At 48.8% G+C, this 124053-nt stretch overlaps 9 protein-coding genes and 1 long non-coding RNA gene across 20 annotated transcripts; 4 read left to right on the top strand and 6 right to left on the bottom strand.

Annotated features, from left to right (window-relative positions):
* Positions 1-592: 592 nt before the first annotated feature.
* Positions 593-1673, bottom strand: MBLAC1 (metallo-beta-lactamase domain containing 1). The gene has a single exon (XM_061402570.1). The coding sequence runs from the start codon at positions 1671-1673 to the stop codon at positions 882-884; it is 792 nt and encodes a 263-aa protein (XP_061258554.1). The 3' UTR covers positions 593-881.
* CNPY4 (canopy FGF signaling regulator 4) lies at positions 593-6685 on the bottom strand. Its single transcript, XM_061402572.1, has 6 exons — positions 6425-6685; positions 4369-4495; positions 4174-4270; positions 3815-3937; positions 3177-3294; positions 593-3084 (listed from the first exon to the last, which is right to left on the bottom strand). Exons 1-6 carry the CDS (start codon positions 6537-6539, stop codon positions 2945-2947), a joined length of 720 nt encoding a protein of 239 aa, XP_061258556.1. The 5' UTR covers positions 6540-6685; the 3' UTR covers positions 593-2944.
* Positions 6686-6892: 207 nt separating this feature from the next.
* Positions 6893-14264, top strand: TAF6 (TATA-box binding protein associated factor 6). 5 transcript variants are annotated; one of them, XM_061402566.1, is made up of 15 exons: positions 6893-6978; positions 9581-9796; positions 9894-9980; positions 10101-10254; positions 10446-10502; positions 10577-10696; positions 10915-11060; positions 11144-11221; positions 11328-11429; positions 11512-11694; positions 12181-12255; positions 12383-12508; positions 13021-13194; positions 13420-13617; positions 13732-14264. In XM_061402566.1, the coding sequence occupies exons 2-15, from the start codon at positions 9641-9643 to the stop codon at positions 14110-14112; spliced, it is 2037 nt and encodes a 678-aa protein (XP_061258550.1). In that variant the 5' UTR covers positions 6893-6978; positions 9581-9640; the 3' UTR covers positions 14113-14264. The 5 variants fall into 5 exon arrangements, with proteins under 5 accessions (XP_061258550.1, XP_061258547.1, XP_061258546.1 ...); XM_061402563.1 differs by having other exon boundaries at positions 6897-6957; XM_061402562.1 differs by lacking the exon at positions 6893-6978 and adding an exon at positions 6985-7421.
* Positions 14241-18232, bottom strand: AP4M1 (adaptor related protein complex 4 subunit mu 1). The gene is made up of 15 exons (XM_061402567.1): positions 17989-18232; positions 17798-17886; positions 17304-17410; positions 17120-17216; positions 16910-17020; positions 16742-16822; positions 16458-16520; positions 16311-16377; positions 16155-16208; positions 15906-16012; positions 15710-15804; positions 15346-15390; positions 15073-15123; positions 14839-14950; positions 14241-14671 (listed from the first exon to the last, which is right to left on the bottom strand). The coding sequence occupies exons 1-15, from the start codon at positions 18044-18046 to the stop codon at positions 14450-14452; spliced, it is 1359 nt and encodes a 452-aa protein (XP_061258551.1). The 5' UTR covers positions 18047-18232; the 3' UTR covers positions 14241-14449.
* A 105-nt stretch (positions 18233-18337) lies between these two features.
* On the top strand, positions 18338-25776 carry MCM7 (minichromosome maintenance complex component 7). 3 transcript variants are annotated; one of them, XM_061402558.1, is made up of 15 exons: positions 18338-18495; positions 19706-19785; positions 20325-20489; positions 20656-20780; positions 20855-21035; positions 21340-21477; positions 21769-21918; positions 22089-22203; positions 22293-22424; positions 22622-22705; positions 22948-23341; positions 23592-23675; positions 24254-24422; positions 25149-25258; positions 25400-25776. In XM_061402558.1, the coding sequence occupies exons 1-15, from the start codon at positions 18465-18467 to the stop codon at positions 25599-25601; spliced, it is 2160 nt and encodes a 719-aa protein (XP_061258542.1). In that variant the 5' UTR covers positions 18338-18464; the 3' UTR covers positions 25602-25776. The 3 variants fall into 3 exon arrangements, with proteins under 3 accessions (XP_061258542.1, XP_061258545.1, XP_061258544.1); XM_061402561.1 differs by lacking the exon at positions 18338-18495 and adding an exon at positions 18978-19065; XM_061402560.1 differs by lacking the exon at positions 18338-18495 and adding an exon at positions 19151-19419.
* A 288-nt stretch (positions 25777-26064) lies between these two features.
* On the bottom strand, positions 26065-28850 carry COPS6 (COP9 signalosome subunit 6). The gene is made up of 10 exons (XM_061402568.1): positions 28741-28850; positions 28401-28526; positions 27874-28005; positions 27459-27547; positions 27297-27359; positions 26956-27003; positions 26764-26878; positions 26585-26677; positions 26391-26491; positions 26065-26310 (listed from the first exon to the last, which is right to left on the bottom strand). The coding sequence occupies exons 1-10, from the start codon at positions 28805-28807 to the stop codon at positions 26170-26172; spliced, it is 975 nt and encodes a 324-aa protein (XP_061258552.1). The 5' UTR covers positions 28808-28850; the 3' UTR covers positions 26065-26169.
* Positions 28851-37934: 9084 nt separating this feature from the next.
* On the top strand, positions 37935-46803 carry ZNF3 (zinc finger protein 3). Of its 2 annotated transcripts, none has more exons than XM_061402600.1 (6): positions 37935-38025; positions 39158-39285; positions 41265-41401; positions 42397-42488; positions 42760-42886; positions 44574-46803. In XM_061402600.1, the coding sequence occupies exons 3-6, from the start codon at positions 41347-41349 to the stop codon at positions 45641-45643; spliced, it is 1344 nt and encodes a 447-aa protein (XP_061258584.1). In that variant the 5' UTR covers positions 37935-38025; positions 39158-39285; positions 41265-41346; the 3' UTR covers positions 45644-46803. The 2 variants fall into 2 exon arrangements, with proteins under 2 accessions (XP_061258584.1, XP_061258585.1); XM_061402601.1 differs by having other exon boundaries at positions 41315-41401.
* A 9785-nt stretch (positions 46804-56588) lies between these two features.
* On the bottom strand, positions 56589-87913 carry LOC133238305 (zinc finger protein with KRAB and SCAN domains 1). Its single transcript, XM_061401235.1, has 10 exons — positions 87776-87913; positions 80047-80569; positions 79647-79800; positions 77581-77672; positions 77187-77313; positions 74330-75219; positions 64354-64506; positions 59348-59830; positions 58867-59059; positions 56589-57823 (listed from the first exon to the last, which is right to left on the bottom strand). The coding sequence occupies exons 2-10, from the start codon at positions 80470-80472 to the stop codon at positions 56988-56990; spliced, it is 3354 nt and encodes a 1117-aa protein (XP_061257219.1). The 5' UTR covers positions 80473-80569; positions 87776-87913; the 3' UTR covers positions 56589-56987.
* Positions 87914-108107: 20194 nt separating this feature from the next.
* LOC133238946 (uncharacterized) lies at positions 108108-118505 on the top strand. 4 transcript variants are annotated; one of them, XR_009733691.1, is made up of 3 exons: positions 108183-110648; positions 111383-112833; positions 114890-118505. It is a non-coding gene; the product is annotated as an uncharacterized LOC133238946 (long non-coding RNA). The 4 variants fall into 4 exon arrangements; XR_009733689.1 differs by lacking the exon at positions 111383-112833 and having other exon boundaries at positions 108108-110648; XR_009733690.1 differs by lacking the exon at positions 108183-110648 and having other exon boundaries at positions 110658-112833.
* On the bottom strand, positions 114804-119275 carry AZGP1 (alpha-2-glycoprotein 1, zinc-binding). Its single transcript, XM_061402612.1, has 4 exons — positions 119120-119275; positions 116982-117242; positions 115984-116259; positions 114804-115359 (listed from the first exon to the last, which is right to left on the bottom strand). The coding sequence occupies exons 1-4, from the start codon at positions 119184-119186 to the stop codon at positions 115064-115066; spliced, it is 900 nt and encodes a 299-aa protein (XP_061258596.1). The 5' UTR covers positions 119187-119275; the 3' UTR covers positions 114804-115063.
* Positions 119276-124053: the final 4778 nt, after the last annotated feature.

Raw genomic sequence — 124053 nt, forward strand, 5'->3', positions numbered from 1 at the left:
ATTATTTAGCTTACTACTATTGTTGTTTACCTGTCTCCTTGAGTTTGTCTAATTGCTCACTGCTGTACCCCCGAGAGCTTGAGCCATGCTTGAGATACTGCAGGTATGTTAACAAGCATTCGTTGAACAAATGAATGACAACTTAAAGTCACAGGGCTCCAATGATCCCTCTCTGCCCTGCACCTTCTCACAGCAAACTGCCTCCTCTGAGAAACAGGCAATGTATTGCAAAAGTGTCCCCTTGTTGCAGTTGTTGGATTATATCTGCATAATAATCACTATGGATGCTTCACTTTTACGTTATGTGTGCATGCTCAGTTGTGTCCAACTTGTTGAGCCCCATGGACTGTAGCCTGCCAGTCTGCTGTCCACGGAATTTTCCAGGCAAGAATACTGGAGTGGGCTGCCATTTCCTACTCCAGGGCATCTTTCTGACCCAGGGATCCAATCCAAGTCTCCTGCATCCCCTGCACTGGCAGGCAGATTCTTTACCACTGCGCCACCTGAGGCACTCACATTTACACTAGGGCAGTATGATTTTCTTTCCTTTAAAAAAATCTTTTAATTGGAATATATTTGAAGGGCAGTATGGTTTTCAATGCAGTTTCTACCTTTATTTTGGAAGACTCCCAGAAACATTCTATTTTACTAATGACGGCTGAGAGATGACAGAGCTGAGTCCTTGGTCCTAGTTTGGTCAGAGACACAATGATACTGGTGACAGCTGTGGCAAAAGCACTCTGTCATCACTGGAAAACTGGCCTCCTGGAAGAGACTACCCATGACTACTATGACACGTCATCTTGTCTCTTGGACGTTCAGTTCCTCAGTTGGGGGGTGGGAGATGGGATCACTGCAAAGGATCCAGTCAAGACTGGGTTTTATCCGTGCACCGTGGGCTCCTCTCCGTCACGAGATCTGGCTGGCTCTGTCTCTGGCGCCGAGGCTTCCCTTATCACCCTAAAGGGGGCTCCGTGACCAGGCACGACCACGTCGGCAGTGCCCAGGACCCGCTTTCGGCTGTGGTTCTGGGCCACTGGGTCTTCGCTCAGCGCCTGCCACGAGCCCTCGTCCCCATCACGTTCAAACACATCGCCCACTACCATGACGGTTCCCAGGGCCGTGCCAGCCACCAGCACGCTCACGTCCCGCTGGCCACCGTGGCCGGGTGTGGCCCACACCTCGAGTCCCGGCCCCAACCGCAAAGGCCGCTCCTCACCCAGTCCGTGGGGGAGGTAACGGCCCCCAGGGAGGCAAAAGTCGTGCGAGACCAGCAGGGCCGCCCCGGGAAACAGCCCCAGGTTCCCGATGTGGTCCGAATGTCCGTGGGTCCCCACCACCAGAGTCACGTCTCCGGGAGCCACGCCCTGCCCCGCCAGGGCCCCCAGGAGCGCCTCGCGAGCCCAGGGGCCCGCGGTGTCCACGAGGATGGGGCCCCGGGCCGCCTCCTCTAGGGCGGTCTTCGCCTCGTAAGGCTGGGGCTCTCGGTGGCTGGAGGCCGGGCCCCAGGCCTGGGGCAGGACAAGGGTCACGGAGCCGTCGGCTCGCACAGCGTCGCCGACCCCCTCGGGCTCCGCGTAGCCTTGCAGCAGAACCACCACAGAGTAGGGGTCGCCGGGCACCAGCAGAGGGGTCTCCCCGGGCAGCGGCTCGGTGCGCACTAGACCGCTCATGGCCTGAGAGGGATCAGCTGAGAAGGGGGCTGTGGGTGACTGTCCGCTCCCTTCAGGTCCCCACACTCGCCCGGCCTCCGCCGAATGGTACCTTCCAAATCTCAGTTCCTACCCTCCTCACACGCTTAAATTGGCATCGCCCAATTGAACTTCGGCGCGAATCCGCCAGTCCCTCAGCGACTTCGGCCACCGCCCCGCTCGCGTGTGAGGTTCTCAACCGCAACCCCGGGGATGTCGTAGTTATTTCCTTTTCTCTAACCTGAGCCGCTCTCCACCTTGGACCTAGCTTTAGCGCCTCTCTCAGGATTTGCCTCACTTCGAGGAAAGAAGTGACAGTGGAAAAGCGAGAGGGAGTTTGTCTTTTGCGAGCTCCCGTAACCCAAATATGGCGGCCCGGGCGGTGCCGCGCACGGGATTTTATCCGGCGCGCTTTCGGGCATGCGCAGACCGGGGCTACACAGACGCCAGCCTGAAAACGGTCTCAGCCCGCCGATCTCTGCCAACCTCCTAGGCTGCAAAATTACAAAGCACCATTAACTTCTGACAGGCCGGCGGCAGATGGCCCTCCTCACCGGACGCTGCTGTTTATCGGGCAGCTATGATGCGTGCGCGGCAGTTGTTTGGAATTTGGGATCCAACTGATATTAAAAAAAGTTTACTAGCGTTATAGAAAATTTGGCACCTTTGATGTTACATGGTCGTCTCTCGGTGAAATTACTACGAAGTAAACCAAAGTGTCTACCCCATCTAACCTCATCTAACTTGTCAGTATCGCCCTGTCCCCATCCAGTGTCCCCTTCCCGTTCACAGATGGTTGGCATATAGCCTCCTAGATGCCAGCAGTGTGTACAGGTTGTTCAGAACGTCCATTCTGGCTTCTCTTTTAAGAATCTAAAAACAGACCTTCGAGGGGCAAAGTGACTTTGCCAAGGTCCACTGCTCCTATGCCCAGCTGACCTCTGGGTCCTGTGGAGGAATAGTGGAGATATTCAAATAACTCAATACTGTCACCACACACACCTGAGAAGGGGCTGAATGGCATTTAGAGGACTCATCTGCTGAGGCCGGGCTTCTATCTACTGCTTCCACCTTTCTCTCCCTAGCCAGGCCATGCTACACCACCAGGATCCTGCCTGAGACCAGATGGGAGAGAAGAGCTACAAGCTGTAGGGTGGGGTCACTCACACATACACACACTCTTAAAGCTGTGGGGCAAGGAGAGCTCAGACTCTCCATGACCCCTGTCCCTCCTGGGGGCTCAAAGGCAAGGGTCAAAGATCCTCTGGGTCATGCTGGGAGTGGACCGGTGTGTTAGTCATCTCCTCCTCCTCCTGATCTTGCTCCTCCTCTTCAGTCTTCTCTTGCCCATCTGTGATCTTCTCCTTTCCAGTCCAAGTTTCCTGTAGACACGCTAGGTTGGGTAATAGAAAATAATTTAGATATTAGTCCTGGGGGGCAGAGAGGTTGTAGCCTGGCAAGAAAGGGGCCAGCTCCCACGCTTACCAGTTTCAGAAGCTGGAAGCACATGACCTTCACAGAGAAAATGCTGTAGGGGCTGTTCCTGATGGTGGAAGTACCAATCTCCCACAACGTCTTCAAACTGCTCCAGCATGGTCTCACACTGGTCAAGTGGAAGGGTCAGAAGGGTTTCTACTCTGCTGTTCTGTGCACACCCTCCTCCCTGCTCTTCATTCCCGGTCTCCACTTTGGAGAGGCAGGGAGCCAGGCAGTTAAACTTGGGTTATTAGATTTGTGGTCCTTTTTCATCCAACAGACATTTATTGGCACCTACCCTGCCAAGTAAGTTATTAAGCTCCGAGTCTCAGTTCCTTGCCTGTAAAATGGGAAGTGGTAATAGTATCTACCACATCAGGTTGTTGTGAGAGTAAAATGAGGCAGCAGCTGGAAAGTATGTGGCCCCAAACCAGGCACACAGTAGGTACTCAATAAATGGCAGTATATATTCTTAGCCTCCATTATTACTTTTTTTTTTTTTTTCATTATTACTTCTTGATATGCTCCTGGGCCCACGTCAGTCAATGGCAGAGTCCCTGCTTTGCTCAAAGATGGACCTCCCTAGGATTGAGCTCCCCTCTCAGGTTCCCTTCTCACCTCCCTGGGCAATGTAGTATCCAGCCTACCTGCTTCTTGAGGAATGTGACCTCCACGCTGGGCTCATCCCACAGCTCCAGAGGGATCCCCAGATCCACCTTCACCCCCTTCTGCACCAGGCCTTTCAGTGTCGCCATGGTCTGACTCTGCCCCTGAAAGATGGGAATTTGAGCTCAGTCCAGTCCCCTGCTCCACCTCCTCCCCTTTTTGCCAGATCCACTTTGTCCTCTACTGGAGACTCTAGTGAGTGCCACAGGGATGAGGCGAGTCTACCATGGGGAGGGGACACTCCAGAGCTGGAAGAAGATGGGCAGACTTCGTGAGGACCTCAGGGGAGACAGGTTGTAGTTTCTGAAAGGTGGGATCCTGCCCTAGAGTAGAATCTGACCTTGGCGTATCTCAATGAGCCCTTGCGCTCAGCGTGAACACTGTAATCCAGGATCCGCTCACACAAATTCTCCAAGGCCTCTTCCAGCCTTGTCTCTCTGTGGGAAGAGGGGAAACAAAGACTCCCTGGATGCTGTGGGTGCTCCCAGGGCTCTTCAGAGGACTGGAAGGTGGAGGAACATTGAGAAGGACTCACGAAACGCTGTAAGGGATGTGTCTCTTCCTCTTGCCTGTGTCCAGCACCTGCCCCAGCTCCAGCACCTCTCGAGATCGGCCAGTACGACTCAGCTCTTCCTGTAGCTCCAGGCTCAGGAGTTTACATACTAGATGTCCAAGGGGATGTGAAAAATAAACAAACATACCAGCACCTCATTCTGTAGATGGCAGCAGAGCCACAGTGGTTATGGGTGCAGGCCCTGGGGCCAGACTGGCAAGGCTGGAATCCTGACTCAGCCACATAGTAGATGGGTGACAATCCTGCTGGGTCTTTGTTTCTTCACCTCTAAAACGAAGTGCCTCCATCACAGGGCTGTGGTGAGGATTAAATCAATCTATGTAAAGCCCCTAGAATAGTGCCTGGAAGGTGGTGAACACTGCATAAGTGTTTGCTGTTTCCTGCCGTTATTTATTGAGCTCCTTCTGGATACACAATAGCAATAAAGAGAGCAATAGACCCGTGATCCCTATCCACAGGACACTGCCAGTGTCACTGGGGGCAGATAAAAAGACGATGACAGTATTTTGTAATGGACCCTACACTGGGGTGGGGAGGGGATGGAGATAAAACCAAGAGACTTAATCTCACTGGGAAGTGCAAAATTCCTTCAACGGTCATTCATTGACTTCCTACTAGCCTGTGATTTCCTCAAGGATGACTATTGTGTCTCTGCCACCACTGTCTTCCCAGTACCGGTGGGTCCCAAGAAAAGGAGTGGCCTATACAGAAGTGCCAAGCAAACTCACCACAGGGGCAAGTAACAAAAGTATCTCACATATGTGTATGGCACTATGCTAGGACCAGGGAGACATAGGTACTCTCCTTCCCTCCAATGCAGTGAGAGGTGACAGATAAGGAAGGAGGCTTCCAAAGGTGGTGACATTTAAACTGGATGTTGAAGAACCAAGTACAGAAGAGTGAGGATCATTCCAGGCAAAGGACAAAAACAAAGTACAATGGCACAGAGGAGCAAGAGGACCAGGCAGTTTCAGTGACCACTGACAAGTTCAGTGTGGCTGAAGCATGGGCACTTTGGGGATGGGAGGTAGGGTATGGAAATGTAAGAAAGATGAAGGCTTGTAACAAAGAAAGAGACTTGAATGATGTGCCAAAAACGTTGAGTCTAATCACAGTAAGAGGCCTGAAGAGGTGTTAAAGCAAGGAGGGACTCTACTGAGCCTGTGTTTAGAAAGACTGACAGGTGTAGCGGGTTAAGAGTGAGAACACAAAGGAAAGGAGCGGTTAGGACCATGTCATGAAGAACACTGATACTGAAATGCAGGGTGGAGTAAGGCAAAGGGGAATAGAATCCAGGAAGAAATTAAAGCCAGGAAGGCAACAAACTAGGGAACCAGGGCGTTCGATGGCTCAGCTCTGAGGTGCCCCCTCCCAGCTGGTCCCACAGATGCAGCTACAGAAGATGCTGCTCGATGAAAAACCCACACAGTACACACCCTCTGCAAAGCCTCACAGTTATGGGGAACCTCTCCCAGTTGTTTGGCCACCTCTCTCTTTTATGAGCTTCAAAGCCTGATTTATTCACTCTCAAATTCCCGCAGGAGGGCGTAGGGCCTATAATTTGGGAGCGTCTCTGCTGGGGTGGAGCAGAGGATATCTACGAGGTAATGAGCCTGACAGCCCACTCCTACAGGCTCTTCAGATTTAGCTCTGGTCCTTTGGGGGAAACACACACGCACACACACAGAGAAGATGCTGATTGGAGTGGGCGATCGGGCCGATAGTCTCTGAACTACAACTCCCACAAGCCACTGGGGCCCAAACCAGCAAGAAAAAGCAGGCTCCCATTCTGGATGTCTCATGGGAATTGGAGTGCCATAGTTTGCGGGTAGCGCTAATACGTTCCCTCTGTTGGCCCCATTCGAATTCCACCAGGCTCCATCAGAACCTCCCTCAGGTCCTCAAGGAGGTCGAGTGACCCACCCATCACGTTCCATTTGGTCTGGCCCAGACGAAGGAGGTAGGGCAGAAGGCTGCGAATAGGGGCTACTCCATAGGGGCTACTCCCTTTAGATACCTTCGCATTTGCTGGGCAAGCGTTCTGTGTCATCCTCCTCCTCCTTCGGCGTCCCAGCCCAAGCACCGTACACAGTCAAAATGAAAAGCAACGTTCCCAACCGCACAGGTCCCATGACCAAGTGCCGTCCACAGCTAACCACCTCTCACTTTCAAACCAACTTCGAGCAGGCAGCGGGCCCTTTAAATCGCCAGGCGGTCGGCGGCAACTTTAATCCAGCCTGGCATGGGAGGCGCACGCGCAGTGCCGCCTCGAAAGAGGGCGGGGCCTCGCTGCGCTCTGGGCATCCCCACCTGGTTTTGTGGCGCCTCCCGAAGGTCCTGGCCGCCGGATAGTGAAAGAATAAACTGAAGTAATTACAGCGAGAGAGTGTGCTCCTTACACGCAGGCATAGAGACACCATTTTTATATCATTTCAGGCTCTGAGACTAGGGAGCTCATTCTGGCTCAGGGAAGGGGCAAGGGACCCGCTCTCGGTCTCTGCCAGGACCTGCTCCCGGAGGGGGCGGGGCCAATATGGCGCCGAGCGCCGGGTGAGCGGCGCTTTGGCGGCGGTGAGAGGCTTTTCCTGCGCTGGGCGTTCGGCTGGCGGGGGCGGGTCTGAGTGGTACCCGGGACTAGACCCTTTGAAGGGCCCTTGTGGGGACCCAGAGGAGGACGGTTGGTTGAGTGTCCGTGTGCGTGGGGCCTCTGTTTGCAGTGGAGGGATGTTGGGGGATGAGGTGGGCTCTCTACGCTTTCTTTCGCGCTGTACCCATTGCCTGGAGAACCTTCGACCCGCTTCTCTGCTGGGGAATGCTACACGGATCTAGATCAAGTTAGTCTCCTGTGACGCCTCCTTGCCCCTTCCACTGACCTGAGGTTTCCTGAGGCCGTGGCGTGTTTTGTGAGCCTTTACACTGGCAGAGGGTACCGCGCGGGCTATCGAAAAATTAGTAGGAGCTCGCCAGGGAACTGGGACACGACCGCCTCCTCTTTACTCGGCTCCAGGTCCAGAGTATGTGTTGAATAAATGTGTCCTCTGCAGACAAGATTTATAAAAGTGGGGGAGGAGACCTGGGATAGGTTGGGAAGAACGAAATTGTTTTTCCCTTCCCTCTTCTCGCCCCTCCATCAGGCCCACACCTGCCCCTCACCACCTTGCAGTCGGTCCTGAACACTTTTGACATTAGACTTCCTAATGCCAGGTTCAAGTGAGCCACTTTCCTTTTGGCCACAAAGTAGATTCCAAGCTTGGGCCTATGTCTTGTTCGATAATAATGGTACCGAGTCCTCAGTGAGTTCCTAATCTCTAAGCCTTACAACTCACTCATATATTCAGCAGGTATTTGTTGAGTGTCTGTCTGGGGACTCTGCATACATCAGTCAACATAACAAAGCTCTCTGTCCACACAGAGAAGGGAAGGGGCGATGTGGTGAGAAGCATAAGAAGTAATACAGTATGTATCAGCAGATGTTAAAGTCCATGGTAATTTAAAAAAAAAAAAAAGAGGGGGGTGGGGTGCAGTATTAAACAGGGTGATGGGAATAGGCAGCCTGGGGACATCTAGGGAAGGGCATTCCAGGCAGAGGGAACAGAGCAAGACCACAAAGCAAGAACATGCCTGGCATCTTGGAACAGCAAGGAGGACCATGGGGCTGGATCATAGTGGAAGAAGAAAGGAAAGGTCAGAGACTTGGTGGGGAGAGAGCAAATCATAAAGGACCCCGTAGACCAAAATAAGGATTTTGTATTTACGCTGTGGCACACTGCGAGCCAATACAGGGTTTTGAGCAGAGAAATGACCCAATCTGATTTATATTTTGACAGAATCATTCTGGCTGCTATGTTGGGAAAAGACGTAGGGAGCAAGGATGGAAGCAGGAAGACCCTGTCAGGAGGCTCTTAAGGTTCCCGGGGGATGGATAATAGTGAGCCGGCCACGCAGTGGGAGCAGAGGGATCAAGTCGGATCACCTGATGGGTTTGCGGTGAGGGCTCACATGATGAATGAGCATCTGGATTAATGGCGTTGCTATGAAGATGAGGAAAGCTGAGGCTGGAGCAGGTGGGGAGAGGGATGTCAGGAGTTGAGTTCAGAAGAAATTTTAAGTAGCCAGTTAAATATACAACTCTGGAGTTGGGAAGAAAGCTCTGGGTGGGGGATATAAATTTACCGTCCTTAGCCTGTATGCAATACTGAAAGCTGTGAGAATGGTTGAGGTCATCAAGGGAATATGTATACCTCATAGCTATACGAGGACCAAATGAGGGCATTCCAGCATCAGGCAGATGAGGAGAAGAGGAAGAACCAGCAAAGGCAATGTAAAGAGGGGCCAGTGAAGTAGGAGGAAAACCAAGAGCAGGAGTCAAAATCCTAACTGGGGTAGGTTCAAGAGAAGGAGAGGAGTTGGGGAGGGGCGTGACGAGAACCTCTATAGTAACAGGTAAGAAGACAGAGCACGTGGGTGCCAGTGATGCTCAGCGGGTGGACATAGCAATGGGAGCCTGGGGAAGTCTCTTCTGGTGGCCAAAAGTCAGGGAGGAGAAGAGATGACAGGTGAGATGGAACCTGAGTCCATTGAGCTCTGTGACCATCAGAGCAGCATCAAGAACCCATCTGAAGTTTGTGGCCAGGAATTTAAAGCGCAAATTGGTCAACATGGCTGTGTATTTTCTCATCACATTCAATGGTAGGGGCACATAGGCTTAGACAGGGCAAGTTGTATTTAACCAATATTTTATATTTGTCAAGCATGAATAATGATGCAAGAAGGGACAAGAGACATAAAGGTAGGCATGTCAACCACCTGAGGGAAAAAAGACACTTTGCACATTTTACAGAGAAGAAACCCAAAGCCGGGAGCATTTAAGTAGCTTGCCTAGACAACACTGCTAGGTAGTCCTGGGGCTGGGATTTAAACTGAGAACTGAGATCGTTCTGCTGTACCTGACTTGTACTGTGCCTGGCACAGAACCAGAGCTCAATAAATTGCGTCCAGTTGGGTCCAAGTCCTACCTGCTGTTCAGCGAGTGCTGCTCGTGTGAGGATGGACAGAAGACGTCCCCCAGCTCCATCCCCCTCACGCTCCACTGTTCTCCCCTCCAGCGGCCTCCTGACTGGATAGCCCCTGTTCTTTAGGCCTCATTCTCGGGTTTCTTCTCACCCCCTGCCAGGGTCTCCATCTCTCTGCCCTGGGGCATCATCCTTCCGGGGAGGGGAGGAGGGGCTCCAGAATGGCTGAGGAGAAGAAGCTGAAGCTGAGCAACACCGTGCTGCCCTCGGAGTCCATGAAGGTGGTGGCCGAGTCCATGGGCATCGCTCAGATTCAGGAGGAGACCTGCCAGCTGCTGACGGATGAGGTCAGCTACCGCATCAAGGAGATCGCGCAGGTACCCTGGTCTTCCTGCACTGCACAGAGACTGCTGCCCAGGCTGCCTTCTTCCCCAGGGTCTCCGGCTGACGTCTGTCCTCCCACCCCCCACCCAGGATGCCTTGAAGTTCATGCACATGGGGAAGCGGCAGAAACTCACCACCAGTGACATTGACTACGCACTGAAGCTAAAGAACGTCGAGGTGATGGGGACGCACAGGATGGAGGGGCAGGGTGTCGAGACCTCCCAGGCGCTGCATTGACCTCAGCCCAGCCAGCTCAGGCTCCCTTCTCATCCAGGGTCTCTCTCCCTCCTGTTGTAGCCACTGTATGGCTTCCACGCTCAGGAATTCATTCCTTTCCGTTTTGCCTCTGGTGGCGGCCGGGAGCTTTACTTCTACGAGGAGAAGGAGGTTGACCTGAGCGATATCATCAACACCCCTCTGCCCCGGGTGCCCCTGGACGTCTGCCTCAAAGGTTGGGGGAGGGGAGAACAAGGGGCAGGGAGGAGGGAAAGGGCCGTGTGTGGGTGTGAGGAAGGGCACTGGTGAAGGAGCCCTCCGTGTGAGACCCCTAATGGGGAACATGAAGGAAAACATCCGTTCGAGTGGAGTGACTTCCTGATGTCCCCGCCCGGTGGTTCACCTGGACACCTTTGTTCCTCGCAGCTCACTGGTTAAGCATCGAAGGCTGCCAGCCTGCAATTCCAGAGAACCCACCCCCAGGTAACCTCCACGCCCAACATCCACCCCTTTCCCTCCCCCCTCCACTTCTCCAGACTGCTTTCCTTTCTCGCCAGCTCCCAAGGAGCAGCAGAAGGCTGAGGCCACAGAACCCCTGAAGTCAGCCAAGCCAGGCCAGGAGGAAGACGGCCCCTTGAAAGGCAAAGGTCAGGGGGCTGCTCCAGCTGACGGCAAAGGTCAGTACAGCTGGGCCAGGCCTCTTGCCCAAAGCCAGATGGTCATGTGTGTGAGGGGGGTGAGGTCAGGGCAGAGGTTGTGAGCTCTGGCCAGTGAGCCCCAGAAACAGCTAAGAAGCCGGTCTCCGTAGGTGGGGGAGGTGAGGCTAGAGGTTTGCCTAGTGCCCAGGCCTCCTCAGGAGCTTTCCTGCCTAAACCTGGCTTCCTGATTCACACAGGGAAAGAGAAGAAGGCGCCACCCCTGCTGGAGGGGGCGCCTCTGCGACTGAAGCCCCGAAGCATCCACGAGTTGTCAGTGGAGCAGCAGCTATACTACAAGGAGATCACTGAGGCCTGTGTGGGCTCCTGCGAGGCCAAGAGAGCGGTGAGGCCCCACTACGTGTCCTGCCTTCGCCCCTCCTTGGCCCCGGGGTTCACCCCGCTTCACTCATTCCCCTCCCCCCACAGGAGGCTCTGCAGAGCATTGCCACGGACCCCGGTCTCTACCAAATGCTGCCACGCTTCAGCACCTTCATCTCAGAGGGGGTGAGAGGCCACGGGAGGACGAAGTGGGGTTCCAGGGGTGGGCGGGCAGCAGAGGAGGCTCATAGAGGGTCCCTGCTGGCCCATCCCTGCTCCCTCCCCACCCCAGGTGCGTGTGAATGTGGTGCAGAACAACCTGGCCCTGCTCATCTACCTGATGCGCATGGTGAAGGCGCTGATGGACAACCCTACCCTGTACCTAGAGAAATATGTGAGTGGACCTGCTGGCCCGCCTCTTGTCCGGGCTCGGGGACCATCTGTCACAGCTGGCTGACGCGGGGCTTCTCCCCCAGGTGCACGAGTTGATCCCGGCTGTGATGACCTGCATCGTGAGCAGGCAGCTGTGCCTGCGGCCAGATGTGGACAATCACTGGGCGCTTCGGGACTTCGCCGCCCGCCTGGTGGCCCAGATCTGCAAGCACTTCAGCACAACCACGAACAACATCCAGTCCCGCATCACCAAGACCTTCACCAAGGTGAGCCCTTTCCATCACTGGCTGGGTTGTTATGGGAACAGTGAGTACCACGCCCACGCCAGTGTGGCTTCAGGAAGGGACACTGAAAGCCAGCGGCAGAGAGGTGCGGACTGGACTTGGACCAGATCCGCAGTGTCTTTTTTTCTAGTTGTGGGATTCCACTTTAAAGTTCAAAAACAAAAACTAATTGCTGTGGGACTTCCCTGGTGGCCCAGTGGTTAAGACTCCATGCTTCCAATGCAGAGGGCGAGGGTTCGATCCCTGGGCAGGGAACTAAGAGCCCACATGCTGCACAGTGCTGCCAGAGAATTAAAGCAAACTAATCTCTGAGGTCAGAATAGCAGCTACTTTGGGGAGGAGGGAGTGGTCGGGAAAGAGCTGTTGTGTCTTAAATGACTTATAAGGAAGTGAGTATATGAGACTCAAGTCCTTACCAGTTAGCTTTTCACACCCCTTCATTTGGGTTTATTTTCCATCCCCTTACAGAGTTGGGTGGACGAGAAGACCCCGTGGACAACGCGCTACGGCTCCATCGCAGGCCTGGCAGAGCTGGGACACGATGTTAGGCCCTGGCAGGGGAGCCCTGGGGAGGGGAGGGATCGGGAGGTCAGAGTGGGCAACAGCCTCCCGACCTGGGAGACCCTGTGGTGACCCCCAGACCCCGGCTTCTCCCTTCCTTTACTAACAGGTGATTAAGACACTGATTCTGCCGCGGCTGCAGCAGGAAGGGGAGCGGATCCGTGGGGTTCTGGATGGCCCAGTGCTGAGCAACATTGACCGCATCGGGGCTGACCACGTGCAGAGCCTCCTCCTGGTGACAGAGCCCCACCCTCCCCCTTCTTCCCACTGATGCCCCCTCTTCCCCCGCCACACACACAGGACAGTCTTTAGCAAGCATAGAGCGTCTTCCATTCACTTATCCCCTCTTCGCCTCATGTGCAGAGCACACCTGAGTCCAGTACTGTTAATAGCTGGCACTGTGTAAGACCTGAGTAAGAAATAAGGAGTTTGAACTCAGCCTGTGACTTTCCAGCCTGACCTGCCCCTGATGCTTCTGCAAGGCACACGCCCTGTGGACTGGCTGGCCCTTAGATGTGACCACTGTAATCACTCAGCGAGCTGTCCACTCAGCCAGCTGGTGCCTGTGTTCTCTACGAGGAAAAACCTCCGCATTCCTTACACACCGATAAGCCAGCGAGCACAGCCTGGCCTCCAGCAGGCATGCACTGAAACAATGGATGACCTCCTTTGTCACCCCTTCCCTGTCCGGATTCTCAGCGTCCCGGCCCTCCCTCCACCTGGTGGATCTTTGCCTTCTCTCTACAGAAACACTGTGCCCCTGTCCTGGCAAAGCTGCGCCCGCCGCCCGACAATCAGGACGCCTATCGGGCAGAATTTGGGTCCCTTGGGCCCCTCCTCTGCTCGCATGTGGTCAAGGCCCGGGCTCAGGCTGCACTGCAGGCTCAGCAGGTCAACAGGACCACCCTGACCATCACTCAGGTCAGTGCAGGCTCGGGGAGGAAGGGGGAGCAAGTGGAGAGGGAGGGGAGGGTGAAAGGAAGGAAAACTCGGGGGGTGGTTCCCATCCCAGTGGGGCTCACAGACACCACATGCTGGGGGGCGCACCCTGATTTCTGTGAAACATGGGGCCCCCTAAGTCAGCCATCTTGGGGGAGCTGGTGAACACAGATGGTGATGTTTTCTTCCTGCTGCTGCTTTCTACAGCCCCGGCCCACACTGACCCTGTCACAGGCCCCCCAGCCTGGCCCTCGGACCCCCGGCCTGCTGAAGGTCCCCGGCTCCATTGCATTGCCTGTCCAGACGCTTGTGTCTACGCGAGCTGCTGCCCCCCCACAGCCGTCCCCGCCGCCAACCAAGTTCATTGTCATGTCCTCGTCCTCCAGCGCCTCATCCACCCAGCAGGTACCCCGCGTGGGACTGGGAATACTGGGGCCCAGGTTGGAGCACGGGAGGCATCCCCCAGCCTGGGGTGTGGGGCGGGTGCAGGCCAGCGGCACTGCCTTCCTTCCGGCCCAGGTCCTGTCCCTCAGCACCTCAGCCCCGGGCTCCGGTTCCACCACAACCTCTCCCGTCACCACCACCGTCCCCAGCGTGCAGCCCATCGTCAAGCTGGTCTCCACCGCCACCACCGCGCCCCCCAGCACCGCCCCCGCTGGTCCTGGCAGTGTCCAGAAGTACATTGTGGTGTCTCTGCCGCCCACGGGGGAGGGCAAAGGAGGCCCCGCCTCCCATCCTTCTCCTGTCCCTACCCCAACCTCAGCCCCCTCCCCACTTGGGGGCAGCGCCCTCTGTGGGGGGAAACCGGAAGCTGGGGAGAGCCCCCCTCCTGCTCCAGGGACTCCAAAGGCTAATGGCTCGCAGCCCCCCGGGACCGGCTCCCCTCCTCCCGCACCCTGATGCTGACCTTCTCCCTGGATTCTCTCTCTCTCTCCCACACACACAGACACACACATGCTGGGTGGAAGAAGGTAGTAGCCAGCTTCCCCCTATGTGACTTTCTCTTTAGATATTGTACAGCCAGTTGCTCAGAATAAAAGTTTGATTTTTAAGTTGTGATCCACTTCAGTCCTCCCTGGGTCAGGTCCCACAGGAGAGTCTATCTCGTCGAGCTCCCTGGTCTCAAGGACTCAGGACTCTTCCAGCCCCAGCCCCAGGTCAGGACACTAGGAGAGAAAACTTCGTCCTTCTCCGATGCCCTGACCGCCACCTCTGCCTCCTGTGTCGTTTGGGAGCCTCAGATCCGAATGACGTAGGCGTCGCTGTGGCTGAGGTGTCGCACCCACTTGTGGGGGTTGGCGTTGCCACAGGGTCTGAATGCCAGCCTGAGGAAGCGGACCTGGAGGCCGGAGCACGTGTGCCGGGGAAGTTCGAAGGAGAGGCTGGCGGGGCCCAGCCCCAGAGGAGCTGAGGCGGAAGGGCCTTGGCCAGGAGGCCCAGGGAGGCCTGGGACGTCCATCTGTGAGGGGGAGAGGCAGAGAACGGTGCTGAAGGCCCCGAGAGGAGGGCAGGCAAGAGAGCCAAGGGGCCAGGAAGCTGACCACACTGACCGCCTGCGTGAGGAGGCATGGGTCAGGGCTGGAGGTGGAGGCGGGGGCAGGGCCTTCGAGAATCAGCAGCTGGTACCTGGAAAAGGCCTGAAAGCTGAGAGCCTCCTTGCACTCGAGGCAGGTCCCAGCGAAGGGCTCCCTCCCCCAGTTCTGCCTTCTGCTCTGGGCTGCTCAGCTCCTGAGATAGGCTAGAGTTGGGAGAGGAAAGGGTTGGGCTCAGCCCCTGCCCCACAGCTCCCACCCCAGCGCTATCCGTTTTCCTGAGAAGCTAGTGCGACTGCCCACAGGCCCGTAGTGCACACATGCTTACCTGACCACCCCTCGAGGCAGGGGAAGATGCAGCCTGACGTTCAGAGCCTGGCTGCAAGGGAGAAGGGAGCAGTCAGTCCCAGGAAAGCCGCATCCCATCTTCATTAATGTCACCACTGGACTTGCGCACAAGCGCCCCCCACCCCCTTCCCAAACTCCAGGCTCTCCCCTGGATTCTGAGGCTGCCGGCCGCACCTGGGGGTGGAAAGAGCAGCTATCTGGGCCTTGTCTCCTACCCTCCATAGCTGGACTAGGCTGGGCTCCCCCCACTCACCTCTTTGGGGGCAGGTCACAACGTAACTTCAGATAAACCTGGAGCCTGTGTGAGGGGGTACAAATACTGTTACTCAGGCCCTATCCCCAGGCAGGGCCCCCATGTGTGGCTGTGGCTTTTGCCCCAGGAAGGAAAGAGAAGAACTGAGATCCACCCAACTCTATGAGCCATTACACACACGGAGCTGGGTCCACTTGTGGGGGAGGGTGCCTATTCTAACTTGGAGCCAATGTCACCACCACCACCACACTCCAAAATCAACCTGGGAATTACATACATACATACAAATACATATGTACACACACGTACATACATACATCGGCTTGGGGTCCAGAGAAGTTCTAGAGAGGGGAAATGGTCTCACCTGCCTGAGCCTCGGTCCCACTGCACAGAGGGAAAGAGCCGGAAGGGGAGCGGGGAAGGGAGGTCATCTGAGAGTTGGTACCTCATCACAGTCAGCTGAGACCAGAGAGGAATGGAGGTGAGTTTGGTCTCCTTACACCTGAATGGCCTCCCTCCCCCTCAGTAGATGGAATGTGCTAGGCCAGCCCGGTCCTGACCTCACCCTGAGGGGGCTGCAGACGGAGGATCCGATGAGATTCAAACTCATCCAGGTACACTGAACTGTGAAAGGAGACCTCATCCACCCGAATTCCCGGCCCATAGCCTGGAAAGAGAGAAAGACCCCCTCTGCTGATCTGTGTTTTGGGAGGGGGTGGGGATCCATGGTGGGGATCCATCTAACTAACCCAGATGAAACCTAGGACAGTGACCTCTACCTAGAAGAAAAAGACCCACTTTCTCCTCACCTCTCAGTTCGGACTTCCCCACACAAAACTCCTCAGTCAAGCCGATGCGCATCTCTGTCAGACAAAAGAGTATCAGAAGAAGCCACCATACTACCATACCCGCCATCAAGGAGCCATTCCCACACCCCAACCCGGTCCAGCCCGCACGCTGCTCACCTGAGCCGCTAGGCAGAAAGCTCTTGAGCCGGATCTCTCCCTGCACGTCCACCTTGAGCAGCGAGCCCTGAGAGCAGCGGGAGGTCAATGCCCAGCAATTCCCAGGTGCCACCATCCTCAGCCGCAGGGCTGGGGGCCCAAACTTACGTTAGAGGCTATCAGTACGGACAATCTCTCGACCACGTCCAGAAACACTTCGTTCTTTTGGCTCTAAGGAGAGAGAGGGGGTCTGGTGGTTGGAGGTTGGTTGGTCTGTCTTCTAACGTGGACAGGCAGAAAGGACAGAACAGTGGAGGCTGGGGCCCAGGATGGGGGCACAGGGCTAAGAAAAGGGATCCTCCATGTCTAGAGAAGGGGGAAAGATATACCAGGATCTTGCACTCTGGGGACTCAAAAACCAGACGATGTGAACCCAGTAGCCCCTCCCTCACCTGGTCAGAGCGGCTGGACAGGACGGGCCGGCTGGCTGCACTGCTGGGGGCCACTTTGCTCTGTTGTGTCTCGGCCCCAAACTGAAAGCACCCAAATCAATCAATCCTCATGGCTGATGCTTCCCACTAACCCTCCTCAATCCTGGCCTCCTCTGTCCCCGGACTGACCAAGCCAACGCTGCTGAGATCAAAGAGGCTGAAGGGTTTGCTGACCACAGCCTCTGTCTGAATGAAGTTCCTCAGCACCTCCGTGGATGTGGTCTGTACGTAGCCATAGTCCTAGGGACAGAGGAAAGACGCTTTTTGGGTACTCGGTGGGGGAAGGGGTGAAAATGAATGCTGTATCTTCAGGGAACCGGGGACAGGGAGGCACCTCACCAGCACTTCATCCAGGAGTTCATAGACCAGAGCCACGTTGCGAGAGATGGTCGCCTCCCCTAGGGAGCCACAGTAATCACCCAGAAGAGTGGCCAACCTGCGAAAACCCGGACAGAGAGTGCATAACTCCTCCTCTCTGACTCCCTGACCCCTGCACCCGGGTGCCCAGCCCTGCCCTCCTCACCGGGAGAGCAGCTCCAGGAGACTGAAGGGAGAAATGTTTTCTGAAGTAGTGGCCACCAAGTAGAGACCGCTGTGTCTGATGTGAATAAAGTGACGATCATCGTGGTGCTGAGGCAGAGGCAAGGAGAAAAACGTTAGGAAGAGAGCTGCAGTGATTCCTGGCCATGAGACTGAGGCTAGTATCCTGATTTCCTTACTTACTAGCAGCGTGACTTTAGGCCACATATGAAACCTCCCCAAGGGGCCCAGCTTCCTAATGTGTAAATGAAGTTAGTAATAGTACCTACTCCAAAGTGGCTGAGGATTGAGACGTGTGAAGAGCTGTGCCTGGTGCGGTTAGCGATCAGTAAACCGCCATTAATATTATTTAGAGGAGTGTACCCTCTTCCACCCCCCGTATGAGCTCTTAGAGAACGTCCCGGGAGGAGGTGCCTCCCAACCCCAGACCACCAACCGCAGACCCACCACCCAACCCCCACTCCCGCCAGTAGTTACCATGACAACCGGAGACTCGTCTCCAGGCAGTCCCGTCAGCTTCCGGTAGAAGAGCTCGGCCACATCCCGGCCGCCGCTGTCTCCGCGGACTGACCGAGTGGAAGGGAAGCTAAGGAGCTGGCGACACTCGCTGGCACTGGGGCCCTAGTCCCACTCAGCCCTTCTCCCCCCGCCCCGCTGGCCAAGGATACAGTCCTTGTAGATGAGCGGGTCCCCCTTGGAAGACAGAATGAAGAACTGGGAAATCATGGCCGTTCTGGAGAATAGACTAGGAGACAGCAAACGCTGGGCCTGCCCCGCCCTGCGGCCCCGGAACAAAAGGACGCGAGTAGACTGGCCCTTTAAGAGCGATTCTCCTCCGACCGCGGGAAACCCGGCGCGCGCCCCGCCTCGCCCAGCCCTTCCCTCCAAACACCCGCGCCTCTTCCCCGTCACTCAGCCCAGGTTCGCCCGTTGATTGGCCGAGGCTGGGGCCCGCGACAAGCGGGAGGGACGAAGGGTAATCCTCTCCGATTGGCCCGCAAGCGGCGCCGCTGGTCACGTGGGGGGCGACGTTTCGCGCCAATTTCGGTTGGTCGGCCGCAGTCCGCCGCGCGGACGTTTTTTTGCTGTACGGGGAGTGAGAGTTCAGAGCCCGCCAATTGCTGCCGTACGGTCCTCGGCAGCAATGGCACTTAAGGACTACGTGCTCGAAAAAGGTGAGGGTCTGCGAGTGTAGGAGGGGCGTTCTGCGCGGGAAGCTTCCTGGGCGACACCTGTTGGTGTGGGCTGGAGTCCCGGGCTCTCGGCGCACGAGGCCGGAGGCAGGGTAGGGAGGTGGTGGAGTAGAGGCGCACGGTGCCTGGGGTGCACGGGCCGCCGAGGCCGGGGGAGAGCTAGTGATCGTGTCCAGGAAAAGAGTGAGAGTCGTGGGGTGGGGGTGGGGGTGGGGGGGGCGGGCGGGGCGCGCTGCGGACATCCGAACTAGAAGCTCCAGAGGGAAGGGTCGCGTCTAGGAGAGAGCAGGCCCTCAGGGGCTTATCTAACCAGCGACCCCCCAGTCCCGCTTTTCTCCGCGCGCTTAGGCACTCCCAGCGACCCCCGACGCGCCGAAGCCCGGGGTGGGGTGGGGCGGGCGGCCCCGGGCCGCTGCGCGCGGGGATTGGGCCGCATTAGGTCCACCTCCTAGCGGAAGTGGAGGCGGGCGGAAGTTGCGCGACGCTACTGGAGGGAGTGTCGTGTGTAAACAGTGTCCTTCCGCGCGGTGGCCTCGGAGAGAGCGACCGAGGGTGGGGGCGTGCCTGGAATTGGAGGGGTTTCTGCGGAGGCCGAGGGATAAAGTGGTGGGGTGGGGCAGGGTGGCCCTCGACAAGGCGGCCAATCGCCGGACGGGCTCCCGCCTTGGGCGGAGGAATCCCGGGCTGTGAGGCGGCGGCATCTGGGCCCATGTGCTTCTTTGTTTACTAAGAGCGGAAGCAGTGGCGGGAGAGGGGGTGGGGCGGAGGACGGGCCTGGTGGCGGAGATCCCCGGGAGAGCAACAATTTAAGGGACCGAAAGAAAGAGGGAATAAAGCACGTAGAAGGAAAGCTGAGAACCGTGAGACTTGAGTGTGTTGCCGGGTGTGGAAGGCCCTTAGAAAAGGGTACTGAGATTTCTAATTAAGGCAGAGAGTGGAATTCCCCTGAGGGGGAGCGTATTGGGTAATACTCTAAACTGCTAGGGGCCACTTATTTTTTCTTAGGTCAAAACAGACTTGCGAAAAGGAGTTTTGCTCTGTTGGGGAGAATTACGTACGCATATGTGAATGTTCATTTAATTTGTTTAGAGATTTAACTTTAAGTAAAAGAAGTTTTTTAGATCTCTCTCAAGGGTTTGCAGTAAGGTATATGAAGAAAAGTCCGTCCTTACCGCTTTATTCTTGCTTACAGACAAAGTGAAGAAGTTCCTACAAGAGTTCTACCAGGATGACGAATCTGGCAAGAAGCAGTTCAAGTATGGGAACCAGTTGGTGAGTCTAAGATTAGGTAGAGGGAAGGGGTGGTGACTTGAGCTATAAGGCCTGGCTTATTTTAGCAGGTATGTTTTTCTGGAAGTGGTGAGTTTAGCACCATACCTGATAACTTGTGTATCACTCAGTGTATGCTGCGTCTGTGCTCAGTCTAATTCTTTGCGACTCTGTGACTATAGCCTACCAGGCTCTTCTGTCCAGGGAATTTTCCAGGCAAGAATATTGGAGCGGGTTGCCATATCCTTCCCCAGGGACTCTTCCCGACCCAGGGATTAAACCCATATCTCTTGTGTCTCCTGCACTGGCGGGCGAATTCTTTGCCACTGTGCCACCTGGGAGAAAGCGATGTGAGACTCAACAGCACTCAGTTTCAGCTCCCTCAATCCCTGAAAACACCTTAATTATTGCAAACGTAGTGATACACACCTTTCTCCCTCATGGAGCCTGGATCCTGTGTGCTGAGCTCGTAGTGACCAATTTTTGCTTGTGAACACTAGTAAGATAAACTTGGCTCTGTCGCTTTCTCTTCCCCACACCAGGTTCAACTGGCTCATCGGGAGCAAGTGGCCATGTACGTAGACCTAGACGACATTGCTGAGGATGACCCTGAGCTGGTGGACTCAATTTGTGAGAACACCAAGCGCTATGCCAGGCTCTTTGCTGATGCTGTTCAAGAGCTGCTGCCTCAATACAAGGAGAGGGAGGTGAGAAAAATGCAGGGCACACTTAGGTTTGTGTCGAAAATCTTCCTGGGTACTGATGCTGTCCGAGCTGACCCAAAGGGGTCAGTGGTTCTGCCTGGCACTCTTACGTTCTTTCCTCTCACCGTCCTGCCGCTCACTTTCCTTGTTTTCCTTTCCCTTCGTTTAGGTAGTAAATAAAGACGTCCTGGACGTTTACATTGAGCACCGGCTGATGATGGAGCAGCGGAGCCGCGACCCGGGGGCAGCCCGAAGCCCTCAAAACCAGTACCCTCCCGAGCTCATGCGCAGATTGTGAGTGGCCACGGTGGGGACAGGCGCGGGGTTCAGGTCCCCAGACATTTGCGAATGACCACTTTCTCCCTTAGTGAGCTGTATTTTCAAGGCCCCAGCAGTAACAAGCCTCGTGTGATCCGGGAAGTACGGGCTGACTCTGTGGGGAAGCTAGTAACAGTGCGTGGAATTGTCACTCGCGTCTCTGAGGTCAAACCAAGAATGGTGGTGGCCACTTACACCTGCGACCAGTGCGGGGCGGAGACCTACCAGCCGGTACGTATGGAGCAGAGGACGGAGCACGCTTAATGCTGCGAGAGTGAATTTTGTCTACTGATGTTTACCTGGTGTTTTTTCTGTTTACTGTAAAACACGCCTGTGTGGTCACTTTGCAGTTTCTTTCTACTATGGCGTGGTCCTTCCATCCAGTCTGTTCTCTTTGTGTCTGTCAATGTGTACGTAGCACGGCTTAAGACATTCTCAAAAGTTTCATTATCTCTGCCGAAGGAGGGACATGATTCCGGGGACTGAGGTGCTCCTTTCCTCATGACTTTCTTTGGTGCTTCCTTTTTCACTCTAGATCCAATCTCCTACTTTCATGCCTCTGATTATGTGCCCGAGCCAGGAGTGCCAGACCAACCGCTCAGGAGGCCGACTGTACCTCCAGACTCGTGGCTCCAAATTCATCAAATTCCAGGAGATGAAGATGCAGGAACATGTGAGTTTGGGATATGAGGTCCAGGGCCCAGGGAAGTTTGAGGTTGGGAGTTCACTCAACTCCGGTAGTCACTCGTGAAGTAGAGGGAAGAAAGTAGAACAGAGAAGAGCTGAGGCAGAGAAGTTGCAGAGAGTAGGAGGCAGGCTTCTCTGGAACTTTCTGACTGAGCTGGGATGTGGTAAAGGAGAGCTCAGCTTCCCTCGGTTGGTTTGTGTGGGGCCAGGGAGTAGCCGAGTGGTGGGCGCAGAAGGGGAGGTTAGTCGTCTGGCCTCAAGTGCCCTTCTCCCCCAGAGCGACCAAGTGCCTGTGGGAAACATCCCTCGCAGCATCACAGTGCTGGTGGAAGGAGAGAACACAAGGATCGCCCAGCCTGGGGACCACGTCAGTGTTACCGGCATCTTCCTGCCAATCCTGCGCACTGGGTTCCGACAGATGGTCCAGGTGAGAAGGGAAGTTTATTCCCTCCGTTTTACCAGCCCCATAGAAAGAAGTTTCAATAGCAGAACACCAGGCAGAACAGAACTAAAGGGTTTGTCAGGAACTCCAGAGGGCATCGTGTTGCGTGGGCAAGTAGAGAACTTCATTCATGCCCTAGCGTTTTCCTGCCCAAGGGTTTACTCTCGGAAACTTATCTGGAAGCTCATCGGATTGTGAAGATGAGTAAGAGTGAGGAGGATGAGTCTGGGGCCGGAGAGCTGACCAGGGAGGAGCTGAGGCAAATCACAGGTGAGGGGTCAGCGGGAAGATAAATGCAAATTTATCCCAAGCACTTCTTTCCCCTGGAAAAACACTCTCGAGTCTTTGCTTTCCCACAGAGGAGGATTTCTATGAGAAGCTGGCAGCCTCCATCGCCCCAGAGATATATGGGCACGAAGACGTGAAGAAGGCGCTGCTGCTCCTGCTGGTGGGAGGGGTAGACCAGTCTCCTCGAGGCATGAAAATCAGGGGTGAGTGGAGGCATTGGGAAAGAAAGGATGCCGGACCAGGGTTGCATCGGTCACAGAATAAAAGCCAGCATCTCTATTTCATGGGCACAGGGTGGGATTAGAAACAGGGCAGGCAGACCTCAATAGTCCTTTTCTCTGTGTGCAGACAACCTGCATCGAGGGAACAGTCACTCAGGGGCTTCCTTCCCTTCCTCCAGGCAACATCAACATCTGCCTGATGGGGGACCCTGGTGTGGCTAAGTCTCAGCTCCTGTCTTACATTGACCGCCTGGCCCCCCGCAGTGAGTATCAGATCCTGGGAGAGGCAAACTTAGGAGGACCAGCAGGCTTCCGCTGTGGGAGGGCCAGGGGGTGGAGATGGGTGTTGGTGTTATTGCCCCCAGACCTGCCGCTGCCTCGGGACAGCCCAACTGGGTCAGTAGAGCAGTTCAGCACAGACCTCGCCTCATGGCCCCGTTCCCTCTGCCCTGCTGTCGTCCTAAACAGGCCTGTGCGTGTCTGTCTTCCTGACCCTTCTGTGCAGGCCAGTACACGACGGGCCGAGGCTCCTCCGGCGTGGGCCTCACGGCAGCTGTGCTGAGAGACTCTGTGAGTGGCGAGCTGACCTTGGAGGGCGGGGCCCTGGTGCTGGCCGACCAGGGAGTGTGCTGCATTGACGAGTTTGACAAGATGGCGGAGGCCGACCGCACGGCCATCCACGAGGTCATGGAGCAGCAAACCATCTCCATTGCCAAGGCAGGCATTCTCACAACGCTCAATGCCCGCTGCTCCATCCTGGCTGCCGCCAACCCTGCCTATGGACGCTACAACCCTCGCCGCAGCCTGGAACAAAATATACAGCTTCCTGCGGCATTGCTTTCCCGATTTGACCTCCTCTGGCTGATCCAGGACCGGCCCGACCGAGACAATGACCTGAGGTGACTGCAGCTCTGCGCTCGGGGAGACACCCCCTGTAGCCATCTATGTACAGGGAGGAGAAACTGGAAAACCCGTTATTGTCGTCTTAGGGAAACACCAGAGCCTTCCCCTTAAACAGCAGGGGTTGCTCCACAGTTCTCAGAGGGGGTCAGGGTTGAAGTGCCGACAGTCCTTGACCGACCAGGCTGTGGGGTGGAGCGCTGAGGGGGCACCAAGATGCAGCGCTCCTGTTGCCTCCCCTCCTCCCAGGTTGGCCCAGCACATCACCTACGTGCACCAGCACAGCCGGCAGCCCCCCGCCCAGTTTGAGCCTTTGGACATGAAACTGATGAGGTAGGAGAGCTGGACAGGGTGGACACTCCCCCGGGCGGCTTGGCCTCTGTGTGCTTCTCTTGAAAAGCGCTCACCCCTCCCCCTCCTGGCGTCCTGGGTCTGAGAACAGTGAGTCTTGGTTCCCCTGGGCTGGCCATAGGAGACCATGGAGGAGAACCTGCCTTCACATACCTCCACCCGCAGTCTCAGGGTTACTAACTCAGGTACGGATATTGGCAAAGCTGGCTTTTGCTGCGTGGGTGCCTGACAGCACTGCTCTGTCCAAGGAGTCAGTCCAGGGACTCCCAGGGATTCCTAATGTTGTTTTTCCCTTTTAGCTGTTCTCATGAATTAACAGAACCATCTCTTAAGACAGGTGGATTTGTCTCAATCGTGCAAAGGCCATTTTCATTTAAAAAAAAAGTTGCGGATAACTTGAAATGTTGATAGATTTTCCAAATGTAGCTTATTTAAGCCTAATCATCCACCAATTGCTGTCTCCTACTTCAGAGCGCCCTCCCCTCCGGTTTCTTTACTCCCAGTTTTCCAACTCTTAATGCAGAACAAATGCGCTCTCCAGCTCTCCTGCTTTCCCACAGGCGGTACATAGCTATGTGCCGGGAGAAGCAGCCTGCGGTGCCAGAATCTCTGGCCGACTACATCACAGCAGCGTACGTGGAGATGAGGCGCGAGGCTTGGGCCAGTAAGGACGCCACCTACACTTCGGCCCGGACTCTGCTGGCTATCCTGCGACTGTCCACTGCTCTGGTGAGTGCCAGTCTGTGCGCTGGAGGATGGTGCTCTTGGGCTCTGCTGGCAGCCTGCCCGTGCGCTGCCGCCTCCCTCCTGCTCTGGCCCTGCCGGGGCTAAAGTGCTGACAGTGCAGATAGTGGTCCTGTGTGCTACCGCACTGTGGGTACTTGCTGCTCCGGCAGGGCACGCCCAGCGTCCCAGGAGAGAGGCTTCTCAGATCTTGCTGAGGGGCGGGTGGGGTAACCTCGCTCTGGGGTCGGGAAGCTTCATTTCTGTCCTCACGCCGTGGACCATCGTCCTGGGGGCTCCAAAGTGCTGTTCGTGCAGGTAGTGTGATCACCTGACCTACTGCTGAGCCAGCACTTCCCGAGCCCCGGGGACACTACCCCTGCCAGTCGCCTTCTCGGCCGAGCGCCCCAAGCTCCATCTCGTGGTGGGGAGCCCAGTGGAATTCAGAAGGGTCTGGTCTCCCTCACAGGACAGCTGCACACCGGGACTGGCCAGTGTTGAGAGGCGGAGACTTGGGCAATTGCTGGACGCTGCCCCGGGCATTGCACTTGTCTCGGTCTGACAGTGCCGGCCCCACACTGCGGATGCCTGGTGGGCGGGGAGGGGGCCGCTACTCCTTTGTGAGTAGCAGCACTCAGGTGCCCAGCCTTAAAGCTGGAGCAGGGTGGGGGGCCTCCCTGACTTTGTTCCACCCCCTCCTTCTGTGCCCATCTCTCCCTACCTTCCCCTTAGGCACGTCTACGAATGGTGGACACCGTGGAGAAGGAAGATGTGAATGAAGCCATACGGCTGATGGAGATGTCCAAGGACTCACTGCTGGGTGATAAGGGGCAGACAGCTAGGTGAGCGGCTTAGCAGAGGGTGGCAGGGGGCACCTTGACTGTCTTGAGCAGGAAACTCATCCTGCGGCTTCTGCACCCCTGGGTCTGTGGTGCTGGTCTCGAAGTTCTAACCCTGACCACACACCACGCTCGTCCATCCAGGACCCAGAGACCAGCAGATGTGATATTTGCGACCGTCCGTGAGTTGGTCTCAGAGGGCCAAAGTGTCCGGTTTTCCGAGGCGGAGCAGCGCTGCATCTCCCGTGGCTTCACACCTGCTCAGTTCCAGGCGGCCCTGGACGAGTATGAGGAGCTCAACGTCTGGCAGGTCAACACTGCCCGGACACGGATCACTTTTGTGTGAGTCCAGTTGCTTGGACACTGGATCTGCTCTGCATATTGCCCTACTCCGCTTCCTTTGATGGTTTGCCAATGCTTTTGAGGGCAAAGGAAGGTCCCCTTATTTGCCCAAGCTGCACTTGTTTTACTTATTCTTTTTTCCTAATAAAGCGTGTGTCCATTTGCTGCTTCTGTTAAAACAGGGTTTTGAGTTTTCTGGATTCTTGTCTTCCCTTTATGCTTACCTTATTCCAGCCATTCATTAAATTTGAGGGGACTTCCTGCTCTGCCTGCAAGGCACCGATACCGGACTGCACTGGTCTCCTCTCCCACCCCCCTCCAGTTAGTCTCAAAGTATGGACACCAGTACTTCTGCCTCCTGAGCTTCAGGCAGGTATTTCATCTTCGTGAGTGCTGGATGCTGCAGTAACAAACCCCTCTCCCTCAGCCATCCACAGTGCCCACAGGAGAGAACAGAGCCACTAGAAGGGGTGCTGCTCCCCTTTTATTAGTGACAGGTTTCTCTAAAGGGAGTGTAGCACCCCTCCCCTTGACAGCTGTCTGACCCCTGTACGTCGTCAAGTACCCAGTTGTCAGAAAAAGAGCCCCCGCATCCGCCTGCCGATGCCTTGTCGGTCATAGAGGACATTGAACTTGTTCACGAACTGGTTCATGGTGTTGCACGTCTTGGTGATGGTGCCAAGGTAGGCCATGAGCCCCACATCATTGCATTGCTGTGAAGGGACAGAAGCCGGTCATGTCCTGCATGCAGAACACGGGAGCCCCACCTCCCCGTCCTGGGCCTTGCACTCACATCGTAGAAGTCTGTCTTGAACTTGTCTGTGCTAAGCACTGGGAGGCAGTGACACAGAGCGTAGGCCTCCCGCAGGATCTCGTGGTTAAAGGGGACCTCTCCTGAAGGCACAAGAAACGGCATCAATGTGGATGCTGTCGCTTCCCCAGAAGGGAGGCAAAGTGCTTCAGGAACCCGGGAGATACCTGTCCTACCTGCCTCAGAGGCCTTGACGTACTCCAAGATGAGCTTGACGCGGCTGTGCAGCATCTTGATGGCGCTGTGCTGTGCGATGAGGTGTTCAGCCACTGGGGGGGTGGTCAGGCCGAGGTTGAGAAGGTGTGTGGGCACACCTTCCCCCCACTTCCAGGGAAGCCCCTGCAGCCACCCTTACCAGTGGAGTTCTCTCCACTGCCTGTTGCTGTCATTCGGGCTACGTGGTCCACCCCAATGCGTTCCGCTTCCTCTGTGGCCAGAGTGTAGGTCAGCTCAGCAAACAGCATGGTGGCCTATGGGGCACAGAGAGTCAAAAGCAGGAAACCCCAGGGGCAGGCTGTGTGGGTTGAAGGGGTAGGGCATTACCTACCTCTCCATTGATTATATCTATGACGGACTCAAAGACGCTGACAGGAAGCTGTGAAGAAGAGAGAACAGCTCTTACTAAACATCAGAGGCCTGAACCTATACTAAGCACCGAAACTGGACTTGGCCCTTCACGTTGCGTTTCCTCAGCTAATCTTCCCAGGACCTGCTGAAGTGGAACTCATTCCCATTTTCACATGTGGAGAAAATGCAGTTTAAAGGTTAAATGACTAAAGTCTCACAGATAGTAAACCACAAAAAGGAGATTCAACAGAGATGTCATACAGTAAAAGCAGGGGCAGAGCGACAGGCAGGACAAAGTGGGCACAGGGTCACTGTACTCACATCTGTGTGCTTGGTCATAGGGTTCAACTTAAGAAACAGAGGGCTCTCAATTATCTCGCACACCTGGAAGAAGGGAGGATGCACACGCGTGTCAGGGCCCATCTTCCTTCCCCTCATTCCTCTCGTCTCCACCCCAATATGTACCTGTGTGAACGTGTATACCTGCTTATGGACGTGGATGTCGGAGGGGTCAGGCGGCCCCCCTGTGGTATACCAACCCAGAAACTCCAGCTCCTTGAATACCTGTTTAACTGGAGAGAAAGGGGGCCAGGACAGTGTATCTTTAAATCGTCCTTCTTTAATTTGAAACTCCTGGTGTGTTTTTACCAGCTTCTCCCCTTCCCATCCTGGCTCCACATAGAACAACTAATCTCTTGTGTCTTTTCTCACTCCTTGCTCTCTTTGCGGGGAATAACCCATATGTGTTCTTTTTCTAAGGTCTCTTCAGCTACTCTCTCTTCATTATTCCTCTACTCTGGTCCTATTTCTCTGTTTATTTTTTCCCCAACCCTCTCCATCTTCCCCATTCTTTTCCCCCCACTCCCACTCTTCTCCCCCACGTCTCTTCCCCTCTCACACTGCTCCTCCTTGGTGTAATAATATTCCTTGTCAATGATAATCTTCTCTTCCACGGTGTGGGACAGCAGTTCGAAGGAGTTCATCACCTCAATATTTCGGCCCTCCTGCTTCCCGATCAGAGCCCCAATCACTGGAGTAGAAAAGGACACATAAGAGGTGAGGGTGAGGAATCCTCCAGGACTTCCCTGGTGGCTCAGATGGTAGAGACCTGGGTTCAATCCCTGGGTAAGGAAGATTCCCCTGGAGAAGGGAATGGCAACCCACTCCAGCATTCTTGCCTGGAGAATTCCAAGGACAGAGGAGCCTGGCGGGCTACAGTCCATGGAGTCACAAAGAGTCGGGCAAGGCTGAGCGACTAACACTAAAGGAATCCTCAAACTTCTCTAATAGTAGCCTGAGGGTCTGAGGTCACGTGAACCAAGTTCTAGAGAAATGATTTGCGGAGGAGGAATTGGCTTCAGCAAAGGAAGGAGAAAGGACCACTATTTGGGGGGAGGAGGCTGGAGAACGACGCCGAACACTCACCCTGCATAGGCCGCCCCTCCTGCGAGCGCATGCGAATCCAATGGTCTGAGATGTTGAGAATGACGAGGGGATGAAGAGCGACTGAAACGCTGCCAGTCACTCCGGAGGCCATCACGCTGGGGACGACTAAGGAGGGGGAAGAGGGGCTGAGAGTCCAGGCCCCACGGTCCTCCCGGGAGCCGGGAACGGGAGACGGCAGAGTCGGGCCATCCATCCCTCCCGCAAGTTAACCCAGGGAGCTCGCTGCCGACTCGCCATCCCGACTGCTCCCGGGACTCTAGGAAGGCCTCGACAGGCCTGCCAAGAAGTCTCCAGAAGCCGCCCCCGCACGGCCCGTTACCTGCAGCATCCACCTCCATCCCGCTGCTCCCTCCAGTCCCGTTCGCCGCTGCCGCCGTCGCCGCCATTTCCCCCGCGCCCGCCAGCGTCGGCCCCGCCCCCTCCCTCCCGGCTTCCGTAGGAAGCGGCGCATGCGCGTTGTCGCCGAGGCGCGCGCCTGCCTGGACCCTGGGCCACGCCGGGCCGCTCCTACTTGGCCTTACGGGGGAAGGCTCGGGCGGACCCGGGGCAGGGAGATCCGGCAGGTGTTTGTAACCCCTTTTCGCCTGCAACTGACCGTGAACAAATTACCTAACCCCACCCTGATCGTCCTCGTCAGTAAAACTGGGATAAGGCCGCCTAGTTCCTAAGGCTTTTGCAGAATGAATGAAACGTCATTCTGCTGCGCTCAGAATAAAACCCAAATCCCTTATCACGGCCTGCAGGGCCCTGCAAGATTCGGGCCCTGCCGACCAGCTGGCCATGGCCTCTACTTTGCTGCTCCTTGGTTCCCGTGCTTCAGCCACATGCCCTCACGTCTGTTCCTTTCACACGCCTCACTCACGCCCACCTAAGGGCCCTCTGTCACCTTCATCACTGTAACACCAGTGACCAAATCCGTACCTGACACAGGGGCACCTAAATGATATTTGAATGAATGCTTTGCAGTGGAGCCTGGTCTTGAGTGACTCTGTCTATACGGCTTATCTTTCCTCTTTCTGTTAACACCCCCAGCGTTTTCTAACCTCTCCCAACTTCCCTCTACCTTCCATCAGTCTTACCAAATTTAACTTTGGCAAACTGGCCACCTCCAGCCTTCTCCCCACCCCTGAACCCAAGCAGGTTGGGTACACTGCCTTTACCCCATCTCCCATCTCATTGCCCCTACAACCTAGCTGGCTCTTTCAGTGTGTGTCAGCACTGCACCCAAAGTGTGACCTCACACAGAGCAGGTGTGAATTCGCTTCAGTTGTGTCCGACTCTTTGTGACCCCATGGATTATAGCCAACCAGGCTTCTCTGTCCATGGGATTTCCTAGGCAAGAATACTGGAGTGGGTTGCCATTTCCTTCTCCGAGCCATCTTCCCGACCCAGGGATTGAACCTGGGTCTTCTGCATTGCAGGCAGATTCTTTACCATCTGAAGCACAAGTGAAGCCCAGAGAACAGGCAGAGACCTCTGGGTGCCCGGAACCAGCAGATCCCAGGAGATGTTTTGTGATGATAAGGGTGACTTCTGTGAATTAAGCAATCCCTCCTAAAGCACTCCTAACCACTGTTTTTAGTTTTATAGTTATCTAAACAATGTTTTGAAAGCATTTGAAACAACAAAAAGACAGGAATTCTGTAAAGATTGAAATAGCAATGCAAACTAGCAAATTTAACAGCAGAATAACCGTTTCCCGCCCCCCCCCCAGCCTTCAGTCCAGCTAAGAAGCCTTATACTCCAGAGCAACTGCCTACTATTTAAAAGAGGTATATATTTCTGACCTCATTTTTCCTAAGAGTCAATCAATCATGTCCAACTCTTTGAGAGCCCATGGACTGTAGCCTGCCAGGCTCGGCTCCTCTGTTCATGTAATTCTTTAGGCAAGAATACTGGAGTGGATTGACATTTCTTTCTCCAAGGGATAATCCCAACCCAGGGGTCGAACCTAGGTCTCCCGCATTGCAGGCAGATTTTTTACCATCTGAGCCACAAGGAAAGCCCAGAGAACAGGTAGAGACCTGTATCTTGACCCTGTGGAGCCTACTGGTGCCCAGAACCAGCAGATCCCAGGAGATTTTTTGTGATAAGGGTGACTTCTGTGAATTAAGCAATCACTCCTAAATGGGGCCTGGATGAAGAGAAGTTAAAAGGCTAGCAGCCCTCAGAGGAAGGGACTTGAGAAATCCTACAGGGAGAGAGGTCTTCTGGCCAAAGGGAAGATAAGAAAGAGTCTCTCTCATTCTGATCCCCAGTGAGTGACAAATCTCCCAGTCAAGTGAGAGGGTTATGGAAGAACTTCACTTCTCTACACATGCCTCATTTAGGAAAAATGAGGTCAGAAATATGTATCTCTTTTAAATAGTAGGCAGCTACTCAGGAGTATAAGCCTTCTCAGATGGACTGAAGGCTGAAAAAAAAAAGATTATACTGATGTTAAAGTTGCTAGTTCGCATTGCTATTTCAATCTTTACAGATTTCCTGTCTTTTTGTTGTTTCAAATGCTTTTGAAACATTGTTCAGATAACTAGAAAACTAAAAACAGTAGTTATTGTGAAACTTAAAGATGACTTTGAAATTGAATCAGTTGCTTATACATGCTTTGGAAAAGTGTATGCTAAAGAAGTAGGGTGAGGAGTAGGGCCTCCCCTTGTGATCCAGTGGTTGTGTCTCTGAACTCCCAATGCAGGGGGCCTAGGTTTGATCCCTGGTCAGGGAACTAGATCCCGCATGCCACAACTAAGACTCACAGCAGCAAAATAAACAAAAAGAGGCAAGCAGCCTCCCCAGGAGAGCGGCTTATCACAAGCTTGCCTTTTTTTTTTTTTTTCTAAAAAGGGCCTCCCTGATGGTCCAGTGGTTAAGAATCTGCCTTGCAATGCAAGGGACATTGGTTCTGTCCCTGATCCAGGAAGACCTCACATGCTGCGGAGCAACTAAGCCCGTGCACCACAACCACTGAGTCAGGTGCTGCAACTACCGCCACTCGTGCACCTACAGCCTGTGGAAGAGAACCCACCGCAGTGAGAAGCCTGCGCGCTGCGGTGAAGAGTAGCCCCTACTGGCAGCAACTCAGTTCAGTTTAGTCGCTCAGTCGTGTCCGACTCTTTGCGACCCCATGGATCGCAGCACACCAGGCCTCCCTGTCCATCACCAACTCCTGGAGTTCACTCAGACTCATGTCCATTGAGTTGGTGACGCCATCCAGCCATCTCATCCTCTGTCGTCCCCTTCTCCTCCGGCCCCCAATCCCTCCCAGCATCAGAGTCTTTTCCAATGAGTCAACTTTTCGCATGAGGTGGCCAAAGTACTGGAGTTTCAGCTTTAGCATCAGTCCTTCCAAAGAACACCCAAGACTGATCTCCTTTAGAATGGACTGGTTGGATCTCCTTGCAGTCCAAGGGACTCTCAGGAGTCTTCTCCAACACCACAGTTCAAAAGCATCAATTCTTTGGTGCTCAGCTTTCTTCACAGTCCAACTCTCACATCCATACGTGACCACAGGGAAAACCATAGCCTTGACTAGACGGACCTTTATTGGCAAAGTAATGTCTCTGATTTTTAATATGCTAACTAGGTTGGTCATAACTTTCCTTCCAAGGAGTAAGCGTCTTTTAATTTCATGGCTGCAATCACTAGAGAAAGCCCAAGCACAGCAACAAATATCCACCACGACCAAAAAATTAAATAAATCTTTGTTAAAAAAAAATTTTTTTAAGTGCATTGAATTAGAGGAAAAAAATTAAAACACCTCAAAACCTCAGGGTAAAGCAACCATCCCATGGTTCTTTTTCTCCCAACAAAACTAAACATAATGTATTACTTAGTTGTTTTGTTAACTTTTCCTTCCACAGAGTGGAGGTGACTGGGCTGGCTGGAAAGACAGCAGAGGGTCTGCTCAGAGAGCCTGCAAAGAAGAGATTCTGAGGGACAGCTTGGAGACCACAGTTAATATTGAATTGCATATATGAAAGCTGCTAAGAGAGTACATCTTAAAAGTTCTCATCCCAAGAAAAAGTAACTACAGATGGTGATGGATGTCATGCTTCAGTAACTGTGACTACTCCTTTCCTTCAATTATCCCTTATTTCCAGACCTTTTGTTCAAAAGAGTCAGGTGTGAGCAACGAGGCATTTTTAAAAACTTACAAAGACCCATAACTCCCTCCACCTTGGCACATGTCTTTGTTCCCTATTCTTGCTGTAATAAATGAGCACAGACTTTGACTTAAAACATCACACACTTATTCTGGCGGTCAGAAGTCTGAAATAGTTTCCACTGATCTGAAACCAAAGTGTCTGTAGGGCTACATTCCTTCTAGGGGAGAATCCCTTTTGATGTCTTTTCCAGGTTCTAGAACTGCATTCCTTGCATTTCTCGTTTCATGGGCTCTTCCTCAGCTTCAAATCCAGTATGTTAGCAGTATCTTCAAACGTCTCTCTTTGTCTCATTACCACTTTGCCGTCTACAGTACTCTCTCTACCTCCTTCTTATAAGGACACTTGGGATGACCTTCAGGGCCCACTGGGATAATCTCCCCATCTGAAGATTCTTAATCATATCTGCAAAATCCTTTTTGCCATATTCACAGGTGCTAAGCATAAGGACCCAGAAATCTTGGGGGCCACTGTTCAGCCTGCCGCAGCATGTATGAGCCACTGGAGGGGAGCTGGAGAGAGCAGTGTCCTCAATCAAGTGACCTGGAACCACATCAACCCAACAAGTGATCCTGAAGGCTGGGCCAGAATGAAGCTGGAATTCCCTAGGCTTCCTTTTGACTGGGCTGCACTTAAAGAGTCTACTGGCCAGGCTGGCCTGGGGTAGTGATTAAGGGAAAGAAAAGAAGCGTCAGGCCAACAAATGGTCAGGGCAGAAACTTTAATTTTTCAAAATAAGTCTAGAGAGCTCTCCATCCCTTTCATCCTGATCATTACCCAAGAGAAGGCTGACCAAGGGGCGATGGCCACAGTCAGTGGCCAGGCTGCCTTACTAAGCTAAGGTGTGTGGACCAGCAGGAGGTGAACCAAAGCCAGGCATTTAGGGTGCACTCTGACCCTGAGGGCCCCATCAATCCATGACTTTGCTTCAGGTGGTTTCCCCCAAGGCGGTAGCTGCCACTTTTTCATGTAAAACCCTTCTTGGGCCAGGCTGACTACACTTTTAAATATATCATTTATTTGACTAGTGAGGCCATTTAGGCTCTTCCTGTCAGGTTAACTCAGGTTCCAGTTGCGTCACCCCAGCGTGGGGGTTTCAGCAGGTGGCGCTGTTGCAGGGAGTGGCTGCTTCCCTCACAGTCCCAGCTCTGAGCTGGATCCCACCTTCAGAGTCTGCACACGGTCAGGGGCCCTTCATCACTCTCCTTCCCCTACTTCACACGAGTTAGTCTGAGCGAGCACGAGTGCTCAGTCGTGTCTGACTCTTTTGCAACCCCATAGGATGGCTAACTTACCAAGCTCCTCTATCCGTGGGATTTCCCAAGGCAAGAATACCGGAGTGGGTTGCCATACCCTCCTCCAGGGGATCTACCCAACCCAGCAATCCAACCCTCATCTCCTGTGTCTCCTGCATTGCAGGTGGATTCTTTCCCACTGAGCCACCTGCAAGTGAGTCTGAAGAGGCTATTACATGTGTGATGAACTGGATCTTAGCACTAACAACTCCCTAAGGCCAGGAACTTCCAGTCACTGAGCAGGAGGTGCTCACAGCTGGGATGCCCCAGAGCCACTGCTGCCATGGGCTGTGTGGTGTAAAGGGGTGACCCAGAGGGATCAGCACTGAGGTATCATCGACCAAAAGACAAGGAGTAAGGGGACTCTCTGATTTCAGGGGTGCAGAGAATGCGATCACCCTGCAAAAATCTTAGGGCATTGGGTAGAAAGGTGAATAAAGAACCACAGAATTACACATCAATTTCTAATAACTGCTAAAAACTAACTGGGGTGCCCTTCGAATTCAGCCTGGGGTTCAGGTTGAATTCTGAATGCTCTAATTCTGAATTCTAAGAATGCTCACACCCAGAGAGCTGGAATAGAAGGACATCCAGATGTCCTGTCTGTCCCTCTGCATAGCTCCAAGCCTGCTTCCTCCCACTGTCCAGAATGCCCAAGTACTTAGAGGCCTGTCTCAGTCCTCTGGGGTCCTATACTGAGATTTTGGGCAAGAGGGGCCAAGTGATGGGAAGAAACTGGCCTGGTGGCGATGGTCACCCAGAGCCAGGGTGGAGTGGTGGTCCTACTCCTGGGCTGGCCTTGGGGCTGGCGAAAGGTCTTGCCCTCAGAGCAGCAGCTTTTGCAGGCCAGCTCTTTCCACAGTGTCACTCCGTAAAGGCAGCTCCCAGACAAATAAGCTGAGAATTTTTTCTGCATTCTGGGAGACAAGCGGCCCTGGAGCAGTAAAGATGGGGCAGCTTCCTTGTTAATTGTTCCTTAGGGGGGACTTCCCTAGTGGTCCAGTGGCTAAGACTGAACACTCCCAACACAGGGGGCCCAGGTTCAACCCCTGGTAAAGAAACTAGATTCCACATGCCGCAACTAAAGATCCCATATGCCCCAACTAAGACCTGGCACAGCCAAATAAGGAAATAAATACAAATAAAATATTAAAAAAAAAAAGAGAGAGAACTGGCTCTCTTTACACATTCTTTGGGAAGATTTCTGTTTTTACCGCCCACCCCCACCCTTCCACCCTAAACCAAGTCCTGACATCCTTCTCTGAAGATGGCTATTGTCTGACGTGAGACCCACATAAGGCCACCAGTACCCTTCTTTCTATTGACCTCTGATAAGGCTTACTATTTTTTAAATGAAATTAATATTTTTACTGCTTCATCAAGGACATTTTAAAATGAAACCAGATTTTTTTTGAAACTGGATTTTTTAAAAAGCTATGATTATATAGCAATGAAGACTATAACAGTTCAGTTTTGGGCCACTACATGAATTTATGCTAAGGCGTTATCAGTTTCACACTTTCATAGCACCATTTCAAATGTCAATACCATGGGAAAAAAAAACAATCTGTCTTATGAAAACAGTTTTGACCTCCCAGACCACCTGGTCTCAGGGACCCACACAGGTTCACAGAATAGTTTGAAAACTGCTCAAAATCAGCTATTTCAATAATAAGATAATAGTACCAACATCACACAAGAAGATTAGAGATTTTAGATGAAACAGATAAATTCATAGAAAGAACTTAACAAACCCAATATGATTCAACAAGAAATAAAAATATAAATAGTCTTATAGGGACTTCCCTGGCAGTCCAGTGGTTAGGACTCTGAGCTTCTACGGCAGGGGGCACCAGTTCGATCATTGGTTGAGGAACTAAGATCCTACATGCCGCCTGTTTTGGCCAAAAAAGAAAGAAAGAAAAAGAAGAAAAAAAAAAGAATAGTCTTACAACCTTAAAAAATTCAATCAATAATTTTAAAAGTCCTTCCATAAAGAAATTCTAGGCTCAGATGACTTCAAAGATGAATTCTTATGAAAGTGTCTTCTGAGATAGAGAACCAAATAGATACAATTCTGCTCTAATCTGTTTGAAAAGCCACAGCTACATCTTTAGGACAAATTGACTGTTTCATCACGTTTGCATCTGGCATCCACTTCTTAATCGTCATTCCCTTGGCCCCGGAGGGGACAGGGGAGGGCTGGGGAGAGGAGAGGGGCCTGAGCTCCAGCCAGATCAGGAACCCCCTACTCAGCCAGAGCCGAGGCAGGTGAAAGAAAGAAAGAGCCTCTGGCTTACCAAGGCTTACATTTTTTTACTCTATTTTCTTTATTTCCTTTTAGATAAAAGCTATATGGAAGTTTAAATGTTTTCTTTTCCACCTTGATGGACTGCCTTGGGAATCCTCTCTGTGATTCAAGGCATTTCAGAGTCCACAGACTCAAGAAAAATTAATAGTAGGTCTTTTGAGAACTTGCTGGGAGTTAACCAGATGGCTGGATTCTGGGGCAAACACCAAAAAAGTGAACTACAAATTGACTTCTAGGCTCCACAGTAATAGGGTTGATTGTGTTGACAGTACTGGGAATCTAAGAGCTGTTTCCTGAGGACTGTCAGTAGGTGAGGGCTTCCCAGGGGGCCCTACTGGTAAAGAACCTGCCTGTCGATGTGGGAGACATAAGAGACGCTGGTTCAATCCCTGGGCTGGGAAGATCCAACCTACTTCAGTATTCTTGCGTGGAGAATCACATGGATAGAGGAGCCTGGTGAGCTACAATTGCAAAGAGTCAGATGTGACTTAGCTACTGAGCACCACCACCATATTTTACTGGAATTGGTTAGATTACTGTCCTTAGACTGAAGTTGCCAGAGAGAAGACAATGGCAACCCACTCCAGTACTCTTGCCTGGAAAATCCCATGGACCGAGGGAGCCTGGTAGGCTGCAGTCCATGGGGTCGCTGAGAGTCGGACACGACTGAGCGACTTCACTTTCACTTTTCACTTTCATGCATTGGAGAAAGAAATGGCAACCCACTCCAGTGTTCTTGCCTGGAGAATCCTAGGGACGGGGGAGCCTGGTGGGCTGCCGTCTATGGGGTCGCACAGAGTCGGACACGACTGAAGCGATTTAGCAGCAGCAGCAGCAGCAGCCAGAGAGTAAGTTCGGTTGTACTGCAGAGCTGAATGGCTGCGCTACAAATATTGAAGGCAGTGAAAATTGAGATCAAATGCGAGGCAGGGCCACAGGGGAATCAAGAAGATCACAAGATTTCATTTTGTTTATAATCTGAAGGATTTGATTCGACACTTCCAGGACTCCTCCTGGAAGGGAATAAACGTGAGTGAACCATGAAGCGTCGCCCCTCATTCCCTCAAGCGTTTCACTTATTTCACACTTTCTTCACATAGATGGGGCTTCACCAGTTTTCTTCGGATCTGAGTGGATCTGGATTGGTAATTTACTCAAGCCTTTTCTGCTCGCATCACTTGTACAGGTTTTTGTCCTCATGTGAACTCTGATGGGCCAGAAGGTTTTCTTCAGATTTTAGTCATTTAAAGGAGGCACTTTTACATGAACTTGGTCTGTTTGGAAGCATAAGCTTGATTTGGAAACTTCAAATATGGGTGAGTTTTCTATATCGAATCCTTCAGGCGTCCTCCTGTTGGCCGCGGGTCAGCTGGGGACTCGGATCGCTTGGAACCAGGGCGTTTGGCTTGGCCCTCGGCAGCCCCACGGGAGACAACACGGGCACACAGCCGGCACCCGCTGGGCACGCTGAGCCCCGCCTTCCGCTCCCCAGCCGGGCAGGCGCGCCGCAGACCAGGTGCGCGGCGGCGCCCTCCCTGCCTGGCCAGCAGGGGGCGCGAGGGGCGGGGACGGCAGGCCCTCCTTGTCGCTTCGGCGCTGGGGCCCCGCGCCCAGTCAGCAAACCACCGAGAGGCGAAGACCTCCCATTTTCCTAGAGGGAACAAGTGGACGTGGAGGGGGACATCCAGGATGGTGGAGGGGGTGACTAAGACCGACCCGGAAGCGAAACGGAGGGGACTTCCGTTCTTTGTTCTGTCCCCGGTGTGTGGGTCCGTGACAGTGTCCAACGGGGCCTGTTTGGTGTCCGGTCCCCTAAATCTACCGTCCCTGCCCCCAGGGTGAGTCCGGCCGCCCCCAGGGCTCGAGGTGGGACGGAGGCAGTGATCGCCGGAGAAGGGGTGGTGTCCCTGCCTCCGCGGCCCGCGGGGTCCCCAGGACCACCTGGAGCAGGGTGCCGGGCGGCGGGGGGGCGCCGGTGCCAATTCTGCTTTCCCCGGCACCCCGGCACCCGGCCCCTGACCGCCGGCCCTGCGTCGGGGGAGGAAAGGGGCTGCGGTTCTGGTTCTGCGACAGCGCCTGGCTCCAGCCCTTCAAAGTTCCAGTATGGCTGGAGAGGCATCCCTCTCTTTAAACGGCCGATGACAGCGACCCTAACTTGGTCCTTCCCGGAAACGTTTTCATATGATGTTAACAGTTATCCGCGCTCCCGGTGGGAGGGAGGGTTTAATCAGCTGGGAACGGACCAGAGAATGAGGGGTTCTAGGAAGCGCAGTTAGAACCATTCAGATGACAGAAGAATCCCCCTGGCGCCCAGTAAATCGAGTCTTTTTCAGAGAGGTGTACAACTGGGTCCCATTTCAGCTGTATTAGGTCCCTGATTTGATTCGCTTTTCAACTGGGATTGAACACAGACCGACCCGGTGTTTCCTTTCTGAAACTCATGGAGAGAAGCAGGATCCTGAACTTGAAATCTGTGGGGCACTTAGAGGAACTAAACCTATTTATTATCTCCAAGAAGAGAAGTTGTGGAGAGTGGGCATCATCTGGTTTCACCTGTTTAGTGGAGAGTCCTGCGGAAGGAGAAGGTTCTATCACACAGGACACTAGGACTCTGAGGTGAAAGTCCAAGGGGTAGATTTTTTTTCAGTTAAGCATCCAAAGCCCTTTCTAATGGCTTACCTGTACAGCAATGGGACAGACTCCCTGAAGTAGCCGAGAGTGTCTAGTAGCAAGTTAGCTGCCAGAACCTTAAGAACTGGAGAAGGTGTTTCTTGTCTTGGGTGGAAGGTTGACCTGGAGAACTGTGATTTCCATTCCAGTTCTAAAGGTGCAACACAAATACCAGCTGTGGTCTTAATCAGTATTTATTAGCATAGGTTCTTTGTCTTTTCCTCTTAACTCCAAATATCTAGATTAGAAGTGAAGTTTACATAAACATTTGAAATTCCTTTTTCTTTTTCTTTTCCTTAGTCCTACAGCACTGATAGCAAATAAGTCTGAACTCCCAGGGATTTGAACAGAGGCTGCCAAGTTCACAATAATTGCTACTCTGGCCTTCTAGAGACTAACTCCAGAGAAGGAAGGAAAGAGTCCAGCAGGTAAAGCTTCCACGACTTCTCACTGCCCGGTCATCCTTCCCGGAACACTGCATCTAGGAGCACTGCAGAGGGTCGCATGGGTAGTGGAGCAGGGGAAGGGCCCTGCCTGGACCTGAAGCTCTACGGGCACAATGGGGGTTTTTCTTTCTGTGAGAAACATTGTTCAGTGATCCAGACACTGGGGACTTGTTCTCAACAGTATGCCTTTGAGCTCCAGCTTTGGTTAACCCAGCTGCGAGGAGGGAGTGCTACTTCTTTCTCTGGAGTCTGAGCCTCTGACTTTCCTTTCTAAGGAGAGTTTAGACTGAGAGCGGATTTATTGGGAGTGTCTGCTTATAACCAGTCCTGGAGATTGTCAAGTTGGGCAATAGGAAGAAGAAGATGGCTGACTCTGAGAAAAAGCTGAAGGGCCCCAGCTAGGAGGGTGATGATAGCAAGAGGGTGTGTCACCTTGATTGTCAGTGGGCCTGGCTCATGCCTGATTCCTTGCTTTTCACTATATAATGGCATTGTGATGGGCCTTCTACAGCCCCTTGCTGCCCAAAGACTAGAGTTCTCTGAACTCTGAGTGACTCTAGGGGGCCTTCTCTTTTTATATCTTAGGTGAATGCAACGGTCACTCTTGATTGTTTTACTCCTTTCAGGAGTACCCTGCAATGTAGTTGGCACTCAACAGATGTTTGTTATATGAGCAGATAAATAAAGAGAGGGAGGCGGACAAAATCCAGGGGTTTTCACCTAGGTTCTTGCCTAAGTGTCAGGCTGCTCTGAGGACTGCTGCACTCTTCTCAACCTGTTGATTCTTGAGGACAGACTTGTACTTGAGATTCAAATCTTAGTCTAGGTACTAACTTGACACTCACTGTTATTCACTGGAGCAACAGAGAACAGACCTCTTGATTGCCATGGCAACCAGGGAGCAGGGACCTTAGTAGGGATAAAAATGGAGTAATAAATGATAGTAGGCTTTTTAAAAACCATTGGTTCTTGCTTCAGGGACTTACATTCTGATCCAAGGAAATCTGTTATGAGAGAAAGGAGATAAAAAAGCAAGGTGGCTGCTGCTTTTTAGGGCGAGGAGACACAGCAACTGGGACTATTCTCCCAGAATCTGGCGAATATGTCCACCCACACCCTGTGATGAGACTATAGAAGGACCACAGAAAGGGCCCAAATCCGTCAATAACATCCCACCGTTGACTGAGACTGAGAACAGAAAACTGTCTCAGGGAGAAAGGGAGGAAGAATTTATCTTTTTTTCTGGCCATGCTGCATGGTTTACAGGATCTCTGTTCCCCGACCAGGAATTGAACCTGGGCCACGTCAGTGAAAGCACTGAATCCTAACCACTGGACCACCGGGAAACGCCCGAATTTATCTTAATAGATCTGCACTGTCTGTCCTAGTTCTGTGAGACAGGGTTTTTAAAATGAGACAGAGAACTTCTGGAGGTTCTGGAAGTATTCTGTACTATCTGTTATTTGGGGGCTGTTTCTTGGCCCCTTTTCCTCTAAAGAGAGCATCTACATTTACTATAACGGCTAGAAATGTACCACAGTAAAAATTTTTTTTTTCTTTTTAGTAGAAGAAAAATGTTTATGAGGATTAAAAAAAAATCTGTATACGTTTGTCCATTATTCCAAGTATACTTAAAACTTGATACTTAGACATTTTGCCAGCTGTAACACTCTTTTTCACTGTTCCTCATTTGAGTAATTGCTTAGTATTTAACTTTGTTAATGGCATCATTTGGCACCTGTGTTCTCCATTTTTGTTGTTAGAACTACCACCCAGTGTGAATTGGGGAGCCTAAAGTGGGATGTTGTCCAGGAACTTGGGCCTTTGACCCAAAAGACTAGTCCCAGTTACTGCATTTCCTCTTGCTGTTTTGGTACTAACTGAAATGCTAGTTCCCTTCTTTCTGTATGCAGGAGGGTTTTTTAAAATTATCTTTGAACCTTGAACTTTTGCTTCTGTAGTGCTTCCACCTTCTCATACAAACCCTGCTTCCTGCTGACTCTGAAAATAGGAGACCAGAGATCCGAGCTTCTAGTACGACCCATGGAAACTCAGGCTGATCGAGTATCTCAGGAACCTCAGGCCTTGCTTGAGAGCGGTAAGGAATTTATCCTTTTATTCACTTACTCAGCAGATGCCCATTTAAATCGCTCATTCACCAGGTGCCGGGCTAACTGCTGGAATCCTGACTGGCGAAGACATAGTCTTTGCCTTTCACTAACTCCTAGCCTAGTGGGGAAGGCTGACTGAAGCCATTCATTAAGTACGGCTTGATAGGTTTTATAGCTGAGGCATTTTTAAGGGCTGTGGGTTCCTCATGCAGCATTTAGAAAACTGTGACAATCACCAAACTCCCATTTTCCAGGTGCTTTGTAACAGCCCTGGTTTGTGCTCTTCTGGAGCATGTGCTTAGGAGAGCTCTGGGGAGTTACTTTGGAGATTACAAGCAAAAAGGGTAGAAGGAAGAGGAAGGGTGTGAAAAGTATTTGTATTTTGCTCTCACAGACTGCCACTGACTTTGGAGCCAGCTTGTGTCCAAGGAAGTATTATTCCCGTGCTTATCAAGAAAACGCATTTAAAACATTTTTATCTGCATGCTTCTACAGAATCTAGTATCTGCAGAGATTTAGTCTCTCAGGGACCAATATGTTAACTTAAGAATTACAGGAAAAGATACATAATCAAGCACAGAAACGGGAAACACTTACAGTGTGTAGATTTGATCTGGGGATCGAGAAAATAAGAGAAGAATCGTGGGCATTATGACTTGCTTCAGAGTTGGAGTGAAGCTAGCTTTCCTCTGGGTAAGAAGTCCAAGAGATTGAGTTGGAATGTGGAGAACGATGGAAGAGACACGAACAGGATAGCTGGTGCCTCCTGGGACAGACCAGAGAGCCAGGGTCAGCAGGGCTGTGGGCGTCTCTGCTCAGGCCACAAGGCCCACGCTGGCCGTGAGCACCTCTTCCAGTGGCAGAGGGAGTGAACTTAGAGATGCAGGAGTGGGGGTACTAGGTTGTCCTGGACCCAGGAGTTTCCGTAACGGGTGGAGAGGCTCAAGTGCAGATCGACTCTCACGGACCCTCTTGTCCTCAGCTCTTCCTTCCTCAAAAGGCCCCACGTTTTCTGACAAGGGCGGTCTGGGGGATGAGATGCTGGCAGCTGCGCTCCTGAAGGCCAAGGCCCAGGTGAGCCGTGCTTTACCTTTCTTTCCCCTCCCACTTTGCGGAAATCTCTTGTGCAACAACATCCTGTTCTGTGCTTCCCCCGTCAGGACCGTGGGACTCCCCCGCGGAATCATGGACTCCACTTAGTCTCAGCCTCTCCTGTCTTCCTCCACCCTGACTGCCATTCCCACTTCCCAAATATTGGGAAGTGTTACTCAACCCCGAATTAGCTTCTGGCTCCACCAGCCTCATCCCTGAGCCAGAAATTGCACACGAGAACGTGTCGTTTCAGGAACTGGTGACCTTTGAGGATGTGGCTGTGTACTTCATCCGGAAGGAGTGGAAGCGTTTGGAGCCTGCCCAGAGGGACCTCTACAGGGACGTGATGCTGGAGAATTACGGCAACGTGTTCTCCCTGGGTAGGAACGATGCTTCCTCAGTGAAACTCCCTTTTGGCCTTCCTTTGCCTCCTCCTTTGCTAGTAACAGTTGAGTCACTGAAAATCATTATCTAAGGACTGACTTCGTCTCAGAAAGTTCTGACAACAATAATAGTGACTCCCATTTGCAGTTTGTAGTTCCTTAAGAGTGTTTACAGATAGTCTCTCCTTCAGTCCTCACAATGTTGCAGCTGTTGAGGCAGCCAGAATTATCCTCATTTTATAGGTGAGGAAAGAGAGCTCAGAGGTCTTAAATGCTTTGCATACAGTCATATTGCTAGTGACTGGGAAGACCCGAGCCCTGGCCTTTAAACTCTCAATCTGTTACTCTTTCTCATGTTATTCTTAGGACTTAACATTAACATATAACCTAGAGATTTTCTCAAAAGATTCACACATTGGGATCCCTGAACATGTGAGGCACTGCTCTGTGTCCAAGTGAAGATTCTGGAACTCTGTCAGGCTCCTCCCCTTCTCTGTTGGACTTCCTTTAGGGACCTGTTGCTTTGTGGATGGACCTCGGGTAACTGCTGCCCTTGTAGAAATTTCACCTTGTGTCAGGGAGCAGTTGGCCTCTTAACCTTTAAGCCTGTGGACTGTTCCTTCCTTCCCCCTCACCCACTGTCAGGACGTTTTCCTGGGCAAGGCCAGGCTCTTCCCCGCTCCCACGGGAGGCCTCCCTCTCTGTGTCTTCTCTGTCCCCTGCAGGTCCTGGGTCTGGGATTGAGCTCTGGGCCATTTGGTATGAACAGGATAAACCTTGTCCTGTCTTTCCCCATGAGCAGGATTCCCTTTTCTGAATTTTGACGTGATCTCTGGGCTGGAGTGAGAGGAATTGCCGAGGGGCCTGGATTGGAAGGGAACTGAGAGCAGAGAGGTCCTGAGAGGCACCTGTTCGGGTGAGGGAGGAACAGCTCTTTCTGTCCCTAATGCTCACTGCCCTGCCTTGACTCCTTCAGTTACTGACAGACTAAACATGCTAACCATCTGGACCCCTTCCACTTGTCCTCTATGCCTGAAGTTCCCTTAGAAACCCCAGAGCGCTGAGAGTGGCAAAGTCAAACATAGAAACTGTTTACAAATCCGCTCAGTTAGCACAGTGTTCTAGGCCCAGGGCTGGAGGTGGGTTGACCTTTGTCTCTTGCCTGTTCCCATGGACTTGGTGAAGGTGACGTGACTGCAAACCAGAGTGTCCTGTTCCCCTGGGGCTGCAGGGCTGCACCCTTGTTGCGGCTTCCTGATCTGCTGCTGCTTCTCCACACCCGGCTATGTCTTCCTGTGGGAGACAGACTGGTCCGTGTTGCGTTTCTTGTACCTACTCCCTTTCATCCTCTCACTGGCCCGGCTGTCACCATCTCCCAGTTTATCTTGAGCCTCTGACCTCTAGGACTTTGTCACTTCATTAAACAGTTTGTCCTGCCTCTGCCTGATCCAGTTTTCTCTTCACTTCCAGCTTATTTCTCGATTTTCCTTCTTTTCTCCTTCCCTGTTTCTTTGGCCCAGTTCTCTTATTCTGCATCAGCTGCATACAGCCTGGGCAGGCCTTTTTGCACATTGATAAGTGGCATGTGCTTTTAGCCTGTGAATATGATGTGATTAGCCTGTCTCTGGTTTTGAGCCTTTTTTCCATAAGGAATAAGTGATATTTGTGTTCTATATTGTGCCAGATGGTGAGACCAGAACTGAGCCTGATTCTGAAATTTCTGAAGATAGAGGATCACATGGGGTGCTGTTGGGAAGATTCCAGAAGGATATTTCTCAGGGTCTTAAGTTTGAAGAAGCCTATGAACAAGAAGTCAGTCTGAAGAGGCAGCTGGGGAGCTCCTCTGGAGAGAGACTGAATAGGAAGATGCAGGAGTTTGGTCAAGTAGCAGCTGAGGAGCAGCGAGCCCCCACAGGAGGTAGAAGTGAGAAGTGCGGCGATCTGAGGGACAGCTTCACGGTGGGCGCCAACCTCATTTCCCATCAGAGACTCCCTGTGGGGGACAGGCCCCATAAGTGTGATGAATGTAGCAAGAGCTTTAATCGAACTTCAGACCTCATTCAGCATCAGAGAATCCACACTGGGGAGAAACCCTATGAATGTAGCGAGTGTGGGAAGGCCTTCAGCCAGAGCTCACACCTTATTCAGCATCAGAGGATCCACACTGGGGAGAAACCTTACGAGTGCAACGACTGCGGGAAGACCTTCAGCTGCAGCTCAGCTCTCATTCTCCACCGGAGGATCCACACGGGAGAGAAGCCCTATGAATGTAACGAGTGCGGGAAAACCTTCAGCTGGAGCTCCACCCTCACTCACCACCAGAGGATCCACACTGGAGAGAAACCATACGCTTGTAACGAATGTGGGAAAGCCTTCAGTAGGAGCTCCACCCTCATTCACCACCAGAGGATCCACACTGGAGAGAAGCCCTATGAATGTAACGAGTGTGGGAAGGCCTTCAGCCAGAGCTCACACCTCTATCAGCACCAGAGGATCCACACTGGAGAGAAGCCCTATGAATGTATGGAATGTGGAGGGAAGTTTACCTATAGCTCAGGCCTTATTCAGCATCAAAGAATCCACACTGGGGAGAATCCCTATGAATGTAGTGAGTGTGGGAAAGCCTTTAGGTACAGCTCTGCTCTGGTTCGCCACCAGAGAATTCACACTGGAGAGAAGCCTTTGAATGTAATGGGAGTGAGCAAAAGTTCCCTCCAAGTCACTGCTGAAGTAAATATCAGAGAGTCTACGTGAAAGAGAGGCACACACCGGTTTTCCTCACTTCCTGAGTCTCCAGAGCTCCTGCCTTACTACCTGAGTATGAACTTAGGACGTGTCCCTTCCGACTCCAACCTTTCACCTTAGAGAACGGGGCCTGTTGGGCAAATCATCCTGGCCCCGTGATTATTAACCTAGTCATTTTTCCCAGGAATGATTCCAGCCTTGAAGAATTAGGCTGCCAGCAACAGATGGAGTGCTGGGAGCAGAGGAAACTCTGGGATCAGTCTCCTTCCATTTGGGAGGGGAGTTTGCACTAGACCATTTTTCTCACACCAGAAGAGCCTTTCCACAGTGGGGATGGAAGCACAGTAGGAATAAAATTCCAGGGGTTCCTCTAGTTGGAGTTGGCACAGTCAGCACAGAAGAAAATGGAAAGAATGTTCTGGGTTGTGTTTCGTGCTAGAAAGGGGAAATGGAGGCTGCATTTCAAAGTCACTGCTTCTAATCCAGCTTTAAATTTTGATGATTTCTTCTTTTGATAAGGATTGTGCTATTTGGTTTCCTGACTTCATTAATCATGGAAATCTGGTGCTGAGGGACTTGTTATTTCATTGGGCAGGTGTAGGGGAACACTGAGAGGTTTTCTGTAGTGACCATGTATCCTCCCGGGCTCTTGGAGCAGCAAGACCAAACCTCCACGCATTTGGTGGAGAACTCGCTCATCCCTTTTATGACAGGACTAATGGCAAAGCCCAGGTCCTCCGTGAGCATAACCTGAGGGGAAGGATCCAAAGCCTTTAGTGCTGGCCTCAGTTTTCCTTCTCTTCTCTTCCTCCGGCCACTCCTGTGATGGAAAGTGATTTAAGCTAAACCCCTAGCTACCAAGGATGCTTTTAAGGAGCTCGCTCAGCCAGCTTGCCCTGCCCTCTGAGACCTATGACCTATGACCTCTGGCCCCAGCCACTAGACCTCTCCCGACCCCACCTCTGACTTCAGCAGCCAAGTGTGAATGCAGAGAGCAAAGCCCTGAGGCGGAAGCTTGGGCCTGAGCCTAGCGGAGGGCTCCTTGCTGGGTTAGGATGGAGCTCCCCAAGTTTTCCCAGCAGAAGGGATGACCTTTCATTCTGTTTTCCCAATCCTGCTCATCTGTAGCATAAATGAAATGCACTATTAAACAGAATAGTTTTTCAGAAGGATGGCTTGAGTGTGTCTTTGTGCAGGGGCCAAATTTATTTCAGTTTAAGCAAACATTAGTGACTATGGAATCTTAAAAAATTAATCTTTAAAACTTTTTACAAACAACCATTTACTTCTCCTCTAATCTCAAACCTGGAACCTCCCTCCCTTGACCCCAGCCTGTCCTCTGCACACGGCACAGTGCATGCCACACACGGGCTGTCTCATTCTCATGGCCGCTTACACATGCCTGCCTTTAGGGTTTTACATGCTGCATGTCCTTCTGTGTGGTGCAGTACTTCGCACCAGCAACCAGGACTGGAAAGGTGCTTCTGAATGTGGGATCCTTGACAGGAGCCTACTTAGATGCTGGGTCACAATGGACATAGTGAGGAAGTTCCTGGAGGTCCAGTGGTTGGGACTCGGTTCTCTCACTGTCTGGGTGCAAGGTTCAATCCCTGGTTGGGGAACTAAGATCCTGCAAGCCATATCACACAGCCCAAAACAAAACAACAGGCACATTGAGATTTCTTGGTTTGGCTCTTGGCAGGGGATGGGGGGTTATGGTCATGAAGAAAGCTGAGATGGAGAAGATGAGGAAATGTCTGGAACTCTAGCCTCTGAAAAATTCTGGATCATATACTGTGATTGGCCATCTAATATGGTTTTAATTTTTTTAAACTCATAATTTTGGCTCTTCTTTGACGCCCACCACAGACTTGAGACTGACTTTGTTTCTCCAAGTGCAAACCATGAACCATCACAGCAGGGTCACTAGGCTGCTTGCTAGTCACACAGGTGTCTGAGTTCTAGTCAGACCCATGAAGTATACTTCCTGAGGGTAGAGCCTAAACATTTACACTGAGAAGAACTGGTCATGAAATGGAGAACGTTTCTAGGAGCTAAACGCTGAGCAAGGCCTCACTAGGTTCTGCGTGGTGAAGGAGAGGAAGTGCAGCAGGAGGTGCCTGCTCCTCGTGTGCAGGTGCAGTTGTGAAGCTCTGGGAAAGACTCCTGAGCACGTGGAGCTGCTGGGTGATGGCCTGTCACTGCACGGGAGGGCTCAGTCCCTTCTCTGCCCTGGCGCTGACCGCCTCCACTCCAAAAAGATCATGACCGTCACTCCTCAGAGCTTCTCACGGGGACCTGAGATTCAGCAGGGCCACTGCATGAAAAATACATTAAAAAAACCACCTTTGAAATAGCTATAACATCTGATTCACCTGAGTGTCGAGATGATTCATCCCTTTCCACCTGATTGCTCTTTTCTGTCCCTAACTGGGCATTCCTCCATATTCAGTCACGGTATCAGTGGTCTCTTTCTATGCCTATGCTGTTACCCTGGGAACCCATTTACTCCAATGACCTCAACTATTAACTTCAATTAATTTTTACATCTGCACACGTGGTCCTGATCTCTCCCAACCTCCAGTCTCTGGTCTCATCAGACTGTGGGGCATTTACATTTGGGCCTTTTGAAAGTTTCAAATTGTTTCTTTCAAACCAGATACATTTTTCCCCCATAAACTGGCCCCTCTCAGAATTTCTATAAATTGCTCAAGGTCAAAACGCCTGAGGTGGTGGTCCAGTGGTTAAGAATCCGTCTGCCAATGCAAGGGACACGGGTTCAATCCCTGGGAACTAAGATACCACATGCCACAGGGAAACAGCCTGTGCTCTCCAACTACTGAGCCCTCTCACCCTACAGCCTGTGCTCTGCAACAAGAGAAACCACTTCCCTGAGAAGCCTGTGCGCCAGGAAGCTAGAGAGCAGCCCATGCTCACCTCAATGAAAGCCTCAGAGCAGCAACAGAGACCCAGTGCAGCCAAAAAAATAAATAAAAATTTAAAAAGATTAATTATTCTCATCCTCTTACATCTGACCAGCATCAAGTCCTGAGCGGGAAAGATGGATTGCTGTTACAGGGCAAGGTTTCAGAATTGAGGTCTTGGAGGCGGGGGGATTTCCAAGTGAAGGTCATAATGGAAGCAAACCCGTGGCACATACTCTTCCTGACCCTTTCCCAAGTGGTTTTTGTATGGCCACATGGGGATTTATAGCAAAGGAGCAGGGAGGGGGTCAGTGGATGGGAACTTTCTAAGGGGAAGCTTTAGGGGTCAGAGGGGTTTGGCTAAACTGACTTAGGATTCTTGCTGGAGAAAGGGCAGGGTAGTTGGACATCTCCCTGGGGTGATGGTGCGGGATGACTAGATATTAAGGGGGTTCAGATGTGAAGGACAGGGGACTCACTAAAACTAGATTTTACAAGGAAGAGGGGGCCTAAGAAAAGGTTTGGAAGTCTAAGGTTTGCTCAAGCAAAAAGTCTGTCGCATCAAATAGCAGGATGGTAATGAACCCCAAACACACCCTGTGTTCACTTCCCCTGCATCGTGCTCCAGCTACCTACCTCCAGCCAATGAGAATTAGAATCCAGAAGGGCCTTGGTAAGCATCTTCAACCTCCGCTCAGTAGCCCCTGGCAGATGGCTCTCCAGTCTTCGTGGTGCTGTGTGTAGGGATGGGAGGCTGGTCGTTGCCCCAGGCAAAATCACTGGATGTTAAGTTGTGCTGAGTGCCGCCCTCTCCTGCGCTCCTGCCTCCCACTCTTAGCTCTGCCTTCTCACCTGTGAGTGATTCACAGGGACATTATCAGTCAGAACAAAAATAACAAAGCAATTTTATCCCTGATGCCTCCTGCCCACCCTAAGTTATACCTGTCCTTTGAGCTCCAACTGAAATAACTCTGAGAATATTCTGTGTTCAGTTTCCAAGTAGGGGAAAAGCCTGGTTTTACCCGAACATGGTAGTTGCCAGCAGTGTGAACCACAGGGTGGTGATAGAAAAGAACATCTTAGCAAACTGTTCCTTTCTGATTAAAAGATTGTCTTTAAAAGCTCCCCAAAGATTTTTTTTTTTTTCTTCAAGGAAATCAAACCAGTCCATCCTAAAGGAAATCAATCCTGAATATGCACTGCAAGGACTGATGCCAAAGCTGAAGCTCCAATACTTTGGCCACCTGATGTGAAGAACTGACTCATTGGAAAAGACCCTGATGCTGGGGAAGACTGAAAGCAAGAGAAGAGACAGAAGGCAGCAAAGGATGAGATAGTTAGATAGTATCACTGACTGGATGGACATGAATTTGAGCACACTCTGGGTGACAGTGAAGGACAGGGAAGCCTGGTGTGCTGCAGTCCACGGGGTCGCAAAGAGTCAGACGTGATTTAGCGACTGAACAACAAATGGTTTATAGTTTAAGTTTTCTTCCACTTAAGCAGTCAGGTGCATTAAGTATATCAATAATGAAGAACTGAAGGGTTTTTTTAATGAATAAAAATTCTCATGGACTATCATCTGCACACAGATAAGTATGGTCACCAGCGTGGTTTCTTGGGAATGACAAGAGACTCTCAGCACCTTCCTCCACAAACATGGTTTCCCTCGTGTATCCCTTGCTTTGGCTGATGACGGCAACTTCCCCGTCAAGCCCCAGACGTGGGCGTCGTTCTGGCTTCGCTACTTTTCCTCTCCACATCCTCTCCCTCCACGTCTCCAGCCCATCCTGTATGGCCCATTCCGGGGGCTTCCGCAGCGGCCGAAGCCGTCTCTAACTTGTTCCGGACTTTGGCACCAGCCTTAACAGCAGGTCTCTTTGCTCCCAAAGTCTCCTCCAGCCCATTGGTCCTGCCTGTGCTGGAGTCATCTCTCCTAAATGCTGATTGGATGATGGCACCTCCAAGCCGTCCAAGGGTCCCTTCTCATCCCCCAGGTCAGAGTCCAGATTCTTCCTGTGGACACAGGGCTTCTCACTTCCCGGCCCTACCCACTCTCCCGACCCTCCTCCCCTCCAACACACGGGGGGCAATGCAGAACGGTAGTGACAGCGCCCGGATGTCATTTAATGCCTTGTGCCTTTGCACATGCTAATGGCCTTCCCCCTCATCCACCCAACAAGCTCCTATTCTTCTCTGCAAACCTCCTCCTCTGGAACTTTCCCCTAGTCTGTGGAGCCTTCCCAGGGCCTGGGGGACGCCACCTTCCGGCCCCACCAGGCCCACCATTTCCTCCAGCTGCCTCTGCACCTTGTACACATGCTCGATTGTGCTCATCTTCTTCCTCCTCTGTCTTCTCCTTATTTGTTCATACCTCTGTCTCCTTCACTCTGGTGGGGGGTTTTTCCTACATTTTTACACATTTCTACCACAAATAAGTATGGCATTCATAATCAGAAAAAAATATACACCAAGGAAAAGGGAAAATAAAGGTAGTAAGGAGTACCAGCCATGGAGCACATGCTGTGTATCAGGCATTGTTCTAAGCGCTTTACCTGATAACTCATTTAATCTTTGTAGCCAGCCTGCGAGGTGGGTACTATTATTGCCCCATTTTTATTCCCTTTTCTTCAGGAAAGAAAAAACGAAGGAGAGGAGGGAGGGGAGTTCTCCAGGCACAATAGACGGTGCAGGGAGACTCAGAGGCACTCATCACAGTCTCCCCAGATCTCCTGCCACTGATCCTTGAAGCTCTTTGCCAGCAGCTCAGTGAGTGCCGTGGGGGATACAGAGATGAACCACCCACAGCTCCTGCACTAAGGGGACGCCAGCCTAATGGGAGCCAGAGTGAGACCCCAGGAGAGGTTGGTAACCATCATGACAAGGTATCTTTACTGACCATCTATGCGCTAGCATGGACAGGAAAGTCAGCATTATCTTCATACGATCATATGTGCTGTTAGTCATATTAACACCCCTCTTTTTATGGATGAGAACCCGATGCATGATAGAGACAGTAAGCAGTGGAACAGGGGTTCAAACCCAGGCAGTCTGGCTCTGGAGCTTGGGTTCTTACTTACACCACGGTGTTGACTCTGCAAATTAAACGGGGAGTCACAGGAAGCCAGCTGGTATTCCACGTGGACAGAGCACGTGGCCGGCACAAAAAAGCTTCAGTGAGCAAATAGCATTAAAGCTGAATTGAGAACAGGGGTCAGTAAATACAGGCAACTGTTCCTTTTTTAGTTACGAGGGTGTGACTTCTCCTTCCCTCCAGACTCCATCATGTTTCCCTGGATACCACCCCAGACCATCTCGACATCAGTCACCGTCACCATCGTGCCCGCGTGCAGGACCTTCTGTGCTGTGTGTTGTTCCGTGTGGTACAACACTCAGGCTGAGGGCAGGCGGACATCATCATGACAAAACTGTCCAGAACTGTGAAATACCACTGCAACCCTCTTCCCTCCCGGTCTGCCTTACCACAGTGTGGACTCCAGACGAAAAGTTCCAATGAAAAGGAAGTTCAGATGGTCTCTTTTGCAGGAAGAGGCTGATGCATCATCAGACTCATGGAGTAGCAAGTGACCAAAAAAAATTGCTCATAAAGCTACTTATGTCACCTGCCTTGTATCCTGAATTAAACATAGAAGTTCTGAGTAATTCATATCTGCTCTAATTACACCACAGAAACACCGAACTTCACCAGCTGAATGATCCTCTGGTGTAACCCCACCCCCTTTTCTTTACGTCTCACACCTGTCTGGGGACTGTCACTCTGTCCTGTCAGATTTCACCACTGACTCCACAACCCACCACAGAGGCCTCTCCGCTCACCAGCCTCCCCAGGACCCCAGCCCCTTCCTCATGTGCTTGCCACTTACTTCCACTACAGTGTCTTTGCTGGTACCGTTCCCTGGTTGCAGCGTCCTGCCCTTCTTTCCAGGTTGCTGAATTCCCAGTATGTGCACAACTGGGGGAAAGCACTCCAAGCCCAAGGACAGCAGCTGCAAAGGGCTCTTGCAGAGGGCTGTTTGCCACATTCGCAGTCTAGAGAGGGGTGCTGCCATCTAGGAAGGTTGTGCTCTGAAAGTCGACTCTCAGATGGGAGGAGATTTTCTCACACAGAATTCTTGATCCTCGATTCCAGTTGAAATGGATGGAAAATTTCCCCAGATATTACATGCAAGGATTAACTGCTGGTGTGAATCTTGTCTTTTCACATCTGAGTCCCTGGCCCGGTACATCTTCTACTAAGCAACAGCCTACATGGGCATCCACTGGTCTCCACGGCGTGAATCCTCCATTGCTCCACCAAGGCTGGCCACTTGGCAAAGCCTTTGCTTGAGCTTGTGTGTTGTTTTAAAAACAACTTTATTGAGATGTAATTCATCACCATATCCAGTGGTCTTTAGTATCCAGAGTGTCTAACCAGTCATCACAATTTGACATATCCTAGAAAGAAACCCCACACCCTTTAACAGTCATTCCTCACCTCCCAACTCCCCCAGCCCTAGACAACTTACCAGTCTACTTTCTGTCTCCATGCATTTGCCTGTTCTAGACGTTTCATGTTAACTGGAATCATAGTCATACAAAATGTGGCTTTTCTTGTCTAAGCTTCTTTCACTTAGTATAATGCTGTCATTTCACCTATGTATGTTGCAGCGTGGAATCTATACATCATCCTTTTCACGGCTAAATAATATTCTATTCTATGGATGACCCCATTTTGTTTATTCTTTCATCCACTGATGGAAACATTTGGGCTTTTTCTTCTTTTTGGCTATTATGAATAATGTTGCTTTGAACATTTGTGTACAAGTTTTTGTGTGGATGTTTTCATTTCTTTTGGGTACATATCTAGGGTAGGAATTTCAGTCAAATGCTGTATTTAATGAGGAAATGCCAGACTGGCTTCCAAAGTGGTTGTCACATTTTACATTCTCACTGCCAGGGTATGAGCTTTTGAATTCTCTGCATCCTCAACACTTGATGTTTTTTTTATTACAGCCATCCTAGTGGGTATGATGTGGTTTCATTGTGGTTTTGATTTGCCTTTTTCTCATGGCTATCGTGAGTACCTTTCCTTTCCATAAACTTATTGTCCACAGGTTTATCTTTTTCCTTTGCCTGTCTTCAATTGGTTGTCATTACTCAGATGTAAATATATTCAATATAAAAGTGACTTATCACATATACACGATTTGCAAAAATGTTCTATCATTCTGTGGGTGGTCCTTTCACTTTCTTGACAGCGTCCTTTAAAGCACTTTGATGACGTCCTGTTTCTCTCTTTCTCCTCTGCTCCCTTATGCTCTTGGTATCTGGAGTACGTTGGACAGAGAGGTGGAGGCTTTGCTGCTCACACACACTGGGAGTAGGACTGCCAGATAAGATGCCCAGATACTCTAACCCTAATTTCAGACATTGAATAGTTTTTTCAGTATAAGTATGTTCCAAATATATTGTTTACCTGGAATCCAAATGTGCTTTTATTTGCTAAACCTGGAAGCTTGGCCAGGAGTCCTGTGTATGTGTGCATATGAATGTGTGTCTGTGTGACATATGAGGCAACGCTCACAAGCATCTTCAAACCAAGCCAGCCTCACAGTCCTGGGGACGGTGACCTTCCCAGCCCACCAGGGGTCCTCAAGTGCTCTCCTGGAGCCCAGCAGGCACTGGCCTCCTAACTGTGGGAGGTGGGCACTGGGGCTGAGCAGAGCTCAGGTAGACCAGTGGTCTTCCCCCATCTCTGAAGGTCCCCAGCAGACCTGAGCACTGGTTGCTGACATTAGCACCAGCTCAATACTGCATCCGGTACTGACTTGCCCTCCTCTCTCTCCTTGCTTCCTTACTCCTGCTTCCTCTAGTCCCCTAAATAAACTCTCTGCCCCCAGGCCCTTATCCTGGGCTCTGTCTTAAGGGAAATCCAAACTCTGACAGTTGGTACTGGAAGTGGCCCTAGAAATTGAGTGCTCAGGATGCGATTCTGGAACAGGTGGTTAAAAAAAAAGAGAGAGACTGGTGATAAACTCAATGGTGGTTGGTTCTGTGACCCGCATGTTACTGGGACAGAAGCAGTTATAAGGGCTGCAGAGTTTCCCTCTCTCAAGCTTTGAAGAAAGAAAACAATAGACTCGGGTCAGTCAACTATCTATTGAGGGCACGTCGTGACAGCCAGAAGTCCTCCGGGTAGCGTTTAAGCGTGCTCCTTCTGCAGTGAAGGCAGGCTGCTCTGAAAATCAGGTGCAGGATTTAGTTGTAAGGGTGGCAGAGCTGCAAAGGTGACTAAACAAAAAGCCTCGCCTAGTCACTGAGGCCAAAATTCCAGGCCCTGACTGGGGTCCTGGTATCCGAGATGAACATTTCAGTAGCAGTGCTTTATCACCTGGAATCCTAAATTCCCCTGAGCCCTCTGGCCTAACAAAAGCACCTCCCTTCCCCCTTGATGCAGAAGAGCCTCATTTTGCCTGAAGACCATGCAAAGATCCCACCTGACTCAGGTGCCTCTCAAGATTAAAGCCCGTTCTCCTCAAAATCTGTCCCCACCTTCCCCAATACATACAGACTGCAATATTGTGATTTATGACAAATATGAACGTAGTCACTAGACAATCTGAGCAGGCCCCTAAGTCACAAGGGGTGTAAGCAGGAGACCCACATTCCCACGTCCTTTACCTTTGCTGAACTGATGTCTCTCTGCTCACACCTATGGCTTTATTTCCCTTTGATGTGCTGGAACAAACAAGTAGGGTTTCTGTCTCACAGAGGGTTCAGCTCAGTATTTTGATGTGTGAACCAAAAATGTGCTGATTCACACGGCCCTGCTCAGGAGTGGCCCTAAAGGCCAGAGAGGGGAAACTGGTGGGCAGAGCTGTGAGCTGTGTACTGAGCACCAACTTCTCGTGGAAGGAGAAAGTGTCTCCTGGGCTGTCGCTTGGCTAGACAACGGGTCTGCCAAAATTAAGGCTGAAAGTCTGGGACAAAGAGATCGGAGGAAGATTTCAGCTGATGGACTCATGGGAGCTGAAGAAGTGTTTGGACCTTTGTCTCACTTCAATGCCCATCAGAAAGTACCACTGCAGAGTCAGGATGGTAAGGGACAGGACAGACCTGGGGTCCAAGCCCTTCTCACCAGAGGACGAGAAGCAGGTCTCTGGGCTTAGCAGGTTCCTACTGTTCCTGATCTGGACCAGCAGCTCCAGTGGGTGCCAGAAAGACACCCAGCTGCGCCTAGTCACTTAATTCTGTGGGCCTCCCTGAGGATCTGTTCATATCCAAGCACTGCTGAATCTTTTTCAATAATGACTCCCTCACCTCCCGCCCTAACATATTTGGCTGGTGCAAGGACTCATACCTGTAGTTTAATCTTATTCCAGGATGGCACGTGAGGCAGTTTCCTGCGATCAGAACTGGTACTAGATATGACACTTCCTTGCTGTCCTCAATCCTGGCATGGCAGGTTTGCGTGAACGCTAGAGCTGCAGCAGCAAAGAGACATTTCAGTGACTACCAATAAGAGATGGAAAAAAACTCACAAAGATAAGCAACCAACAGGAGCAAAGAGTGAAGTCGGGTTTCCAAGTAACAGGAGGACCAACTGGCCAAAAGCCACACCTGAAACCAGAGAGTCTGCAGTCACAGGGAAAAGACAAGGTCGACTGATTTAAGGTAAAATCATACCCTACTACTGGCTTCTGGAACTCAGAAGGAAGTGTCTCAAGGAGTCAAGATTTTCAGACTTTGGCAGAGACAGAGTACACAAGACCAAAAAGGATGTGAGGCTGACAGAATGTTCCCAAAGACAAAAAAAGAAACAGTGTTCAGTATGTAGGAGAAGCACAACAAAGACCAAGCTGCAGCTGCTCTACATACCTGGCCGCAACTTCCTAACACACATTCGCAAGTACTCAAAGTTTTATTTACCCCAAATCCAAATTTTCCAAAAGCAAAACCAGTAGGAAGCTTCCTCTTTCTAGAATAGGGTTGATTAACATTTTTTTTTTTACAATAACAGTCCTGAGGCATTACAAGAACTTTTAAAGTTTATTCTGAATTAGATTAAACTGTGTTCAACATGGCTCATTTCTTTACAAGTCATAATCTTGAGTATATGTTAAAACAGCTAAACAGTTTTAATGCTTTTTCTTTAATTATACTGGATACACAGCAGTGTAACTATACAAAAGGCAATGCCGGCATGGTGTATGGGACGTCAAGTGTGGTGAGGGGACCCTGCCCCAGTGAGTTGGTGGGCAGGTGAGGAACCCACCCTGTCCCTGCCTGAGCTCTCACTCCATCCCCTTCACATTGAGTCAAACAAACAAAATCTACTCCATAGTTAACTTTGCAATTATTGGGCTATCTCTAGCATTCACGTTCTAAAGTAAGAAAAACAAAAACCACCAAAAGATCGTACCTGATGGTTAAGATCCTTCTCCCTCTACAATGTGGACTTTCTGATGTTTGGAAAGATTGGACTTACTACAGAAGGTTTTCCCACAATCACTACACCAATAGGGCTTTTCCCCAGTATGGATTCTATGATGCTTATTAAAATTGGAGCTGTGGTTGAAGGCTTTCCCACACTCCTTACATTTATACGGCTTCTCTCCAGTATGGAGTCTCTGGTGAGAACTAAGACCCGCGTGCTGACTAAAGCTCTTCCCACACTCGTTACACTGATACGGCTTCTCCCCGGTGTGTATTCGGTAGTGGCGAATGAGGCTGCCTTTGCCACTGAAGGCTTTGCCGCAATCTTTACACTGGTAAGGGGCCTCTTCAGTGTGCATTCGCTGGTGCTTAAGGAGGTCTGAGCTCTGACCGAAGGCTTTCCCACACTTACAGTCATAGGGCCGGTCCACCAGGTGTGTTCTGTAGTGAAGGGTCAGGTTGGAGCTGTGGCTGAAAGCCTTCCCACACTTGGTGCACACATATGGTTTCTCCCCAGTGTGTGTTCTCCGGTGTTTAGTGAGGTTTGAGCTATTACTAAAGGCCTTCCCACACTCAGCACATATGTAACGTCTCTCTCCCGGGGCAGGTTTAGTCACTACTTCTCTACCTTTAGCAGAACCTTTGTCTTGGAGGGGGGTTTTTGTTCCTCTCTCCTTTTCTGGATTTACCCACTGCCTTTCTAACCTGGCCTCACATTTATCGGTGATAATCATGGGAAGTGTATCCCTTCTGAATCCTTCTGCATGAGATTCTTCAGAACTTCCCTCCTTATCTGTTGATTCCTCATTCTGGGTCTTCGACTTACGATCTGAAACAATAAGCAGGATAAGGACATGTCAGTTGCTTCCTGTCATGAGAAAAAAACCTAAATGAGAAACAGAACCATCAGGTGACACTGATGGATTCTAAGGGGTAACCAAATACCATTCTACAAAGTCACAGTATCACGTTTAAGACAAACAGGTCATTATCAGATCTAGTTTACAATGCCAGACTTTCATGCAAGCCCCTACCAGAAGCTATCATGGCATGAGCAGTACACAGCGCTGTCTGCCAGGAGAACTTCATATATAGAGGGAAATTAGGCAAAACTTCAGGCAAAACTAAGCATACTGAGACAGCAACAAAGAAGCTGGGTGATGTTCAGGCAGAAAGAAACAAGAAAGAAAGATTGTAGAAGGGTCAAAGTTGGTAGCAGGAAATAAAAAGCATAATTAAGGGCGAAGAGGCTAATGGCAAACTCACAAAATTCGGATTCTCACAGAAGTTGAATGTATTTAATAGCAATAAAAGAGAACGTTTGGTCCATTTATAATCATTCTAATCCCAGATCCTTGGTAGTTTGAATGACAGTACTTAACTCCTATGAGGGTTTAACTTTCATCATTTAAACTATCAATACATGTTTCCTGTCATTCTCTCAGTTACAAAGCAACTCTTGAAATCTGACTGAAGTCATTAAGCTTTTTTAGACCACTTCACTAAGCAGTCACCCCTCTTAAAAGTCCACCTACCCATCCACACACAGAAAAGGAGAAAAAGAGAAATCCACACTGAAAACTGATGACAGCAGGGCCGCTAAGTCATGAACAAATGAACCAGCACCATCTCTTATCAGTTCATTCAACCTGCCCTCACCTCCGTGAACAGTCCCCTTACCAAACTTCAGCTCTCCCTTCAAGGGTGTCATTTGTTCCCACGCCAAGACTGACTGAGACACACCTGAGGGAAGAAAGGAACTCATTCTGCCTGTCAGCCCAGGGGACCTCCTGACAATCAGGAATGAGGATGACTGTTTCTTCCACCACAAAGGCCTGGGGCACCAAGCCGGGGCCTGAGAGATGGTCCTACCTCGAACCTTCCTCAGCGCGGGAGTGAACTTCTCCTCTTCACCAGTCTCTTGGATGTAGAGGGGCCCCCAGGACTCGTATCTGTGACTGGTCTCCACAGACTCTAGCTGCGGGCTGCTCAGGGACTCCTCCGCCATTCCTGAGGGTGACATCTTCTCCCATGACCGTTTCTGCTCACGGGGAGGTGGGGACACCTAGAGACAATTATGAAAGGCTGGGTCTGTGCACAGCTCACTTTAAGAACCAGAATGAAAGAAAATCTCAGAACAGCTATGTAGAACCTCTAGAAAAGAGACCCTCCATTCCATTCAACTCCCAAGGGTAATCCCTCAATTCCACACAGGATAACAGAAGAAAACCAGGAGAAAAGACGGTCTAGCTCGGCGGAAGGTCCTGTCAGTCACTCTCAGCATTGTGGACACACCCGCCCCTGCCTGGTCCGCTGGGCTCTCAATCTCGAGGGGGAGGGCGCCCCGGCCTACCTGTGGTGCCGGCTCATCCAGCTCCCGTTCCAGATCCTCCAGGAGAGTGACGGCCTCTTCGGCGCTCTCTGGGCAGTGCTCCTGCACCCAGGCCTGGAGCTCCTGGGGCAGGATGGTCAGGAACTGCTCGAGCACCAGCAGCTCCAGGATCTGCTCCTTGGTGTGGATCTCGGGCCGCAGCCACTCGCAGCAGAGCACCCGGAGCTGGCTGAGGGCCTCCCGCGGGCCAGGGGTGTCGTGGTACCCAAACTGCCTGAAGCGCTGGCGGAATATCTCCATGGGAAGGCGCTTCCCTTTCTCTTCCTCCTCCTCAATCTTCACAATCACAGGCCCCTGCTCCTGTGGAGGCCTAGGGCCCAGAACTGTGGCCATGCCCAGCACCTTCATCTCGGAGGTACTCCAGAAACAGCTGTCACTACAGACAGGATTCCGTGGAGCAGGAATATTGGTTCCTGTGGGTTTCTGGTTCTTTAGGGCTACACGTTAAACCTATGAAAATATGATTACCATAAAATTATCAAAAGAAAAAGTATGCTTTTTGGTCTCTAAAAAATTGTGGAAATTATAGCCACTATAAAAATACCATATAACGATGACTATCAAAAATCTTGCTAGCGTCAGCTCAGCAATATTCTATTTTGATCTGATTTTGTCTTCATTCTCTGAAAGAGTGATCTGTGGCTCAATTCCACTTTTGCATAGCTAGCTGAAGAAAATGAAAACACTCATTCAAAAATATACATGGGCCTTCCCTGGTGGCTCAGTTGGTAAAGAATCTGTCTGCAATGTAGGGGATCCAGGTTCAATCCCTGGGTGGGGAAGATCCCCTGGAGAAGTGGCCACTCACTCCAGTCTTCTTGCCTGGGAAATCCCACAGAAAGAGGAGCCTGTGGGTGGGCTACAGTCCATGAAGTCACAAAGAGTTGGACATGACTTAGAGACTAAACCACTCAATATTCATACCAGCATTGTTTACAACTGCCAAGATATGGAAGCATCCTAAGTGACGATCAACAGATGAACAGCTAGAAAGGGGTGTGCGTGCGCAAATACTACTCAGCCATAAAAAAGAATGGAACCATCTGCAACAACATGGATGGATGGACTTGGTGGGTATTATGCTTAGTGCAACAAGCCAGAGAGAGAAAAACAAATACTGTACATTGTCACTTACATGTGAACTCTAAACAATAAAACCAGTGAATGTAACAAAAAAGAAACAGACCCACACATACAGAGAACAAACTAGTGATTACCAGTAGGGGACAGAGAAAGGGGGAGACGGAAAAGTAGAAAGTGAATCGACAACAGAATCACCCTATTATTAAATATGCTCTGAAAGAAAACTCCGTAAGTTAATTAATCTTACATGCTTATGACTGGCCTTCCTGACAAGCATGTTTTCAAACTCTAAGCAGCATCTTTTCTGTCATATATGTGTTCTTATACTGGATCTGAGTAAGGAAAATTCCAACAGTCTCAATAAGGAGCCAAAGACATATCCCCTCCCTTTGGAACCTCCCTCCCCACCCCACCCATCCAGGTTGATAGAGCCCCTGTCTGAGTTTCCTGAGCCATGCAGCAAAGTATGCTCATTTCTAACATGCATGTCAGCCTCCATGGATCTGGTCTGACTGTACCTGAAATATCGTGCACACACACACACACAATATACACATAATCACCATGAAGGAAAAAAGGAAAAACACTAACTGTGATATTTCTGGGATAGAGAATTATGTATGAGTTCAATTTTTAAAAGTCTTTTTCATTTTCTAAATTTTCTTTAGTGGATATTACTTTTGTAACTAGAAAAATCATAAAATCTTTAAAGGATCATAAGCAGTTTTTAACAAACCAAGATAGATTTTACTTCTAATGCCCAAATTCTATGGTCTTCAAAAAAAAAACAAAAAACCACCCAGGAAAACAAAAAAGCACCAATTCCAGCCCATGCAGAACCTTCCAACAAAGGTACATGTCTGTTACAGCTTTTATATCATGTATTTAGCTTTACACATTTGGGAAATATGTATTTAAAACATATTTTATATGACTCTTCCCCTTTATTTCTGTGATCAATTTGGGTAATTAAAAATACAGGAAATGGAGTTCTAAGAATGAAACCTCAATATGCAACCTCGCTTTTATGAGAAAGTTGGTAATTATCAGCTGCTAATTCGTGCAGAATTCTAGGGATGATAGCTGAACTCCCCTCTATGGTACCCCAACTCTGAAGCATCCTACAAGGCACCACTGCTCCTGCACAGGACCAGAGTCAGCACTGAACACTCCTTTATGCTGCTCTCTGCAGTCAGTATGCCACTGAAGCTCCCAGGATGAGGGTTACTTGAAAACTGAGCAGGGAAGCACTGCCGTCTTGTCTCTAGCACGTAGGAACAACTCTAACTTAACTATTACAGAATTTCCTACTCTGGCCAGAGGAGGGCACCCCAAGAACAGAGGGACTCTCCATTGGGTGGCTCAGCTTCTGGGATTCAGCCTGGGAAATTCAGACACTAGGGGTTATAACGCGGCACAGGAGGCATTAAACAGGGTGTGTCCTGCATCACGTTCACATGGGAACTGTTACCCCGAACTTAGCAAATCCAAACACAGATGCCACTACATCAAACCACTGCCTTTGCAAAACTTTAGGAAGAAAGTTTTCCTAAATGTTACTGCTGAGTACCGTCAGTAGTAACTGAGCCCAGTAGTTCAGTGATTTATTGTAGCACACCAGTTTTGCAGTGCCCGCAATTCAAATTCATGCCTCAGTAAGGCCACCAACATGTGGCAGGCTGGGCACCTGGAGCCTTCTTCCTAATTGCACTCACTCTCCTTGATATCATCTGGTTGCGTGGCTTTAATTACCATCTATTTATTCACATTCGCCAATTCACACTCTCCAGCCTGGACCTCTCTTCTGAGCGCCAGACTCTTACAACCAACCACCCACTTGACCTTGCCACCAGCATGTCCAGCGGCTTCCCAAACTTAACGTGTCCAAAACTGCACTTCCCATCATTCCTCCAAAGCTACTCATCTCAGTGAATGGCAATTCTACTGTTCTGTTTTCTGGAGCAAAAAAACCCTGGTCATTCCTGACTCCTCTTTCACATTCTACACACAATTCAGGAGTAAATCTTCTTAGCTCTACACCCAAGAGATTCAGAATTCAACCACATCTCACTTCCTCCAACACTGCTGTCCCAGTCCATCATCGGTGCCTTTTTTCTTTTTTCTGCCCCACCACACAGCATGCAGGCTCTTAGTTCCCTCACAGGGAACTAAGCCCCCTGCAGTGGAAGCGCAGAGTCTTAAACGCTGGACCACCAAGGAAGTCTCGGTTGTCTATAAAATATTATACATCAGATCACATCATTCCTCTGTTCACACCTTTCAAGGCTTCGTGTCTCATACGGAGTAAAAGCCAAAATCATCACAGGACAAAAAACAAGGCCTCAAGGATTTCAATCCCTGTTGCCTCTTGGATTTCCTTGTCCTTTGTCTCTCCTCTTTCTTCCACCTGTCAGACTGGTAAAGAATTTTTTTTTTTTTTTTAATCTGATAATGGTTTATTCCCACCCTTACCCTGTCAAAGCCAGTATTTGGTCTTGACCAAACATCTGGTTATGCTGAGTTTGTCTAAAGGTTCACTTAGGGATGCCCTCCAGATCTTGGCTTCTCAATTTTTCTCAATAAATAGTTTATAAAATAAAAAAGCATGTGAATAGAAAACAGAGATTTCATTACTCACATTGTCTTCAACCACAATGAACTATCTTCTTTAAGCTATCTAGACTGTTTAGCACAAAAGGGCCAAAGAGCAAAAGTTCATAGTCTACAAGCAGAAGTGTTTATTCTGTTCCGAGTTTTTTCCCCTCCTTTAGGCCAATTTCCCAAAGCTTACACGCCCCCCAAAAGTGTCCCAAATCCCATTCTAGAAGATCAGGCATAAATGAACCAAGTTATTATTATAAATTCTAACAATTAAATGGGATTTACCTATTGCTGCTAGAATGCTTTTTTTTTTCCTCCTAGAACTTTTAAAATGTTGCGGCTACTGCTGCTGCTAAGTCGCTTCAGTCATGTCCGACTCTGCGACCCCATAGACGGCAGCCCACCAGGCTCCTCTGTTACCCTTAAAATGTTACCCTTTGGTAACTGAAAACTCCTACGCAGGCAAATCTGATAATTTTGAGGCACAGATTTCTACTGTTGGATAGTTTTCTGAGTTTCTTGCTTCTTTAAACTGCACCAAATTCTGCATCACTTTTTCTCTTTCTTCACTGATCCTAGTTCGCTCCTAGTCCAAAACTTACTTTCTCCGTAGTAGCCTTCCAACACCTGAAAACAGTTGTCTTGCTTAACTCTTTTCTTCACAACTCTTCCAACTGTTCCTTTTATAACAGGAGTTTCTAAGTACCTCACTCACCAGATCACCTTTCTCTAGACAAACTGTAAGTAAACGGCCCTCTAAAATGGGTTTCTAAACTTGAGCAGATTCCTGTTACGTACTTTCTAACCTGAACAATGCCCAACGGACTTAGTCCCTCCCATATTTCAGACAATACACAAGACTTCCGAGGCTCAGTTTCTTAAATCAATTAGCCTTGAATTTGGACCGCCTACTCAGAGCCCGGGAAATAAGAGAAAACATCCCTGTTCTAGCTGACTGGCGACTGGGCTCACCGAAGGCAGAAAAAAAACTGCTTTGTAACGCGAAAGAGACCAACTTTCACTTGTTAAACCCGGGGGTGGGGGCAGGGGCGGAAATGCTTTCACGAGAGCAAAGGCCTCCGCCATCTGGGCCTAGGTAGGGACAGAGACCTCCTCCCACCTCCCTCCCAGGACCGGTCTGGGGAGTCCCCAGAGGCCACAGCTGCCTAATCCACTCGTCCCTCCCCGCACCCTTTCGGCGGAAACTCCCTCTTCCGCCCGCCACGCGAACCGTGGACCAGGAGGCTCACCGTGAGTCAGAGCCGCTCAGGCCGCTGGGACACCTCAACGCGCACCGCGGCCGGCGCAGCCGGAAGTACGTCATAGCTCCGCCCGCGGAGAGCTGCGAGGGGCCGCAGCGGCCCCTCTAGGAACTCGGGAGGTCTTCTCTGCATCTCGGTGTCTCGGGTTCGCCGAAGGTTCCTGCCCCGCAGGGACTAGAGGAGAGAAGCCCCCGCAATGTTAACAGCCGGGGACCTAGTCCGCACCTCCCCCCCTTTTTTTTCCCGCACTCCTTTTTTTTTTTTTTTAAACTAAGAAAGGGCCGACTAGACGAAGTCTTGGCGGTGTTCGCACCCCGCAGCTTCTCGCCGGGCCAGGGAGAGGCGTGGGCTCTGCGCGGTGACCTCGGTTCCCCCTCCTGGACTTGAGGCCAGTTCTCCTGTGATCCTCAGGCTGGTCACAGCGTGGGAACTCGGTCCCCGTTTATGAACATGGAGTTCCACACTTAGCCCTCTAAGCCCGAGATTCAGTTCTTTCTCTCCCGGCGGCATCCAGCTGAAGTAGCTGTGCCCTTGGGCCTCTGTGGGTTCTAAGCTTCCTGGACAGAGATCTCTGATGTCACCTTATAGGTGCACCTGGTGTCGCAGCACTCGGTACGGAGGTCCGTGCCTACGTTATCAACCTCCTCCCCCCACCCCCGCTCTTGCTCAATTGCAATTAGGGACTAACTGTAAATAAGGGATTGATCCCTCAAAAGGCACACAAGTTGGGACTTCCCTGGTGGCTTAGTGGTAAAGAATCCACCTGCCAATGTAGGAGACACAGGTTCTATCCCGAAGTAGGACGATCCCGCATACTGCAGAGCAACTCAGCCGATGCACCGTGCACAACTATTGAGGCTGTACTCCATAATAAGAGAAGCAACTGCAATGAAGACGGCGCACATCTAGGGAGGAGCCCCTGCTCTCAGCAACTAGAGAAAAGACCACACAGCAAATAAAGTTAACCAGTGTGGTTGGTGGCTTGCTGGGATGTGGCATCTGCATTTCAGAATTGTTTTGGCTTCCAAGAACCTCATACTCTTCCCAATGAATTCATTCAACAATCACATACAAAGAAACTTATGGAGAGTTCTACTTGCAAAAAGTTCAACTAAACATTTGCTTTCCTGTAATTTCAACTCATTGATCCTAGTCTTTTTTTTTTTAAACTGTGCCACAAGGTTTGTGGACTCTTAGTTCCTCAATCACGGATGGAACCCAGGCCCTCAGCAGTGAAACCGCCAAATCTTGACCACTGAACCATCAGGGAATTCCCATGTTGATCCTAGTTTTGCCTGAGCTTTTCCTCTCACAAAATGCATGTGGTAGTTCTTGTCAGCCCCTTCAAAATATTTGGAAATTGCCACGATTGTCCCAAAGATCAGCTACAACAGTTTCACAATCTTGTCTGAAAGTTGTTTCTGAATCTTGCAATGTGAAGTGTAACATGACCCTCTGAGGGCCCTCGGTTTCTTAAATAAATCTCCATACTCTGCCATATTCTCCCCCTTCACTCTCTACATTACTCAGTTTTCTTTTGTTTTGGAAGATTTGGTTTGAAAAGAAAAAGGGGGGGGGGAGTCCCCTTCCCTTTGTAGCAGAAATCTGGAAAGCGAAATGCTACGCTGGTTATTATAAGTCTCGGCTCCCTCCTCTGTTTTGGACAGGGTGGTTGTTTTTTCTCTCCAAGAGAGCTGCTTTCAGGATCTTTGTCCCTTAAGTTTCACTCACTTATTTTTGCTGCTATCACTATGCTTTGCCAGTAGAGGGTGATCAAACCTTGATTTCTCTTAAAACAAGGAAAGCTCGCACTGCCCCCCACCCCCACCCCCAGGAATCCACCTGTACAGCCTGTTGGGAAGTTGCAAAGACATTCATTCAGCTAAAGAAAATGAAAAGAGAATCAAGGTGATGTAGTTAAGACAACCTCATAGCTTAGACCTGGAATTCTGTGCTAATGAGCCTTGGGGGACTTGAAGATGCAATTTAATTACCTGGAAAAGGGGCGTAATAACAACCTCCTCTGACAACTTTAAAGCGCCTGGATCACAGGAGAGTGAGCTAGCTTTGTAATTAGCTGTACCAATACTAAGGACATTTTAATTTTCAAAACTCTGGGCTACAATATTTTTCTCATTTCCTGTGTTTTAATGTCGGCTTCCCATGCCCCACCGCCATGGATGTGGCTCTGCCCATCGCAGATCCTTTGTTATCCTACCTTCTCTGGAGAAGGCCACTTGTCTTAACAAGAGAAGATAGTTTTCTGCCAAGACTTTACAAGAGAGCATGTTGCCAGCTCATTGCCCCTTGTCGTGGAAGAACCTAGAAAAAAACTGCATTATCTCTGAGTAGATGGAGATCACAAAGGGCATGTGGCCCAACCCTCCCACTTGCAAAATCCCTTCCTGCCCAGGACCCCAGGTGTCACAGGTGACCTGATTCGATGCAGCAACCTGCTCTGGCTGACTTGGCAACAAGGTTCCTTCTCCTAGCGACTTCCACTGGGGTCACTCCTCCTGGTTGTGCAACTTGGGCCCTACAAACCCCCCCCCCGGGGGGGGGGCACCATTCATCTTATCAGGGAGTTGTACAGTTTAATATTTATTTGGCTGTGCTGGCTCTTAGTTGCAGCACGTGGGATCTAGTTCCCTGACCAGGGAGGGAAGCCTTGCCCCCTGCATTGAGAAGGTGGAGTCTTAGCCACTGGACCCCCAGGGAAGTCCCTGGAGTTGTGCGGTTATCACAACTCGCCAGCACAAGGCAGCCAAGTGTCTTGAGAAGAGGTGCCTTTTTCTAATTTGCCTCTGCCAGGACAATTAGAGGCTGAGGCTGGGCAGAGCTGGTTTTATGTATCTGCCTTACTCATTGCAGAACCTATTATTCCTGACACCCAGGACGTGGTCTGACAATGTTTACTGAAAGGGATTTAAATCTATTTCCTGGAGTCGTGGAGAACAGACTGAATCTCTCTTCTGACCTGACAAGCCTTTAGAGATACTTGAGGGTAGAGACCAAGTTCTTATGCCTTCTTTCCTCACCAAGCAAAACCCCTCATTGCACACCAGAGGTGGTTTTGTTTTTCCCTCCGGTGGTTGATGTCTTTTAAAATTCAAGTCCAGAATCCAATGCAGGGTGCACAGTGACCGATAACTCAGGTAGAAGACTCAGACCAGCACCTCCTGCATTCAGGCATCTGGAGTGGAGGCTGTGCTGAAGACACCTGAGACTTGGGAGGTGGTGGTGGCGACTACTGATGAATGGACAGGCAAAGTTTGGAAAGGCCTCTTAAACCTGTATCAGCAATGTCCATTATTCCAGGGCAAATACTGTTCCTTTAGGACCCCTTTAGGATATGAAAACTGAAGCTCAGGGGAAAACAGAACACTCTGCACTTCTCTCTGGTTTCTAAATAGAGTGAAAAAAATTACTTAAATGAGACAAAGCAAAAAAAACGTTTCTAATAAACAAGGTTATTAGAAGTCATATTTAAAGATCTAAACCATCAGTTTTACATGCTGTTCTTACCATTAGGATGTTCTGTTTTCTAAGATTCATAAAGTGCTCAAAGATTATTTTAATGGTTTCATTTTATGAGAAAATTGTTTTAGGAGATCGTTAAAAAGCATTTTTATTCCACGGCTTTTCATTCTGTTGCCCTCTTAGAAGCTACCTAAGCTCCTGAGAAATTACTTAGGACATGTCATTTGGTTGAGGGTTGTTTGTGGGTGACAGTACGTGTTTTTGTCTTTGAAATTATACTTCTGTTTCTTTATCCAAAATGTACATTTTATGCAACCAAGGACAACAAAACACAAACATCACAACTATTGCCACCTAGAGATGATAATTTATTGTTTTACCAAGATTCGGAAGAGAACATAGAGAATATTTATTACAAATCCCCACCATCTCCTTCCCCGACCTCACTAAACATTTCTCTGTCAGACAGCACCAGCCTCCTGAAATGGACCATTGACTGCAAGTGCATATCAGTTTCAGTTTGCTGCTATTTTTCATGATTGAAACTTCTAGCTCTCGAGCAAGGTTTCAAAAGACTCTTCAATGGAGGAGTTTCTTAGCTTTAACAACAACAACAAAAAAACCACTTTCCCTCTAAGATCCCATTACTTACCGAAAGAAGTCTTTCCATAAATGTTAGAGGATTTTAAATAAACAAGTTCACTTAAAAAATCATTTACTGAACATCTATCAAGCACCTGGACTCTTCAAAGACCAGTGAAATGAAAAGGCCAGGGTTGAACAGCAATAACTTAACTCTGGGGGTGTACAAAGACAAGTGAGCTTCTTCTTTTGGTCTAATTTATTCTAAACGAAGATACCAGGAACTGACAAAACAGGAAAGGTTTATTTTATTCAGTCTACAGATAAACAAGACAATGCCTGAGTTAGTTCTCTATATATATTTAGGCTTATCGTGTTGACCTGGGCGTAATAATCTCTATTTAACTAAAAGCTAATAAAAATACATATGTTCATTTTAAAATAATTGCTGATTTTGCCTGCATACCCCACCCCTTGCCCCTAAACTCACAGATTTTCCTGTATCATCACAACCTGTTTCCTCCCACCCACCCCCCTCACATATCTGTTTTCACATAAGAACCCCTACCACCAGCAGAAGCATCTCTAATATGCTCTGTCCTTGCTCAGGCGGGGCAGGGGCCAGGTGGAAAGGCGGGCGAATACTGGTCCACAACTCATGGGCAGTCTCTCTCCTCTCTCCCCCAGGCTCCCCTGTCACTCTTAAGCAGCTGGAGTCTGTCTTCTACATCCCTCCTCTCCACTCTCCTTCATGGCGCATCTGACCTTGTTGGGAGAATAACCAAAAGCAACTTGGGGGCACCTGTGGCTGCCCAGTCCCTTCCCTGGACCAAAGGAACTTGAAACCCACATCTGACGCTGGAATGAAATCCCAGTTTCAGCATCACCTTTCAATACCTCACAAACTTAACTCTGCATCTTAACACACTCAGCCTGACTGCTTAATGAGTGCTTGCTGAAGGGAGAAAATTTAATTTAGGGCCAATTAACTTTGCTGACTGCTGTGCAATTTGAAGTGAGTCATGATTCTTTAGTAAATGGAGGTGAGAAACTCAACAATTAAAAGAAAAACCTGTTAAATAACAGACCATTGTTCAGAAGTCAATCTAATGTCTCTTTACCTTCCATGGTTTCAGGATAAGAGAAAAACACGAGGTTTGTGGTATCCACTATTAAACAGAACCAGACAATATGAAACTAAGTTCTCATGTTAAGACATTCTTATTATGTGATGTCTAAAATATTTCCCAAACTTCTGTTTGACCTGCAGAATCGGAGATGGCTTACCTCCCTATAACTTCAAGTTTGTTTTTACAAAGCTCTGAAAAGTAAAACAGATAATTTCAGTTTTAGATAGAATAAAAAATTAATTTGAATAGCAAAATAAGTAACTACTTTTCAATGTACAGTAGTGTGTCCATCCCAGGAATGAAACCCAAATGTTAGAAACTTTTTAAACAATGCTTTCTATTATATTCTCCAGCAGTAGCTGAAATAAAAATCTACTCTAACTTCTACAAAAACATCTATTTATACCACTTACTTTCCTTTTCTGATCCTACATTTTGCTTTGCAATCTGCAGACCTGCATTTGGTTTCCCAGTTCAGGCACCATGGCCCCCTCATCGCTATTTCTGAGCAGCTGCACAGAATCGGACCACAAACACATGGCTTCTCTGGCAGGTATTGCTGTCACTGTCTGACTACGGGTTAATTCCATTACACCAATTTACATGATGATTCTTCCGTGAGGGTGGTAGGATGAACCTGGTTAGCTAGCTTTAGATGAGTATGTCAGGATGACCAGACCCTGCAATAAAAGGTGATCAACTCTAGGATAAAGAACAGAAAAAAGTTCTTTCTCAGCTGTGAATCTTCTCAAGCCCTCTCTTAATAATCACAGGCCAGGGTAGGTGAGTGGGATCAGGGGAGGTATACAGGAGACTCCTGTACACAGGAGGTATACAGAGTGAACACTGCAATGCCAGGGCCTGGATGCATCTGTGTCTGTTTTCCAGGGAAAAGTCCATCTTGGTGTTTTCCTACCCCACGTTTTCTCAACACAGAGGTAAGAGTTAGTGGGGGAAGCAGGATGATGCTTTACACCACTGGTCCAGGTCAAGATAGTTAGTGGTCCCCCTGGCCTTCCCAGTCCACTCCCTACTCTCAATTCATGGAGCAGACCTTCTTTCGCCCCCGACAAGCTCAGAGAACCCATTCTCCTTGCTGGAAACGGTGATCTGGCAGCTAAGCGTTGAGTTTCTGGCTGTGGAAACTGCAGGCGTCTATAGCAAACTGTTCCATTTTAGTTCCCTACTCACCTGTCCCTCCTAACGAATCTACTCATTCCTAAGTTCTTGACTTGATAAGCACCAAACTATGAAGTTTTTTTTTTTTCCCCTCACTGTTCCCTCTCCTCAGTTCTGTGAATTGACTTTTTGTCTGTGTCAATTTCACTACTCACTCCAAAACACTGCTCTTTTGGAGTGATTGATGTGTTCTGTCAAATAGATTAAAATAAAAATACATTATCTGGTACAGGGAGTATACAGAGTGACAGGGGCTGGGGTGCAAAACACAGACACTGACATGATCATACAAAATATACAGAAGTTCCCAAGAGCAACAAGTTTTGTCAGAAATTGTACATTTTGCTATTTCTTTAGCATTTCCCCACATTTTTTTTCTTCTGTGGATCCTCTGCAGTTAAGATTGAGCTTTCTCCACAGTGTTTCTGAAATTCGTTACATGACTGGAACACACTGAAGGAATTCCTTTTCTGTCCAAAGCAATGAGCGCTATACGTGGAAAGTTTTCCTCACAGATAGTATTAACAATGTTTATTTACAGTGAGCTTTTTGATGCTAAGAGCTGAAATGTGATTAAAGGCTTTGCCATATTTATCACATTGAAGAGGTTCCTTCCTGGAATGAATTTTCTGATGCCAGGTAAGATGCGAATTCTTACCCATCAAAAGGGTCAACCTGTCTGTACATCGTTAGCAGTTTCACTTTTATGTCTTTAATAAAATACTAAGTGCCCTACATATCAAGATGCCTCATACATCTGCAGTCTTAGGCTTTAAGCCTTGTCTGCCAGGATGAAGCAGAAACAAATGCCCAGTAACCTGAAGAATTTTACTTCTCTTCCTGGCAAGGTTAAGGAATATTTTTAAAAACCTCTCAAATATTTCCACTGGGTCAGCTAGCATGCCAACAGTTAACTAGAGTCCTTGAACTGTTAACAGACTTCAGCCAGTTGAGGACTTTCGAATGATGATTCCAAGCACTAATTTAGATGTTGTGAGCCTTCTGGACCATGACCCAATTATACTTTGTGCTGAGCAGCTGATAAATGAATTCAATGCCAATAGTTTTAATAAACAGCAGTAGCCTGTTTTCTTCACAAAAGATGTCTTCAAACAGCTATTTCAAGGAGTCCATGTGCTGAAGACCTGGAGCAACCCCCATAGCCGTCCCAGTCAGTACGATATCCCAGGAAAATGGGAATTACATATGGGGGAACAGGTTATAATTTCCATAAAAAGAAATGATGGCAGAATTATGTTGGCATGGAGTTGTGGCGCAAAAAGGCCAAGGTGGACCCAACCAACGTTCTTTCCCTCTTCGGAACAGGTGGTACTTTGATCAGTGTCTGGAGGTAAGCACCTCACTGCTTTCCGTAGTTCCCTGGCAGCAGAAGTCTTTGCTCAAATGCATCAAGTTTTCTACTTGACCATCCTTGTCTTACTCTGAAGAAAATTCCTCAAAGCAGTTTCTTCTACCTTCCCTTTTCTATCAAAAGTTAGTCAGGTTTGCCCTTCTGGAGTACCGCTCCTTTTCTTAACCCAGTTGGATAGACTACTCTGGTCACCAGCTGACCTCGGTGAAATTGCCCCAGGCAACACACTGATGCGACTGCTCAGGAGCTGCACGGAAGCTGGGGGCAGGTCCAAGTTACAGAGGCCAGAGGATTAGTGCTATCTGGCCTGGAGTTGAGGCTACAGCTGCCCCCACCCCCATGGCTCCCCATGAAGCTGACACTGTCTCATAAGGCTGCGTTGTTGGCTGACGAACAAGTGACGAATGACAGTTTTAGTTCTTGACGGAAAATCTCAAACTCTATGTGGCAGGGGGGTGGGGAGTCTCCTATCATGAGGCTAGTCTTCAGGTGTGTTCTTAGTCAGTTTCTAAGCTCCTGCATGAGCAGTCACCCCTACCTGAAGCCCTGATGACTTCCTGTGTAGCCCACGCTGCTTGGGGCTTGTGTGTGTGTGTGTATCCAAAAATGGTCTGTCATGAGCTTCTAAAAGAAGGGAGTGCAACCTCCTGCACAGATGGTGGGAAAGATCCAAGTTTCACAGCCTCACCGCAGCCTTCAGTGACGAGAAGCAAAAAAGACCCTGTGCAGAATGACTGCGACACAACCACCTACGTTTCAGTAGGCTGGTGAGCTTCTTGGAGCAACAGACATGTTTAGTAACTGCCAGATAATGGTGTAAAATGTTTTTTCAAAGTTTCTGGAAGGGGTGGGGAAAAAATGTTCCTTTTTCTGAAAAGCAACAGAAATCACATCTTCTGAACTTTATTGTTTAACGTTCCACACGATTCAGAAAGTGCTCCAATCATCACGGCGTCCAGCAGTTGACTGATAGGTTCTGGTGAACATCTTTGCCATAAACAGACATCCAGCAACAGCCTAAGTGTCTTTTTTAAGATGATGACAACAAAGTCACTTCTGATATTCCCTGGTATTCTCTCTCTGATCTGGGTCCAGATAAGAGTCTATGCTGGTGGTGGACTGACATGTTTATCTTCAAGACAAAAACAGGCATGAGACTCTGGAGCTCTAGCAATGCCCTTGGCTCTGAAGGTCTCACAAGCTGGCCCAGGCTACCGTGTTTCAGGTACTCCTGACTCACGGGCTCTGTGGTGAATGTAAAAGTCGTGCTAGAAGTCAGGCCTAAGGAACACTTCTTACATGTTCAGCACTATGTCCGGGGCTGTCCAGGATATAAATATAAATATACGCCCGCCAGGAGAAGCGTCTCTTCTGGGGAGTGATGAAAACTTTCACACGTGGAACAACGAAGGATTACAGACAGTATGCAATCAAGTGCTAACTCATGGAGAGATGCACTGAGGAGTGCGGACAGTATGCAATCAAGTGCTAACTCATGGAGAGATGCACTGAGGAGTGCGGCAGCGCTTCAGGGATTCAGGGACCTCACAAAGGGAGAGAAGAGTTTTGATCACAGTCGCCGTTTCAGCAGGCTCTCTCTCAGTGAGGAGGACAGAACCAGCTGCCTTTGGAATGCTGCCTGGTGCGCGTGGACTCTCCCTTTCAGGAAGAGATGGGAATCTTTGGTTTGATGTGGACGAGCGCAGTCCTAGATTTCTACAGCTTTGGTAGGCTACCAGTACCTGGACAGAACTTACCATATCTATGTAATTAGCTTGAGCAGCAGGTCTCCATGTAGTCTGTTTGAACTGTCCCTCTTTTTTGAGAAATAAGGTTCAGCAAGATGTTGGCCAAGCAGGGTTTGCCTGTGGCAAGCAAGTTTGGAAAATCGTTGTTATTTTCACAGACACGATCTCAGTCTTCTAACTATATGGTGTGGTTGTGGAGAGTCCAAGGCTGCCTTGGAGGTACCCTCATTACTGAAAGCCTTGACGTTTTCCTGTGTGTGTGCTTCTGCCCCGTGTGGAAGTAGCGTGTGGATTACATCCCAAGTTGAGCATGTCCCTACAGGAGCTCTGGAAGAACTACCGGCCCACAGACTAGACAGAGGCAGAACGCTGCTGATGTAGCTGTAAGGATCCTTGAGTGTGATTTTCTTTATAACCTGTTTAGGCTTTTTATTTCCCCTCCATGGGCACAAATCTCTGAAATCATTCTAGAAACGAAAGGGGGAAATGGCTTGACAAACACTTTACACACAGGTTTTCAGGAATGCTCCAAACGTGTCGAGGGAGGCTGGGCTGTACTCTGAGGCTCGCTCTCTGGTGTGGATTCTGTGATGCAGGGTAAGGGTTGAGCTCCGGGTGAAGGCCTTGCCACACTTCGTGCACTTATAGGGCTTTTCTCGGGTGTGAATTCTCCGGTGCAAAATAAGGTATGAATTTCGGTTGAAAGCTTTTCCGCACTCACTACATTCGTAGGGTTTTTCTCCCGTGTGGATTCTCTGATGCTTAGTGAGGTCTGAGCTCTGGCTGAAGGCCTTCCCACACTCGTTACATTCATAGGGTTTCTCCCCAGAGTGGATTCGCTGATGCAGAATGAGATTTGAACTGTGACTGAAGGCTTTGCCACACTCGTTACATTCATGAGGCTTCTCTCCTGTGTGGATGCGCTGATGCAGGACGAGGTTTGAGTTAAGACTGAAGGCTTTCCCACACTCACTACATTCATAGGGCTTCTCTCCAGTGTGGATTATTTTATGGCGAATAAGGCTTGAACTCCGTGTGAAGCATTTTCCACATTCGTCACATCTGTGGGCCTTGGTTCCCGTGGGAACCTCCTCAGTGGTGGTGAAGTTGGAGCTCAGGCTGAAGCTTCTCCCCAGACCCTTCCCCTTCTCCCTTGGGCCTCGCTCTCCTGTGCTGGGTTTTTTCTCCTTGACTGTAGCTGGCCCTGAGTCTCTCTTTTCTTTTCCAGCTTTCTCCTCAGGGTTTCTCTGCTGCCTTTCTACCACTCTGCCCTGCTGTTCACGCTTTTCTCCGACATCTTTCTGGAATTTTCCTGCAGTCTCCCCACGTGATGCCGAGTCTTCTGCACTTTCAGCCTTTGAGGTGGACTCCTCATTCTCATTCCTGTTTTCACAACCTGACACAATAAATAGAAAATACAAATAGCACCTTTTTCTTTTGAATACATGGGTTACTCAAGTGACACTTTTCCAGGAAACCTCTACATACCTGCAAAATGACTTCACAGTACAAATTGTAGACAAAATAGTAGAACAGTGGAAAAAAACATAGGGACAACAGGGAGAACTGGGAAATGCGAGGGCAGGCAAAGAGTAGGAAGGACAATGCAGGAAGTGTGCAGAAGCTGGGGAACAAGCAGAAGGAACAGACCAGGCAAGAAAGGAAGGGAAGGGGTGAGGCATTAAGGAACATAAGAGGTCACAACGCATCATTCTTTAATTGGTCACCCAATAATTAATTTGAAAGAATCAATACACATTAAAAAAAAAGTTTCAGTTTTAACTTGGTATTTATGAAATTAGAATGAGTCTGGCAGGTGACGCGGATCTTGGGACACATGACATGGTTTCTCTCCACCAGGGAGAAGAGAGGTGATGTGCTCAAGTAACAGGGCTGAGGGAGAGAAGCTGATTGGGGCATCAGTAAATGTAACTGAAACTTTCACTGACAGATGATTGAGAATCACTAAGAACAAAGAAAGTGAAAACATGTCTGGAGATGGCTCACAAAGGATGTAATATAAGAAAACAAGATTTTACAAACGCAGAGCTGATCTCTGATTTTAGCAACCTGCAAAACCTGGAATATATTTTTATTGCGGACTGCTATAGTCTGTGTGCCCCCCCGTTTTTAAGCAGAGACTAAAAACTGTTCAGTACAAAAACACTATTTTATATGTTTACATTTGTCTAGGAGAAAAAACCAAACTAATCCAAATCTATTCTTCACTTATTTGGCATTAAGAAACCTTTCCAAGTGGGTGTGCACTACCTCAACACAACCACTGAAGGAGCTGAGTATCTAGCCCCTGACTTTAGTGATGAAACTGCCGTAAATACTGACCCAATCATAAGGAAAATCAAACTGGTCTATTCTTTTGAATTCCAAGCCTAGGTCCTTGATGATCTGGATGGTTCCCTATGTTTTAAGTTAGCAACAGGTGGGTACTACGCAGCTCACAAACACAGATCAGTATTTTGGCTTAATTTTCACCTCATCCAAAGTGCAAGTATTAAAAAATGAACCCCAGCTAACCCTATGGTTCAAAACAAAACTTGAAGTTTCTGTAGTAACATCCTCCCTTCATTCACATTCCCCTTGCTCTCCCCAGGCAGAAGTCTCAGGAAGTGGGCCTTCCCTGTGACAGGACTGATTTGACAGTTTCCTACAGCGAAATCTCCCAGGGGTTGAGACCTAACAGAGACCAATGAGATTGTCAGCTGCGTCACCTTGTCATATCCGGTTGATGCCTCTGAGAACTTCTTTGTTCTTACTACACACTCAGGAGCCAGAGCTCTTCACAGAAGATCACCATTAGGTTTGGAACCTAGGAAACCTGACCCTGAGGGAGGGACAGGCATAAGGTCATGGAATTACACACACAGAGTTTTGGCGGAGCAGCGCTCGTAGGACGCAAGACCGAAAACCCGTGGAAGGATGCCTGGTGGGTTCAGGAACAGGTCCCAGGTTAGGATGAGACTGATGGTCAGCGTTCGTTCACCTGGCCCTCTACACTAAAAAATACAGACACTCCCCAACTCCAACAAAAGCACCTCAATTGTAACCGCAGGGAATGAAGCAGAATCCTCACTGGTGACCGAGTAGTTGAAAAGGTAGGGAATCAGAACGCAAGAGTTACTTCTGCTTTCAAAAGACTCCCTAGAGGTAAAACTACCTAGACCTAAGAAATCCACGTGGAGTCAGGAAGGCCCAGTGCCAGGCTTTGGGATGAAATAAACAGTGTTCTCCTTCTCCATCTGGTCTGAACAAAGGGGCTCGATAGTCTAACACATCAGAGATCCCACAGCTATTGGAAAAAGAAGCAATACACTCTTATCACAAGTAATCCTGCACCCATCTTACCCTGGGAAATCACGTTCCCATAATTCTCCTGCCTGGTGTCCCTATTGAGATTCCTCCGAGCCAGGTTCTGACATCCCCATTCCTCCAGGATGAGGGACACGGCCATGTCCTCGATCTTCACCATTGCCTGAAATAACACGAGATCCCCACACTCAGTTCCCCCAAAGCCCAGGGACAGTCCCACTGCCCGAACCTGCAGTCAGGGTGACTGCAAACCTAAAGGATGCTGGGAAGAAAAGGCAGCCACGCTAGGCTCCAGTGGACTCTTGGGGAGTGGGGGCTATTCTGTGGGCCCGGGCTTCAACAGCCAGCGCCTTGGGAGAAGACCGCCAGAAGAGCCCCAGCAAGAGGCAGATGGCAGGGACTCAGGAGGGCAGAGGGGCCCACAGCTCACCTGGGAATCTGCCGAGAACAATGCAGATGCCATCGCCTGGTCTCTGGGAGCCCCCTCAGGATGAGGGGCAGGAACGTGGGTGGCAGGGAGAGCTGAAGGAGGAGAAAGGAGCTGTGAGTGAAGCCAGCTCTGCTCTGGGTCCCTCTCGAATAAGGGCCCAGGGCACCCTCCTTCCTGTACCAGAGTGCCTGATGTTCAGCGAGGAACTACAGAACTGATAATTACAGGGACTGTAAGAAGGCCAGCATAAGCTGTGTCTTCCCAAGACTTCTGTTCTTGAGCAGGAGGAACAAGAAGTCACAGAAGGTGAAACAGAGGCCCTAAAAGGGTAAGCAACTTGCCTAACGTCCCCTGCTGAGAGGCCAGAGCCAGAACCAGAACCAGAACCAGAACCAGGCTCCTGTTCCCAGCCACAGAAGCAGGCAACACTCAGCTCGAGTCAGGTCTGGCTCATAATTTAACCTTCTCCAGTCCAAGGAACGTGTACTAGGACTTCAGATTCCCATCCAGTTGTGAAAAATTAAGTTTTAAAAATCTTTGGCAGTAATGTCTTGAAACAGAGAAGGAAGGGGCTCTTCTTAGTTTCAAGCTTCTGCCAATTGTTGCCCCTCTACTTTCTCCCTCACCTGACCAGTTTTTGGATCAAACGTTCACAGGGTCTGAATGCTGATGAGATATTTCCAAGCGTATAAAGGCATGGGTTGATGATACTCTTCTAATAAAAGACATATTCAATATAGGATCACACTAACTGCCATGTATAAAACTGGAAAATTCTTAGGAGACTGCAAAATCAAAACCTTCCCTTGCCAAGTAATGTTAGATTTGGAAATGTTACTGGTAAACAGATGATGTTACTGTATTGCAAAGATATTAGAAAAATCATTCTGAAACAGAATTACTAAAAGCTAGAGCAAAGTGTCCAAAAAGATCAAGTACCTAGCATTCCAACCTTACAAGAGTGAGGAAACACCGGTTGAAGATAATCAGCACAAAGAGGAAACTAAAAATAAGTGCGTATCTACTACGTAACAACTACCTATTCCAGGATTTCTAACGCTGTTACTGATAATCTGAAGCCTTCATCTGGCATTTAAAACCATGAACATCCTTTTCCATTCCTGATTTCACCCTAGGAGGAAGCAATGGGAGGGGTGGGCCGTGGTGGACTATCATCGCAGCATCTGGCTGGTTGGCGGGGCTTCTCCAGCTTATGACTGCTGGCTGCCCTCCAGAACGCACCGACAAGGATGCCCCCTTCAGCTTTACACGCCCGGCCTGCACGTCACCACAACAGACACACTGGGTGAGGACTGTGTGTTTATCAGCTCGTGAACAATCATTCTTTTAGCATGTTATTATTATTTACTGATAGTCTATGTACCTACTTTGGTTTTAAAAGTGGATAAAATACATTAAGATTTCCCTCAAGGGAAAAAAAACTAATTTTTATTCATATGCCTCTGAAATGATTTTTTTTTGCCTCATGTTCCTCAACCAAAACATTTTTTCCATCCTTTTCCCATTCTTTGGAATTTCTGAAAATAACCTAGAAAAAGAGTGATGTTATACAGTATTTATACATTTTAAAGAAAATGAATTTATTGATTTTTCGGCTGTGCTGTGTGGCATGGAGGATCCAGTTTCCCTCAGCATGCACTGAACAGTGCAGAGGAAGCAGAGTCTTAACCCCTGGGCCATCAGGGAAGTCCCAAATAAAATCAATTTTAAAACGATCCTTTTCAAGATAATTTATGACATACCAGAGTGCTAGATATATATCATCTCTTCTGAGGACTTTCCTGTTAATAAAAAGTCTGCTAGACACCCAGAATGCTAACAATTCAACAAATAATATAATGTCCACTCAAGTTTATTATGCACATTCCACTTACCTCCCCAGTAACACTAACTCATGAAACTGGTCTGCAGGTTATGTTTCCTCTGATACGTAGTAGCAATGACAACAGAAACAAACACGCTTCTCCACTACAGGCATCAGCACCACAGACGCATCTGACTGGCGTGTCCCCGCCTCACAACCCACGTGAACCCTGGCCTCTTACCTCGAGGTTGTAACAGACGGGGTTTCCGAGATGAATGCTTGAAATGGGACTGGGTGGGCTCATGAGGAAGGTCAAAGCTCGACGACTCCTGCACTGGATCCAGTGGCACCATCCCCCTTGCGAGCATCTCAGGCCCATGAACTTGACCTGGGACCTGAGGACAAACAGGTCGGGCTTGTGGGTAAATTACTTTTTAAACAGGAATTTAGACAAACAAAAAGACAGTAAGTATGCCAGGGGCTGGGCGAGGGCCAGGGCCAGAATACTTTTTTTTAACAGCCAAGCGGAGCAGGATCTAAGTACCACAAAGACTATAAATCCAAGCTTTAAATCAGTAACTCTCTCTCTGCTCCAGTCTCAAAGTCCACGTGCTGCTCACACATCACATGCCTCGCCTCACCTGCTGTCCCGACAAATCCAGCTCCAGATCCTCCAGCAAGGTCACGGCCTCCTCCCCGCTGTCAGGACGGTACTCCTGCAGCCAGGCCTGGAGCTCCCGGGGCAGAATGGAGAGGAACTGCTCGAGCACCAGCAGCTCCAGGATCTGCTCCTTGGTGTGGATCTCGGGCCGCAGCCACTGGTGGCAAAGTTCCTTCAGTCGACTCAGGGCCTCTCGAGGCCCGAAAGTGTTCTGGTAACAGAAGTGCCTGAAGCGCTGGCGGAAGACCTCTGGGTCGGGCGGGGGAGACTCCTGCAGGCTGGCGTCCTGCCCCCACATGTGCTCCTCCTCATCCTCCTCTTCCACCTTCACTATCACGATACCGTCCTTCTCCTGGGCAGCCTGCGGGGACAGACCTGTGGCTTCCCTCGACTCAGCAGTCATCATTCAGGCTCAGGGACCTGACTTGATCCGAACAGGGTTTGTGCTCTTGGGCTCTCCTTTCTGTCCTGTGAGATGTCTGGTATCTGTTTCTGTACTATTTCTGAAGAGTTAAAAAAAAAAAAATTACTGGTACCTTTATGGAAAGTGATACTTTGCGGTTAATACTTCATACAAGGCTACACATCCAAGCATTAAAAACGCCTCTGAATAGTAAAGGAAAAAAAAGTCCCTGGTACCAACTGTTTTCACTGTCACTTTATAGATATTAAGGTTTTGCAAGCAAACTCCCAAATGGCAAATTCTACCCTCAGGGTGTCTGCTGGAGTCCAAGCACTCTCCTTCCAGGGGAAGGCAGGTTATGACATCATGTGTTTACACACTCAGCCTGGTGAGAGCTGAGAGAGGGGTGCCAGGCGGTGGCTTGCAGCGGCACATGTACGAGTTCCCAGGACAACCTGGAGCACCCTCTTACAGATGACGCGACTGTGGCGTGGGTGACTTCGGCTGTGTACTCAGGAGCAACCTACCTAGTGGAGCCAACACTCACGCCAGATCTGAAGGCCCGGATGTGTAACCCACCATTCAGATATTTCTATGTTTTTTATGGGTGCCTAGGTCAGTACAAAATGAGCCACTCTGAATAAGGAAAATATCAGAAGGTCTATTCATATTTTAAAAGTGAGAGAAAATAGACCACATCTAATGTACAAATGGATACTAACTAGCTCACTCGGTCTAAACGCTGAACATGTTCACAAGAGACAGGCTGGGGGCGGTGCAGGGGCAAAATAGGTCAAACGACACACACTTCCTGTTGTAAAATAAGTCCTGGGGTGGAGTCACAGCGTGGCGACTCCAGTTAATGCTGTGCTGCATATTCAAAAGCTGCTGAAAGAAGTTCTTAAAATTTTTCTTCAAATGAAAAAAATGTAACTATGGTGATAGATGTTATCCGGACTTATTGGGATCACTTGGCATTACACAGAAACATTGAATCATTATGTATCTTGAAACTAACCTTTATGCTATGTATCAACTACATTTTAGACAAGAGCAAGCAGCTTTAGAGATTCTTGCAGAGAAACTACTAGAAGGGGAGACACTAAGAAGGCAAACACACACAAACAAGAAAATGGCGGCTGAAGCTTCTATCCAGAGCAATCTCTAACTCCGCCAGGTTAGAAGGTGAAAACCAGTGTGGATCTAAATCTAACAAGAAGTCAACCGACAAGTGAAAAAGTAAAAAAAAAAAAAAAAAGTATGAGGAAGGAATTATTAGTGGGTTGTTACATAATTTTAACCACTAAAACTGATACTCAGCATCCTTGAAACTCCTTATTGTCTACACATTTTAAAAACTTGGAAATATTCCCTAATTTTTTTAAGAACTTCCAAATGAGGATTTTTAGTGGGTCTTGAGCCTGTTTGTTAAAATTATAAAACATAAGAACAGGTGATATAAGGGCATGGAAAAAGGGAGATGTAGAAGCTGAATTTCAAGAACAAAAACTGAAGAGGGTTGGTGGACAGGAGCAATCACGAGTTACTAAGCAGATGCAAAAATGTATTTCTTTCATCTGAATTGACAAACCTTTGTTGAAGCATCGTTTTCACCTCTTACAGCCATCAAAATAAGCAATAAGTTTTAGACACAGCATCTGGCTGTATCAAAATGAGATAAGCCAATAGTTTTAAACTAACAAAACATTTTTAATTACATGACTTTCACTAAAAAATTATTAGTAATTTTGGTGGAAAATGGATCACGTACATTTAAAGCACAAGATTATTTTAGAAAAGCACTACTGTATTTTTTAAAAATTATACAAAATAAAAAAAAAAAATTATACAAAATACTGGTATAATGATGTATGTATGTAGCTTTTGTAAACAGTTTTTACTGACAGGATTGTGTGACTGGAAAAGTTTGGAGAAGACCGTTCTAAACAAAGATTATGATTTTAATCTGAGGTTTATAACCAGATTCATTTTTCTTTCTTTGGTCCCTAATAAAAACCAGAAATCATTATTAAAATAGCAGCTTATGATTACAATAAAGAACATTACATTAAAAAAGGCTCTCTGCATAAATATAAAAAGAATGTGGGAATTAAGTCATTTCTCCAATACTTTAAACTGGTAAAAGGCCTATTGTAAACCGTCTTCTAAAAAGCAAGGGAATTCCAGAAGAACATCTACTTCTGCTTCACTGACTGTGCTAAAGCCTTTGACTGTGTGGATGACAACAAACTGTGGAAACCTTTTAAAGAGATGGGAATACCAGACCACTTTACCTGCCTTCTGAGAAATCTGTATGCAGGTCAAGAAGCAACAGTTAGAACTGAACTGGTTCCAAAGTGGGAAAGGAGTACATCAAGGCTGTATATTGTCACCCTACTTACTTAACTTCTATGAAGAGTACATCATGAGAAATGCCGGGCTGGATGAAGCACAAGCTGGAATCAAGATTGCCAGGAGAAATATCAACAACTTCAGATATGCAGATGACATCACCCTTATGGCAGAAAGTAAAGAAGAACTAAAGAGCCTCTTGATGAAAGTGAAAGAGAGTGAAAAAGCTGGTTTAAAACTCAACATTCAGAAAACGAAGATCATGACATCTGGTCCCATCACTTGGAAACAATGGAAATAGTGAGAGACTTTATTTTCTTGGGCTCCAAAATCACTGCAGATGGTGACTGCAGCCATGAAATTAAAAGACACTTGCTCCTTGGAAGAAAAGCCATCACCAACTTAGACAGCATATTAAAAAGCAGAGACATTACCGACAAAGATCTGTCTAGTTAAAGCTATGATTTTTCCAGTAGTCATGTATGGATGTGAGAGTTGGACCATAAAGAAAGCTGAGTGCTGAAGAATTGATGCTTTTGAACTGTGGTGTTGGAGAAGATTCTTAAAGAGTCCCCTGGACTGCAAGGAGATCCAACCAGTCCATCTGAAGGAAATCAGTCCTGAATATTGGAAGGACTGATGCTGAAGCTGAAACTCCAATACTCTGGCCACCTGATGTGAATAACTGACACATTTGAAAAGACCCTGATGCTGGGAATGATTGAAGGTGGGAGGAGAAGGGGACGACAGAGGATGAGATGGTTGGATGGCATCACCAACTCAATGGACACGAGTCTGAGCAAGCTTTAGGAGTTGGTGATGGACAGGGAAGCCTGGCATGCTGCAGTCCGTGGGGTCACAAAAGTCGGACACAACTGAGCGACTGAACTGAACTGATCCATTCCTTCAGACTTGTTTTGCACTCCACCCCCTTGCTGGGGAAATATATTTTGTTTTTCAATTTCAGAGCAACTTTAGAAAGTCCTTGGTTACAAGTATTCAATTCCCTAAGCATTTCTGAAGATTTATCATACGCAATGGCTTCCCAGGCGGCACTGTGGTAAAGAATCACCTGCCAATGCAGGAGATTCGGGTTTGATCCCTGGGTCAGGAAGATCCCTCGGAAAAGGAAATGGCAACCCACTCCAAAATTCTTGCCTGGGAAATCCTATGGACAGAGGAGCCTGGAGGGCTACAGTCCACAAGGTCGCAAGAGTCAGACATGACTCAGTGACTAAACACAAATACACATGGTGTCAGCCTAGACTGAGGGGAATAAAAAGATGAGAACTGCAATTCCCGTTTTTACACGAATCATTACAGTACAGAGCAGATGTTCCAACAGTTCTAAGGAGGTTTCCACGTGCTGGGGCAGCCCCAAGGGGTACCTGACAGCTGACAAGGCAGCTTCCAGGAAACGGCCCCACGGAGCTGGAGCATCAGAAGAGCCAGGACCTGAACAGAAAGAGGCAGCAGGCAGGGAGTCCAAGAGACCACTCTTTTGGCTGGCTTTCTCTCAGCTGGGAGGCTAAATAACTCCTGTAAGGCTGGGTCTCCTTCATTTCATTCGGAAAAGTGGAAAAAAGAGTATCTTTTCCAGTGATGCCTCCCAGAGCCATCTTCCACCATCCCAATATCCAGGCTCCACATCTCCTGCCGACACCAGTGCCTCAGCCCCACCCAGTCTGTCTTGCTTCCATTTCTCCCTGTTCCAACATGAACAACATACCAAGGTCAACTTAGTATTGCCAAAGTCTGCTGCTGGTCATTCCCTCCTTCCCCAGTTACTCTCAGTGAATCCACTGGACTCTTCCACTTCCATTACTTTTCTCTTAGTAGTAGTGATTCCTTCTATTTCAGCCTATTCGACCCATTAACGTTCCCGTTAACATAATACCCATTAACTTGGGGTATGACTTGGCATCTTTACTTCTTTGCTAGGACAAATCTCCCACCTTTATCAACCTCAACTGGTCAAATTTTCACTCACCTTCAAGATGTACACTGTTTCCTGACATTCCAAATTAAAGATATCTTCCTCATCTGAATGCTCTCGAGACTTTCTCTGTCAGGCATGTCTGCTCTCCTTGTCTTACCATTACCTGAGTTTCTATCACCACTTCCCAACCAAACGTTAAGCCCCTCGAGGACAAGGACTCTTGTTGACTCTTCTTCTAAAGAACTGGGCAGACCTTAATTCTGTTAAATTGAAGAGAAGAAGTAAGAACAACTTAAACTATTTCAGCTCCCCTTGTCATCTTACTGCCTTCAGTGTCAACTAGGGATCAGCTGGTCCACGAACATCTCATTCACTCAGACTGAGAATTTCATCTCTGATTCCTCTCCCCTTACGTAAGTACATTCATCTCCAAGCACCAGGGAGATGCAGTTCTTTGTTCATACTTATTTTTCTATCTAGTTCTGTGAAGAATGGCTTCTTCTCTTTGGTGCCCTACCTTCATTTTCTGCCTCCCCTTCAAAATTCATCTCCAACCTTGCTCTCAGATTCTTCATCCTACAACTCCATAGAGCCGTCCAATCCAACAGCCCCCAGCACCTGGTCCCAGCTTCCCCATCAAGCTTCATTTCCCATCAGTTTCTTCCCCTTCCCTGCATGAACCTTTTCCATCCAGCAAAATTACTCTACTCAGTATTTCCTAAATGTCTTATATTTTGACTGTCTTCCCTTTCTCACATCATAATGCCTGGGATTTCCCTCCCAGTCTTCCCTGCCTTTTCAAATCCTCCTTATCCTTTAGAGCTAAGCTGAAATGCCACTTACCCCTCATCTGTTCAATTCAAGAAGCCTCTAGCAGGCATAATAGTAAGAACCAATGTTAACTGGTCTATGTACCAGGCATTTCACACAACACTCTTAGGAGGTAGGTATAATTATGGTCACAATGTATAACAATGAAGCTAAGGTTGATAGATGTTAAGTAACACCCAAGGTCACAGAGCAATTAAATAGTTAAGTCAGGATTTGAAATGAGTTCTGTGGGACTCAGTTCAGGTTCCAACCATCACACCAAACTCGCTTAAGCAACGGGACAAACCCTGTTATAGTGAAAGCAACACAAGTTGTAACAACTGAATTCTAGTCTCCTATGAGGAGTAAGTTACATGACCCTGGGTGAGTTATTTAACCTCTCTGACACCCAGTATCTTTACCTGTCAAACGGCGGGCAGGGTAGGATCAGAGGAGCAGAAAACTACCTCTGGGGTCCCTTTGAGTTGCAAACCATTCTGACACACTATCCGATATAGATAAGATTATCCCCAGTAACTGGTTTTCACCAAAGGTAAATACAAAAGATTTTCTTACAAGAAAGGCTTGGAGTTACAAGCTCAGTTTATTTCAGAGGCTATTTTCTAAACAGGCCAGTATCTTTTCCAGGGTATAGTCTTGACATTTTAAACAAAGTGCACCCTCCCCATTTTTGAGAAGCACTCTGAAATGTTTTAAAACATGAAAAAGCTACCTTTAAAAGATAACTAGGTATCCTGAGAATTCCAAAAGAATACTGATACTCAGAATAAAAAGGAAAGATTTAACATAACACTCATCTGTATTTAGATACAGTATAAAGTTAGCAAAAATTTAAATGCTTAGATCAAGCAGAGAATCAGCAAAAGCCTAAGGTTATTAATTAGTGAGCCTCCCTGTTTGTATTTTAAGATTGGTGAAAACAGCCTGAAATAATGAACAAGAATTGTGCATATTAATTCAGAGACAATACAAACATGGAGAAACATTTTGGGGCAAATTATCATCATGATTCCCTAAATAATAAAACTATTTCTCCACATGTGGCTGGCAAATACAGTAACAGGGCTTTGTTGACTGGTTACAATGAATCCTCCACAATTCAATTCAACAAGTATTTATTGACCACCTCCAATCCGCCTAGCAATGGCCTGTACAATAAATGCTTTCTTTGGTCCCAGGCCATGTAACAGCCACTCTCTATAGTGAAAGTATCTTATTGTGTACTGGAGGCACTGTAGGAAGGGGAGGGCAGGGGGCAGTGTCAGGCTGAACTGTAGCTGAATTTTTCAATTACACTGACTAAAGCAAATAATCTCAAAGTTGGAGAGGCCTTTGGAGAAAACCTAATCTGATGGATGACAGAACCGAGAGTTGGCAGAAGTGTCCTGTCTTATCCAAGGTCACTCAGTTAATCAGTCTCCTAATGGTCCCGTGCAATTTCCAAATTCTTTCACTCTTCACCCTTCCAAGTCAGGCAGAGTAATACTACCCAGAAATAAAAAACGCACCTAATCTTCCGGACAGCTCGTTTTCAAAGCCTTCGAAATATCCCCTAAAGCTGAGAGTGGGACGTATGTATCATCTCTATTAGACCAGATCACTTCTTCATCCACTCAGACTAGGCTTCAGACGCTCTTTAATCACCGCTCGGGGGACGGGGTGGGGAGAAGCAGGTGATCTGGAAACACATATTCGGCATCTTGAAACGTGTCCGTTTCTCAGCCTTCCGCATTTTTCACCTGCAGATCCTTCAAGGACCCCGAAAATTAAAAAATACCTCTCACGAGAATCAAAGCAAATGGCGACTAAGGCAGAGAAGAAAAAAAAATCCAACAGGGGTCGGTTCGCTCGTGACCCGGTTTGCAAAAACGTCAAGCGAAGACGACATTGCAGTTGAGGGCCCGGAAGGGACCCGCAGACAGCCGTTCCCCCGGGTCTCCCAGGACCCCCTGCCAAGGACAGAGGCCCCCTCCCTGCCCGGGTCCCCGATGGGGCGGGGTCGGCTGCCCCGGGGGACGGCGCTGCCTACAGCCCGGCCTGAGGTGGGGACAGGGGTACGGACTCGCTGCTCGCGGCGACCCGGCCGCCAGGAGAGGACCCCAGGTTCGCAGCTGCAGAGCCCACCTCCACGCACACACCCCTGCAGCCCCGCCCGCTCCCTCAGGGGCCGGCCCCAAATCTCACCGTGAGCCCCGGGAGCGGCTGGGGGCGAGCAAAAGGAGTTGACTCTGGGGCTCAGGCCGGCCGAAGGGCGCCGCGCTCAGGTCCCGGCCGTCCTGACGCCTCGACACAGACACAATGAGTCACAAAGGCCGGAAGTGTGTCAGCACCTCGCCTTCCGGGACTGCGCCGCGCTTCCGGGTCCTCTCTAGGAGGGTGGGAGGATTCGACATCTCGGTTTCCCCAATGCTGGACGTGTCCACTGCACAGGTGCAGCCTCCCGCGTTGGGGGTCCCCTCCCGCAGCCTGTGCGCCCCCAAGTTAGGGCTGGGGACGAAAGGATAAACAGGCTGTCCAACTCACACCAGTCCATCTGATAATTCGATTTCTCCTTTTTCACCTCGGGCAGTCCTTGTAGTAATTAGAGTTTTTATCAAGCAATAATACTTAGTAACTGTATGTTTGTGGCAGAGGAGCTGAAAGAACGATGTACACTGCTGCTGCTGCTAAGTCGCTTCAGTCGTGTCCGACTCTGTGCGACCCTATAGACGGCAGCCCACCAGGCTCCCCCGTCCCTGGGATTCTCCAGGCAAGAAGACTGGAGTGGGTTCCTTCTCCAATGCATGAAAGTGAAAAGTGAAAGTGAAGTCGCTCAGTCGTGTCCGACCCTTAGCGACCCCATGGACTGCAACCTTCCAGGCTCCTCTGTCCATGGGGTTTTCCAGGCAAGAGTACTGGAGTGGGGTGCCACTGCCTTCTCCACGATGTACACAGAGGAGATCAAAGTAAAGCCATGGGTGGCTCAGTTTCACAAAACTATGGTGGTAGTTCCTCTCCAGCCCTGAAGGTGTCTGCCAATTGAGGGGGTTGTATTTTCAAATACTTGGCTTGTGGATAAAGAACGTCTTTCTATGCCCAAGCTAGTCGTAAGGTTCTATGTTCTGCTCATGTGACATATGCTATTATAGCAATTTAAAAGAAGTTTTCAGAATAATAACAGGCACTTTTGCCTTTAAGGTGCTTTCACAACCTACAACAATTATGGCCTTCACCTGGCAAGATAAGGCAGAAGTAATACTCTACCTGCTTAGCAAGAGCACCCACAGACTTTAATGATTGTGACTTTGCTCTATATTCCAAGGCAAGTTCTGGGGAGAGACTGAACTCAGTAGCTTGGCTGCATGACTCCTATAGTTTGAAGAGTACTTTGAAAAAATATTTGAAAACCAAAAGTCAGTTACAGTATCGTTAAAGGAAAAGTGCAAAATGGAGAAAAGTAATCACCTATAATCCTTCCACCCTAACCCAACTATGATGGATTTATCTCTTTCCTATCTGTTTTCATATGTCTGTGTGGGTGTATGGCTAAGTCGCTTCAGTCATATCCAACTCTTTTTGACCCTATGGACTGTAGCCCACCAGGCTCTTCTGTCCATGAGATTCTCCAGGCAAGAATACTGGAGTGGGTTGCCATGCCCCTCTTCAGGGGATCTTCCCAACCCAGGAATGGAACCAGTGTCTCTTACATCTCCTGCATTAGCAGATGAGTTCCTTACCACTAACACCACTTGGGAAGCCCTTTCATATGTATATGCTTTTATTTATTATTTTAAACATGGTTCAAAACTATAGATTATATTGGATAGGTGGCTGATATGTTTCAAGTACCTGCCACATTCATACTGTGTGACCACTTTTTGGACTGAATTGATGGGATCAGGTTTAGGCACTTTTTGGAAGCACAGCTTATATGCTGGCCACTGGAATTACAGAGGTGGTCTGTTCTGAGAGCTCTGAAGAATGGAACAGTAGGGAACTAAAGTATCTAGATCTCCTTTCTTGGGGAGTTCAAATGTGAGACAAACAGAAAACCCGGGCCAAGCAGAAATCAATCAGCAGAAGACATTAGGTGACAGAAGCCACGAAACTGTGGGTGTCATGGGTTAGCAGCAGCTTCAGGGCCGATGCACCACATGGCAAGGTGCACAGAGGGGAGCCCAGCCACCCACTGCTGAGAACCCAAGGCATGAGGAGGTGACCCTCTGGATAACCTTCAGGCCCCTATTCTGGGCATTGCTTAACTTTGCTGCAGATGTTATTGTTCCCTGTCTCCCTATTACCCTGTGTGTCCTTACAATAAATTCCTTGCCAATAAAAGAGTCTTACTTGGTTCCTTGTCACCTAGCAAAGCCGGATGTGGTTGATGTGAAATTATGTGTACTACTTGAAAAAGCTTAATTATCATATCACTGACATTTAAAATTTTGGTACACGGAATGGATAAGCATCATTTTAATAGCTATATAGTATTCCATCAAGCAGTGTATCATTAATTATTTAGTAATTCCTATATTTCTAGACATGCTGAATACTTTGAAAGTTTTGCTAGGTTAAGAAATAGTTAAATGAAGATTTTTGTGCAAATGTCTTTTGGATTGTTTAATTAGGACAGATTCTGACAAGTGAATTAATATTTATATATATATACATACATATATATAAAAAACATCATTTATAATTGCCAAGATATGGAAGCAATCTAAGTGTCCATTAACAGGTGAATGGGCTAAGAAGATGTGGTGTGTGTGTGTTTGTAGATATACAAAATGGGAAACTACTCAGCCATAAAAAAGAATGGAATTTTGCCATCTGCAACCACATGAATGGACTTGGAGAGTATTATGCTAGGTAAAATAAATGGGACAGAGAAATACAAATACTGTATGATATTTGTATGTGGAATTTAAAAAATACAACATTTATATGTGGAATCTAAAAAATACAACAAACTGGTGAAGGTAACATGAAAGAAAAAAACTCACAGATACAGAGAACAAACTAATCGTTACAGTGGGGAGAGAGAAGGAAAGAGGGAATACAGTGGTGGGGAATAAAAGGTACAAACGATTATGTATAAAATAAGCTACAAGGTTATATTGCACAACCCAGGGAATATAGCCAATATTTCATAACTATAAATGGAGTAGAACCTTTAAAAACTGTGAATCACTATAGATCTGTAACTTATATTGTATATCAACTATATACTTCAATAAAAAATAAATGTATAACCGCATTTCCTCCCCAAAGAGGCTTAATTCTTATCTTTGTGCTGTAGCAAAGTTACTTACACCCGTAGGGTGACCAGTGTCCTTCTATTGACCTTGCTTAATTTATTGAGTTACATCAGCATTACGGCAGAACTTATTTATTCACAGCCATTGATCATGATATATTATGTATCAGGGATTATGCTTGTTTTGGAGGATATGATAGTGACATTGCACTGGTAGTCTAGAAGTTTACAATCTGGTGGGGACATTAGACCAACGTACGAGTCACCAAAATACAAAGTGAAGTGATGCGTATATTCAGAGCTGCATAAATACACTTCTCTGCCTGATTGCGGGTTTCCCAGGACAGAATTAAGGGTTCTGTGGGGTGCCTCTTTCCAAGGTAACTCTCTGGTAGTAGAAAAAAGGATTGTCTCTGTCAGGCACAGGGAACTCTACTCAATACTCTGTTATGACCTACGGAATAGAACCTAAAAAAGAATGGATGTATGTATATGTATAACTGATTCATTTTGCTATACAGCAGAAACTAACAACTATACTCAAATAAAAAATTACTTAGGAAAAAAAAGAAAAAGGGGTTGTCTAAGCCTGCTCCACAGTCAGCTGTGATGCATGCAGCTTCTCTTCTTGTTGTCTCTAAGTCCCACACTTTTATTCTATTGAACACCGATTTCTCTTTATGCATGTCCAGCCACCCTACCCCCAAGTGCCCACAGGGGCCAGGCTAGCCAATGGCTGGGGTAAATGTAACTGTTACCTGAGCTCGAAGTGAGACTGTGGGGAGTTGCCCATCTGTTGAGCACACATTCTGGCCAAGGGAAGCATTCACCCTTCAGGCTATTGCTGCCAAGCCGGGTGTGGACTCAGAATTTCCAGAGAGGCTAATTCTTCCAAGGAGAAAAGAGAAATGGAATATTCAGTTGAAGTTTCTCAATTTTTACACAGTGCCTCCTCCCCCACCCCCTGCAAATTGCCTTTGATGTAACTCCAAACCTACAGGTAATAGGACACAGGATACAGGACATGTCTGAGTTGGGCTAGAAACTGGAAAGCAGCCAAATGAATCCAGAGCTTCCTCTAAACATCTGTGTAGTTTACAAAGGAAAAGGATCTCTTAACTGCCACAAGGAGCTTGCAGGGTAAGGAGACAAAGTGTGGATGTGTAAACACACCCAGGTGGCACGGGGTGACTGGTCATGGGGAGAACGGTCATTCATGGCCACCTGATTCTTAGAGCTGCTGGTTCCAGGAGTCACTTTTTTTAATATTTATTTTTATTTCTTTCTTTAGTTACTTATTTGGGGCTGTGCTGGGTCATCATGGCTACAATATGGGCCTTCTCTAGTTGTAGCAAGCAGGGGCTACTCTTTGCTGCCATGCACCAGCTCTAGGTGCGGGCTTCATTATGTTATGGCGTGGTGCTCACTGGTTGTGGCTCTCAGGCTCTAGAGCACAGGCTCAGCAGTTGGGGTGCATGGGCTTAGTTGCTCTGAGGCATGTGGAATCTTCCCCAGCCAGAGACTGAACCCATGTTCCCTGCATTGGCAGGTGGATTCTTAACCACTGGACCACCAGGGAAGTCCTTCCAGAAGTCATATTCTACGATTGTTGACAGGCTCTGAATGTTGAGAAAGAAGAGATTGGAGAGGGTTAATTAGAATTTTTGGAGGAAAGGAAGTGAGGTCTTCATGTTAGGAAGAATACTTGAAAGTTTATAAAGAGCAACTTGTCAGGAAGGTAGGGAAAGATCTTAATGTAGGTTGGTTAAAGGAACAATGGCAGGGGACTTCCCTGGCAATCCAGTGGTTAAGACTCCACACTTCCACTGCAGGGGACCAGGGTTCGATCCCTGATTGGGGAACTAAGATACTGCATGCCACACAGTGTGGCCAATTTTTCTTTTAAAGGCAGGCAGAACTCAGGTGTACTGAAGGCAAAGACAAACGAACAAAAAAACTCAAAACCTACAAGCAAAACTCCCACATCTGCCCCCCGCCCCCAACACCACCCCAAACCAGTAGTAGTTTAGGCAGGAGATGAGGAGAGATCCAGCAGGGAGGAAAAACTAACTTCTAAATGAGACTTGGTAAGAATGTTTGTACATGCACAAAGGCAACTGTACTTGGCAAGCTGTAAAGACAGAGTTGCACATCAGTTGGCAGAAAAGTAGTAACTGAAGGATGGATTGGTGAGGAGAAGGGGAGACAGGATTTGACAGGGAGGGGAAAGACCAGGAGATGAGGCTGGTCAGGTGCAGAGTCAGGTGCTGGGCCTGGGCTAACAGGGGCGGGAACAGAGCTGAGAAGTTCCAATCGACTTCACAGGTCAAAGCAATTTGGATGGAGCAGGGCAGCTGGACTGAAGGGACAGAGGTGGAGAGAGAAAGGGGAGGCAGCTGGGAGTGATGCCTATTGGGTGGGTTTGGTGTTTGGGGTTAAAAAGGGAAGATAAAGAACAGGAAGAAGGAGCTGGGACCATTCTTGGAACTCAGGTCAGGGCTTCAGGTAGAAACCCACAGTTTTAATGCAGGGAGATAAGGCAGAGAGGAAGCAGGGGCAAATGAACTTGGAGGAAACTTCAGCGGTCCCATACCATGTTCCCTCACCACCATTTCGCTGGTGGTACAAGAGTGTGTGATCCACACAGGCAAAGGCTTTGGCACAGTCAATAAAACAGAAACAGATGTTTTTCTGATACTCTCTTGCTTTTTCAATGATTCAACGGATGTCAGCAATTTGATCTCTGGTTCCTCAGCCTTCTCTAAATCCAGTTTGAACATCTGGAAATTCACGGTTCACGTACTATTGAAGCCTGGCTTGGAGAATTTTGAGCATTACTTTGCTAGCATGTGAGATGAGTGCAATTGTGCAGTAGTTTGAACATCCTTTGGCATTGCCTTTCTTTGAGATTGGAATGAAAACTGACCTTTTCCAGTCCTGTGGCCACTGCTGAGTTTTCCAAATTTGCTGGCATATTGAGTGCAGCACTTTCACAGCATCATCTTTTAGGATTTGAAATAGCTTGACTGGAATTCCATCACCTCCACTAGCTTTGTTCGTAGTGATGCTTCCTAAGGCCCACTTGACTTTGTATTTATTGACTATGCCAAAGCCTTTGTGTGGATTACAACAAACTGTGGAGACCTCTTCAAGAGATGAGAATACCAGACCATCTGACTCACCTCCTGAGAAATCTGTGTGCAGGTCAAGAAGCAACAGTTAGAATTGGACATGGAACAACAGACTGGTTCCAAATCGGGAAAGGAGTACGTCAAGGCTGTATATTGTCACCCTGCTTATTTAATTTGTATGCCAAGTATGTCATATGAAATGCTGGGCTGGATGAAGCACAAGCTGGAATCAAGATTGCCGGGAGAAATATCAATAATCTCAGATATGCAGATGATACCACCCTTATGGCAGAAAGCGAAGAAGAACTGAAGAGTCTCTTGAAAGTGAAAGAGGAGAGTGAAAAGGTTGGCTTAAAACTCAACATTCAGAAAACTATGATCATGGCATCCAGTCCCATCACTTCATGGCAAATAGACAGGGAAACAATGGAAACAGTGAGAGACTTTATTTTCTTGGGCTCCAAAATCACTGCAGATGGTGACTGCAGCCATGAAATTAAAAGACACTTTCTCCTTGGGAGAAAAGTTATGACCAATTTATTAATAATATTAATTATAACCTATTAATTAATATTCAGCATATTAAAAAGCAGAGACATTACTTTGCCAACAAAGGTCCGTCTAGTCAAGGCTATGATTTTTCCAGTGGTCATGTATGGATGTGAGAGTTGGACTATAAAGAAAGCTGAGTGCCAAAGAATTGATGCTTTTGAACTGTGGTGTTGGAGAAGACTCTTGAGAGTCCCTTGGAGAGCAAGAAGATCCAACCAGTCCATCCTAAAGGAAATCAGTCCTGAATATTCATTGAAGGACTGATGTTGAAGCTGAAACTCCAATACTTTGGCCACCTGATGTGAATAACTGACTCATTGGAAAAGACCCTGATGCTGCGAATGATGGAAGGCAGGAGGAGAAGGGGACAGCAGAGGATGAGATGGTTGGATGACATCACCAACTCAATGGACATGAGTTTGAATAAACTCTGGGAATTGGTGATGGACAGGGAGGCCTGGCGTGCTGCAGTTCATGGGGTCAAAGAGTCGGACATGACTGAGCAACTGAACCGAACTGAACAAGACTGTGTATGTTACATGTGGCTTCATATGACTGGTCCACATAAAGCTCCATCTGGTGCCCAGGGAACACCCCACTGGTGGTACCCATGGACAGACTCCAGGGTCTGGACACAGTGCCCTGCAGCTCTCCCCAGAGCCACCTGGAAGGCCGTTACATATAGGAACAAGCTCTCTGCACACCCTGTTTATCAGCCAAGTGGGAGGCAGAGACAGAGTAGAAAAGGAGTATCATCTGCAGTCACTGGGCTGCTGCCTCTTGTTGCATGTGTGATTTCGTGGCAGTAACTTGACTCTACTTGTCAGCTCCTCATCTGTAAAACAGGATGACGTTGATCACAGCTTCCCACCTCTGTGCTGTCTTGAAGGTCATGTGAAATGGGGAAATGACAATACTTTGCCAACTGCAAAGTACCTTATGGTGCTAAACATCACCATTCCTTGAGTGCTGAAAACTGCATTTCTTCCCACCTTGAAAAGTCCAAGATGATTTATTTGGTGTGGGTATGAATTACAGGGGGAAAAGTTAGCACTGTTTTGAGAATTTTCCCCAAATTCGCCATATTCGCTCTCAAAGGAATGACAAGCTGCAGGGGTTAACAGTCAGCCATCCGTTGCTCTGGCTAAGCCATGAGAAAATCACCATGGGAAAAGAATAAAAGCAAAATACCGCAATACAGCAAAACCCAAATAAAAGTACATCGGGTCGATCAGTTGGGGTTGTCACGCCCTGCTAAGCTAAGGAAAAACAGTGTGGACCTTGGAACGCCGGGTCAGCGCAAATTCAGAACACTGCTTGTGCACACACCAAGATGTTTTCCCAAGGCATATGCGGGTCTATGACCTCCAGCTAGGCGATAGCCCTTGTACAAGCAAATAACAAAGGTAGTTTAAAGTAATCAATAAAATGGGAGACGTGACCAGGGACACAGGAGGCTGACTTCATGGAAGCACAACAGATCCTTTCTGCTTGCCAGCACACTAAATAAAAGTGATGTGGCTCCAAGGAACAGGGCTCTTGACCCAAGAGGTCTTGAGTCCCATGGGCCCATCTTTAAAACTTTAATTCTGTCCCTTTTTGTTTTTCCCAAACTGTGTGTCGACCACTTTCGATCCCTACCTGCTGTGCTGGCTGTAGCAAGTGGCGCCCAACGTGGGGCTCGAAAGTGAAGGATCACCGAGAGCGAAACTGCACCTTTGCTTCAGTTCAGTTCAGTCACTCAGTCATGTCTGACTCTTTGTGACCCCATGGGCTGCAGCACGCCAGGCCTCCCTGTCCATCACCAATTTCCAGAGTTTATTCAAACTCATGTCCATTAAGTCAGTGATGCCACCCAACCATCTCATCCTCTGTCGTCCCCTTCTCCTCCTGCCTTCAATCTTTCCCAGCATCAGGGTCTTTTCCAATGAGTCAGTTATTCACATCAGGTGGCCAAAGTATTGGAGCTTCAGCATCAGTCCTTCAATGAATATTCAGGACTGATCTCCTTTAGGATGGACTGGTTGGATCTCCTTGCAGTCCAAGGGACTCTCAAGAGTCTTCTCCAACACCACAGTTCAAAAGCATCAATTCTTTGGCACTCAGCTTTCTTTATAGTCCAACTCTCACATCCATACATGACCACTGGAAAAACCATAGCTTTGACTAGACGGACCTTTGTTGGCTAAGTAACGTCTCTGCTTTTCAATATGCTGTCTAGGTTGGTCATAACTTTTCTTCCAAGGAGCAAGCGTCTTTTAATTTCATGGCTGCAGTCACCATCTGCAGTGATTTTGGAGCCCAAAAAAAATCGCCAAGAGCGAAACTGCACCTTTGGGGAGGACGAATTTCCTTTACCTCCTCTTCCTCCTTCTCGAGTGACTCAAGCTTTTCCTTCCTTGCCACAGACAACAGTTCTGTTACCCCTCCAGAAAAGTGTTTGGTGGGCTCAACAGGAGGGTGACTTGGAAGCTATGACCATGACATTTCCAATGACAGTACAGGAAAGAATAGCTCCTAGAAAGATCCTAATAATCCTAATGGGGTGTATGAGGCTGTGTACAAACAGATTCCCTCCAAAATACTAATGGAACTTAAGAAAGCTGTTCAAAAATATGAAGTAAATTCTCCTTTTACCTTGGAAATAGTGCAGGGACTAGCTGAGGGTTCCCATTTGATTATGGTGGCTCGTGACCAAGCCAGACAGATCCCCATCTCTTTAGATCAATTGATAGGCAGTGGAAATTGGGGGAGAACTCAAGATCAAGTGCTTATGGAAGATAAGGCTATAGAACAGGTGAGGCAATACTGCATAAGAGCCTGGGAGAAAATAGAGGTTAAAGGACAGGCTTTCTTTAAGAGAAGACCTCACCTCCCCAGAGAGGCAATCCTTGCTGGGACAACACCTTATCAGTTTACCCCTGTCATCAAAGCCAACTAGAACACTCTCTGGTTTAAAGTTTAGCTATGAAACTATGAGTACAAAAAAGAGAGATGACATTTTTGACACTGAATGGCCATGATATTCTTTAGACTTTGGAAAAAAACTGGTTAAAATAAAATCTTTTTTGAAGTTGAAAAACCGGTTCTTCTTGCATGTGCAATTAAAAAAAAAGTTGGCTTGTTAAAATACTTTTTTGGAGCTCCAATTCTGCCTGAGAAGCAAAAACAGACCTGGGAAAAAACCTAAAGTTAACTCTTATCACATCCTTGGGATACACAACCCACTCTATCTGGGACTCCAGCCATAAACAAATTGGTAGAACTCAAACCAAGAAAAAAAGAAGGGGCAAAGAGACATTTCAAATATCAAACAAAAAAAACGAGACATTTTAAATATCCAACAGAAAAGGATGAGATCTCTATTTATGTGTGTCTCACTGTGTGTCTTCGTTCTTGGACAAAACTGCTAAAGGCTAATTGGTCAACGAGCTCTATTTAATTGGCCTAAAGAGAAGTAAGTGCTTACGAATCAAACAATTTTAAATTCCAAAAATTAAACTAAAACGAATTTCAGGCTTCTGTGAACTGGGAAATATTCACTATTGAATTGATACCTGGTATAAATGTTTATTTATTGACTTTGTGAAGATACTTTTGCAAATGACATAGCTTTGGGTGAGTTATATTTACCAGTCTACAAAATGATGATATGACGTACAGTTCATGGTTGCTGAAAGAAAGTAGGACGTGTGTTTTTAATAAAAAGGTATAAGGAATGGAATTACATTCTATTAAAGAAAAGGGAAATACATCTGAACTTACAGGTGGCTGTTCTCTGAATGGGCAAATAGAGTGATGAACACAGAAGTATAAAAAAGGTTTGTGGCAAGTGGACGAGAGTTTTGTGCATGATACAAATTTCTTAAGACATTAAACTGCCTTTGAAATCTTTTATTGTTACTTTGACTAAGTGAATAACTATTGTTTCACAATGAATATAAGCTGGTACCAATCTGGAATTTGATTTTCTCTTCCTGTTAAAAAGCAAAGTTTTCTTGAAATATGGCTTTTGATAACAGACTATGTAAATTTGTCTTTAAGTGATTCATACTTGCTTTTAAAATCTTTTGTTACTTTGATAAAATCAATGAGTGTTATTTCACAATGATCTTTGGAAACTATGGCACACATAGACAAAGCTCATTCTGCTTCTATAAAATTAACCCCTCATCAGAAAGTTTGAAATGGATAAACAATGGCTATAAACCAGTCAGGGCTATGGGAAGTCCAAGACGGCCGCTTGGCTTTTCCTGGCCCCCTGACAAACCTCACTTTTATTTGATAGGATAAAGCCTTTCCTGGCTGTAGGGTTAATATCTCACAATGGGAAAAAATGGCTAAAATACATTTTCTGCAATCTCCAGTGATCAGGGCACCCACTTTGCTGGACAGTTTGCACAGACACTGGCAAAAATTTCACGAGCTTCTTGGAGACTATCACCTTCATGGATATCCTTTGTCACCAGGCAAGGACCTCTTGGCTATATGAGATTAAACAGACTGCTAAATATGACTATAATTTTCTTGACTTTTTGTCTGACATATTACTGGCTTCTAATCTTTGTTTTCAGCTATTAAAAAACTCTTCTCCTCAAGTCACTGATGGTTTAAAAGAATTTTGTGATTTATACCTGTGGGTAAAATTAAAACATTTTTCTTTTTTGTCTCGTCCCTCCAGGAATTGGAGACATTTGGGTTCTGAACAGCCTCACCAAGGTCCAAAAAAGACTATCTCCAGACATACACAAAAATCTCAGAGTATATTGGGGAGCCCAAACTCATACAGATGAGGAAACTAACAATAGTCCTCAGATGCATGCAAAAAACCCTCCAAAAACTAATGAAGAAAGAAGTTGCAAGATCAACATATCTTCTGCTACAAAAACAAAAAGGGGGATATGCAGGGGTTAACAGTCAGCCACCTGTTGCTCTGGCTAAGCCATGAGAAAATCACCATGGGAAAAGAATAAAAGCAAAATATAGCAATACAGCATAACCCAGATAAAAGTACATCAGGTTGATCAGCTGGGGTTGTCATGCCCTGCTAAGCTAAGGAAAAACATAGTGTGGACCTTGGAACGGCAGGTCTGCGCAAGTTCAGAGCGCTGCTTGTGCACACACCAGGATGTTTTCCCAAGGCATATGCGAGTCTATGACCTCCAGCTAGGCGATAGCCCTTGTACAAGAAAACAACAGATAGTTTAAAGTAATCAATAAAATGGGACAGGTGTCCAGGGACACAGGAGGCTGACTTCATGGTAGCACAACAGAACCTTGCTACTTGCCAAGACACTAGATAAAAGTGATGTGGCTCTGAGGAACAGGGCTCTTGACCCAAGGAGTCTTGAGTCCCCCGGTCCCATCTTTAAACTTTAATTTTGCCTCTAGTTTCTTTTTCCCAAACTGTGTGTCAACCACTTTCGATCCCTACCTGCTGTGCTGGCCGCAGCAACAAGCGTCTCCAAAAGACTGTGGTCAGGGGACTGCTTGCTCAGAGGCCCTGGAACGCAGATGAGGCCTGACCTGCGAAGGACCCCCGCCCCCACTCAGCCAGAGAACAACCAGATGGCACTATGACTCCCTCCCTGTGCAAACAACTCTCACCCAGCCGAGTAAACAGGCCTCCCTGGGTAACGGCGCGGAGGCGCCGCTCCTGTGGGACGTAGCCCAGAAACCGGGACCCCGAGCCTGGGGTCTGGACTTGGGTTCAGTTTTCAGTCGCCCGCCCTCTCTCCCGCCCCCAGGGCAACAGGGTCACCTGTCTTGGCTCCTGTCTTTATGTAAACAGGGCTGGGGGCCCCGGTGGTTTGAGTGCAGCCAGGCCCTGGCTCTCACTCCTCTGCGTGTAATAAATACTTTACAAAGAATCTTTGTAGCTGTCCAGGGGAAGGGAGCCGGCCTCAGGAAGGCGGTGGGGATGAGATGCCGGGAGAGGGGAGGTGGCGGAGAGGTGAGGCCCATCCATACTGAGCTGTGTGGTGCAGAGCGGCCGCTTTGCCCAGTGTCTGACTGAGGGAGGAGAGGGTCTGTCCCCTGCAGCAGAAACCAAGGGGGGTGGCGGGCGCGGCTGGGAGAAAGCAGGGTGGAGCAGACCTGATGTTCTCAGCCCTGACGCCTTCCCTACTGTAGAATTTCAGGTATGGTAAGAAAAAGAACTAAGGCCTCCTCTTCTCGGAGTGCAGGGTCGAAGAAAGAATATCGGTGGAGAGTTGAGAAAATAAATTGGATTCCTGCCACCACCCTTTAGTGAGCTGTGTGCCTTTGGAATGCTGCCTTAACCTCTCTGAGTTTCCTTGTCTAGATAAATTGGAACTATACTGCCATTGAGCTCCCTTGATGTGATGGGAATTTTAGGAAGTAAACCACAGGACTACCCAATGAGGTAGGGAATGCCAATCTTCATTTTAGAGACAGAGGAATTGAGGCTCAGCAAGTAGACCTGATTTACCCTCAACATGCACATTAAGAATCAGGAGATTGGGACTGACATATACACAAGCCTATATATAAAATAGGTAACTAATAAGAACCTACTGTATAGCACAGGGAACTCTACTTAATACTCTGTAATGACCTACATGGGAATAGAATCTAAGAGTGGATACACGTATAACTGATTCATTTTGCTGTACAGCAGAAATTAACATGACGTTGTAAATCAACATATTCCAATAAAAATTAATTTTAAAAAAAGGAGTGGCAGAAGCAGCTTTTTTCTCTGCCAAATCCCCATTCTGCCCCTGCAATGGAGGATTCCTTGCTGATTTGAAAACTGAGATTAGAAAGTTCTGGCTTACTGAAAACCACCTTTCTTGCTGGAGACAGAGGTTCTGACTCACAAGCTCTGCCTCAGGGCCCCCACCTCCCCCAGCCATCTCCTCTCCTCTCCCTGGACTCCTGTATCACCTTGGGTAAAATCCAGGGACAGAAACAATCAACAACTTGTTCCACCCAGGGTAGAACTTGGCAGGAACTCCTGGAATTGCTGTCACCACCTTTTCCACTCCAGGGCAATTCATAAGTGTCTGCATTTTCATGGCACATCTTAGATGCTGCACGAGGGGGAGGAGAGAGAGAGAGAACCAGTAACTCTTCTACCTACAAAAACCAGCCCTGGGAGCATTCTAGGCAGAGGAGGAAGAAAGGTTCAGAGGACTTTGACAATAAACTCTCGACCACGATGTTCTAGGACAGGGATGGACAAGCTTCTGACACTGGGCCAAGTGCGGCTTGCCACTTTTAGGTAGAGTTAGAAATCTAAGAATTTTATGGCTTTTATTTATTTATTTTGGGGGTTTTATTAAAAAAATTTTTTTTTTAAAAATTTTGTTGTAGTATAGTTGCTCTGCAATGTTGTGTTAGTTTCAAGTGTACAGGAAAGTGATTCAGTTATACATATATTCATTCTTTTTCAGATTCTTTTCCCATATAGGTTATCACAGAATTTTAAGTAGAGTTCCCTGTGCTATATAGCAGGTTCTTGTTGGTTGTCTATTTTATGTATTTAAGAATTTTATGTTTCTAAATGGTTGGGGAAAAAGTCAAAAGAAAGATTATTGTTCATGATGTGAAATTATATTAAATTCAAATTTCAGTGTCCATAAATCAAGTGATTTTGGAAGGAAACCATGCTTCTTCGTTGACAGAGTTGCTTTTGCACTATGATGGCAGAGTTGAATAGTTGTGACATCAACCACGTGGCCTGTAAAGCCTAAAATCTTTGCTGTCTGGCCCTTTAGAGAAGTTCGTGATCTCCTGTCCTAAGAAAAACCCATGTGTCTGCGACACAGAGGCTTGTGGGGAGGTCTCATCACTGGGGAAGTAGACATTTGTTTAAGTCCTTGGTTTCTGTACGGCAGCCACGCCTCAGCTGTACCTGGTGGCCTCAGTCCAGCTGGGTCTAGTTGGTAGCTGAGGGGTGTGGGCTCTCAGACCCGTCGGTGGATGAGAGTGGCCTTGCCCTTCACCCTCCACCCTTCAAGGGTCAAGTCCTTTCCTCCCCTGGCATGCAGAGTACTGGCAGCCAGGCTTGGACTCCTCAGGAGGGAGGCTGGAGATTTTTCCCTGGAGAAGCTGACCAAGAGCTGTTATCTCGATGCTGACCGTAGGACTCTAGTTCCCACCAGATCTTCAAAGGGACGCTCAAGGTGGACGAGGCCTGCCCACACCCAGAGCCCAGGAGGCCTGTGAGTGGACCGCCGGAATGTGTGAGGAAAGCCCCATCTTTAGGTCTGGTGAGGTTGAAAACTTCGGGGTTGATCAAGGAAGAGACAGGACCAAGATGAGACAGGATCACAGAACAGGCTTTACTGGGAAGGGCTTGGTCACGACTGCTTGAAAAGGACCTTATAGACAGCTGAAGGCCTAGCGGGAGACCTTACAGGAACAGCTGCAGCACCCAGAGAGGGAACAGGGCGAGGGAACTTCCAGGAGAGAGGGCAATCGCAGACAGGACTTGTGTGTCTCGGTGATGTCACTCAGGAGTCCAGTGGGGAGTTTCTGGGTCAGAGAACCCTGAAGGGCAGCAGCAAGTTTGGGGTTTTTATCGCTCTGGGCTTTGTCTTATCTACCGGGAGCTGATGTTGAGTGCCCTTTTGCAAAGCAGGCAGGCTCAGGTGGCTAAATATATCCTTCTTTGGGCTATATTTAAAGCAATGGGATTTGTGAGGATTTGTGTTAAGGGCTGGTGGGCTTGGAGCCTCCTGTGAAGAAGTAAAACACACCGAGGTCATCTCTAGCTCATGAAATAACTGTGGCTACAGCAAGAGAAAGACCGAGAAACCATGACAACGCAGGGAGCAGAAGCAAACAGTGAACAGAAACCTCTGCTGTTAACAACCTTAGAGATAGGAGAAGGAACTGCAGGGCGCTCTACAAATGGAACACTCAGGAGACACAAGGAGTATCTTTGGAATGGGAAATACTGGAGCCAAAATGAAACATTCAATAGAAGGGAAGGTTAAGGAAATATGGTAGCACACAGAACAGAAAAGACAAACACATTTTCAAAAATGAGTAAAAAACATGAAAATTAGAGTATCAACCCAGGAGGTCCCACATCTGAATTTTAAGAGTTTGGGGAGGCAAGAACAGAGAAAATGAAGTGGGGGAAATAATGAGTAAGACAATTTAAGGTAATTTCTCAGAAATGGAGGACATGCACAGCCCACTGAATGCTTAGCAAAACGAATGTGAAAGAAACAAAATTGACACCCGGATGAGAAAATTTTGAGCCTAAAGATTTCCAGAAACCAGAAATCAAGAAGAGGTGTCATGCAATGGACGAAGAATCAGAATGCTCCTGGGTGGCTTAATAGCAATATTGGAAGTTAGGAAACAAAATTCCAAAGGAATATAGTTCCCAAACTAGAATTTTACACCCAAACTATAAAAAGTTATTTTTAAAGGGGAGCAAAAAGACATTTTTAGATAAGCAAGGTCTCAAAATGTTTACTCCAACAGGCACATTATCTCAGGATGCTTACAGAAAAATATGCTTCACCCAAAGGAGGAGCTTTGTCAATCTTAAAGGAAATCAGTCCTGAATATTCACTAGAAGGACTGATGCTGAAGCTGAAACTCCAATATTCTGGCCACCTGATGTGAAGAACTGACTCACTGGAAAAGGCCCTGATGCCAGGAAAGATTGAAGGCAGGAGGAAGAGGGGATGACAGAGGATGAGATGGTTGGATAGCATCACCAACTCAAAGGACATAAGTTTGAGCAAGCTTTGGGAGTTGGGGATGGACAGGGAAGCCTGGTGTGCTGCAGTCCATGGGGTCACAAAGAGTCAGACAGGACGGAAGCAACTTAGTACGTCCGCAAAGGAGGAGTAATCAGGAGAGAACTAGGACCCAGAAGCAGGAAACCCAACAGATGGGAGACGGGATTAAGGGCTCCCCAGGGGCCTGCAGAAAGGAGATCCCAGGATGACTGCAGTGCAGGAGCTGATGAGAAGCAGCCGGGCCTTTCTTGGGCAGAAAGCAGGAGTTTCAGAATTTTTCTAAAGAGTCGAACACATGTCTGTATTCAGGTGATAAATAGAACTGTTTTCAAAATCTAAAGAAAACATTTTAGCCCCAGTGGAAAAAGACTTCTTTGCATTCCTCACATTTTTTTTCTGTTGCTGTTTAGCAGTTTTCAACAATCAAGTCCTATTTTTCCACGTTGTTTATCATTTGTGCATCTATGCAATAATATGAAGACAGAATTTTGGGTAAAGAATATTCCAGCATCTCTGGCTATGTCTGGAATTCCAGATCCTACTCTGTTGTCCTAAACACTTCCATCTTCCTCTTTTATATTACGCAGCAACATTCCTCCTAATGAACAGGGCCCGTGGATTTGCCAGGCAGTTTGGGGCCTGTTCTAAAATGGGGCACAGAGCCTTGTGCTTCTCCGCCAGCTGTTCTGAAGTTGTGATTAGTCACTGTTGTCCCATCTGCCGTTGTTAAGAACTTTAAACAGCTCTTCATCCTGGGTATGGCCGAAAATACGAGCCTATATCTGGAGGATTTTAGTGAAGAGAGCCTGAGCTTTGAACCTGAAATTACTTGCCTCTCCCACTCTATAGCTGATGAATTTTGGCAAATGTTCTGAGTTTTAAAAACGATCCTATCGTGGCTGCAAAGCATCTGGTACCATGCATGTTTCCTTGGAGATGCTCAACGCCTAGTGGCTGTGACAGGTGTTAATGTTTTGCAGTTTCCACGGTGCTTTCATTTGTCTTTTCTCATTGGATCTTCAGTGAGGTGGGAGGGCAAGTTTGATGTCTCTATTTAAAAACAGATAAAACTGACACTCAGCACAGCCTAGTCCCCCGGGATGGACCCCCTTGGGGGCGGAGCATTTCTGGTCCCTGGGTGACGCTGTACCACAGATAGAGCCCTTGGGAAGGGAACTTACTTGAAAGAGCAACCATTCCTGCCTTAGTTTTACTTCCAGTCCTACCCTTCCAACAGAAGGACCACGTGGTCAAGAACAGACCGTGATTACAGACCTGCATCCAGAGAGGGTGTTTTCACGTTCCAGTCGGACCTGGAGAGATAAATGATGGCAGGACAGAGCAGATCCAGGAAATAATGTTTCTCTATCCATTGCCTCAAAGGAAATTGGAAAACAAGCGTGTATGAATCACTTCATTCTTGTAAACACGTTTATTCCATAGATGGGGTAAGAAATATCAGGCAGTCTACAGTAAGGACAAAACCCTGAGCAAAGGATAGAGTTTTAAAAATGGCATTCTTGGCACAATCCTTCCCATTCGTCATTTTCAAGACATGTTGTGGTTGTTTAGTTGCTAAGTGGTGTTTGACTCTTTTGCGACCCTATGGACTGTAGCCCACCAGGTTCCTCTGTCCATGGGATTTCCCAAGCAAGAATGCTGGAGATGATTGCCATTTCCTCCTCCAGGGAATCTTCCTGACCCAGGGATTGAACCCATCTCCTGCTTGGCAGGCAGATTCTTTACCACTGAGCCACCAGGGAAGCCCCTTTAAAGACAAAGTTTGACGAAAATGTTTATTTAGTTACGTTCTAAGAGGAACTTGAAGCCTGCATAGAAATAAAAACACCATCCTTTGCTTGGGGCTTTGTACTTATTATTACTGCAGACTGCTCTGATATTTTTAATCCCATCTATGTGCAAGATTGCCAGGAGAAATATCAATAACCTCGGATATGCAGATGACACCACCCTTATGGCACAAAGTGAAGAACTGAAGAACCTCTTGATGAAAGTGAAAGAGGAGAGTGAAAAACCTGGATTAAAACTCAACATTCAAAAAACGAAGATCATGGCATCTGGTCCCATCACTTCATGGCAAATAGATGGAGAAACGATGGAAATAGTGACAGACTTTATTTTCTTGGGCTCCAAAATCACTGCAGATGGTGACTGCAGCCATGAAATTAAAAGATGCTTACTCCTTGGAAGAAAAGTTATGACCAACCTAGACAGCATATTAAAAAGCAGAGACATTGCCGACAAAGGTCTGTCTAGTTGAAGCTATGGTTTTTCCAGTAGTCATGTATGGATGTGAGACTTGGACCATAAAGAAAGCTGAGCACTGAAGAATTGATGCTTTTGAACTGTGGTGTTGGAGAAGACTCTTAAGAGTCCCTTGGCCTGCAAGGAGATCAAACCAGTCAGCCCTAAAGGAAAACAGTCCTGAATATTCATTGGAAGGACTGATGCTGAATCTGAAACTCCAATACTTTGGCCACCTGATGCAAAGAACTGACTCACTGGAAGAGACCCTGATGTTGGGAAAGACTGAAGGCAGGAGGAGAAGGAGGTGACAGAGGATGAGATGGTTGGATGGCATCACCGACTCGATGGACAAGAGTTTGAGCAAGCCTCGGGAGTTGGTGATAGACAGAGAGGCCTGGTGTGCTGTAGTCCTCAGGGTCACAGAGTCGACACGACTCAGCGACTGAACTGAACTGACTGGTGTAGTAAATGTAGTTTTTCTTTTTAAGCAAGCTTCAAGTTCCTCTTCAAACATAACTAAGTAAATAAATATTTGTACCAAACCATGTCTTTAAAGTGGTGAATGGGAAGGATTGTGTCAAGAATGCCATTTAAAGGTAAAAGACAAGTGATGAAAGATAGGGACCTGTGGCAAGGACATACAGTGGGGGCTTGTGCTCCTTTGTGAAAGGGTCTAAGGCGGCATAATTTAACGGGAACAGTGATGGGCAGGAAAAGACAGCGCACAGTTCCCTGAGATGGTGAGAAGGAGCTGCCTCATCAGACGTGTCTTGCAGCCTTAACTCTTAGTTGCTACACAATCGCAGGGAGGGTGGATTCCGGGGGTGGGGCTGGGTGGTGGAGGGTGGAGAGAGGAGGAGGCAGGGCGCATCCAGCCATTGTCCATACAGAACATCTGGAAACCGAACCCTTGTAACCTGAGAACGACGTGATTTGCGTATACTTTGATCTCATCCATACGGCAGCCCAGTTTCTGATACTTGTTCCTCTCTGCAACAGAACCACAACATCCATCAAATCCACTCCCGAGAAATTCAGCACAATGTAGCTTGAGACGTTACAGAAGGACCAGAGGGGAACAGTGACCCGATAGTCTTAGCTAGACCATGATAGACTAGATAGTTTTAGCTCGACTATGTTTCTGGACTGTGAATTTGCTTATGTGCACTTGGTAAACAGTGGAACTATTAATATATAAGGTGAAGCCCTATTGTTTCATCTGTTTTCTTAGCATGTTACTGCTTTGAGTTGTAAAGCACCAGCACCTGCAAACTAAGCACTCTGAGGAAGCTGAACTCCGCAAACTGCAGGCCAACCAGGAACGGGGCACGCCCCTTCTTCCCTCCAGTTAGCTCCTGTGGCCACACGCTTTAGTTTAAGGCTTATGCACACTTGTCCCTATCTTTGTGTATCTGCCCGTGTCACCCTAACTCTCTAGCCTCATCTTTCCTCACAGCCCTTCCATTGGGCTACCTTTCCCTTTATTTAAAAAAAATTCCCCTAGTTTGAGATGTAATTATCATATAGTATTATATTCGTTTCAGGTGTACAACATAATGATTTGATATTTGTACATATTGTGAAACACCTGTCACCTCAGTTAATTTTTTTTGTGGTGTGAAGCAAACTTTTACGACCCACTCTCCTAGCAATTTTCAAATATACAGTACAGTATGAACTACAGTCCCCATGCTATACACTATATTCCCAGAATTTGTTACCTTATAACCCAAAGTTTGTACCTTTGGACCACTTTCACTATTTTTAGAAATCCCTAGAACAGGGATTTGTGGCCACACATTCTTTAATCTCCACTCCCCAGCGCAGAACAAACATTTACCAGAACGGGTGTTGAAATATTTACCAGTCTCTCTGCCGTTCTCCCCACCCTTCCACCTTTGTGCTTTTGCACCAGCTCTATCTGGAATGTTCTTGGCTGGTAGGGCATTTCCGCAGCTCCTCCTTCGAATACCACCCCCTCTGCAAAGTCCTCCGGATTTGATCTCTGCCCCCAGGCTCTGTCTCTCTCCATCTCTGGGTTATGACCTCACATTGTATCAACAACACGTCAGTTCCCTTGCTAGGAGCGTCCCAGGTCGAGAAACGCAAAGACTCTAGCCTGATTTTTATTTCCCCTCAACTCAGGTCAATGCCCGGCTGATGATGTGGGAAAAAAAAGAACACGCAAAGTCGAGGGATCCAGCGTGCGTTCTTTGGTTCGACAACCCGACTTTCCACAAGGTCTTTTCAAAACGAGCTTCCAGGGACAGTGCCAAGGACTTAAGAGCTGGCGGCGTCGGCCTGAACCCCGCAACTAGGCAGGTTCCAAGGAGGCTTGAATGAGGGTCACAGCGCGGATCTCCCTCTCCCCCACGCAGTCTTTGTGAGTTATTGCCAGCAAGGGGCACAAAAGGAGCGCAGGACCCAAAATGCCGGAGTGGGAGGGGAGATGTGGCGACTGCGACTGGCCGCCGTGGTTTTTTGAGCCCCTCAGGCCGAAACTCGCCCTGTGGGACCGGGAAACTCACGCCTTCTCCCTCCCGGGCCCAGGGACACCACGCCTCAATGCGCTCGCCCGCAGAGGCGTGCAAGGAGAACTGACCCCCTGGGGCTGCCGTCGACTGCGAAACACAAAGGCCGGAAGTACATCGGCGTCAGCCTGGCCTGGCGCCCTCTCTAGGACCCTGGATGCCCCACAGCTCAGTGGTTCTCCAGACCCGAAGCCTGTGGGCGGAGGGATCTGACCTGGGGATACCCAGGGCGTGTGCCCTCCTGCAGGGGCGGCAAAGGGCTCGCAGGAACACATTTGGAAATTGAATCCAGAATTTACAAGTGGAAGAGAAACTCCACTTAAATGTATCCCGGCTTGTTTCAGCTAAGGGCTTGGAGCACAGAGGATTAATATCCTAGCTCCCCCAAAGGACGAGGATAAAAGCCCTGCAGAAAGCGGATCAGGGCTCAGGGTCTTTCAGTGACCGAATGGGTCAGAACTCGGACTTGGGTGTGCCACAACGGTTGGTGCACTTTCCGCTGCCCGGGTCTGCCTCTTAACAGAAATGAATCCTATTAAAACAAAAGCTTACTGCTTTCAACATGGTAGGAAACATGGAACAGTTTCAAAGCTGATCAGATGGAGTGTGTGAAAACTCAGAGAAGACATCTTATACCCACTAGGATGGCTGCTACAAACCACCCCCACACACGAAACATCAAATGTTAGCAAGCATGTGGAGAAACTGGAACCCTTGTGCATGCCTGGCGTGCTTTGTGCAATGGCGCAGCCCCCGCGGAGGACTGTATACGCTAACAGCAAAATATCTGAAAAAGAAAGAAAACAATCACATTCACAATAGCATCAAAAACAGTAAAATATTAGGGATAAATTTATTGAAGAGATGAAAGATCTGTACGCTGAAAACTATAAGACTGATGAAAGAAACTGAAGAAGTCACAAATAAATGGAAAGATACCCCTGTGCTCATGAACTGGGAGAATTAACATTAAAATGTCCATATTACACAAAAAGCATCTATTGAATCAATGCATTCCCTACCAAGATTCCAAGAGGCATTTTTCACAGAAATAGAAAAAACAGTCCTACAGAGACACATAATCCAGGGCAACAGAATCAAGAGCCCACAGATAAATCCACGCCAAGACAGTCAATTGATCTTCAACACGGTTGCCAGGAAGGCTCCATGGGGACAGGAGTCTCCCCAGTAAATGGTGCTGGAAAACTGAGTTTCCACCTGCAGAAGAATGAAACTGGACCCCTGTCTTACACCACTCACAAAACTATCAATAACTCGAAATGGTTTAAAGACTTAAATATAAGACCCGAGACCATTAACCTAATGAAGAAAACACCAGACAACACTGGTCTTGGCAACGATTTTTTGAGGATGCTACCAAAAGCACAAGCAACAAAAGCCAGAATAAACAAGTCGGGCTGAATTAGATGAAAGAACTCCTGCTCAAGGGAAAAAAGAGGCTACGAAATGAAAAGGCAACTTAGGGAATGGGAGAGAAGTGCTTTAAGAAACTCATACAACTTAATAGCAAAAAACCTAGTAACCTGTTTACTGTATATTGGACAGAGGACCTGAATAGATATTTTCCTAATGAAGACAGATCACTAACAGGTACGTGAAGAGATGCTCAGCATCAACAATTGTCAGGAAAATGCCGATCAAAACCGCAAAGAGATATTACCTCACATTTGTTATAATGGCTATTACATATACATATATTCAATATATCATAAATATATATAATATATATTAATATATATTAGAAATATATTTTATATATTATATATAAAAGACCAGAGATAACAAATGCTGGTGAGGATGCAGAGAAAAGGTAGCCCTGGTGCACTACTGGTGTGTTAGTCGTGTCCTACTCTTTGGGACCCCATGGACTGTAGCACTCCAGGCTCCTGTGTCCATGGGATTTCCCAGGCAGGAATAGTGCAGTAGGTAGCCATTTACATCTCCAGGGATCTTCCCGATCCAGGGATTGAACCTGTGTCTGCTGCGTTGCAGGCAGATGCTTTACTGTTGGAGCCACCAGGGAAGCTGTAAATTGGCATGGTGACTGTGTAGGGCAGTATGGAGGTGTTTTTAAAAAATCAAAACTACAATATGATCCAACAATCCCACTTCTGGGTAGATAGCCAGATGAAATGAAACCAGGGTCTTGAAGAGACACCTGCATTCCTGTTCGTTGCCAAATTATTTGCAACAACCAAGATGTGGAAACAGCCTAAGTATCCACTTAGGGATGAATGGATAAAAAAGATAGAAATGCATCTTCTTCTAAGACATGGGATTATTCAGCCATGAGAAAGGACATCTTGCTATTTTTGACCATACAGATGGACCTTGAGGATATTATGCTAAGTGAAGTAAGTAAGGCAGGAAGTTTCTGGATTCAACAGCCAGTCCTGGATTAAGCGAAGCTCTTCTGCTGTCCTCAGGTTCATTCATGTTGAGAAAGGATTTCCTTCCTTTTTAAAGTTGAGTAATATTCCACTGGGTAGATCACATTTTGTTAATCTGTTCATCCTGTGATGGACATTTGGTTCTTTCCACCTCATCTTTAAGAGGGAAATGACATGATCTTACTGTGTGGTCAGAGCACTGAGGCTGGTCGGAAAGGAGGCAGACTTGGGAGGACTGTGAGTTCCCGACAGAGGTGCAGCAAGACAGGTGCAGTCTGCGGGGAGGAAAGGGCTGGACTCAGAGCACAGTTTGGTGACATCCTTCATCCACTGGAATGAAAGGGAGGGGACAGGAACCCAGGGTCTTAGTTTGGGAAATTGGGAGGAGACAGAAGAAGGAGCAGAAGGAGGAGGAGAGAAGGATAGTGAAGGGAAGCGGTTTTGCTTTTCTTTGGGGATGGGGTGGAGCAGGGAAGATAATGCTGGAATTGAGACATCTTTAGGACATCCAGTGGGCAATGCTTGAGGATAGGAGTGAAAATGTAGTAAGGTGACCCCATAATTATAAAAGGGACCAACAGATACAGTAGAAGAGAAATGTCCTCCTTTTTCCTCTCACCCAGAACTCTGCCAAGCCCTGCAGGTTCTTAGCTGGACATATAGTGCCCTCTTGTGGCCATTACATGCAGCTGCAACTGAGCCTGCACCCTAAGGCAGAAATGGCCTTCCGGCATCCTGAAATCTGCAGTTGTGGCCCATTAGCCTAAGAAGAAACTCTGACCTTCACGATGGATTTTAAGATCCTGCACATAAGGACTGGGTACTCAAAGGTCCAGAGAAGCTAACTGCCCCCTCGACATGTGCCGAGAGCCTAGGAGGCACTGTGGGGCAGCAGGGGAGAAACAGGAGACCAATAATGGGAGGTTCATGCCTAACTTAGAGGAGTCCTATGCTTTTGGTATATATTATTGTTTATTGGAAAGCATTCACATAGAGGGAGCCTCCTAAACACAAGGTGGTGGGGCTCCTTCATCCCTGCGGTCCTTTGAGGGTGGCAAGGCCAACATCGTGATTCTATCATCTTTCTCCACCAGCCCCGGCTCTTTCTGAGAAGTAACCCTGCCTCCCAATCACACCTTTTTTCCAGGCCTGGGATTTAACACTGAGCAGGCCTGGCCTCTTATGAGTGTTGGGAATCTGAGCAGAGCTCCCAGAAGCTCTGGTTCCCTCCCCCCCGCCGACCCACCGCACCAATTAGGAAAAGTGCTGTGTCCATCCTGACCTCTGGTATGTGAGTTTTGAGGTGCCCAGAGCTGACTGCACGGCCTGAGGATTCGGAGGAGAAGAAAGAAGGGGAAGAAGGCAGCACAACAGAACCCAGGGAGGTGGGTTCATGAATCCTGAGCACTCTCCCCTGTCCTGTTAGGCACAACAAACCACGATCTTTTCCCTGATGGGGAGGGGCCTCCCATGGCTTTGAGTAAACGCTGGCCTGGTTCTCAGAGCTCTGGGGCTTCCACTGAGTTCTCTGCACAGATGCAGCCCAAGCAGCCGTTCCTCCTTCCTTTCCTCCCTCTGCTCTCCTGGAGCACAGCATCCTCTGACCCATTGCTCCAGCCACGCGGGCACAGACCCACGCTCAGAACTCAACCTCCTGATCTTGTCAGAGGGTTTGCAGGCTGGGTCAGGGCAGGTAAGGAAACTAAAGGAAACTAAAAGGAAACAGCCTCGATATGTCTGATGATGAACCATAAGGTCTGATTGGCTGGAACTGCAAGTTCTAGCCTCGTTCAGCCAAATGGAAAAGGGCATTAGCAGGGAAGGTATTTCAGCCCTATATCCAGCTGGTGTCTCCTGCCTAACTCGGAGCATGCCATCCCTTCACTCCAGCGGGTGAGCTAGCCCCAGAAGAGTCCTCCAGAGAGGGGTGAAGTGGTACTTAGGGACTGAGGAACTGCTGAGAAGGAGATAGCTTGTGGCAATGAGGCCCTCTTGGGGTGGGACATCCTCAAACTGCACTTGAAGATGGTCCCACCTGCTGGAGAATCCGTTGGTGGGTCTTTGCTGGGTGGGCAGGAGGTGGCTGTGGCAGGACCACACTCGGCTCTCTGGACCCCTCCTTCCTCCCTGCAGTGCCCAGTCACTGCCGATGCCCATGCCCCGCCCTCGGGTTGTTTCCCTTTGTCAGCATCTTGCCACCCTTATATCTTGGCTGTCTCATACCCAACTGGTCAGGAGCAATCTTTTGCCTCTTCTTGGTAAGCTGTCTTAGGTTTCCCCTGAAATCTGAACCCCTCCAGGAGGTTTCTCTGGGTTTATCAGCAGCTCTGTGCCCTCTCTTGTCCCCACACTTGGCCAGGACTCAGGTCTTCTGAGGTTTCTTCCCCCTTGTCTAGCCCAGCCAATGGCTCCTGCCGTAGGTGGGGTGGGTCTCACATTCCAATTGGCCTCAGCCCTGGCCTGTTCACGTGGACCCTGGGTCTCCTCCTTGATCTAAATATTTCTTCCTATCACATGTTATGCTTTGTTCCAGTCTCATAATGTGTTGCAATATCAATTGCCACATTTTTACCCTTTTGACTAGTTGGATTTTCTTTGTAGCCCTCCTATTGGTCAGATTGGGCTTTTTTTTTGCACTGGGGAGGTGGGTGGGGGTGTGTGGTATCACATAGACTAAAAAAGCTACCTCTTGGCATTGATTTTCAAATTGGATCAAAGTACTAAAAAAAAAAAAAAAAGGGAGAATGGCTCTTAATTTTAGGTTAGGTCAAGAAGGAGAGGTAAGCAAGTGAGCTCAGAATTCTGCAGGCAGGGAAGATGTGTCTAAGGAGCTCAGCTTGGAGGACTGACTCAGTAGGAAGTGGGAGGCTGAGGCCGGGCTGTGAGGGAAGGTCCTGCCTGGGGAGGTGAAGCCTGGTAATAAGATCAGGTGAGTTCTGCTCTGTCTTTGGGGCTTAAACTTGTGGGTGGGGATGGGTGACATAGTTAAAAAAAATAAAAGGAGGGAGGGAGTTCAAGAACAAGAGGGCTGATTCTGTGTCCTGGATGGATGGAGCCTCTGAAATGAGCTACGGCGTGTGGCCCCAGGTCAACAAGGTGTGGGGAAGGTCTGGGAGCTGGAGTGAAGGGTGGTGTCTACCGGGAGCTGGACTGCTGGGGAAACAGGTACAGAAGAGGCTTGGATTTGTATTAAAGAGACTGCAGAGTTCCACGGCCTCGTGACCGCTGGGGACATCAGCAGTGGTCACGCGTGAACAGTGCCCCTGGGACCGGTGGTCCAAGCCACGCTATGGTGGTGAGACACCCAGTAAACACTAAGAATTTCAGATGAATCCAGTGCTCGGAGAGGCAGGACTAATGACAAACTCTTACATTTCTACAGCACTTTGCAGTTTAAAAATAATCATTCTATAAGGCGATGATGCTGATTTGATTTCGCAGATTACATAATGGGTTTTTTGCAAGGCTGGTTGGCTGTGAGTCGGCTCAGCACTCGGCATTCAAGTCTTCCCTCCCAAATCCACCACCTGGAATCCACCGCCATCCCTTGGGCCTGGCCCACGACGTTGACAGCGGCTCGGAGCGCCCACCTCTCTCATGGCGCAGAAAGGGTGACTACTCGGCTTGTTGCCGCGGGTCCCACGGGACGGTGAGGGGCCGGGTCAGGCTTCTGTGCTCCACGTGGCAGGAGTACGGGGCTTGGTCCTCAGAGGGGACCCCCACCACCACCCAGGACTGGTAAGTGCCGTTGCCACTGGGGAGCACGTCGCCCCCTGACTCAGCCTCCTGGGCATCGCCAGCCCGAGTCCAGTGCAGCCCGATGCTTCGCGGGTAGAAGTCGTAGGCCAGGCACTTGAGTGTCCTCTTGTGCCCCGGGGCCGCGTGCCCGGTGACCGACACAGAAGGAGACTCTGTGGAGGGACAGGGTGTGGGTGCCGAGGGCCCGGCGTCTCCCTGCCCACGGCTCCCCACCCCGGCGTCAGGGGTGAGCAGGACTTCTCCTCGAAGGCCGGGGCCCTCTGCCACCCTTCCCGAGACCCTTCCCCACTGCGTCAAGGGCCCTCTGTGGCCACGCTCTTCCCCACCCAGCTTGCAGCATGTATGACTTCCGAGGTCAAGAAGTTGTGAATAGGCCAAACGTTTTCCTGTTCTTTCCCCAAAACGGGCTCTGTGCCCCCCATCCCCGGTCTCAGCCCTGCCTCTTAGTTCTTTCTTGGGCTCCATCCATCCACCCCATCATCCTTCCGACCCTTCCCTGCTCAGGGCCGCGACTCTCTTCCTTGTTTCTTCTCCAGTCAGCCTCAGCTCATGCCAGCCCATCCTGCTACCCCTGTTTCCATCCTTACGGGGCAGGCATTGCACACACCTGCCTTCTCTCCATGGCCAAGCCGGGCGGTGGTGTCACCGGGAGAAGGGACTGCAGGGTCTGCCTGGGATGGTCTCCTGGGCACCCACCTGAGGTTGCCCTGGTCTTTCCCAGCAGAGCAAGGGAAGGTTGGGGCGGGGGAGGGTGGGGCATAGGCAGCAGCGGGTACCTTGTCGGTCCAGGTGGGTCCTGCTGTAGGGCAGGTACCTCCGCAGCATCCCTGGGCACTCCTCTTCCAGGTAGGCCTTGGCCCGCTGCACGTAGACTGCCTCTGCTTCCCACTTCCGCTTGGTGTTCTGAGCTGCTGGGTCCAGAGGGACCCAGGCTGGGATTTCTTTGTCGAACTTGATGAAGTCCTGGCCATCGTAGGCGTACCCCCAGAATGCTCCACTACTTTCGTTATTCCGGAGCTCACAGCCGAATGCTCCTTGAAAGGTGTGAGACCCTGCACCCTCCCCCCGGCCCCGTGAAAGTCAGCCAGCCAGCTGGGCATCAGTTATGCCTAAAGAGCTCTTCCTCTTGCACAGTCTGCCACCAATAGCCTAGATAGCAGGGGCTTCCCTGGTAGCACAGCAGTAAAGAACTCGCCTGCCAATGCAGGAGACACAGGTTCGATCCCTGGGCCGGGAAGATCCCCTGGAGAAGAAAGGGCAACCCCACTCCAGTATTCTTTCCTGGGAAATCCCATGGACAGAGGAGCCTGGTGGGCTACGGTCCACGGGGTCACAAAGAGTCAGGTGGGACTTAGAGTCTAAACAACAACAAGACTAGACAACCGAGCAGTGTGTCCACGGTCGAGTAGCTCGTGACTGGGGGAGCCACCACGTGAACCCAGGACGCACTGCAGGCTGCCTCACTCTCCACCCCACATCCCTGGGCAGGGGTGAGTCTGGCACACAAAGAGGGACCCGCCTTGGATGGATGGGGGTGTGGAAGGGAGAGCTCAGAAGTGCCCGGATTCGTCCTGACTCGGCCCTGGGAGTGAGGACAGGGAAAGCAGGCAGGCAGGTGAGTGTGGGATGCGGGAGAGGCACGCAGAAAAGTCTGTGTGTTTCCGCTCGTGCTTCCCGATCCTCCTTTGGGAGGGCCTGCTTCCATCCCGCTCACAGTTGCGGGGCTGCCTCTTGAGTGGAGCCCCTGCACCCCCGCAGCCTGTGGTCCACTCACCTTCTCTGTCCTTGTAGTAGTCCATGATATCGCTCAGGGTCTCCATGAAGATGTCCTCTCTGGCCCTCTGAAGGGCACTCTCCTTCTCCCAGTCCTCCATTCCTTCCACCTGACTCCATGGCGCCAGGGGCTCGGCCCTCCTGCCTTCACTATTGTAGTGGAAGAAGGGCTGGTCATTGAGGTAGGCAATGGCCTGGAAGCTGGGGAAGCCCTCACGGGGCTTGGACAGCCCGGTGTAGAGGAAGCTTAGAGAGTAATTCCCTGTGAAAGACGAGAAGGACTTTGAGGAGTGGCGTCCCTGCAGGCGAGTCTGGTGCGGGGCAGCAGGGGGCCAGGAAGGGAGGGCACCGGGCCTCCCCTCCTCAGCTCTGTCCACCCGCTGTTAGCCGCAGACCGCCGGAGCCTCCCCCAAGAGAAGGGGCAGCCTTCTGTCCTGGGGATGATAGTTCAGAGCCCATTGTGGGCCTTCACTGCATCTTGTCTTCTTGACAAATAAGCAGATAGTATTTCTCAGCCTCCTTGTAGGTGTATTGGGACCAGGTGGTTGAGTTCTGTCAAAAGGAAGTGTGAGTGGGCGTGATGTCTTTTGGTCCAAGGCCCCAGGAGCTGGTTTGCTACATCTGTCTCTCCCCCTTTAGGCGATGGCTGTGGAGGCCACAGGATGAGACAGAAGAATCCCAAGATGTAAACAGCCTGGATCCCAGAGTCATCCTATGGAAGAGACTGCCTGATGTGGCTTCAGTTTTACACGAGGATTTGCCTGATCTGTATGCAACTTCACATGAGCAAGAAATAGTCCATATCTGATGGATTAAGCCACCTTGAACTTTTTTACTGGAGCATAGCCTAGTCTAACTTGACAAATACATGTAGTTAGAAGGTGCTGGAAGGACAATTTGCTAGAAAACTCAGGGAATGACCTAGAGTAGCTTGGCACAGGGTAAGACCAGGATGGATCTCAGAATTCCCAGGGCTGTAACTTGCCCTTTGGTGTGAGGTGGAGACTGGGAGAGGGGGGAGCATTCCCACAATCAATTCCATAATTGATTCATCCTATAACTCACATGGGTGTTAATCATGTTGGAGGTCGTACGGCAAAATCCTAATTCAACTATTATTTTTGCTAATTAGTTTCTAAATGTGATGATCGTTTAGCTCAGTAGACCTCAAGTAAAGCAGATTACCCTCTGTAACGTGGGTGCGTCTCATCTAATCAGTTGAAGAACCCAAGGGGAAAGACTGAGTCCCCTGAAGTAGAAATTCTGCCTCAGGTTGCCTTCAGATTCAAGACAGCAGTGCCAGCTCTTCTCTGGGTCTCCAGCCTGCCAACCTGTCCTGCAGGTTTCTGACTTGCCAGCTCAGCCCCACAATTGTGTTAGCCAATTCTTAAAATAAGTCTTTTTCTCCAGAGTCCTATTAGTTCTGTTTCTGTGGAGAACCCTGACTGATAACAGAGTTTGGTGTAGAGGGTGACATTCTAAAGGTGATTGATTGTTATAAAGTTAACATAAAACATAAAACTTGCACGGTTTTATCTTACATTTATTCATCCTGAAATTCTGTGTGCCAGAGCCAGACTCATTTCCCTGTCCTGGAATAGGCCCTTATTCCTTCCAAGCTCCAGCCGGCTTCTTTCCTAGTCATCCACCTGCCTGGCCCAGAGGAGTAAAATCTGAACTGTGGAGTGAGGGATGAGTTTTCTTCTGGAACCATCTCTCCAGTTTATCTGCCTTCACGTCTGCCCCTTGGGGTCTCTCTCTCTCCCCCTGAGTCTCGGACAGGTCCACCCAGTGGTCAGAGTGAGGGAAGGGATGAGAAGTTCTGCTTGTGTGGTTCCTGCTCGGTTCGGGCTGTGTGACCCTGGGCAGGTCACTCTGCATCTCTGGGTCTTAGTTTTGTTTATCCTGTAAATTAAGAGTTTTAGATTCTGATTCCTTAAGGTCTTACTTTGCCTGAGTCCAGAGGCTCCCTGAGTGCTTCTGGAAGTGTGTGAGTTGAACTAGTGAGGCGCCTGGGACACCCGTTCCTGTGTACCCTTGAGAGTCCCGGCCACCTGGGGGCCCTTCTTGAGCCCATCTGTCCAGTTCATTACCTCCCCTCCGTTCTTCTCCAGACCCACCGCTTGCTTCCCCACTCACCAGCCTGGGTCTCCTCGGGGACTGCAGGGCCCAGAAGTAGCAGCAGGGCCAGCAGGACAGGCACCATCGTGCTCACCGTCCAGCTGGAAGGTTCTGGACTTCCCCCGGTCCTGGAGCAGGCAGCAGACAATGTGGAGAATAGAGCCAGGTGTAGCTACGGGAATGGCTGGGCTTTGAGCCTGGTCAGGGGTGGGGCCAGGGAGGGGCGGGAATCCACAGGCCAATGAGAGGTGTCAGAAAGGGCTGTGAGTGAGAGAAGAGGGTGCACAGGCCAGGCTGGGGGGGTCTGTGCTCAGCGAGTCTGCAGACCATCTGAACACGAGAGCTGAGACGGCTGATCTGGGGACCAGGGTTTGAGTACCCCAGTGTGGAAGAATGTCAGTGGGCTGGGTGTGTGTGTGGCAAGTGGCAGATGTCTGGGGCGTGTGTCACCCTTCTAGCCTCTCTGACATCCCCACCCCGGGGTTCATAGAGGGAGCTGGGTATTGTCAAGCCACGCTTCACCCTTCCCCGCTGGCAAAGCCTGGGCCTGGGTAGACCCCAGCCCGGGTGCGACCCCCTCCCCACCCCACCCACCCCTGCTGCTCTGCCAGAGCTCTGCCTCCTGGCCCAGCATTTCCATCAGAGAAGCGGGCACAGCCAGAGGCCCCTTGTGTGGCGCCCCCAGCAGCAGAACAGGCGCACGTGGCCCGGGCTCAGGGCAGCAGCCGCTCTCTCCCTGGACACCGACCCAGGGGTCAGTGAATCAGAGAAGCAGCCGCAGCAGACGACCCATCCTGGGGGTCTTGGTGGCTCCTGGAGGCAGTGGGGCAGCAGTAGCCCTGGGGGCGTCCAGCGTCCCCTGTGGCGTCTGGTGGCGGCACAGGTGTACCCAGGACCAGTTGCATGGTGCAGTGCCTGGCAGCAAGAAGACAATCAATGAACATTTAGAAAAACAGATCAATGGATCCGCAAGCAAAGACAAAAAGAGATGGCACCAGACCTACTTGAGGGGCACTGAGGCCGACTTGGTGGAAACGGATCGAGCAGTTAGGTGGTAGGATGGTAAATGCAAAAGGGAGGCTTGAGTCAGAGTTTTGGGGCCACAATCCTACGGGCGCCCAGTGTCCAAGGAACGAGGCACATTCCTTGATCGTGTCTTTTCAGTCCCAGTCTGTATTCTCTGCACACCCATCCCTCTCGGTTAGCAGTTCTTAGCCTTTTATGCCATCTACTCAGGCTTCCCTGGTGGCTCAGATGGTAAAGAATCCACACACAACACGGGAGACCTGGGTTTGATTCCTGGGTTGGGAAGATTCCCCTGGAGGAGGGCATGGCAACCCACTCCAGTATTCTTGCCTAGTCCTATCCCCATGGACAGAGGAGCCTGGTGGGCTACAGTTCTGAGACATGAGTTGGACATGACTGAGTGACAAAGCACAGCACAGCACAGCGAGCTACTCCCTTGCTAGTTATTCTCAAGATAATTATTATTTTTTAATGTTAAAATTTTATTTATTTATAAAAATTTTATGATGCTAAAGCTGAAACTCCAATACTTTGGCCACCTGATGCGAAAAGACCCTGATGCTGGGAAAGATTGAAGGCAGGAGGAGAAGGGGACGACAGAGGATGATGCGAAAAGACCCTGATGCTGGGAAAGATTGAAGGCAGGAGGAGAAGGGGGACGACAGAGGATGACATGGTTGGATGGTATCACCACTTGATGGACATGAGTTTGAGCAAACTCTGGGAGTTGGTGATGGACAGGGAAGCTTGGTGTGCTGCAGTCCATGGGGTCACAAAGAGTCGGACATGACTGAGCGACTCTACTGACTGATAAAATAAATTAAAAAATTTCCTTCAAGGTAAGTTTTTTTTTGGCTGCTCCACGCAGATCTTAATTCCCCAACCAGGGATTGAACCTGAGTTCTCAGCAGCGAGAGCGCAGAGCCCTAACCACTGGACCGCCAGAGAATTCGCAAGATAATGTTTAATGCATAAAATAAAACATAGGATACAGAGAAAGCCCATCACATGCAAATGCAGGTTTTTCCATGCACTCCTGGGAGTTGATGGGCTGTCTGCAGTGGGGTCCCTCAAATACAGAGCAACACGCTCTTCTAAAATGGCTGAGGAACTATTGAGAAGGAGGTAATTTGTGGCAACGAGCCCCTCCTGGGGTGGGGCATCCTCAACTGCACTTGACGATGGTCCCACCTGCTGGAGAATCCACTGGTGGGTCTTTGCTGGGTGGACAGGAGGTGGCCGAGGCAGGACCACACTCGGCTCTCTGGACCCCTCCTTCCTCCCTGCAGTGCCCAGTCACTGCCGATGGTCCTGCCCTGCCCTCGGGTTGCTTCCTTTGTCAGCATCTTGCTGCCCTCATATCTCGGCTGTCTCACAGTTGGCTGGTCAGGAACAATCTTTTGCCTCATCTTGGCAAGCTGTCTTAGGCTTCCCCTGAAATCCGAACCCCTCCAGGAAGTTTCTCTGGCTGTTTGAGTGGCTGTGTGCCCTTTCCTTGTCCCCACCCCTGGCCAGGACTCAGGTATTCTGAGGTTTCCTCTCCTTGCCCACCCCGGCCCGCATCTCCTGTCGTATAGGTGGCGTGGGTCTCACATTCCAATTGGCCTCAGCCCTGGCCTGTTCACGGGGGCCCTGGATCTTCTCACTGGTCTACAAATTTCCTCCTGTCAAGTTATACTTTGTTTGTTCAAAGGTCAGAACAAATATTGCTTTGAAATATCACTTGCTGTGTTATTTCTTTCTGAGTTACTTGGTTCCTCTTCCATGACTAATTATTATTATTTAAACATTTCTCAGTGCACTAGCCCTGAGCACCCTGTCTCATGCAATGAACCTGGACTGCAGGTCTGTTTCACATATGATAATATACATGTTTCAATGTATGGCAAAATCACTACAATATTGTAAAGTAAGTAGCCTCCAATTAAAATAAATAAATTAAAAAAATTTCTTTATTTGGCTGCATTGGGCCTGCATGCAGCACGTGGGATCTTTAGTCTCTGTGTGCAAACCCTTAGTTGCGGCATGTGGGATCTAGATCCCTAACGGGGGGTTGAACTCAGGCCCCCTGCGTTGGGAGCACGGAGTCTTACCACTGGACCACCAGGGAACCCCCATGACTAATGATTAAGGATGGCATTTCCATGTATTGTCTATCGAGTATGGGGTGAGAATAAACACCGCTATGAGACAGACCTACAGGACCGTGGCATTTATCCAGGCCAGTGTTTCCCTGGGGCGCTCAGGACAAGGACCAAATCCAGATGTAGGCCTTCTTCTTCTTTTTAAAAAATATTTATTTATTCGGCTGAGTCGGGTCTTATTCGTGGCACCCGAGATCTTTCGTTGCGGCGCACGGACTCCCTAGTTGTGGCACAGGGGCTCAGTAGCTGTGTGCGGGCTTAGTTGCTCCTTGGCGTGTGGGATCTTAGTTCTCCGATCGGGGATTGAGCCTGTGCCCACGGCGGGAGAGCACGGGCTTCTAATCACTGGACCGCTGGGGAATTCCTGCACATTTTTTGTTTTAAATAAACTTCCACACTGTTACTTCCAAGTACATGATCTTTTTGCAATTCTTCCCTTTTCCCGTTAATTATTTTTCAGTCAAAATTCTTTGCTTAAGACCATAAGTATTTTTTTTCAGTGTTTGGTTTATGCAAAGTCATATGGTTTTTAAGAATATTTTCTCCTTATTTTTCATGCAGTGATTTTTCGTATCTTCCAGCTGGTTACTTTGAAGACATTTACCTCCTTGTCTCTCAATGCTTTCTTGACGTTTCATTATTAAGTCAACATCCTGGAAAATGATGATTTTCCTTCATCCTTTCCTAGCCTTCAGTACACACGTCCATTTCCCATGATCCATCTTCCCAATAAAATACCTTATATGAGAACTTAGGCTAGGTCTTCATTATTTTCATTATTATGACTGTAATACATTCACAGCTCTGCTGTGTAGTGAGCTATAATCATTTTACTTTCTCACACAACTTTTTATTTTTAATGGAGCTGATGGTTATTACTTTTCTATGTTCTTATTCAACTGCCTCACCAGTCATTTGAATCTCATCACAAGACATTCAGGAATCTTGGGTTTGACAGGTTGCTCTCGGCACCTGGGATCTCCTTCATCCTCGTCACCCTGGGAACTCCATCTCTTACCTGTGTGGTCCCTTCTATGTCCCAGAGGTCATATACACCTTCCCAGGACCAGCGTATCTGCCTTCTCTCTAGGTCACGTGGTCTCCCAGGCCCAGTGCCATGCAATGCGATTCTTTCCTTCTCCTGACTCCTCCCCCACCCTCGTTCCTGGTGGTCTCTCACTGTCCCCCCACGCAGACAGATCCATCCAGCTGTGGAGAGAGGGAGGGAGAGGCCAGGCCTCCTTCTGCCCCCACCCTTGGGTGACCCCTGCACCCCGGGCATGCTGCTGCTCCAGGGCTTGGCACGTTTCGTCAGCATACAGCTGTGGGAGGAGGCCGGTCTCATTTGGTGGGAGGAGGGAGACAAAGAAGGCCTTGTCTGGTGGAATAAAGAAATGGGATGACTTCTCGGTACCCCTGGGGCCTCCCTTCCTGGCACCAATCCTCAGAACTTACTGTGAAAGAGAAGTTTGTCTTGGTGCTTTAGGGTCCTGTCAGAAGCTTAGAAAGAATTGGGCAGAAGCCCCCTCCCCCAACCTCCAGCACCAACCTTAACCTCCTCCCCTGATACCCACACTGCCCAGGGCACTGTGGACATTTATAAATGGAGCCATTGAGGAATTGGGAGAAATCCAGGCGACTTTGAAAAGTGTGCCTGTTCCCCGAGTCCTGTGTTTCTCCCCACCTTCCACCCCCTCTTCAGTTAGACAAGGACTTTGGCCACTGGGTCTGGACCATCTGCGAGGCCCCGAAAGGTGGGCTCCCAGTTCTGATTTTCCAAGG

This window comes from Bos javanicus, chromosome 25, assembly GCF_032452875.1.
Source record: "Bos javanicus breed banteng chromosome 25, ARS-OSU_banteng_1.0, whole genome shotgun sequence".
NCBI lineage: Eukaryota > Metazoa > Chordata > Mammalia > Artiodactyla > Bovidae > Bos > Bos javanicus.

What these genes read in the sequence shown, in the direction of transcription:
- MBLAC1 (XM_061402570.1), bottom strand. Translation starts at nt 1,673, where the DNA reads ATGAGCGGTCTAGTGCGCACCGAGCCGCTGCCCGGGGAGACCCCTCTG.
- CNPY4 (XM_061402572.1), bottom strand. Translation starts at nt 6,539, where the DNA reads ATGGGACCTGTGCGGTTGGGAACGTTGCTTTTCATTTTGACTGTGTAC. An exon ending in CTTGCCCAGCAAATGCGAAG is followed by an intron (nt 4,496 to 6,424) that starts GTATCTAAAGGG and finishes TTGGACATCTAG; the next exon opens with TATGTAAACTCCTGAGCCTG. An exon ending in TCACATTCCTCAAGAAGCAG is followed by an intron (nt 3,295 to 3,814) that starts GTAGGCTGGATA and finishes CCACTTGACCAG; the next exon opens with TGTGAGACCATGCTGGAGCA.
- TAF6 (XM_061402566.1), top strand. Translation starts at nt 9,641, where the DNA reads ATGGCTGAGGAGAAGAAGCTGAAGCTGAGCAACACCGTGCTGCCCTCG. An exon ending in TCACCAAGACCTTCACCAAG is followed by an intron (nt 11,695 to 12,180) that starts GTGAGCCCTTTC and finishes ATCCCCTTACAG; the next exon opens with AGTTGGGTGGACGAGAAGAC. An exon ending in TGGCAGAGCTGGGACACGAT is followed by an intron (nt 12,256 to 12,382) that starts GTTAGGCCCTGG and finishes CTTTACTAACAG; the next exon opens with GTGATTAAGACACTGATTCT.
- AP4M1 (XM_061402567.1), bottom strand. Translation starts at nt 18,046, where the DNA reads ATGATTTCCCAGTTCTTCATTCTGTCTTCCAAGGGGGACCCGCTCATC. An exon ending in CCCGCTCATCTACAAGGACT is followed by an intron (nt 17,887 to 17,988) that starts GTATCCTTGGCC and finishes CCACTCGGTCAG; the next exon opens with TCCGCGGAGACAGCGGCGGC. An exon ending in TGGGACCGAGGCTCAGGCAG is followed by an intron (nt 15,391 to 15,709) that starts GTGAGACCATTT and finishes CCCCTCACACAG; the next exon opens with GCTCCAGGTTTATCTGAAGT.
- MCM7 (XM_061402558.1), top strand. Translation starts at nt 18,465, where the DNA reads ATGGCACTTAAGGACTACGTGCTCGAAAAAG. An exon ending in CTCAATACAAGGAGAGGGAG is followed by an intron (nt 20,490 to 20,655) that starts GTGAGAAAAATG and finishes CCCTTCGTTTAG; the next exon opens with GTAGTAAATAAAGACGTCCT. An exon ending in TCGAGGCATGAAAATCAGGG is followed by an intron (nt 22,425 to 22,621) that starts GTGAGTGGAGGC and finishes CCCTTCCTCCAG; the next exon opens with GCAACATCAACATCTGCCTG.
- COPS6 (XM_061402568.1), bottom strand. Translation starts at nt 28,807, where the DNA reads ATGGCGGCGACGGCGGCAGCGGCGAACGGGACTGGAGGGAGCAGCGGG. An exon ending in TAGATATAATCAATGGAGAG is followed by an intron (nt 26,879 to 26,955) that starts GTAGGTAATGCC and finishes TGTGCCCCATAG; the next exon opens with GCCACCATGCTGTTTGCTGA. An exon ending in TCAAGACAGACTTCTACGAT is followed by an intron (nt 26,311 to 26,390) that starts GTGAGTGCAAGG and finishes GTCCCTTCACAG; the next exon opens with CAATGCAATGATGTGGGGCT.
- ZNF3 (XM_061402600.1), top strand. Translation starts at nt 41,347, where the DNA reads ATGGAAACTCAGGCTGATCGAGTATCTCAGGAACCTCAGGCCTTGCTT. An exon ending in TCCTGAAGGCCAAGGCCCAG is followed by an intron (nt 42,489 to 42,759) that starts GTGAGCCGTGCT and finishes GTGTCGTTTCAG; the next exon opens with GAACTGGTGACCTTTGAGGA. An exon ending in CGGCAACGTGTTCTCCCTGG is followed by an intron (nt 42,887 to 44,573) that starts GTAGGAACGATG and finishes ATATTGTGCCAG; the next exon opens with ATGGTGAGACCAGAACTGAG.
- LOC133238305 (XM_061401235.1), bottom strand. Translation starts at nt 80,472, where the DNA reads ATGATGACTGCTGAGTCGAGGGAAGCCACAGGTCTGTCCCCGCAGGCT. An exon ending in TGGGAACGTGATTTCCCAGG is followed by an intron (nt 75,220 to 77,186) that starts GTAAGATGGGTG and finishes TTATTGTGTCAG; the next exon opens with GTTGTGAAAACAGGAATGAG. An exon ending in CATTCCTGAAAACCTGTGTG is followed by an intron (nt 64,507 to 74,329) that starts TAAAGTGTTTGT and finishes TCTCTCCTCTAG; the next exon opens with TCCCTGCGGGGCAGGAACCT.
- AZGP1 (XM_061402612.1), bottom strand. Translation starts at nt 119,186, where the DNA reads ATGGTGCCTGTCCTGCTGGCCCTGCTGCTACTTCTGGGCCCTGCAGTC. An exon ending in CTACTACAAGGACAGAGAAG is followed by an intron (nt 116,260 to 116,981) that starts GTGAGTGGACCA and finishes GGGAGGGTGCAG; the next exon opens with GGTCTCACACCTTTCAAGGA. An exon ending in GACCCACCTGGACCGACAAG is followed by an intron (nt 115,360 to 115,983) that starts GTACCCGCTGCT and finishes GTCCCTCCACAG; the next exon opens with AGTCTCCTTCTGTGTCGGTC.